This window comes from Polypterus senegalus, chromosome 1, assembly GCF_016835505.1.
Source record: "Polypterus senegalus isolate Bchr_013 chromosome 1, ASM1683550v1, whole genome shotgun sequence".
In the NCBI taxonomy this organism is placed as follows: Eukaryota; Metazoa; Chordata; class Cladistia; order Polypteriformes; family Polypteridae; genus Polypterus; species Polypterus senegalus.
The window spans coordinates 16,833,287-16,977,465 of NC_053154.1; the positions used below are offsets into that span (position 1 = coordinate 16,833,287).

The following is a 144,179-nucleotide window of genomic DNA, read 5'->3' on the forward strand; positions in this document are numbered from 1 at the left end:
CCCAAACCCCAACACGAATACACAGAACAGTCCCAGGTTCAAATAAATGGATTTTTATCAACCACAATAACTCCAAAAAAGCCCCAAGCACCTCTCTGCACTGCACTCTCCTCCTCCAGCCAATTGTTGCCTTCCTTCTTCCCAGCTTCAACTCATCTGGACAAGGGAGTGCAGTACCTTTTATTGAGGACATATGAAAGTCCAATATAGTAAGGAGTGCATCTCCCTGCCGGACCCTCTTGAGGCGCCCACGAATCCCAGCCGGGCTGTGCTGCCAGACTACAACTCTGGGCATCTCCTGCTGGTACCCGAATGGGCACCGATATGAAGGGCTGCTACCATCTAGCACCTGGAGGGAATAAACACCCCTCAGAGGCAGTCCTTTCCTGTCCTCTTTTATCCCCAACAGGGAATATATTAAGCACATGTCTGGTTGGGACACCTGTCCATTTGTTTGGGGCTTCCCACCCAGGTAAGGACCTATCTCCACTGGCTGGGATGTCTGTCCATCCATTAGGGCACCCTTGTCTGGGTGAGACATCCTACTCTCTCTTGTCCAGGATGCCTTTCTGTTCACCTGGGGCCTTCCATCTGGGTAAGGGATCTTCTCAACTTCTTGCTGGGATGCCTGTCCATCTCGTGTGCCTCCTACACTGTATATACCAATCTTGACACCCCCCTCTCTGCTTTGGATAAAAGTATTTTTCCATTCAAAGATAAATCACTCATTAAGAAAATATCAAATCGTTTTAATTAAATAAGGGGAGGTAATTCAGATCAGTACTTTTTTGATCCTTACATATTTTAATCCCAAGATTAGAAATTTGATCTCTAATTGGAATACCATAAAGTTGTCTTCAATCATTAGGCCCCTCTTTTAGAGCAAACTGTTCACACTTTGTAATAGTCGTGGTTAAAACTGAGACCGAAAAGTAAGCATCGAGACACTCTACAGCTGTACTAATCTGCTAATGGCCGGCATTTAATCTCTAGGTCAGACATACGAATACCTTGAAATGAATTCTTTTTAACATGGAGATACATTGCGTACATAAACTAGTAAGAATAAGAGGAGAGTCAATGGATCTCCTTGTTTTACTCCTCAATATATATTGAACCTGTGAGTGGTTCCAAAGGGTAGTTTAGTAGATAGATAGATAGATAGATAGATAGATACTTTATTAATCCCAAGGGGAAATTCACATAATCCAGCAGCAGTATACTGATATAAAGAAACAATATTAAATTAAATAGTAATAAAAATGAAAAGAATTAAAATAAAATTAATGTTCGCATTTACTCCCCCGGGTGGAATTGAAGAGTCGCATAGTGTGGGGAGGAACGATCTCTTTAGTCTGTCAGTGGAACAGGACAGTGACAAAAGTCTGTCACTGAAGCTACTCCTCTGTCTGGAGATGACACTGTTAAGTGGATGCAGTGGATTCTTCATGATTGACAGGAGTTTGCTTAGTGCCCGTCGCTCTGCCACAGATGTCAAACTGTCCAACTTTAATCCTACAATAGAGCCTGCCTTCTTAACAAGTTTGTCCAGGCGTGAGGCGTCTTTCATCTTTATGCTGCCACCCCAGCACACCACCGCGTAGAAGAGGGCACTCGCCACAACCGTCTGGTAGAATTAGTGTATAATGTAAATATTGCATTAATAACTGTGTTTTCAAAGCCAAAACAATGAAGAGCCTTAAATAAAAATGTACAGTATATTCCACAGTGTCAGAGCTGTTTGCTCGGTTTCGCAAACAGCTGTCACAAAGTCTCCCACTAGAAGTTAATGATTCTGCAGTTAATGCAGTGGAATCCTACAAAGTTTTGGAGACAACAATCACAAACACGCTCAGCTGGGACTTTACCACCATTTCCATCACTAAAAAAGGCTCAGTAGAATGTACTTCTTACGCCAACTAAAGAAGTTAAATATTTCCTGCCAATCCTAGTTCAGTTTTACAAAGTCAACAACAACAACATTTATTTATATAGCACATTTTCATACAAAAAATGTAGCTCAAAGTGCTTTACAAAATGAAGAATAGAAAAATAAAAGACACAGTAAGAAAATAAAATAAGTCAACATTAATTAACATAGAATAAGAGTAAGGTCTGATGGCCAGGGAGGACAGAAAAAACAAAAAAAAAAACTCCAAAGGCTGGAGAAAAAAATAAAATCTGCAGGGATTCCAGACCATGAGACCGCCCAGTCCCCTTTAAGCACAAGTCATAATTGAAAGTGTAATCACGTTCTCCATTGTTGTCTGGTTTGGTTCAGCAACGGCACACTCCAAAAACAAATGTACAGTGTGTTGTGAGGTCTGCTGAGAAAATAATTGGCTGTGCTCTTCCATCTGGTGCAGACCTCTAGCATCATAAAACATGGCATAAGAATCACCACGGACTCACCTCAACCAGCTCATCACTTATTCCAAAAACTCCCCTGTGGTAAAAGCTTCAGGTCAATTCAAACTAAGACTAACAGACACCTTTAGAGTTTATTTCCCAGAGCCATAGCCCTCTCAAACTGGTAACTTGCCTGTCATCTATGTATATTCATGTGTTCTGTCATATACTGCATGAAGGTGTGTGTGTGTGTGTGTGTACAGCATTTGTACATATATACAGTATGTGTGCACATGCATACACTGTGTGCACAATTATTAGGCAAGTTGTATTTTTGAGGATTAATTTTAATATGGAACAAACACAGTGCTATCAGTCAATCCAAAATGTTAATAAACCTGAAACCTGAATGTTTCACAACGGAAATGTGAGTGTGAACATCATCAGGGGAATACATATGTGCACACAATTATTAGGCAACTATTAGTGTGCAGATTTATTATGCAACTAAAGGAAAAATGAAAATTTTCCCATCTCACTTGTTTATTTTCATCTGTTATAGTGAGAATAATAAACAAACACCTCAAAATTTACAAATAAACATCTCTGACATTTCAAAAAAAATCAATCAATCAATCAATGACCAATATAGTCACCCTTCTTTCCAATAACAGTCATAAGCCTTTCCATTCATGGAGTCTGTCAGTTTCTTGATCTGTTGACGATCAGCTTTTTGTGGAGCAGTGACTACAGCCTCCCAGACACTCTTCAGAGAGGTGTATTGTTTTTCTCCCCCGTAAATCTAGCGTTTAAGAAGTGCCCACAAGTTCTCGATAGGGTTTAGGTCAGATGAGGAAGGGGGGCCATGTCATTATTCCTTCATCTTTAAGGCCTTTACTGGCTGGCCACGCAGTGGAGAACTTCGATGCAAGTGATGGAGCATTGGCCTGCATAAAAATCATGGTCTTTTTCCTGTATCACTGTTTGAAGAAAGTGTCTTCGAAAAACTGGCAGTAGGTTTGGGAGTTGATTTTGAGTTCATCTTCAATGCAAAAGGTCCAACTAGCTCATCTTTAAAAATACCAGCTCATACCAGTACCCCACCTCCACGTTGGAGTGGAGCTCTGTGCCATTACTGATCCACAGGTCCATCCATCTGGTCCATCAAGAGTCACTCTCATCTCATCGGTCCATAAAACCTTTGAAAAAAATCTGTCTTCAGATATTTCTTGGCCCAGTTTTGACGTTTCAACTTATGTTTCTTGTTCAGTGGTGGTTGGGTTTCAGCCCTCCTTACCTTGGCCATGTCTTTGAGCACTGAACACCTTGTACTTCTGGGCACTCCAGGTAGGTTGCAGCTCTGGAATATGAAAGTACTGGAGGATAATGGGTTCCTGGTAGCTTCACGTTTGATTCTTCTCAAATCTTTGGCAGCTAATTTGCGTCTTTTGTTCTCAACACGTTTCTTGCGACCCTGTTGACTATTTGCAACAAAATGTTTGATGGTTCTGTGATCACACACCAATATCTTAGCAATTCCAAAAGTGCTGCATCCCTCTGAAAGACTTTTTACAATTTTTGACTTTTCAGAGTCAGTTAAATCTCTTTTTTGGCCCATTCTGCCTAATAATTCTGCACACCTTGATATAGGGTGTTGATCTCCTTAGGCCACACCCTCCCTCATTACACAAATACACATCACCTGACGTGCTTAAATCCAATAAGCATTCAAGTTAATACAGCTTGGAGTTGGAATATACGCATTAAAAATGATGATATGGTCAAAATACTCACTTGCCTAATAATTGTGCACACAGCGTACACACTACCAGGGCCGGCCTAAGCCTTTATGGGGCCCTAATCAGAACAAGATTTGGGAACCCAGCCCCACTGCCTTGGTGCTGCCCAAACTACTATTGTCAATGCTTGATCATTCGCACACCTACTATAAATTTGGTGACAATGTACAGACAACAGAAAGGTCTGTCGTTTCAGACAACCAGACCAGTTAAACTGTAGAAGCATCTAATACATGCAGACGCTGCTACAACACCAGTTTGTGTTTTGTAACAATTTATGAATAAACTGTTTTGGGTTCCTTGAAATTTACTGCTTCTTCTTTTCATGTTTTGCAAGTTAGAACCTTGTAATTCCAATAATAATTAAAAATAAAAGGTTCTTGTTTGGGATATTTAAATCGCTCTTGGAAGGCCTAAGCAGTCGTTTAGTTCAATTATGCCTCAGGCCAGCTCTGCACACTACACATTCACGCTATCAGTTGCGCCAGGGATGTGAGGTCAGGGGAGGCATCATCACGAAAAGTAAAAAACTAATAATGATAACATTATTACTGGTCTGTGCTATAAATTTATTTTCTATATGATTTCAATAGCTTTGATTATTTTTATAGTCAAAATCACTTAACTGGCACATTTCCTGTTCAAATACAGGGGAGAAATGAGAGATACGGCAGCGACAAGCCAAGCCTCACCTTGGACTGTGCTCTCCCTCACACACGGGGATGATGCATGAAATTGCCGTGTGTCTGTTGCTGTCTCTCAGTACGCCGCCAATATAATGTTTGCAGACACGTTTATTATACACCCTGATTTTCCACAATGTGGCTAATATCTTTAATGAATGTGTGTTAAATATTTAGTCTTGCTGCTGCAGTTCGCTTCCTGGGTCCTCCCTGCATGGAGTCAGCATGTTCTCCCCGTGTCTGCGTGGGTTTTCTCCGGGTACTCTGATTTCCTCCCACAGTCCAAAGACATGCAGGTTAGGTGCATTGGCGATCCTAAATTGTCCCTAGTGTGTGGGAGTGTGTATGTGTGTGTGGCCACCCTGCGGTGGGCTGGCACCCTGCCTGGGGTTTGTTTCCTGCCTTGCACCCTGTGTTAGCTGGGATTGCCTCCAGCATATCCCCGTGACCCTGTAGTTAGGATATAGCAGGTTGGATAATAGATGTATGGATATTTAGTCTTGCTGTACCATACTGCACCTAAGGGGGCGGATGTGACCCCAGCAGGTGCTTATTGCTGCTGTTCTTCTACGCACTCTAAGTGCCAATATGTTAGTGATATCAGAAAGTCAAGTGCACTGCAGCAGTCCGTTTTTTTAATTTTTTGTTTCGACTGATTGCCAAAATGGAAGATTAAGATTTTTAAAACTAAATGGAAAGTAAGGAGGACTTTTAAAAGAAATTGATGGAGATTTTCGTGGAGAAGGATAAGCGCATGGACTTTTTTTTCTGTTCTTTATTTCACTTTATACAATTTCTCGTATTAGTAATTTGTTAGTTTTCAGCCATTGTACAGTCCCCCTGGAGCAATTGATGGTTAAGGGCCCAGCAGAGTAGGATCTCTTTTTGCAGTGACGGAGATTCGGACCAGCAACCTTCTGGATACCAGCGCAGATCCTTAGCCTCAGAGCCGCCACTCCGCCCTATACTTCATTAACAATTAAAGGTAAGACCATAAACGGTTTTCAATTTTATGAAAAATGGGATCAGACTAAGAAAGAAACAACCCAATATTTAAAAACTAAATTTTGACCTTAAATAAGACATTCTTTTGTTTTTCTTATCCTTTTTGTTGAACAGTCTGTATTAAAATTGATTAAAACATCAGAATTAAAAGCTTTGAAAAACAACTAAATATTTCAATCAAGGTCAAAATCGAAATCCATTTTTTTGTACTACACTCTATACTTTCATCTGTATTGAATGAGTATGAATTGTGGAATTGCAACGGCAAATTTAGAACACATGGAAAGTGAGGAGGAAATGCCGCTATAAATGTCACATTCTTTCTTATCCCAGTATGTACCTTACCTATGTGTGTGTAAAGATTGTTGATGAGATATGAAACATAACCAGCAGTCAATGTGTATGCTGACAAATGAACAGTGAATAAGATAGTATTTTGGGCTCATATACAGTGGTGTGAAAAACTATTTGCCCCCTTCCTGATTTCTTATTCTTTTGCATGTTTGTCACACAAAATGTTTCTGATCATCAAACACATTTAACCATTAGTCAAATATAACACAAGTAAACACAAAATGCAGTTTTTAAATGATGGTTTAAAAAAATCCAAACCTACATGGCCCTGTGTGAAAAAGTAATTGCCCCCTTGTTAAAAAATAACCTAACTGTGGTGTATCACACCTGAGTTCAATTTCCGTAGCCACCCCCAGGCCTGATTACTGCCACACCTGTTTCAATCAAGAAATCACTTCAATAGGAGCTGCCTGACACAGAGAAGTAGACCAAAAGCACCTCAAAAGCTAGACATCATGCCAAGATCCAAAGAAATTCAGGAACAAATGAGAACAGAAGTAATTGAGATCTATCAGTCTGGTAAAGTTTATAAAGCCATTTCTAAAGCTTTGGGACTCCAGCGAACCACAGTGAGAGCCATTATCCACAAATGGCAAAAATATGGAACAGTGATGAACCTTCCCAGGAGTGGACGGCCGACCAAAATTAGCCCAAGAGTGCAGAGACGACTCATCCGAGAGGTCACAAAAGACCCCAGGACAACGTCTAAAGAACTGCAGGCCTCACTTGCCTCAATTAAGGTCAGTGTTCACGACTCCACCATAAGAAAGAGACTGGGCAAAAACGGCATGCATGGCAGGTTTCCAAGACGCAAACCACTGTTAAGCAGAAAGAACATTAGGGCTCATCTCAATTTTGCTATGAAACATCTCAATGATTGCCAAAACTTTTGGGAAAATACCTTGTGGACTGATGAGACAAAAGTTGAACTTTTGGAAAGCAAATGTCCGTTACATCTGGCGTAAAAGGAACACAGCATTTCAGAAAAGAACATCATACCAACAGTAAAATATGGTGGTGGTAGTGTGATGGTCTGGGGTTGTTTTGCTGCTTCAGGACCTGGAAGGCTTGCTGTGATAGATGGAACCATGAATTCTACTGTCTACCAAAAAATCCTGAAGGAGAATGTCCGGCCATCTGTTTGTCAACTCAAGCTGAAGCGATCTTGGGTGCTGCAACAGGACAATGACCCAAAACACACCAGCAAATCCACCTCTGAATGGCTGAAGAAAAACAAAATGAAGACTTTGGAGTGGCCTAGTCAAAGTCCTGACCTGAATCCAATTGAGATGCTATGGCATGACCTTAAAAAGGCGGTTCATACTAGAAAACCCTCAAATAAAGCTGAATTACAACAATTCTGCAAAGATGAGTGGGCCAAAATTCCTCCAGAGCTGTAAAAGACTCATTGCAAGTTATCGCAAACGCTTGATTACAGTTATTGCTGCTAAGGGTGGCCCAACCAGTTATTAGGTTCAGGGGGCAATTACTTTTTCACACAGGGCCATGTAGGTTTGGATTTTTTTTCTCCCTAAATAATAAAAACCATCATTCAAAAACTGCATTTTGTGCTTACTTGTGTTATATTTGACTAATGGTTAAATGTGTTTGATGATCAGAAACATTTTGTGTGACAAACATGCAAAAGAATAAGAAATCAGGAAGGGGGCAAAGAGTTTTTCACACCACTGTATCTTTAAATCTGTGCCTCACCAGCTATGAACCTCACCGCACGTCCCTGAGTTGCACATCATCGTTTGCACGTCTCCTTTATAATTGTACAACTATACATGTGACAGGTGTCTGGTCACAATTACAGGGAATCTAACCTAGACACCGTTAAAATATCCGACTACGCCACCCAGTTTTATTAAGAGACTGGGAACTCTTGAAATTTACCGATAATAGTGCACAAGTTTGTTTAAATTGGGCGGTGAGTACACACACAATGAAAGACACAACAGTAATTTCAGGAAAAACAACAGTAACTTCTATTAAACAAGACAATAGAAAGTACATTAAAAAGATAAATGAACATAAAAAAATCTAACAATATCAGGAACGAAATTCCTTTTTTTAAAAAGGAAAGCACACAGTCCATACTCTAAAAGTCCGTTAAAAACATGAAGTGGAGGATACAACCTTTAGTGGTGCAGAGTCCAGTTTGCGCACTGTGTTACCCCAACAATTAATCGTCCAACTGTCCACGGATGCACTCTGTTCACCGGACTCTCGTTTCCCAACAGAGGTGTTGTCAAAATCGTAGAATCCCTGTCAGCGTCTCTTCGCCGTTCCTTTTTTTCCCACTGTGGGTTCCTTGTGTTGCTGTGACCTCAGCACGCCTCATTTCTTGTCTGCTAGCTTTGCTTGGTCCTTTCATGCGGTTTCCCTCTCTCGCTGGACCCACAACTGGCGTATCCTTGTGGAGCTGTCTCTTCCTCCCTGGAAGTAAGTGTTGCTGTCTTTGTGCCTCACGTCGTGCAAGCCACGTACCCTCGTCTGCCTGCGACCCCCTGTGCTCTATCTGAGTGTCTTGGCAGCCTTCTCAGTGGACCGTCCCTCTCTGCGTTCTCCTGTCCAGAAGATTTAAATCTGGACAATCGGTTTAAACAATGGCACATCTACAGTAAGCTTCCTGGGTTTAACAATTAATGAAAGCACAAGTTAACAAAATGCATTGTTACCAACCATAAATAAGTACATATACTGTATGCTGTTTAGAAACTAATATTGTCAGACATGTAATCTCCAAGTCAGGTAAATACAAACATCCTCCAAGGAAGGAGCAGGTCTGTTATCACAACTTTGTATTGTTTGTATACTTAACCACCCAAAACTTCAAAGCGGTGACTCCTTTTCAAGACAGCAAATACCTCCATCCTGCAGACAGCCATGGCAAAAATCAGTAACGGGATTACCCAGGAAATCAAAAAAATGTCCCCCTCTGACATACATAACTTTGTATGATGTTTTCCTTTTTAACCTATGCTATTTATGTTATTTGTAATTGATGTTATGCTCGTATAAGCAGCTCCAAATCTACCAAGTAAAATTCCTGTACATTAAGTCTTCTTTATCGTCTTCTTCCTTCGGCTGCTCCTGTTAAGTCAAGTTAATTAAAATGAAGGCAAATAGTTAATTAGCAGCAAAAAGTGGTCACTAATGAAGAAGGTGGTTAGAATGAAACCCTGCAGCCACTGCTGCCCTCCAGAACCAGAATTTTACACCCGTGCTGTAGACTTCAATGCAGGGATGGGCTAGTCTTGCAGAAGGGATTCTCAAATAAGAATGCATATCTGGGGACAGCTTAAAGTTTATAGTGAATTGTGGTGAAAGCTTCCTAGGCTCAACTCATGTGTGTGTGTGTGAAGGGGGGTGGTGGTTTCTTAAAAGCCTGTGCTGGATTTCCTCCCGTCCAAGTACCTTGTAGGATTTGCAGATATCCGGTTCATAGCCCCTGTCTGAGTGTCACAATCAGTCTTGCATACGTAATTGAACAAGTATATAAGATTGAAGAGATTGGGAGGTAGTAGCCCTTCTTTGGGACTTCACACAAGTGACACACTAGACATCTCAGGATTATTAGGTGCTTTGAAGCCCCCATGGCAAAAATCAGTAACGGGATTACCGAGGAAATCAAAAAAATGTCCCCCTTTGCTATTTATGCTATTTGTAATTGATGCTATGTTCTAATATAAGCAGCTCCAAATCTACCAAGTCAAATTCCTGTACATTAAGTCTTCTTTCGGCTGCTCCCGTTAGGGGTCGCCACAGTGGATCATCTTGTTCCATCTCTTCCTGTCCTCTCCATCTTGCTCTGTCACACCCATCACCTGCACGTCTTCTCTCTCACCACATCCATAAACCTTCTCTTAGGCCTTCCTCTTTTCCTCTTCCCTGGCAGCTCTATCCTTAGCATCCTTCTCCCAATATACCCCTCATCTCTCCTCAACACATGTCCAAACCAATGCAATCTCACCTCTCTGACTTGGTCTCCCAATCGTCCAACTTGAGCTGACCCTCTAATGTCTTCATTTCTAATCCTATCCATCCTCGTCACACTCAATGCAAATCTTAGCATCTTTAACTCTGTCACCTCCAGCTTGGTCTCCTGCTTTCTGGTCAGTGCCACCGTCTCCAGCCCATATAACATAGCTGGTCTCCCTAACATCCTGTAGACCTTCCCTTTCACTCTTGCTGATACCCGTCTGTCACTAATCACTCCTGACACTCTTCTCCACTCATTCCACCCTGCCTGCACTCTCTTCTTCACTTCTCTTCCACAATCCCCATTACTCTGTACTGTTGATCCATCCATCCATCCATCCTCTTCCGCTTATCCGAGGTCGGGTCGCGGGGGCAGCAGCTTAAGCAGAGGCCCAGACTTCCCTCTCCCCGGCTACTTCTTCCAGCTCTTCCGGGAGAATCCCAAGGCGTTCCCAGGCCAGCCGGGAGACATAGTCCCTCCAGCGTGTCCTGGGTCTTCCCCGGGGCCTCCTCCCGGTTGGACGTGCCCGGAACACCTCACCAGGGAGGCGTCCAGGAGGCATTCTGATCAGATGCCCGAGCCACCTCATCTGACTCCTCGGAGGAGGAGCAGCAGCTCTACTCTGAGCCCCTCCCGGATGACTGAGCTTCTCACCCTATCTTTAAGGGAAAGCCCAGACACCCTGCGGAGGAAACTCATTTCAGCCGCTTGTATTCGCGATCTCGTTCTTTCGGTCACTACCCATAACTCATGACCATAGGTGAGGGTAGGTTCGTAGATCGACTGGCAAATTGATTGCTTTGCCTTACGGCTCAGCTCCTTTTTTACCACGACAGACCGATGCAGAGCCCGCATCACTGCGGATGCCGCACCGATCCGCCTGTCGATCTCACACTCCATTCTTCCCTCACTCGTGAACAAGACCCCGAGATACTTGAACTCCTCCACTTGGGGCAGGATCTCTCCCCCAACCCTGAGAGGGCACTCCGCCCTTTTCCGGCTGAGGACCATGCTCTCGGATTTGGAGGTGCTGATTCTCATCCCAGCCGCTTCACACTCAGCTGTTGATCCCAAGTATTTAAACTCATAAATTCCCGTACATTAACTGGAGAATAAAAGGGATTCTAATTCTGATTGTTGAATAGGATATAACTCTTGTCATGAATTAATCTTATCTAGAGTCTTTGTCACATTTAAAACCTTTAATTTCGTAGATGTCGACGTTTCATTTCTTCTGTCAATAAAGTTTACTTAACTTGAATAAGTAAAAAAAAAAAAAAAAGTTCTGTCTCCAAGACGCTAGAGGGCGATACTACGGGTGTTTTCCGTTTTAGGAAGTGTGACGTTTTTGGTTATCTTCATCCAAAAGGTGTCTCTCCGTTTGACACACGGAGGCGAACTGTCAGTCGGTGGACTCCACTTTTTCGCCTGCTCGGTTTACTTTCCGTCCTAAGGAGACGCCTCGGTGGAGGTGAGTGTCGAGGGCGGAGACGGGAGCGCGTGCGCGCGTGTGTCTTGAGTCAGCCAAGGGCGCTGTTCTGTTCGGCAGACGTCGGCCAAGTCCGGAACGGAGCAGCAGCTCTCCAGCTCGGCCCGAGGAGCGGGTTTTTCAACCGGCGGGCGTAGCGAGTCGGTGGTATCTTGTCATCAAACGGAAAGAATTCCAAATAAAGGCAAATTGTCGGGTCAGGGTCGGCTCACGTGTGTCGACCAGACAGACAACGGCACAGCCGCCTTCATCCCCCGAGTTATCCAACTTCGCAGGAAGCTTTAAAAGTAGTCGAGTTCGTCTGAATTCGCCTTCTCATCGGAAACGGCGGACGACCGCAAATGCCGCGTATGAAAGTTGTTTTTATTTATTATATTACACCTGTATGAGGGAAAACCAAACGGAAGCGTTGTTGGCTAACAGTGCGGTGTGTTTCCAATGCGACGTGTTTGATTTTTGCAGGCTTTATCAAACATTCACAGTGGATATCAAAAGTCCGCACACCCTGGTGGAAATTTCCGCTTTTGTTGATGTCAGGGTCGACACCTTTTTGTACCTAGAATAAGATCTTCTAACCAATAATGTTTAAAGGAAGAACAAGTTCATAATTTCATTAAACTATTCTACTTAAAAGTGCTCCGACAGGTGTGTACACCAATGCTGAGACAGCTGGATAAATCTGAACAGTGACAGTCACATTCGGAATGAATCTTCCTCCACGTGATGTCAGTGTTCAGGTGAAGGCAGATTTTCCGGGAGTGGTATTGTAACTGTTCAAATTTAAGCAATCCAAATTAGAATTCGTTAAACTTTAACTAATGGCTAAATTATCCCATTTTGTTTTACAAAGGCACTTTTATTTTTGTGTTATTAGATATCAGTCTTTTTCTAACCTGCTCAGTACTGAAAGGGTCGCGGGGGTCTGCTGGAGCCTGGCCCAGCTAGCAGAGGGCACAAGGCAGGAGCAAAGATTAATAAAGTATCTATCTATCTATCTATCTAACCCTGGACAGGGTGCCAGTCCATCACAGGGCAAACACACACACACACACACACACCCTAACCGTGCACTATGGCTAATTTATGATCGCCAATTCACTTCTCTGGCATGCCTTTGGACAGTGAGAAGAAATCGGTACACCCAGTGGAAAACAGTTTTACTAATTAATTATGGAATTTAGGTTTGTGTTGGAATCCAACAAGACTGTAGACCACGGGTGTTGAACTCCAGGCCTGGAGGGCCGCATTGGCTGCAGGTTTTCATTCTAACCCTTTTCCTAATCGCTGACCAGTTTTCACTGCTAATTAACTTCTTCTCCTTTCATTATATTCACCCTGTTTTTAAGGATTCAGCCCTCTGAATTATGTTCTTCATTAAATGACAGCCAATCAGAAGTGAGATGTAAAACGAGTCGACAGATGACCAGCTAAGTTGGGGCATCGTATGCCAACCAATTTCACTCCAACCAGTCTCTTAATGAGAAGTTGATTCTTGCTGTTAATTAAACTTGTTATTTAATTTCACAGCTTGTTGCTGCTCTCAGTCTGCCACAGCAGACATTTCCAAAACTGTCGATTTTCTGTTTTTTTTTTTTTCTCTCTAAGAACATCGTCAAAATGTTTTAGTGAACTGAGAGATCAGCATTACTGAGACTATCACCTTTGTTTATTTTCAGATATTGTGCGATGGGCACAGATGAGCTGGTCATGTGGCGGCTTGTTTTGTGTCTCATTATTGTTTGGCTGGTAATTAAGGTAAAAGAGACAGCTAAGGGGTGTGAGTCAAGTTACGGCAAAAAGTAGTTAATTAGCGGCAAAAACTGGTCACTAATGAAGAAGATGGTTAGAATGAAACCCTGCAGCCTCTGCTGCCCTCCAGGGTTGGTATTTGACACCCATGCTGTAGACTTTAATGCAGGGATGGGCTAGTCTTGCAGAAGGGATTCTCAAATAAGAATGTATATCTGGGGACAGCTTAAAGTTTATAGTGAATTGTGGTGAAAGCCTCCTAGGCTCAACCCACATGTGTGTGATTGGGGTTCTTAAAAGCCTGCGCTGGATTTCCTCCCATCCAGGTAGATCTGTAGGATTCATAGCCCCTGTCTGAGTGTTACAATCAGTCTTGCATACGTGATTGGGAGGTAGTAGCCCTTCTTTGGGACTTCACACAAGTGACACACTGGACATTTCAGGATTATTAGGTGATTTGAAGACACTGCTCCTGTCTGTGCTCTTTAATTGGCTGGGCTTGCAGTGTCCCGTTTCTACCAATGCATAGACTTGTAAAATTAAAATGGAGAGGCTGGTAGAGAGAAAAAGATATCAAACCGTAGACTTGACACAGAGTGAAAATAGAAAAGTAAGATTGCTGTCATCAGTTCAAGAGCTCAGTAGCTAGCACAAGCAACGTGAACTTTAATTTGTTCATCATATGGCGCTTTTCCACTGCATAGTACGGCACGACACGGTTCAGTTCAGCTCACTTTTGGGGGGTTTTCCACTGGGAACAGTACCTGGTACCTGGTCCTTTTTTTAGTACCACCTCAGCCGAGGTTCCAAGCGCCGAACCGTTACCAAAACGTGACGTGTAAACTCTGCTGGTCACTGATTGGCCGGAGAAAATCATCATTACTGCGTCACTGGCTATTCTTTTCTTTAAAGGTACACACACGCGGAAGTTTGTGTCCCGTCTCTCCATCGCTGGACGCAGTTTGTTGCATAAGTGGATGAATGTTTCTTCAGACATTCGAAAGTTCTTCAGCCACTGAGTGTTTGTAAAACCGGGAACAATCGCATCCCACCACTCTGAAGCACGGTTAAATGTCCAAACAGATGGTCTGTTGCGGCGACTTTTTGGTAAAATGTGGAAGATCTGTAATATACAGAATCAGCATTTTAATGTTACACTGGCAGTTAAGTTCATTTTATGCTTTGCAACAGTGATAAAAGTTAGCTAGTGATGTGCTTTTTTTAGATGCTTACCCTTGGCGTCGTCGAGCTAAAGTGTTGTCGTTGTCTGCGTGTTGTTGTAAAAGTTCCACGGTGTCACGGCAGTAGAGGCGGCGCAACTATAACGACACGTGAATAATCCCGCCCACTCTAAAGCGGCACTAAACTGCAGTCGAAACGCAAACCGAGCCGAACTGAGCTGAACCAAGGTGAGCTGTACTGAACCGTGCTGTGCCGTACTCTGCAGTGGAAAAGCGCCTATTATGAGTGCAGTGACAGAAGAGACAGATGGACACGCAGACCAATACAACTTCTTGGCTCCAGGCATTTAAGAAGTGCATCTCTCCACTGCAATATTTTTCTGTGATTTTTGTCTATTGCATCGCTATATGGTATAACAGCAAATTGAGTTTAGATTAAAATAGTTGTCTATTTGTATTAAATGCTAAATTGTTAAAGTGATGATTCTGACATGTCATGTATGCATTTCCAGTCAGTCAGAAATGTTACTTTCTATAGTTATTCATTTAGATGTGTGGTCAGACTGGTGTGTATGCTGTGTCTGCACCTTCACTGTTGTTCTCTTTCCACACAGCGGAGTGTGTGTTCTTAAAGAGAAACACAATTTCTACTGAAGTTTATATTGACAAATGTGCAGATCGTACAACTCAGTTTAATCCCTGTTTTAACATTGAAAAGGGTGCACACATCTTAAAGTATAATGGTTTTGGGTGATTCCCACATTCTCTCTTAAATCACTTCAGACATCCTGGTGACTGTCCCACTGCCTTCGTCTCGCCAGACAGGAGGGCCCAGTAAGAGTTATACTGAATGTTGTCTGTAAAGGTTTTCTCCCACTTCACTTCACCTGCTGTGTCTGAAACAATTACAAAGTGTAATTTTTTTTAGGAGAAGAACTGTTCGGAGTGAACTCATTTGTGTGTTACACAGAATATTTTTAATGGGCATTCACTGAAAGAGGTAACCTGCAGATTAAGATATCTAGTAGGTCACTTGTAAAAAAGAGAAACGTTTGCTGATGAACATCAAAAATTGAAAATGGATGAATGCATGCATATCGTCAGTCTTGCTCAACACTGTTTTTATAAATAAGAAGTGTTAAATGTGATGATAGTAACATATGAAAAAAAAAAAAAGAATTGCTGCGTGTGAAGACATTGCACCTTCAGAACAAAGCATAAAGCCATGCTAAAGTTGGCAGTCCAAAAAGCAAGGTTTAACACATCCTTCTATATGAAAGCGGTTGGGATTGTCCTTCCGTCCCGTGAGTGCTATGCACACGCCCCTGTCCATTTTGCAATGCACGATGGGATTTGTAGTTTCGTTTTTCCAGGTAAAAGATGATTTTCTACTCCAGACTGTGCGATATCTTCTTCTTCTTTCTTACTACATAAAAGCGGTCGGGATTGTCCTTCCGTCCCGTGAGTGGAAAGCGTAGCGGTATTCCGCTTATCACAGACTTACTACTTGCAGCTTGCGGTACGAAGCGACATGATGTGAGCAGAGTTCCGGTGCTCCCATCGTTCCCTTGCTTTTGTGTGCGATGCGCTGGAAAAATAGACCAAATGATGTCTCTGGAAATAATTAATGTTGATGGAGTACAAATGCCTCACCGCGGAGTAAATATCAGGGGGGTTCAAAAGGGCGACCTCGATATAGAAAAAAAGTTTAAATTTCATCACAAAAATAACAGAAACTACGAGTATTAAAGTAATACCGCTCAAATGCAATATAACCAAATGAATGTGTTTGTATAAAATATCAAATTGATCTACATATTGAATTGCCTTAAGAAGTGGTCAACTTAAAAGGCGGTCGCCTTAAAAGGCGGGTCAGCCTAGTAATTTATTAAATGCTTTGCGGCTGCAAAATTATACAGTATTAATTTGATTAAAAGCTACTCGTCTCTTGCAGTGTGGTTTTGTTTTGTAAGAGTTACACTTTACAAACATTATTATGATGCTTGATGAATATTTGGTATAATGTCTTCTATGAATGGAATCAATCTCAAGATTGATGGATGGATTTAAAAAGAAACAAAACAGTTGGAACATGGGTGTTTAGAATGGATCATTTTAACACTAAACTCTAAAAGAACCCAAAAGCCTAATTATGTGGTCTTGTTTCAGGTTTGGAGGTAGGCTCCGAGTTATGTTAACATGTCCCTTGTTAATTGATTTTTTTTTGACTTAACTGTATTATGGTTAACAGTGTTGTTGTCTTTGTGTTCTTGATGGAGTTATTTTTTATTTTTTTATTTCCTGATGTTTTCAAATTCTCTAGGTTGGAGTATTCAATATTTAAATACAGCAGATATTCATTTGCCCACTTGAATTATTTGGTCAAAATGATTTCATAGATTAAATATTTCATAGATTAATCATTTACAGAGTAATCATTTGTGATAGCCCTAGTTAAATGCTGGGTTAGTTGAAAAATGATAAAATCAGTGTTTAAGCACTCTTTTTTTTTTATTATTCTTTACAACAAAGGTACAGCACACACATGAAATGTGTGATGCTGTTTTTAGTATAGTAAATACAAGTTTTTATTAAAATAAAATGTAATTATAACACAAATATTCTTTTTTTTTCCTTCAATATAAATGTTACTTCTAAAAAAAAAAAAAAAACAGCCTTCACAACCAGGACTTCGGAGTCAGATACAATTTTGGGTACCTGGAGTTGGAGTCGGCTAAAATGTACCGACTCCAACTCCTAATAAGTTTAAATTGTAATGAAAAAAAAAATCCAGCAAGTTCAAATGTCCCATTTCACAAACAATAGTCAGAATTAAGTACTTCTCTGATGTAAGAATAAAGCCGAGTGCACAGTTGTGTTACTACTACTGTAGTGTGAAGTTCAGCTGAGCTATTATACAACCTGACATTCACATATTGTAATCTGGGTTATGGTGATTTACAAAAAGTGTTTTCATTTTATTTCAGATATAATGTGTTTAAAAGTTTCATTTGTGTATAAACAAGTGTAATGATGGAGGTGGAGGTGCGTGCTATGGGGTTCTTGTCTTTTGTTTAAACTGGCCAATACGGTAGAGAGTCAGCTTCCTATCCAGTAGATCTGTGGTTCAGTGACGTATATGTTTACCTTTCTTTAATCAATATGGAAGATACATTAGCATATTAAATACAGAGGAGTCCGAAGTACCAGAAACGAAGGAGTCAGAGTCGAAGGATTTATCTACCGACTCCATGGCCCTGTTCACAACCACCACTCACCATTCCAAAATGTAAAATGTGGGAAAATGTTTAAACATGGGAGTTTTAAATTGGGGTTCTGTTTAGGAAAACAAATATTCCATGTATATGCAAAATCAAATCAGATAATAAAAGCTGAAATGACGATAATGTAAAGTTAAGAAGCTGATGTACCTTTGGTAAGTAAAATGCGTTGGCTTCTTTAATCTGATTTCGCTTTTGATAGCCTGCTGGGAATGGACCTCCGTTTATAATGTGAACAAGTAATTAATGGTTATCTGTGTTGCTGGCCTATTGTTACTGGGACTTGGTACTGCTTGCTTAGTTTCCATGCACACTTCATACTGGCCTATGCGCTTGAATTTTAAATAGCTGTAAATGCCTGCGTATATTGGCTTACAGTTTGCACAGTACCTTTGAAAGCAAAATATTAACAAATTACGGATTCTTTTCATTTTAGTACTTTTGCCTCTAAAGGAGTTTTTAGGTGATCTACATTCAACATTAATTATGCTTCTCAATTTTTCTGGAAGTGGCTGCAAACAGAAAAGAAAGATACAGTATTTAGACTTTTTAGGATTAGTCTCTGAAAATGACTTTTAGAATTTAGCATGTAGTGAGACCTGTAATGTGAAAACCTCATTTCCCAGTGCACTCCCGCTAAGCGAATGTGTCTGTGGTTGATTATAATGCTCATTTTTTTTTTTAGAGCAGTTTACGAGAACTGGAGTACTAAATGCACTGCAGTAATCCTCACTTTCCATGATTAGAATGTCAAGTCAGTCGTAATTGTAATTTCAATTAATGTACGATTTATTGTGTGGCCCTACTATGAGTCCTGGTATTCTAGTACATGCATTAATGACAAACATTAGCTTAAAAAAATATCTGTTTGCACTTAATAGCGTTTAATAAAAAGTTTTATAATTAAGCCAATGTTCAAACCAATAAGAGAGCAATTTTTAAGTAAAGTGATTCTGTTATGACAGTTTTCTAGAGTTAAACTGCCTACTTCTGCCCAAACTATTAATATCAACTGACTAGCTGATTGTCGGAACAATTCATTCATTGCAAATATACACATCTTTTAATTCGGTATGCTTCCTATACTTGCTTTTAGTCATTTTCACTTGTGGAAAGACCTGCTCACAACTGCATGGGCTACCAAATAATGATGCCCTACACACCGCATGCTCTCATAGTCTTAGAAACAAATCCTGTGTAATTTACAGCTGGTTAAAATCAAACAAATAAACTTTGGAAATGTTATTTTTAGGTTTACAAATGCACTGGAGTTCAGTTAGCTTCGGCTGCAATATGGTAGGAATGTTGCAAAAGGAGATGGAAAAGACTCTTTATTTTGGCTCATAAGGTCCTGATATTGAACTTCAAATTCACAACAATGAGTGATAACCTGAGCTACGTGTTTGGTGCACTCCTTACTTCTGTCTGAACGCTGATCCTTAAAATGTCAAAAATGAACTGGTTTTGCATGTTGCCGCTGTCTTGGATTACTGCAAAATGTGAAGAATGAAGAAAAGATAAATTCTACACTAAAATTGAAATGAGCTCACCTGGAAACGTACCTCTCCTCTTCTATCTCCGTGAGGAAGCGTTTAAATAGCATGTTAATTGCCTGAAGGCACAGTCGGGATGACACTACCAATTAGTGCATTTTACTGCTTGTGTCACTAAACACACTGGTTGAAAAACATGAATAATCTGGTTTGGTTGCTCTGCTACCAGAAAACTGTTCTTATTCTAACTTCCTTGTTTCACCTTTGGAAACATCACTTTTTTTTTTTCTTTTACTGATTTGTGCACAGCCCTGGGTCCCACCTTCGAGATTGCCGCTGCCAACCAAATCAGTTGCTGGTAAAAATCAGCCACGTGCAGATTCATTTTTTAATGCATATGCACGACAAAGTCAAACGATCAAGCTGCTAAAAACATTCACACTTCAACGCTACATATTCTCCATTTTCAAATGGTAAAAACATGGTTAATTTAAATATTTTTGGGTGGCAACTTGTGCATACAGCAGCCAACAATAGCATTATTATCTTAAGAACACAATATTCTTAAAGAAGTAGCCAGGTGCTGGATCTGGCCTGTGGGCCATAGTTGATTAATTCCAGGTGTAAATGATTCTGATTGGCTCTTAATAAAGTCACCTGCTAGTCTAGGACAGGCGTTCCCAAACTTTTCAAAACTTGGTACCTCTTTTCAGCTTCACAGACTCTCTGCTTATCATCTTGAGAAGCTCTTATTCATACTTGAACCAATAACTAGCATGCAGTACATAAACGTTACATGATAGCAAAAAGCATTACTTATTTATTTTTTTTATTTTTTTTCTTTATACTACTCGTCATTAGTGTGAAGGCAGGGCATGTATCTTGGTTTGAGTTTATTTATATTACTATCATACAACAAGAAGTATGTCTGTCTGTGGAATTCATGTTGTAACATTTCGTACTGTACTAGGTCTATTAATGTACTCGGTCGTCTAAGGTAGTATGCAGCTTTGCACAAATTCTCCCACTCCTAGAAGTTCACTGCCACTGCACTTTATTTTAGTCTTTGTCCACTGCTAGTCCACAGTTCTGGGGCATACTGCAACAGAGCTAAACCAGAACGTTAGTCTTGTTAGTGTTAATGTTTAGTAAGAGTAGATCAGCACGGGATCATCCTGATGCACGGGCGCCGAACTCCAGATCTGGAAGACTGCTGTGGCTGCAGGTTTTTATTCTAACCCTTTTCCTAAACAGTGACCAGGTTTCACTGCTAATGAACTTCTTGTCTCTTCATTTTAATAGCCCTGTTTTTAAGGATTCAGTCCTCTGAATTGATTCTTTTCTTGATTAAATTAAGCCAAACAGAAATGAGATGTGCAAGATAACAGATAACCTGTTAAATTGGTGCTTCAAACTCCAACCAGTTTCTTAATAAGAAGCCAATTCTTGCTGTTAATTAAACTCGTTATTTAATTCCACATCTTGTTGCTGCTCACATTCTACCACAGAAGACATTTCCAAAACTGTTGGATTTTCTGTTTTTTCTAAAAACATTATCAAAACGTTTTTTTTTTTTTTTTTTTCTTGAGAGATAAACGTTACTGAGACCTTCACCTTCCTTTATTTTCAGATATTGTGAGATGAGATAGGCACAGCTTGTTTTGTGTCTCGTTGTTTGGTTACTACTTAAGGAAAAAGAAAGAACTAAGTGGCATAAGTCAAGGTAATAAAAACTAATGCGAAAGAAGTTAATTAGCCGCACAAACAGGTCACTAATTAAGAAGATGGTTAAGAATGAAAACCTACAGCCACCATGGTCCTCCAGGACCGGAGTTCCACACCCCAGACCTATTGCGTTCACTGTGACTGGTCGTCTGTCTGCCTTGGCTCTTAGTGCATCAGCTTTTGTGAAACAACTTGGCACACTTTAAGGAAATTTGTCAAGAAAGTATAATTTTTGTTGAGAGATCTCAAATTTCAAAATCTCCCATAGACAAGTTTATACATTTACCAGTGCTTTTCAATCTTTACCAGTTAATGAATGGACAGATATTGCTGGTTTCCATTTATGTTTAATTGTTTTCTTCTTTGTGTGTGTTTAACTATTCTGTGTTTAAATGTGGAGCAGCAATTAGTATAATCTATGCTACTATTATTCACAACACTCTGCGTCGGCAGCCCGTGAAGAGAGCTATACAAAAATTAAGTTGTTGTTTTGAATCATAAAATAGAAAGAAAATTCTGTGAGGCTTGAGTCGCTTACGAGTTAGTTTACTGTTTCAAATGTAATCTATCCCAGCAAAATGGAGCTGTGACGCTAATGTTCTAACCACTGTGTTGTCCTGCTTTATTTATGTGCAGTTACATACTTGCAGCATTTGTCAGTGTGTCTAATTCTCCTTATTCTAGTTCTGTTTTTTTTTTGTCCTAGGTTTTCGATTAAGATTTTACTTGGTTGCTTGTTTGTTCAGTTGCACAATTCAGTAGGTAAAGTAATGTGCAAGTGTTGGATTCTAGAAACTAGCAAGGCATTTGAGGAGGAGCGCAATCTGTGATTTCCTTTTATTTATTTTTTTTTACGATATTAATAGTGTTTTGTTTAATAAAAAAAAAAAAAAAGTACAAAATGAAACGAAATATATACTTCTATGTTAGTATACTGGTATTCACCTTCGACAAAGTTTAAATAAGTAAATAAACACACATCATTTGCTAAGCTTAAAAAAAAATCCGCTTACTTCTAGGAATTTGAATAACCTTTTTTTTTTTTTCTTCCCTTTTTCCTCATGGGAATTTTGCATGTGTTTTCATGAATGACAAAAGTCCCCACGCCCTTTCGAACGGGAATTTTGCATGACCTTTTGTGCAGTCTCTGGTGGAAGGAAAGAGACAGTGGCGATTGTGTGATTTTTAGGAACAACAGAAACCTGACAATGTAAGATCCACCTACCCTTTTAATATTTTTTTTGTACTCAAAAGCGAAAGGACAAGATGTCAAGAATCACAGTTAATTCAAACTTCCTTTTATTTAAAGTCATGGTTCTACAACATGCTTTTACAAATCAAATAAGAACAAAGCTCAGAGACAGTAAAAACAAGTTTATCTATCTATCTATCTATCTATCTATCTATCTATCTATCTATCTATCTATCTATCTATCTATCTATCTATCTATCTATCTATCTATCTATCTATCTATCTATCTATCTATCTATCAAGCACTCTTTAATGAAATGTGATAAAGCCTCAGAACTTTGAATCAGGGGAGAGAATGTGCAAACTCCGGATTTTCTTGCACATTCCAAAGACGGTATGGGTTAGTTTGATTGCCATTTGGGTGACTTTACAGGCAGTCAATTCTCAGTTGGTCCCAGTAGGTGACTTTTCCCATCTGTGAACCGTAAAACCCTCTTAATCTAGTTGGGGAAAACTGCTGGATGTTAAAAAGCACACAGACGTAATGATTTGGAGAAGCCTCTACATGTAATGTAAAAATGAACAGTATGCAATATACAGTGGCATGAATAAGTATGTGAACCCTTAGGAAATAATTGTAAGGGAATGTTCAATTAACGTTCTATGCACGAATAAACACATTACAAAATCCATTTAATGACGGTGTATTATATAGATATGCAGTTGATTATGGTAATCAATATTCATTTTATGTTTTGAAGAAAACCTCATGAAGGTGTTGTTCAATTCTTCGTATACATTCTTACAGCTTGTTGTGGAAATTCTGCATTGCTTGATGTGACATGATATTTCCCGAGTTCTGTGTTTAAGGAACAATATAGAAATTAGAAAACTAAGTTTGCTAAAAAAAATATATTAAAATGTACCAAGCAGTTATATAGGAATAATGTATTTTTTTCTTTTTAACAATATTTTCATCTTGATTTTCATTCTACTTTTCTAGGTGTTCTAATTGTTTAATTAATCCATTATTTACTAATTAGAGGGTCTGACTCTAAAGTAGCTGCAGCCTTTGATTATTCTGTGTTGCTTGCCAACGTGTCTGCTCTGCTCGTTTTAAGTTGTCATTATTAAGATACAAGGAAAGGGGAAAAACTGCACAGAGAAAGGGCAAAGTATAATGAAATCAACAAAAGAGAGTTAAGCATTTAAATCTAGAGCAAAAGCAGAAATATTTATAAATGTCTTATAAATGTAAAATATCATGCTGCTATGCTTTTCTGAATGTCGAATAAAAAAAAAAAAAAAAAAAACAGCTAATTAAATGAGATCAGCGCTCTCAGTTGTTGTCACTGATTAGGAATCTGGTGGGAACAAAAACCTGCAGCCACAGGGGGTCCCCAGGACCGACGTTGAGAACCCCTGCCCTAGAGTAATATCTGAAGTAGGAACAGGTTAACATCACTGTTCATGAGCCTACCATACACCTACTGTAACATTCAACAGGCATGGTGTCCGTGACAGGACATTGAGGAGGAAGCCATTGCTTTCCAAAAAAAAAAAAAAATTGCAGCATGCCTGAAGTTTGACCAAGACCATCTTGGTACTCCACAATACCACTGGGAAAAAGTTGTGTGGACTGATGAAACTAAGGTTGAATTGTTTAGCATTGTTGAAACATTTGTTAAAAGGCATCACATACCATCATGAAATCATCATCCCATTGTTGAAGCATGTTGGAGGGAGCATCATGATTTGGGGCTGCTTTGCTTGCCATCATCCAGGGAAAAGAATAACTCCCAAATTTATCAAGGCATCTTGGAGTATAATGTCAGGGTGGCTGTCCACCACCTGATACTCTGTAGAAGATGGGTGATGCAGCAGGACAGTAATCCTAAACATCAAGGTAAATCTGCTACTTCAGAAAAAGAAAATGCACCTTGTGGAGTGACTTAGTCAGTGGCCAGACTTTCACCCAGTAGGGATGCTGTGGAATGATTTCAAGAGGGCCGTTCATTTTCAGACATTCTAAGAATATGGCTGACCCGAAATAGTTCTGTAACAAAAAAATGGTCCAGAATTCACCCTGAACTTTATGTAGGTCTGATCCACAGCTGCCAGAAGTGCTTGTTAGAGGCTGTTGCTACTAAAGGAAGTTCAACTAGTTATTACATCCAACGGTTCATTTTTTTCACATGAAAAAGACTTGAAAAATTTATAATTGTGTGTTATTAGCGTAAGTGCATTGTGTTTATCTGGCCTTGTGACTTAGGTTAAGATGGGGTCATAATTAATGAAAAATGTGTGCAAATAAACAGGTAATTACAAAGGGTTCATATGGCGTGCTTGCCACTGTTAGATTCTCACGTAGCAGCCAGCACCAGTTAAAAGTGAATTAAGCAGAATTCCACATGTATCTGACAGTCATTTCTATTGTGGCTGCTCTTGTTAATCTGTTTCTCAGGGTTGTGTTTGTCACATTTAATGTGGACGATGTGAATTTACAATTATTCTCTTGATGACCTCTTCATTAGCTAGCTAGATAGATAGGCGATACTTTATTTGTCCCCAAGGGAAGTTTTAAAATTTAAAAAATTAAAATTATTAGGCCCACCTACATCCTAGTACAAATAGCCAGGACCTCCAGAGAGCCAGTCATGTGGTTACAGCTCGCTATGTAAAACATTAAGATATTCTCTAGAGGTTTAATTATGGTTTTGATCCAGCATTAAGACAGGTAAGCGGTGATGTTAATTTGTCATTACTTACCCTAACATCTTGGAAACTGTCGTTCTGGAATTTTCATAGATTAGTCTTATCAGTTTAGAGAATCATTTAATGAACAAAACCACGCAGTAAGTGGCAGGTCTATGAGCAACTACACCTTGGTAATGGGGGAGTTCAGAGGAGAATGGCCAGACTTTTTCAAACTAACAACTAACACAGATAAATAATTTTTCTGAAGTGTGTAATGAGTTAAATGCATTTATAGTCAGTTTTCAGGCACAGTTTAAATGTTAACATTAACCCAATCTGACGAGCAATTTCAAGGAGAGAAGCTGAAAGAATGTCCTCTAGCAGTTAAATAACAATGAACTGAGATAGTTAGAAATGCAGCGTATGAAGATTACTGGTAATTTGCAGGTTAATATGGGGCAAATCATGATAGGCATTAGAGTGTTGGAATTTATAGCTTTGTACAGGTAAGTCAGTAACAGAGGTTTTGAGAGTTATTTAATACTAGCAAAATACCCGCGCTTCGCAGCGGGGAAGTAGTGTGTTAAAGAAGTAATGAAAAGGAAACATTTTGAAAATAACGTAACATGATTGTCAATGTAATTGTTTTGTCACTGTTATGAGTGTTTCTGTCATATATATATATATATATATATATATATATATATATATATATATATATATATATATATATATATATACATACACACACAAACACACATAAACATATATATACATACATATCTACATACACAGATTATATATATATATATATATATATATATATATATATATATATATATATATATATATATATATATATATATATATATATTTGGAGTGCGAGCAACTGTTGCTGGGGGTGCCAGAATCCATGAAGGAAGAAAAATGAAAAACATTATTTGTACAAAATCTTAATTTATTTATCCATTCCTAAATAATTAAATGGGCAGGCTATTTTGTATCAGTGCAATACACTGTTTGTTAAAACGGATGACTCCCGCTCTTACGTGCAAGTCTGCGTGGATATTATGAACTATCGTATCTGTTCAAGTTCTATTTAAATTTTAAATAGAAGGAATTTTTATTTAGTCGACAGAATATTATTTCGGAATAAATCAACTCAAACCTTAAATAACTTATAATATTTTGCTCTCCATAAAAATATATCCTGTCTAAATTATACAAGTTAGAAATAAAGTAAACGTTAAAAGAACAAACATTCAAATTTCTTTACTCTTATGTAATTTTATATAAAAAATAAACTTAAATTTGAAATATCCCAAAAGTCAAAATATCCTGTCAAAAGTATACAAATTCAAATATGAACATGCTGCATAACATAACCTGGAAATATAAATAAAATGTGTTCCTTTCAGCAATAACAAATCAAATCATTCAGTTGTCTTTGCTCATATGTCATTTTAGAGCTGGACGCCTGGCATCTTTTTTTGCCAACAAGTTCGTTTCTGTTTGCTGTGAGGTTCTGTGTTGTGGAGATTCTCAGGATGGACTGCAGGTGCTCATCAGTGAGGCGACTCCTGTGTGCTGTTTTGTTAGTCTTCATGACTAAGAAGAGCTTCTCACACAGATATGTGGTACCAAACATGCACAAGGTTCGAGCTGCATGTAGACGGAGCTGGAGCATTTGTGTGGGAATGGAGTGAATAAACTGTGCGGATCGTGCAGTATCGTACTTTGCCTTCAGTGTGCCATTACACTGCAGCTCAATCACCTCCATCTGAATCTGCACAGGTGCAGTTTCCACATCGACGGCAAATGGGTTGCGAAACAACTCAAAATTCTTTTTTTGTTCTTCAAAGCCACCAAAGCGCCATTCGAACTCAGTGCGCAGTGCGCTCAGTTTATCAGCAAAGTGCGTATTTGGGAACACCTTTGTGTCGACTTGGTTCAACATTACTTGGAAACAGGGAAAGTGGGGCAAGTTGCACTGGTGCATTTGTGTCTCCCATAAAAGCAGCTTCACTTGAAATCACTTTGTGATTTTGCACGGGAAAAAATGTCTGCTGAAGTGTCAGATTCTTCCTTAACTCTTCTGCTTTCTGTATCTTGTGCATTGCATTCACTTTTTTACCGTTCATGTAATGAATACACTGAGTATGGCTTTACCAAATCATTGATCCCGAATAAAGTATCCATTATTCATAAAGCTTCAATTGGTGATCTGTCTTTCTGCGTTAACCGCATATTTTTTCATACGTCTCCAACCAAGTGGATGCGAGGATAAAATGAATCGAGAAGCGCGCATACATACTTAGTACATCCCCTCTCAGGAATCGAGCCTCGGACGTCGGCGCTAGAGGCGAAGGCTCTACTATTGCGCCACGGTGTGTGGTTTGTCTATTTGAGCGTAGCAGTGTAATTCGTTTTTTGTTCAGCACTCTTTGGAACTGTTGCTTTTTGTCTGCGCACTGCGTCAGTTCATGTGAGCCACTGAATATGGTTTTATATGTCTCTCGCTCACTTCTAATTGTTTCGCTGCCTTCTTAATTATATAATGCATGCTTTTTGTAGCTCTTCCTGGTTTTCTACGTAATGCGTGATTACGTGAGAGGCATGATGATGTCACACGAAACTCCGCCCCACGGCTTTTCGCTCAACTCCATTACAGTAAATGGAGAAAAATAGCTTCTAGTTATGACCATTACGCGTAGAATTTCGAAATGAAACCTGCCCAACTTTTGTAAGGAAGCTGTAAGGAATGAGCCTGACAAATTTCAGCCTTCTACCTACACGGGAACTTGGAGAATTAGTGATGAGTCAGTCAGTCAGTCAGTGAGGGCTTTGCCTTTTATTAGTATAGATCTAAGCTGAAGGCAGTGGTATCAAGTCAGTTGAGGGGTGGTGTGTGTCAGGACTCTAGCGGTAGCATGATGAATCTGTTGTAATCATATGCTGTGGGAGTTTTTTGGAGGTCCCATTTTATCAAACAACCCGTTGTTGATTTCAAAGGAATTTCCATTCAGATTTTTGTGGGAAATGTGTGTTTGCTAATGATTTACTACACTTTGTTGATTGATTGATTATTGGGAAGCTTTGCTATTTTGTTGTGGAAGCAGAGCAAACTGCATACCTTAAAAATGCATTGTCACTCCAAATACAAAATGACCACTTCTGGCTGACCAGTGTACATTTCTTTGTTTGTTTTTCATGATATTGACTAAGGTGGAAGTTCAGTGTTGAGTCATATCTTGAATCATTCAGAGAGTTTCTCTTTAATTGTTTGACTGGGTGCTCCCACTTTGAAAGGTGTTTGTGTAGTTTCCAACTGGAAAACATGTTTACTCCAGAAGCATGAAAAGCTCAACCATTGAGGAGCGACTTCAATTAATTATCCCACCCATGATCTGAATCAGTTATTATTTAGTATATTAATAAAAGATAAGGACATGTTGGCAAGACTTGTATCCCAGTGTCTGTATGGGGATACAGAGATATAGTGAACCAGATAGTGATGGAATTTTTATATAAAAATTCTGCTTCCACTTAGGGTTTAGATGCATGCTTTAAAGTGTCAATCAAGTACTGCATACGTTCTATAAAAATTACCAGTTATCATATGGCACAATATCCTCACAAATCCACTTTTTAGTTGTTTGAATTTTTTTCATATCAGTTGTTTCTTCTATATTTTCAGTGAATTTCAGGTTAGCTTGCCCTTAAACAGTGGTATGCAATTTACTCCTTCGACCACGGTGAGCAATGCCGGTCCAGATGAACCACAGTGGCTGCAGGTTTTTGTTAAAACACAGTTTCTTAATTAGAAACCAGTCCTTTCCAATAAGAGGTCCTGTTTAATTTCATGGCTTGTTACCAACATTAACATAACCCTGTGGTCTATGTGTGGATCTGAATCCTCTAGCATCCCCAGTGAAGTGACAAGGACCCTGTGCTGTAAACATTATGACATTCTTCAGATGAGACATGTATAAAAGGAAGGTTCTGGCTCTGTGTGGTCATAATAGATCCCTGGGAATCTTTCAAAGAGAGGGGTATCCTGATATCCTGGCTAAATTACCCATTACTGCCACTGACCCCCTAATCGTCCTCTGTCTTTAGTTGACTATTTCTCTCACCCCTTTACCACCTAACAGCTACAGTGTGGTGAATGTACTTGAGCAAAATTGTTGCTGTCACATCATTAAGGTGGATGCTGCACATTGGTGGTGGTGGTTGAAGTGGCTCCCTACTGTGTATTTTCTCAAGATTATCACTATTTAAATGTAATTAATTAAACTACAGTCTGCAATGAAATAAGTTCACTGTACTGATTTGTGACCCCTCCTTTCACAGAAGAATACTGAAGATCCCATTTCTCTCTCGTATCCAAAAGTAGAGGCTAATGTTCAGAACCATATTAAATTTAGTAAACTTTATTTCTATAGCACCTTTCTTAGACGCAAAGTGCTTCACATATACAGGTGCATCTCAATAATTTAGAATATCATCAAAAAGTTTATTTCAATAATTAAATTCAAAAAGTGAAACAGATATAGATTCATTACACACAGAGTGGTATATTTCAAATGTTTATTTCTTTTCATTTTGCTGATTACAACTTATAGCTAATGAAAAACCAAAATTTAGTATCTCGGAAAATTAGAATATTGTGAAAAAGTTCAATATTGTAGACTCATGGAGTCCCTCTCCACTCAGCTAATTAACCCAAAACACCTGCAAAAGTGTCCTGAGCCTTTAAATGGCCTCTCTGTCAGGTCCAGTAGGCTACACAATCATGGGGAAGACTGCTGACTTGACAGTGGTCCAGAAGACAGTCATTGACGCCCTCCACAAGGAAGGTAAGCCACAAAAGGTCATTTCCAAAGAAGCTGGCTGTTCACAGAGTGCTGTGTCCAATCATCTTAATGGAAAGTTGAGTGGAAGGGGAAAATGCGACAGCAGAAAAAGGTGCACAAGCACATTCCCAAGGAGTGGACTGCGGCTGGAGTCAGTGCTTCAAGAGCCACCACACACAGACGTATCTGAGATATGGGCTACAACTGTCGCAGCATTCCTTGTATCAAGCTGCTCCAGAACCAGGGACAACATCAGAAGCGTCTTTCCTGGGCTAAGGAGAAAACGGACTGGACTGATGCTCAGTGGTCCAAAGTCCTCTTTTCAGATGAAAGTAAATTTTGCATTTCATTTGGAATTAAATGTTTTGGAGTCTGGAGGAAGAGTGGAGAGGCACAGAATCCAACTTGCTTGAGGTCCAGTGTGAAGTTTCCAGAGTCAATGATGATTTGGGATGCCATATCACCTTCTGGTGTTGGTCCACTGTGTTTTATCAAGTCCAAAGTCATTGCAGCTGTCTACCAGGAAATTTTAAAGCACTTAATGCTTCTCTTTGCTGACAAGCTGTATGGAGATGCCAATTTCATTTTCCAGCAGACTTGGCACCTGCACACACTGCCAAAAGTACCAATACCTTGTTTAATGACCATGGTGTGTATCACTGTGCTTGATTGGCCAACAAATTTGCCTGACCTAAACCCCATAGAGAATCTGTCAAGAGGAAGATGAGACACCAGACCCAAAAATACAGACGAGCTGAAGGCTGCTATCAAAGCATCCTGGGCTTCCATAACACCTCAGCAGTGCCAGAGGCTGATCACCTCCATGCCACGCTGCATTGATGCAATAATTCATGCAAATGGAGGTCCGACCTAGTATTGAGTGCCTACATGGACGTACTTTTCATTATTAAAAATCATTTTGAATTGGTCTTATGTATTATTCAAATTTTTTGATATACACTGAATTTTAAGTTTTCATTACCTGTAGGCCATAATCAGCAAAATGAAAAGAAATAAACGCTCGAAATATATCACTCTCTGTGTAATGAATCTACATAATATGAGTTTAACTTTTTGAATTGAATTTCTGGAATTTGTACAATCGTTACATATTGACATATTAGTGTTGGATCTGTGCAGGAATTTTGACTTCAGTATCAATACCAGTTTTTCCACCTTAACACTGTTATACCAAAACATTTCCAAAGTAAATAATGGATAACTCCAAAACCTTCCTGTCTTATTCTAACCTCCGTGGTGTGCTGCACTATGCACTGCTCCCCTGTTGGTCATGCCAGAGCAGTAAGGTGATGTTGGGTTTCCCCTGTGAAGTGATGATTGCGTTGAAGCAAGAGGTTTGGGGGGAGGAAGCACTTGGTCTCTTCCGTGAAGCCCTGATCATGTCGAAGCAGTACGGTATTCCCCTTTGAAGTTCCTATTGCATTGAGGTGTGTGGTTTTGTTTTGTGAAGTCTATGAAATGGACATTTTTTCCACAACTGCAGTAGCAAGTGATTTTGGGGGGGGGGATTGAGAGGAATCCTGGCGTTTATTTTCAGTACTGAAAATCTTGAAATGCTAGTACCGTTCCATATTAAATTCTAGGTTTTTTGGTGCTTTTCCAGTACTGGTATACAACATAAGCATAATTAAAACTTAGATGCATATATAAAACCAGTTATTAAAAAGACTCATAAAAATGACAAACATCAATTATCTAGCTAGAGCATCTTAAGTAAGACCTAAAATTAACCAAATCCATGTTTAAAAAAAAAAATGTCTTTAACTTTTTTTTAAAATTATTTGCAATCCTGTTGGAGTGTAGGGCCAGAAGAAGTGAATTCAAGAGTCTTTAAGCTACCACTCCAAAGCCTGATCTTTGAGTCCTGGAGGACCAGAGGGCCTACAGGTTTTGTTTTCCAAAAAAAAAGGATTTTTTTTTTCCCTCCCCTGTCCACCCTGGCCCACTGACCGTCATTTAGAGACTTAAAAAATTGTGTTTAAGGACTCTGTTTCACTTGGTTATATATCTGTCTTATGTAAGAATGCATTATTTATATTTTGTGTACTATTTATGCATTATTATTCTTAATTTGTTTTTCCTTGCATGTAACTACACTGCTCACAAAAATTAAAGGAACACTTTAAAGAAACACATTAGATACATCAGATCTCAATATGAAGTTGGATATCTATACAAATAACGACAGGGCAATGTCTTAGGAACAAAAGGATGCCAAGTCTTTTAATGGAAATAAAAGTTTTCTGCCTACAGAGGGCTCAATTGACCCTAAAATCGGAGTGAAATGAAGATGTGGCAGGCTAGTCAATTTTTCAAAAACTTAATTTCTGCTACTTAAAATGCTTTTCAGTATCTTGTGTGGCCCCCACGAGCTTGTATGCATGCTTGACAACGTCGGGGCATGTGCTCTTAATGAGACGACGGATGGTGTCTTGTGGCATTTCCTCCCAGATCTGTATGAGGGCATCCCTGAGCTGTTGTACAGTCTGAGGAGCAACCTGGCGGCGCCTAATGGACCAAAACATAATGTCCCACAGATGTTCTATTGGGTTTAAGTCAGGGGATCGTGAAGGCCATTCAATTGTTTCAATTCCTTCATCCTCCAGGTACTGCCTGCATACTCTTGCCACATGAGGCCGGGCATTGTCATGCATTAGGAGGAAACCAGGACCTACTGCACCAGCGTAGGGTCTGACAATGGGTTCAAGGATTTCATCTCGATACCTTATGGCAGTCAGAGCACCATTTCCTACGCAGTAGATGTCTGTGCGTCCCTCCATGGATATGCCTCCCCAGACCATCACTGACCCACCACCAAACTGGTCATGCCGAATGATGTTACAGACAGCATAACATTCTCCATGGCTTCTGCAGACCCTTCAACGTCTGTCACATGTGCTCAGGGTGAACCTGCTCTCATCTGTAAAAAACACAGGGTGCCATTGGTGGACCTGACAATTCTGGTATTCTATGGTAAATGCCGATCGAGCTCCACTGCGCTGGGTTGTGAGCCTCATGCTACCAGTAGTTACACTGACCATAGCGAAATGCAAAACTAGTGAAAAAACCAGTCAGAAAAGATGAGGAGGAAAAAATGTCAGTGGCCTCCACCTGTTAAACCATTCCTGTTTTGGGGGTCATCTCATTGTTGCCCCTCTAGTGCACCTGTTGTTAATTTCATTAACACCACAGCAGCTGAAACTGATTAACAACCCCCTGTGCTACTTAACTGACCAGATTAATATCCCATAAGTTTCATTGACTTTATGCTATACTCTGATTAAAAAGTGTTCCTTTAATTTTTGTGAGCAGTATAGTTCTTTGACATCTTGTAAAGAACTTTGAGCTATATCCTTTGTATGAAAATGTGCTATAGCCATAAATGATATTGTTGGCTAAGAGATTGACTCAGAAAGTGAGGATGGAGAAGTTCCACCACATATTTGGGCGCTTGGCCATGCCTGGCATGATATTTAAGGGCAGGAATTTGAAAATGAATGAAGCCAAAGTAATGCCATTAACAACAGGAGTAATATGGGACCTTCTGTTTTTTTCCTGTTAAAAGCTTTACAGCAGCATTTCAGACTGATTGAAGATGGTCCAGCAATGAATTGCAATTGTTTAGAAAATTAAAAAGTCTATTTCAAAAGTCAAAGCGACAGGAAAGAAAAACATGAATGAGAATCTCCAGTTCAGCCTTAGACCCAACACCCTTCAGTTTGGCAATATTTCTTAAAGGGAAAAACATGAGTTAGTCAACGATTTAACATGTGGATTAAAACTCCGGGAACTGGTCAAAAATAACACTTACATTATGACATTTAGGGAAAAGGTTCCAAGCCTCTGTTTAATCTTAAATAAGGAATTTTTCTGATCCAGCATCCTTGAATATCCTCTTTAATAGTTTCTAAATTAGGTAGTGGAAGAATGGAGAAGTTTATTACATGGGGAAATCAAGCTTTTGATGGTATGTAGGTTTTTTAGAAGTGTTTTAGTGATATTTAAGGAAATTGGTTGAGGATTTTGTGATGCACTGGGAATACAATATTTTTTCCCATTTAAATAATGGTGATTAGTTTACAGATATCTGCTTTTGGTTTTCTGACAAGTTTCCAAGAACAGGTTACAATTTAAGAACAGGGGGTGACAGTATAAAGATATATTGGTTTCTCTCACCCTTGGTTCTACCTAACTCCTCTTGACCTCCTATTTCCTACTGGTTGTGGCGATTATGCATATATCTTTTTGTTTTCTGCTAGTTTATTTTCTATTACCACAGTAGAAAGTGTCTCATTTGATTCATTAGGATTATATAACAATTGCTGAGCGCTTTGAGTAACTGATAAAAAAGCGCTATATAAATGTAATGAATTATTATTATTATTATTATTACTACAAGTGTTGGCTATCAAGTTCAGATTGGTACTAGAATAGTATACTGGGTCTGTCATAATGCATGCTATGCATAATAAACATATGAATATTTCTCTCCATAAATAGCTAAATTATGAAGGCATTAAACCAAACTGCAATTTATACCAAATACTCTTTATGTACCAATTTTTCCCCTCCTAGATGAGGAGAGAGATGCTCTTTGTTCCTTTGGGCAATTAGTTTAGAATTTTGCTTTGCATAAGTGATTGAGCAGTCCTAAAATGGTGTCATCTTACTAAATCAAAAAAATCTTGGAAAATATGAGTTATCCGTCAGTATTGTGGTGGCAGTTGAAAGAAACTGACTGTCCTTTAATTTAAATAGTGTGGTTTAATTCAAACATCAGAAGACACAAACTGCAATTGCCTCTTTAGTGTCTGCTCTTTAGGATTGCTAAGCACATAAAAGCCTAACTTTTTATATTGAAGCCTGTAAACTTTCTTCTTTGTGGCACCCTTTTGTGTACTGTAGGCCACAATTCCATACTCTTCTCCTCCTTTGTTCCCCCAGATATGCATCTCCCAAGTAGTATGCACCATTAACTGTAAATGCCAAAAAAGAGCCCAGTTTGGAGATGATGATTAAGTACTGAGCACTAAAACTTTATTTAAAAAAATAACCCCATAGTTTGCAGTAGAGTTGTCCAATCAGCCATAAAAAATCTGGTTTGCATATTCAAAATTAAAGTGAAATATCAGAATATTTTTGAACTTAGGATATCGATTCTGGGCATAATATGCATGTTTATATGTGCATTTTTATGCTTTGTTGTTATGGTAATGGCTGCACTGGATGCCACAGCAAGATCAAATGGCAACAGCAAAAATAAAAATAAAAAATCCTAGTGGTACTTGGATACTGTTTTAAATGTAAGAGACTAGGGGGCTTTGCCCCCTGCATGCTTTGCTCGCCAATCCCCCTGGCCTGCGCAACGCGCCAGCCACTTGGCGTCTCTGCCGCTCGCATATATAGATTTCACTTTCATCAAACAACAAATCTTTTAATTCTCGCGGATAAGCCTCTTCATTGGGAAGGAGCGCAACTTTTCCCCGATGGCAACACAAATTAGACAATCTACAAGTCTTCAATTTTAAAGTTTAAATCCGAGCAATACATTCAATCTCTTTTCGCGGTTCTGCTACTTCACAGAGTAATAGTTTCTGTTTGTTTGCGCTAATGCAGTCTTTACTATTACTATTTTTTTGAGACTTACGAATTTTAGTACTTTCATTATCTCTGACCTGCTCTGCATGTGTACCATTCTAACATTTTTGAATTCTTTATGACATTCTACTTGGTCATCTATTCTAGCCTTTTATTTCCGGTGTGGTTAAATCTCTTGGCACAAAGTCTTGTCTCGCTGGACTTGAAAGTATTTCTCTGAAAAAGTCATGTCTAATCCCAGGCTAAAAAGTTTTGTCTCATCCCAGGATTTTTTATTATAATAGAGAAACATCAAAATTTCAAATAGCTGCACTCTATAAAAGGGAAGCTTCTACAGTGATGCCTTGTTTTCAGTCTAGTACTCATAGCTAGGAGTGTAAGCGCTAAACTGCTTAGCCTTTTGGGTCCGAAAACATTGTCCCTCACCCCTGATGTTCAACTGTCCTGTACTCTCACAAAACATGCTTTCTCCTGGTCTCCACTGCAGCCCTGCTTCCCATTCATCACAGCTGTCCTTGCACTAGCAAGATGCTTCACAATGTGTTTGTAGCTTGAGACTCCGGCTGAGTGTTACAAATGAGACACATGCAGTAACATTGTCAAAAATGCTTCATGCTGTGTAAAAAAAAAAAAAAAAAAGGGTGAGGGGTGATCATACGGTCTTGTTATCCATTTGACAATTTGAATGACCCCCAGAGGGCGAACTGGAGGTGACTGCCAGCATTGTTTATATTTGAGTGCCACCGTGCCCCTGTTGCTTTTGAAATTTACATAGAGTTGGCCAGTTCCAAGCATCAGCTGGATGATAACATACATATAAGCAAGACAAGCACATTAGTAAATCTTCATTGTTTGTTAATTTATTTTTAAAGTTTTTTTATTATATTTTTCTCAAACAATTAAAAAAAAAAAACACCGATAATAATGTATTGAAGAGTGGTGCCAGCGCATGTGGCTTGTGGCTGCATTCATGGCTAGCTGTCCAGACAACAACAACATTTATTTCTATAGCACATTTTCATACAAATAATGTAGCTCAAAGTGCTTTACATAATGAAGAAAAGAGAAATAAAAGACAAAGTAAGAATTACAATAAGACAACACTAATTATCATAGAATAAGAGTAAGGTCCGATGGCCAGGAAGGACAGAAGAAACAAAAAAAAAAAAAAAACTCCACACGGCTGGAGAGAAAAAATAAAATCTGCAGGGGGTCCAGACCACAAGACCACCTAGCCCCCTCTGGGCATTCTACCTAACATAAATGAAGCAGTCCTCTTTGTATTTAGGGTTCTCATGGGAGGACTTGATGATGATGGTCATGTAGACTTCTGGCTTTTAAATTCATCAATGTAGGAACATCACGGTGCTTTGATTAGATGGTGATGGCACAGATCGCCACCACAGAAAACCGGGAAAAGAAACAGAAGAGAGAGTAGGGGTTAGTACAGATTTTGGAGCCTCCATGAATAGTAATGATAATTAATTGAATGTACAGAGTATCAGGATTAAATGATGGTGAAGTTATCAGAAAGCCATGTTATAGTAATGTGTTTTCAGCAGCTTTTTAAAGTGCTCCACTGTATCAGCCCGGCGAATTCCTTTTGGCAGGCAATTCAGATTTTAGATGCATAACAACAGAAGGCCGCCCGCCTCACCACTTCTTTTAAGTTTTGCTCTTAGAATTCTAAGCAGACACTCATTTGAGGATCTAAGGTTACGATTTGGAGTGTAAGGTGTCAGACATTCTGATATATAAGATGGAGCAAGATTATTTAAGGCTTTGTAAACCATAAGCAGGATTCAAAAGTGAATTCTGAATGACACAGGTATTCAGTGTAGTGTGTGCTCGGATTTTCTTTTCCTAGTTAGGATTCTTGCAGCTGCATTCTGCACTCATTGCAAACGATTGATGTCTTTTTTTTGGGTAGTCCTGAGAGGAATGCATTACAGTAATCTAGACAACTGAAAACAAAAGCGTGCACTCATTTCCCAGCATCTTTCAATGATATAAGAGGTTTAACTTTTGCTATGTTTCTTAAGTGAAAAAATGCTGTCCTAGTGGTCTGATTAATATGCAATTTAAAATTCAGGTTACAGTCAACACTTACCCAAGTTCTTTACCTCTGTCTTGACTTTTAGTGCTAATGCATGAAGTTTATTTCTAATAATCTCATTGTTTCCATTATTGCCAATCACTAAAATTTCCGTTTTCTCTTTACTTAGCTTGGGAAAATTACTATTCATCCAAATAGAAATACAAGTAAGACATTGTGTTAGTGAAATAACAGTGTCTGGGTCATCGGGTGCAATTGATAAATACAGCTGCGTGTCGTCAGCATAGCTGTGGTAGCTCACGTTGTGCCCTGAGATAATCTGACCTAACGGAAGCATGTAGATTGAGAAGAGCAGCGGGCCCAGGATAGAGCCTTGTGGAACACCATATCGGATATCATGTGTCTTTGAGTTGTGATTACCACAACTAACAAAGAATTTTCTACCTGCCAGGTAGGATTCAAACCAATTTAAGACACTGGCAGAGAGGCCCACCCATTGACTAAGGCGATTTCTAAGAATATTATGATCAATGGTGTCAAATGCAGCACTCAGATCTAAAAGGATGAGAACAGATAAATGGCCTCTGTCTGCATTTACCCACAAGTCATTTACTACTTTAACGAGTGCAGTTTCTGTGCTGTGATTTGTTCTAAAGCCAGACTGAAATTTATCAAGAATAGCAGGTTTATTGAGGTGGTTATTTAACTGCATAATCACTGCCTTCTCTAAAATTTTACTTAAGAAAGGCAAGTTAGAAATGGGTCTAAAATTTTCAAAAGCAGAGGGGTCAAGATTATTTTTCTTGAGTAGGGGTTTAACTACAGCAGTCTTAAGACAGTCTGGGAAGACCCCTGTATCTAATGACAAGTTTACTATGTCAAGAATATTATCAATTAGCACGCCTGATACTTCTTTGAAAAAACTTGTTGGTATTGGGTCAAGGACGCAGATGGAGGGTCTCAGTTGAGAAATTATTTTATGTAAATCAGGTAAATCTATCCTGGTGAAAGAATTTAATTTGTTTATAACGGAGTACTGGGGCTCAGGAGGATCTGCAGTGTTGGGGAGATGTACTATATTATTTCTAATATCATTAATTTTTTAATTGAAAAATACAGAAATACCCTCAAGTTTCACTGGAAGTATTTTGGAGGCATTCCTTTGTGTTACCCGGGTTTAGCAGACGATCAATTGTAGAGAATAAGACTCTGGGATTACTAGCATTGTTGTTTGTAATCTTTGAGAAATAGCAGCGCCTTTTAAGACAGACTGTATTATTGTTTTCTGTTATTTTAACCTTCAATATTTCATAGTGGATAGTTTAGTTTTCCTCCATTTATGCTCAGCTCTCCAGCATGTTCTGTTTAAATCAGACACTCTTTGTGTCTTCCATGGTATAACAACAAGGATCAAGATGAATACTGGAAAGTTAGTAAGACTGTGCTGCAGGGTGAGAATAGTGAAAGTAAAAGAGCAGTCAAGAGGCAGACCGGTCAATGTTGGACTTGTCTTCTTATTTTGGAGGCTGTTCATATTGCACCATTTGTAATAAAAAGACACCTGTGGGCTCACCAGGAAAGTGGCTGCCATGTCACTTATGGGGATATCATAACCTCAAGTTAGGGTTTGCACAGTCTGCCAACTTTTTTTCTTCTTTAGAATTTCAGCAACATTTTAATAAACATGGTCTGAATATTTTTAATTTCACTTCATTGTTTTAGGCATTATGTATCAAACTGGTAGTTACAGTATGCAAGAAGAAAACTTATTGTGGATGTTGGCTGACACTAATGAGAGTGTGAGAGTAGTGGGATAAGGGGGGAAAAAACTACAATGTGAAAGAGCCTGGTGGTAAGTTTTACTAATGAAGTTAACAAGCTAGCCATTCAAAATGACCAAAAGGCTCTTTGTGGAAGTGACATACAAAAACTGAGCAGTAAACTACTGCAGCTTTGCATTGTGTGTCTGGAGTTAACTCAGTGTTGAAATTAGTGAAGACAAAACAACCTTTTTTTTTTTTTACATTCAAATGTCAGCTTTTGCCTTCGAATAACACCATTTTAAAATAATCTTGAATTATATTTCAGTAGTGACATTTAATCTTATAGCCCTAGCATGCAGCCTTGTACCTTAGTACATAGTGCATGTGGCTTGCCAAACTCTGAGTGGTGGCTGTACGCTTACTAGCAAACTAGCCCAATAAATAGTTTAGGGGGGAAAAGTCAATGTTTGATTATGCCTGTCAGTGACTACTTAACCAATAAATGAAATTCCAGTATGCAAGCTAAAATCTTTCCCTTTACACTTAGGTGGTTTGTGGTCTGTGCAATTTAAAGTGTGGTGTTTGTCTTGTGGCACAGTACCTGAACACTTTCAGAGCCTCCTTCCAGAAATACAGATAGAGATAAGTGGACATGGAATGTATTGCTGAAGTAAAAGTAAGAAACTTTAATTACACAATTAATGTGAATTGAATATGGAAAGAATGAATAAAAAATGATGGCAATATTTCTCACAAATATCTCCTAGAGTGAAAGAAAAAGTAATTTCCTAAAGCTAGACTTTAGACTGACTCAGTAGGGTGAGTTCAGTTTAAATTGAGATTTCTAATGACTACAAACCAGTGTCATTTATGTCTCACATCATGAAGACCTTTGAGAGACCTGGACCCACTGCAGTTTGCTTATGGGACAAAGATTAGATTGGAGGGTACAATTATCTGTCTGCTCCACAAGGCTTACTGTTACCTGGACAAAGATGGCAGCACTGTGAGAATTATGTTTTTTGATTGCTACAACACCTTCAATACCATCCCACCATCCCTCTTAAGGGGTGAACTCTGAGATATGCATGTAGATGAGCCTATGGTGTCCTGGATAATGAAATATCTGTCAGTCGGACCACGGTTTGTGAGACTCAAGGACTGTGTGAGCAACACTGGAGCACCACAAGGAACAGACCTGTCTGCTTTACTCTTCATTCTGTAAACCTCCGACTATAAATAATTGCAGGAATTCTCTGATGATTCTGCAGTTATGGGGTTGTATTGATAAAGGGGATGACAGGAGAGGAGTCAAGTGGAAAAGTTTGTTTCTTGGAGCAAAGAGAATTGTCTGAATCTTAACATCAACAAATTGAGCAGCTGGTTATTGACTTTTGCTACACCAGAGAACCTCAACATCTGGTGACTGTTCAGGGAGTGGATATAGATGTGGTCCACATTAATGACAGGTTGGACTGATCTTTGAACACAGAGGAACTACAGTACAGTGGAACCTCGGTTCACGACTATAATTCGTTCCAAAGCTCTGGTCGAAACCTGATTTGGTCGTGAACCGAAGCAATTTCCACCATAGGATTTTATGTAAATACAATTAATCCGTTCCAGACCCTATGAACTGTATGTAAATATATATTTTTTTTGTTTTTAAGCACAAATATAGTTAATTATACCATAGAATGCACAGTGTAATAGTAAACTAAATGTAAAAACATTGAATAACAATGAGAAAACCTTGAACAACAGAGAAAACTAACACTGCAATAGTTCGTGCTATAGTGTTAGGAACTGCTCGCTAAAAACACTTTTTTTTAATGAGTTTTAAGCACAGGGAAAAAAATGAACATTTGAAAAATCCGTAATTTAATAAACCACCAAGAAAAGTAACATTGCAACAATGCACGCTATGAACCGATCGCTGTAAACAGAACTGAAAACAAAAACAAGCCTTTTCTACCTTATGCGTCCAGCCCTCCCTTTCTCGCTCACTCTCTCTTTCGTGTGTGCGTGTCTATCTCTTTTCGTGAGCCTGGAGCGCCTGTGTGCGTCTCTCTCTCTAGAGTGCGCGCCTTTGTGTGTTTGTGTGTGCCTCTCTTGCGCGCCTGTGTGTGTGTGTGTGTGTGTCGCACACTCTCTCTCTCTCTCGCTCACTACACAGGATATGCACAGGGAGAGACTGAACATGTACAAACCGAAAGGGAAACTGGCTTGTTCGTATACCGAGTGAGTGGTCGTGAACAAAGGCAAAAGTTTGGCGAACCTTTTGGTCGTAAACTGATTTGTATGTGAACCGAGACGTTCGTGAACCGAGGTTCCACTGTATATAAGAAAGGGCAGAGCAGGCTATTTTTCATTAGGAGGCTAAGCTCATTTAATGTGGGAAGTGACATCCTTCACATCTTCTATAACTCTGTGATGGTCATTGTGATTTTCTACACTTTGGTGTCCTGGGCTGGTAACATCACTTCAAGAGAGGCCCACCGAATCAACAGGCTAATTAAAAGGGCAAGCTCAGTTATTAGTTGCACTCTGGATCACCCTGAAGGTCGTACAGATGGAGAGAACTAAAACATTATGGGGGTTCCTTTATACCAACGGCAATACGTCTGCATAATGCCTCGCTGTGACTCTGCCAGCCAAGTCAGAAGTTTCCTTTCTTTTTAATATTTGTACTTTATATATTCTGGTGTGTGTTCCGACCAAAGTGTTTGAGTATATTTATTTCATTACTTACTTTATATGCTTTGTGAGAGATGGCCAGCAGCTTATTCCGGTCAATACATCCAGGCCGCTGGATTGAGTCCTCCCTGCAGCATGGAGGTGCCCCCGATTCCAGCAGGGAATCATGGGAGATGGAGTGCGACTTCACAGCCTTGCTGGGTGCTGAGGGTGCCATCGGAGGACTCTGCACGGAGACGCAGGTATTTTAATTTTCCCTATAGCCCGGAAGTACTCCCAAGTCACGGGGACGGAAGAACAGAAGTACTTCCAGGCTGAAGAAAAATATGAATCTTCAATGGACCCGGAAGTGCTAGTGAATCACGTGGACTGAAGGAAAGGCACACTTCCGGGTCAAGGACTATATACAGGATTGTGAAAAACCCAACAAGCTGAGCCGGAGTTGGGAGGAAGTATAACGGAGCTGCTGGGTGGAGAGGAGGATTTATTGTTGATTATTATTGATTATTATTGTGTATTGTGGAGGTGGAGGTGTTTTGTGCACATTATAGAAGACATTAAAATAATTTCTGATACTTTTACCTGGTGTCTGGACGAGTTGACTGTGGGTTTAGAGGAGCGACAGCGCCCTCTACTGTCACAGCTTTTATTTATTTAAACCGCTTCTCTAAAAAATCCAATTTTTCCTCTGGGGACAAATAAAGTTCTCTCATATCATGTGATGGAGTTCAAGGATAGATGGATATATAGTACAACAGTGACTGCACTTTCTGAGAGTGCTTGGGGGGGAAAAACAAGCATATACATAACAATATGGTATATTGGTTAACCATTGATACCATCCTGACATGCTGCATCACAGTATGGTACGCCGGATACGCGGAAACACACAAGAAGGCTGTCTAGATCGTCATAAACACAGCACAAAAAAAATCACAGGCTGTTGCAGCCCTCCCTGAAAGATATTGCCTGCTCTTGCTCTCTCACCAGAGCCACAAACATCATTATGGATCCTTCATATCCTGGTCACTGCCTGTTTGAACTGTTGACCTCTGGTCGGTGTTATAGATCTTTGCTAGATTCAGAAACAGTTTCTATCCATTGGCCATAAATGCATTAAACAATAATAAGCAAATTAAGGCAGTTTAAATAATACTCGTACATACTGCTGCTGCTCTCATAGAGCTATTCCCCAGTGAAATGGTATTATATACTGTATTACTATTGTTTTAATTCTTATTTTATCATTTCATTTTAAGTATATAGCACTTTTTATTCTTGTTTGTATTATGTGTTGTAGCATTGGTCTGTTTTTCACAAAAGCTGGAACAGTGCTTGTAATTTCATAGTAAATTATTTTACAATGACAATAAAGGCTTTCTATTCTATTCTATTGTTCTGTCTGCTGCAATATATTCATTTTGACTACTGCATCGCTACATGGCATAACTGCAGGAAATTGATCACACAATGCCTATCTAAAAAATCTGGGTTGGGACAGGTCCCAACATTTTCTGTAATCAGTCAACTACATGGGATTAGGGTGTAGTTAGCAACTAGGCCAGTAAGTATTGTATGACTATAGTCTTGTTAATCAGTATGTGGTGGTGTTGCTTTGATCCCCTTGAATTTGCCAGATTTACTCCCTGTGACTTTTTTTTTCTCCTTAAAATTAAATTAAAACAAAAGATGTGTCTGTAAAATGTTTGCAGAAATTGAAGAAGTACAGGGACAAGTGGGTTGCATCTCAAGTGGTGTGTTTTTTCAGTGACTAAATTGGAATTGCTGTAAGTTGTATGATTTTTTTTTTAAACAATTCTGAGAAGTTTTGATTCCTTTGTAGTTTATACTAGGTGTTAAAACACTGAGGCTATTCCTGTATTCTGACATGATGTTTATATTTCCAATTAGACAGTAATGTTAACCTTCTTTAGTTTTTCTTTTTAGATGTGCAGTGAGACTTTTTGTGAAACAGCAGCCTCACAAAAAGAGTATATCAGCCATAGAACTTGCAAGGGTTTACTGTAAACTTACATTTTGCATTTATAGCTTTACTAGGGGCTGTTCCTCACCCAACTCACTTCGCTTGCCAGCCAGTTCGCGTCTCTGTTGCTCATGTTGTGAAGAGGGGGGCTGAATGCACCCCAAGGAGACACGGTCGCTCCTCTGAAACCCCCTCTTAAACGGTGATACAATGGTATATAAATATATATTTTTTTTTTATATAAACCTTCTCTTTGCTCGATCAGCTGCTGGTTTTCTGCTGCTGCCGTGCCGTTTGATCTCTTGCGACGCTTCGAACATTTAAAAGCCTGTATAGCAGCTGTCCTATTTTTTATTTCCGGCCCCAGGCGTGGTTAAATCTTTTGACACAAAGTCTCGTCTTGCGGGACGTGAGTTCTTGATATTCTTTACTTTATTATTTAAAAACTGAATAAGAATCTGAAAATCTAACAACATCACATTAAATTCTGAAAAGAATGATACCAAGCATACATACATCTCAGAGTCCTTCAGGTGTCTTTTAGCAAACTCCAAGATAGCACACAGCTAAAATAACGAAGGAGTGGCTTCACAACAACTCTGACTGTTCTTGAATGGCCCAGCCAGAGCCCTGACTTAAACCCAATTGAGCATCTCTGGAGAGACCTAAAAATGGCTGTCCACCAACGTTTACCATCCAACCTGACAGAACTGGAGAGGATCTGCAAGGAGGAATGGCAGAGGATCCCCAAATCCAGGTGTGAAAAACTTGTTGCATCTTTCCCAAGAAGACTCATGGCTGTATGAGCTCAAAAGGGTGCTGCTACTAAATACGGAGCAAAGGGTCTGAATACTTAGGACCATGTGATATTTCAGTTTTTCTTTTTTAATAAATCTGCAACAATTTCAAAAATTCTTTTTTTTTTGTCTGTCAATATGGGGTGCTGTGTGTACATTAATGAGGGAAAAAATTAACTTAAATGATTTTAGCAAATGGCTGCAATATAACAAAGAGTGAAAAATTGAAGGGGGGTCTGAATACTTTCCGTACCCACTGTATGTAGGTTTTAAAATAAGCTCAATTTAAAACGTGACAAAAAAGTGACATTAAAAACGTCACTTTTAGGCTTAGGATTTTATATATATAATCCTGTAGTTAGGATATAGCGGGTTGGATAATGGATGGATGCATATATTATATACTAGCCACACTGAAAATGCCGTTTTAAAGCCATTACAACAAATAAAGGGAAGCCTTTCATATTACAATTATTTTTCGTTGCGGTTAATGCAAACACAACTGTATAGGGGATGTACTAATGTTACTACTGTGCCCTGGGTAAAGCATCAAGACATTTTAAATGGCAATGTTAAAAAGCGGGCCCTAAATAATTCAACCATGCTTTAAGAAAAGGATGAACTGCCTAAACTGCAGTCATTATACCATTCTTGACTCTCTAGCGAGACTGTGTCATTATTGTTTTCACGCTATTCAAATATGTGTCGTGTTGTTTCACTGCTTTTGCTGCATTTTACATGTTGTACTCATAGACATTCCATTTGGCCTCAAAAACCCAACAAGAACCACAAATGTAATGGTGCTGAATACATGTTGGACACTTTTCAGAATTAAGCCATTTATTTACTCGCAATCTGAAAAGTTTACAAATGCATTGATAATGGTGAGTGCTTTTTCCTCAATGAACAAAACGATATGCCATTTCAAACTTTTTTTCTTTTTTTTCTTTAGGTTTTGCTGAAGCCTTTGAATGAAGAAACTTGCCGTTAATGATGATTATCTTCCTGAATGGTTGGATATCACTTGCAAATGGAAGATATGGATGTCACAAAGTTTTCTGAATGAATGTACATGGAAATTGGAGACTAACAATCACCCTGATGATAAACTTTGAATCTTAATACTTAAAAGAAAAACAGGAACCCTTAATCTTTGAAGCAGATGTGAATTTCGAAGAAGATTGAGGTTACTAATTCTGAAACAAACCAACCAACTAACTAACCTGTCTATACTAGACTACTGACTTCTGGGTTTTCCTGTTGGATAAGGTTTATTGTGAAACATACATTCTGGAAATACGTCAATGACGGTATGTGTTTCACTTATATTTTAACATTTGTCTAACTGTTTTATGTTATGACTAAGTAAGTAATGGGCTTTTGCAAATACAGTTTAAAAATCAAAATGTAATGGGAATTTGAAAATTACAGGGAGAAGCTGACAGAGTACAGCAAGTTTGTAATGGCTTATGTGTAGTTGGAACACGCATAGCACAGTGCTCTACCATTAGTCTAGTTGAAGCCAAAAGAAGATGGATGCTCTAATGTGGGATTGTACCATTGTTGACCAATGTGCTATAGTAGGATTTCTTTGATCAGAGGGAGTAAAACCTGCTGGAATTTCCTGAAAGCTTGTTCAGATCAGTAAGCTGTTAGGGTGTCCACCTTGCACAAACTTTATAATACCCCAAGTCATCATGTGCTGTGGCATGTGCAGATCCATGTATCTGATATCCAAGCCCAAAAATATCTAAGCCAAATATCCAAGCAAAAGCAGGCAGCGTAATCGGTCGGCCTTCTGTGATGAAGGCATTTGCCACGTTGATGGGCGACCAGATTGAGCTTTGTCAGTTAATCTTGCTCTTCTCTTTTTAAACCTTTCTGCCCATTAATCTTTTCATTGAGTTTTACTGTTTTCACTTCTGTACTGAACCAAAATCCTTTGGTGAATTTCAGCAGGTTTCACTCCCTCTGCCCAAAGAAATCTCACTACAGTGCGCTTTTCAGCAGTGGTGCAATCCCGCAGCAGAATGTTCATATTGATTTAACCTTGGCTTCAACTAGACTAACAGCAGAGTGCTGCGCTGTGCATGTTCAAACTACCCATAAGCCATCGCAAACATGTTGTATCAACCTCTGTCAGTTGTGGCTGTTGTGTTAATTGCCTTTACTTTTTTATGTTTGCTTTTGTATAAAAAAAGCCTTCCCTATAATATCCCACCCTAAAATCCTTTGAAGCATGTCTCACTAAGACTGTGGTTTTCCTTCCATGGAATCTTTTCAGTTTTGTCCACGTCTAATGAAGATGAACTGATCACCCAAAAAAAAAGTTAAAAGCCCTAGTGGACCCTGGGCTTGTCAGATAAATGAACCTACACAGCCAGAGGTAGAGGTAACTTAAGAGGCTGGTGAGGTTTTGCATTTCCGAAATTATGGACTGTAATTGTATGTGGTATTGAAACAATAATGTCTTTATTTTCAGATAATATGTCAGGTACTTTTTGATCAGAATATCATTTTTTTTTAATTACTGAAGAAACATATTTAAATAAAGGAGCCAAAATACTTCAGGGCCTGCAGTTTAGGGAAGTACATTAATTTTCTGCATAGTATTTTGGCATTCTGTCTGATTAAAGTTAAAGGTTTGTGACAGACGGCAGGGCTGCTTCCTTAACTGATCTCTCTAAATTTGCATTTGTTGTAAGTGGTGTTTGTACACTTTATTTATTTTGTGAAATAAATTGTATTAGTACACCTTACAATGTACTTGATGCCCCATCTATATCAGGTTCCTTCCTTACCTCTGATGTTACCCATATAGGCTCCAGCCTCGTAAATTGGAGAATGAAATGTTGTGTATTTTGTTCCAGAACTTGGTCATCCATTTTTTTTTTCCTTTAAGTACCATTAGTGTGGCATGTTAATTTTGTGGGTTTTTTTTAAAAAAAAAAAAAAAAACTTTTTACAAGAGTACAATATGCTGTATATTAAAGGGTAATTTAAACCCGAATACAGTGCCCATTTTTAATTTTGCTTTTTCTGGAGGATATGTTAAGAATCATCATCACATTACAGACAAATGTTAGAGGTAAGGATGATTTACATTATGCACAATATTTCCAAAACCTTAGGAATGTTCAAAAGTGAAAGTGTACTTTGATTTAAGTTGTTGTGGCAAAGTTTTATAATCCCACTGGCTTTCAGATCCACCCACACATTCATTTTCCAGCTCTTAATTGTTTTTAGTTTACACTTGTAATTTGGTCGCCTTCTAACGGTATTTTTATTTTTGTTTTTAATGCATTTTACTTTTTTTTCATAACAATGAAAATTAAAAATTAATTTTAATGTAAAGTACTGCATTTCAGATCAGATATCCCCCACCCATTTCAGAATGCAAAGAAAGAAACAGGTTTAATTCAAGATACTGGAAATATTCCCAAAGTTAACAATGATTCAGTTGAGGTCAGTATTGATCAAATGCTTGACTAATTCTAAATTAGCGCTTTTAAACCAAAACTGATAAAGTGAATCCATTTTTCTAATTTTAAGTAAAATGGGACATTTTCTGTTTGTGTTATGCTGGATGAATTCGTATTCTTTGAATTGAGCAATAGAAGGCGGCCTTCTAACAGTGTAAGTAGATTGTTTATTAGTAATATTCCTTTCGGCATTATCTCACACAGAGCTGTCACAGTAGTTTGTTAGTGTGCTTATTTTTATGTAAAACAAATGACAGTTTACAAAGCTAATATGATTACAAGCCAGTTTAAAATATACAGACTGAGCACTTCAGTAACAACATACAGTAGCAAATTCGAACAATTCATCAGTGATGGTTACCAGGAAGAGGGTGACGGTAGACTTGACAGGTTTTAAACAGGCAGTATCGATTTAAATCAAGCAGCACTGTATTATACAAGTACAGTGGAACCTTGGATTGCGAGCATAATTTGTTCCAAAAAACGTGCTTGTAATCCAAAGCACTCGTATATCAAAACGAATTTCCCCTTAAGAAATAATGGAAACGCAGATGATTCGTTCCACAACCCAAAACTATTCATATAAAAATGATTAATATAAAGTAAAAATACATACAACAAATTAACCTGCAGTTTACCTTTGAAAAGAATCATGGCTGGTGTGAGGGAGACGAGAGAGTGGAGGGTTATTGTGTAGGACGACTTTAACTCAAACTAACGCAATCACTGCTATCTGTTGGCTCACTGGAATCGTCTTCTTTTTTTTGCAACTTTGTCATTGGATAGGTTCCTTGTTAGTTTCTTTTGCCTGAAGAGTCACAACACTTGGACACAAAATTAAAAAAATGCTTTATACACTGTAAGATTTCTAAACTCTTTTGGGATTCCACCTAATGGGATGACACGCGGAAGAGCATCCCGAAGCAACCGCAGGCTCCCTGCACTGCATCGGTTAGCCATAAAAGCGAATCTGAAAAGATCGCGGACATGCTATAAGCGCCTGCCATTGATGGGTGATTCAAGGAACATTATAAATGCACAGGGCACAGTATTACTTGGCCACTAACCTGCCCATGACCCTGCCTGACTGCTGTGTCTGTGTATAGGAGAGCGGCAGATCCCACTACAATAAATAACCGTGCTGTTCCTGTTTCAAGCTGAATAAAGCTGGTGTTTCTAAAGTACTGAGTGTGCAAGACAGGGACTCGCATGTTACAACACACACACACACACGTGGTGGTCACCATGCTATAGTAAAAAGAATATGCCCGTACCGATGTTGACTATATGAGTGAGGCATGCCAACTAAGACCAAGAATGGGAGACGATTTACCCACAATCCTGCAGCTAGCGCGAGAGAAAGAGAGAGAAGAACCATCAGCTCAGTTGTGATCACGTGACGCTCGGCAGACAAAGAGTATATGTACTACTTGTATTGCAAGACCTCGCTCGTTTATCAAGTTAAAATTTATTAAAAATTTTAGCTCATCTTGCAAAACAAGGTTTTACTGTACTAGGTAAGGGAAAAATCTTATCGATTTGCAAAGTGAAGAATATTACTTGACATTGCCCCATGACTGAAATGGAACAACTCATATGAAAATATCTTTGTCAGAAGCAGATTTAAATGTGAAAAGGTAGAATTACATTATAACACATTGTAGAGAAAAGCCAAGCAAAATGACACCTTTTTATTGGCTAACTAAAAAGATTACAATATGCAAGCTTTCGAGGCAACTCAGGCCCCTTTTTCAGGCACAATGTAATGTAAGATTACATCTTGCCTGAAGAAGGGGCCTGAGTTGCCCTGAAAGCCTGCATATTGTAATCTTTTTAGTTAGCCAATAAAAGGTGTCATTTTGCTTGGCTTTTCTCTACATTCATAATGGCTAACACGGTACAACAACCTAGTACTACATTATAACACATTAAAATTAATGCAAAACAGTTTTTCGTCAGCTATTTGATCACGTGAAGCTGAAAGTTGTGAAGTCACAGCATGAGCATTAGTGTACATAAAAGTGGTCTGGGTGATATCCTTGGCGCATCGCAACATTGTTTCATAAATGCACCACTGCGCACACAGGCTTGTTTTCAGATCATAGTTTTTTGGGATCGCCAAAGCACAAACCTATCCTATTTGAACAATAAAATGTTGCTGGAAACAGCAAGCTACAGTTACTGAAGCTCTCATAAGCCATGGATTTGAGAATGAGAGCATCAGAGATCGAAACACCTTCTGCTGATACTCATTCAGGAACGTGGGTAGATGACAGCAAGGAGGCATTAGACTGCAGTAAATGTTGCAGGGCTGAGAGAAGAAGCAGGCCAGTTCCCAGCGATGGCTCTTCTTGTCTGCCGGGTCTATAGCTGGTGAGTGTTCTCAAGTGCAGGGGTGAGGTCTCGTCTCCATGCAATGGCTTGATGTTCTAATTTTACTGAAAAGGGAATCCATTTTTACATTATATGTTCTTTTTTTGATTCAGTCAGGACCTACAGCTAACGGGTCAGTAAGGCATTCAAGTAGGAAATAAAAGGACAGCCATTGCTAGAAATGTTTGATGTTAACTCATTTTAAAGATAATTTTAAATTGGGATAGTTTTGCACTCCAGTCACATTACAATTATTACACTATAAACCTATAATATAATGTGTTAGAATACAGTGAAATTCGTACTTGCATATGCTCTCCTTTGTTAATGGAGCACAGATGTTTTGTGTTAATATTGTGTTTATAAGAAATACTTATGAATGCTTTGGAAAAAATATCAATTTTTATTTTGTTGGTCTGGCATCTCTTGACATATTGGTATGAGAAACCCCTACATATAATATACCATTTGATTCATCTTGATATCTAGTTATGCAAGATGTCACACTATTTGTGGTCCTCTACAACTAAACCCCCCCTCGTTTTTAGGACATTTTATACCATATTTTGTGCAGAAAATTACACCCTTATGATAAAGAGTAAACCAATAGGTACCCAGAGCAAAAATGATCAGAAGGACTTGAAGTTGTGCATACCACATCAACAGACCCTTAATGGAATACTAGAGGACAAGGTTACTCCTTTTCACAAAACTTTGAAAAAATGCGAATCAGTAATACAGACATTGAAGTGAAATGGAGTGTCATTTTTTACTCTTGAGAGGTTGCTGATCATGAATAGGATATTCGTGATATTTAGTTCTTTACCTGTGGTTTGAGCCTTCTAAGAGCCACTGCCAAAAAGTTAAAAATGGCAAATGTCAACGATCAGTATGTGTTGTATCGTTTTAGACTGTTTCCAAGGTCAGTGATTGCTAATAAGATTTTATTTTTCATTCTTTACCAGGGATCTAGCCCTCTATGGATCTCTATCACAGGATGAAAAATGGCACATTTATATTATACAGTGATCCCTCCTTTATTGCGGTGGTTGCATTCCAGAACCCCCCGCGAAAGGTGAAAATCTGCGAAGTAAAAACCATATATTCAAATGGTTATCTCTGTATATAATTTTCATTTGGATCTTGATCTTTGTTTGTCCGCAAATGAATTAGAAGAAGAAGCACTAGATGGCAGTAGAGAGACAGCTAAACATAGGCATTGCATTAAGAATCTCCTCCAGGCTTATACTACTGAAGACTGTAGTACTTCAGTCACACCTCAAAACACAGACATTCAAACTAAACAAATTGTTGTGCTTTAAATTAACTAAAGAGATCTTCATTTAGATCTTGATCTTTGTTTGTCCGCGAATTCCACTCATGCGTAGACCACCTTCCAGTTTAGTACGTTGTTGTTACTCAGGGATGTCAACAATGTGCCGGAATAATGAAAGGGGTGGTGGACAGTGTTACGCTGGTTAGCTCCTGAGGCCTGGTTAGAGAATGAGATTACCAAAGATAAAAGGTATGTGCCTACGTAACATATGAATGAAAGAAAGACAGTGGGTAAAATGGTTGAGAAGACATCGTGAGAGGAAATGATAGCGTCGTGAAAACGAGACAGACTGTGACCGGACAGAAGCAGAAATGCTCCTACACCACCACATAATTCCTATTCGGACAGTGATTCTGAGTAGGCCGTTCCTATCGAATCAATGTCCAAGGGTTTTCCTTTGTAATTTTGTTTCCCTTATAAAAAATCATAATGCTGTGTGACGAAGGGTCCAGTTCACGACTGGCAGCCGCGTTTAAACAGGGAGCCCTTCACAGACAACTTTAACATGCGCAATGTAGTTGGCCGCACATGGCTAGTTTTTATATATTTTAAGCCCTTATAAACTCTCCCACACTCTTATAAATATTTCCCTCACAGTTATTCAGCATAATCCCTTTCTATTCTCTTGGATATTAGGTAAGATTCATTGAAATTGTCTATGTAAACACACTGTTTATATACAGTAAAACCTAAATATTATTTTAACGATATTGAGTATCTCCGATATCACATATGTTACAGCCATTATGATAGACAAATCGTTTTGGAGCCATAACGAAGGGCTTGACTATGCACAAAAATAAACACAACAGTTAACTCTTTACACAGCGAAACACGTTGATGCTGAATGAGCGAGACAAGACTTCCTGGTTAACGCAGCAGAAATCGAATTTGGGGCTCCATCGCTGAGCCAATCAGCACACAGGAACTTAACTGCGTACTCTGATTGGGTAGCTTCTCAGCCATCCGCCAATAGCGTCCCTTGTATGATATCAACTGGGCAAACCAACTGAGGAAGCATGTACCAGAAGTAAAAAGACCCATTGTCTACAGAAACCCGCGAAGCAGCAAAAAATGTACGTTATATATTTAGATATGCTTACATGTAAAATCCGCGAAAGAGTGAAGCCGCGAAAGTCGATGCACGATATAGCGAGTGATTACTGTAATTGAGATTATGTAGACTGACGTAGACTTTACACATTTAAATTGAAGCACGCATTTTAATATCTCAAATATCTGATGCAACAGTTCTTGTTTATTTTGTAGTTCTACCTCATGAAGTAAATCACTACATCTTCCAAACACCCCAAATTAGTGCTTCTCACATTAATTCAGATTAATTTTTTTTAAGGATTATTTTATTTTAATAAAAAAGAAACATCTGTATGTGTCCTGGTTTGAATTTTGCAGTATTTTGATTTATGCATGTTTAATAATAATAATAACACTAAGTATACGCCTTTTTTTTTTTTTTAACATATTGTGGGAATATTGTGTTGTGAAGCTTGGATCTTTAATCACCAGCAGCCCCTATTTCTGTTCCTGTGATCCTATGCGGGTAACCCCCAAGGGCTGCTGGGAAGTGAAGTTCTCCCCACAGTAACACTGCTACAAAGTTATGAATAAATTTTTTGTGGTTAGCAGTCCATTTTAATAATTTACTGTACATTGGTGGTAGTGACTTGCAAGGGCTTGTAAAACTTGCAAATAGAGGAGTAGTAGTTAAATAGGCAGAGGGAGAACATGCTGTAGTATTATTTTTAGCTTATATGAGAATTTTATGTCAGTTTTGTTAAGTAACATTGAATTACTTGCAGATTTTTCTTTTGATTAAATTCTTATGTAGTCATTATTGTGCTAATTGGTGTTTGATTTTTAAAAGCTTTTACATATGTTAAGCAGTATTTTGTTCTGATTGATGTTATTTTATATCATGTCAATTGTACAGTATATAATAGTTATCCTATTTCATATCAAATCAATCAAAATCTTTGACATTGTACAACAAAATTTAGGTGCAATTTCCCAGTGTTCTCCCAAGTTGGAGAATTAGTAATGAGTCAGTGAGTGAGTCAGTCAGTCAGTCAGTCAGTGAGGGCTTTGCCTTTTATTAGTATAGATATAAAACAATAGAAAATTTTCCTAAATATCTTCTTCAGATATTGTGTATTACAGATTGTTACAAAGTTTTACACTAAGGCAATATTAATTATACTTCCTGTATTATCATGTACGTTTCTATTTTATTTTTATTATTTTACTTTAGGCTTCTTGCAAAAATATTTTTGACAAAAAAAAATTAAGAGAAGAAACAGAATGAGGTCAAGGTCCTTTGCTATTTAATATAGACTGTTCCTACTAATGTTTATGCACTACTGTTCTAACGCTCGTTATTGTCACGGGCTTAATGTCTAGTTATTTTAATAAATGCTATTATTGACCGACTGTAACCAAGTGCTCTGCCAATGAATGATGGAGTTTCACCTCTCTCTGACCTTTTTATTATCTCTACTTTATTTTCAATGGTGATGGTTTTTCTCTTTTTTACTGTATCACCAGCACTTGCATCAGATTTGTGTTTCAGAGACATTGTTGAATGGTGAAGACAAAAGGTTAAGATGAGCTCTTCTGCACAGCACTGTACACGTTATCATAGCAGGAAGGCTCCTGTCATCAACACGTCTGATGTACTGACAAGAGACAACTTCCTGCTATGTGCGTAACAGTACAAGCAGGCTTGCTATTGAGAATGACTGGGGGCGGCGAGGGGCGGTCCATCACCAGCCCACCTCACAGTCCCCTCCACTACAGTATGCTGCCTGCAGCGTCCGCCCACCGAGAACGAACACGGTGCGGTGAAAGGCGTGTAGTGAATCGCCCACCCTCACACTACAATGCTACCCCCCGCCGCCCTGTTTAACCCCAGTGGCCTCTGTTCAGCCACAACCGGGTCACCGCTTTCAGCATCACCAGCCGGCCACCAAGAATGAACGGGGCAGCCGTGTGTGGTGGGTGGCCAGTGAAATCGGTTGCCGCCGGGAGCCGCCCGAGGGACACTACACTGCGCGAGCAGCGAAATCACTCCCCTCCAGCCTCCGTCCAGCCACCGCTTGCAGGGTCACCAGGCCGAAGGAGACGGAGTGGCAGTTACTGAGGCGCATGTGTCGCAGCTGCGGCCCGTTCATAAGTCGGATGTCCGTAACCTGGGGACTACCTGTATTCAAGTTAAAACCAAAATAATCCATAACAGCAGAACCATGTTTTCCATTCATACATGCACCATATTGCACTTGTCCCTTAGCCAATGTTGACTTAGAGCTGTATTGTAATCTTGAGTGTATTGTCTTTTAAACATGAAGGTGCACTCGGTCAGATTGACCACTTAACAGCATTCAGCATGGTGATGGCTGAAGGATAGAAACTGTTTCTCAGTCTATTTGTCTTAGTCTTTATGGTTGTGAAATGTCTGCCTGAAGGCAGGCATTCAAACAATGCATGTCCTGGGTGTGATGGGTCCTGAAGAATTTTCTTTATGTTCCTGATACAACAGTAACTATGTAGTTCTTCTAGTGAGGGGAGAAGACAGCCCATTATCCACTAGGCAAGCTTAATGACCCTGTGAAGCTCTTTTCTCTGTGCTTCTGTGCATATGTATGTATTTATGTATTGTGTAATGTAGCCAGGTCCTTAGCTAGGACAGAAAGAGCATTGCAAAAACAGGTAGCACAGGACAGAGATGGCAGGATAAAAGGTCTTGGTAAGGTGTACACTGGATGTGGCAAACAACCGTGTGTGTATAAGAAGCGGTGAAGTGCCGGGAAATGGTTAGATTTGAGTATTGTGGGTTGTCTGGTGGGCGGCGCGGTGGCGCAGTGGTAGCGCTGCTGCCTCGCAGTTAGGAGACCCGGGTTCGCTTCCCGGAACCTCCCTGCGTGGAGTTTGCATGTTCTCCCCGTGTCTGCGTGGGTTTCCTCCGGGCGCTCCGGTTTCCTCCCACAATCCAAGGACATGCAGGTTAGGTGGATTGGTGATTCTAAATTGGCCCTAGTGTGTGCTTGGTGTGTGGATGTGTTTGTGTGTGTCCTGCGGTGGGTTGGCACCCTGCCCAGGATTGTTTCCTGCCTTGTGCCCTGTGTTGGCTGGGATTGGCTCCAGCAGACCCCCGTGACCCTGTGTTCGGATTCAGCGGGTTAGAAAATGGTTGGTTGGGTTGTCTGGTGGGGTTCCCCTTGGGAACAGGCTAGCATTTCCTGACCTTTTAATTGGGGGAAGGGCCATGGAGGAAAGAAACTGACTAACTCACAGCCTAGATTTGGACTGACCTGTGGGTATAAACACCCACGGGCCAGTATTTTTTATTGTTTTTTTTTCTCCCTGCTTGTTATTGTTTGCATCCAGTGTTCATCCATCCTGGGTGACATGGGTCCCGCACAGACCACAGTTACTACTCTGTGCCTGGCATGCTACTTTATTGAGGTTGAATGATTCATTCTGAGTTAGTTCATTGACTCAGATCGTGACACACAGGCATGAATGCAAGTGTACACATATCTACACACACCACACCCTAAGGTGGTCAAATTGATTGTGTTCAGCAATACGTAAAACCTTTAAATACATTGTTTTTTCTTTCTTTCACCTATAATTTTTCTTACCTGTTAAGCCTGAGACTTTTTCTTGTTCAAAATAAATTACTCCAGTTCTTTTTGATCAACTTATTCTCTTTGTTTGATTATTGATAGAAATTAAATGTTTTCATTTTTGATATCTTCATAATGAAACTAAGATGTGGTTGCACACAACTTTGATTTTAAACTTGTCAGTTACATAGATGACTTGTCAAATAATGTTAAGCCGTTCTCCCTCAAATCTAATGCAAATCTTAGTTTAAAGGAAGGATAACAATTGAAGGATTTAAACATATCAAATATTTGTCTCATCCCTTTCTATGCCATGTTTGCCAATATTTAAGTTCTTGTAATGTTCTGTATAAACACATGCTGTAACTATATAGTCCATATTTGAAGTTTATCATCTGTAGTTGCCTTGGAACAGGAAAGTGACTCAGAATGATATTTTGGAGGTGGGGGTTCTTTTGGATCTGAATGGTGGTTATGAAGTACTTGCATACAAAATTTTACAACAAACTGATGCCTTAACATTAATCAAAATAATTTTAACTATTACATTTTGAATAATTTGTTTTGTCAAAGTCATCAAGACAAACCAGTGTCTCACTTTTAATATGTAGGTAAACTTTCTTAATTTTATTTGTACTTAATGATTGCATTTTCAAAATTTCCAACAAGGTTTATATTTAGATTTAAATTTGATTTTTTTTTTCATTTGTAACTCTCAATAATTGTGTGTAAATATATGTATTAAAAGTTTCAAAGGTTGGGTATATAATGCTGTTTTTCTGAGAATCCTATGTAGTAAAGAACTATTATTACTATTATTAGAATGAACTAAATCTATTTAGATGATATGAATGCATTAATTAATTACTAATTTACATTTATATTACATCAGGGATCGGCTCTGAGCCCTTTCCTATTTGCAATGGTGATGGACAGGTTGACAGATGAGATTAGACAGGAATCCCTGTGGACTATGATGTTTGTTGATGACACTGTGATCTGTAGCGATAATAGGGAGCAGGTTGAGGAGACCCTGGAGAGGTGGAAATCTGCTCTAGAGAGGAGAGGAATGAAGGTCAGTAGGACAACCAAGACAGAATACATGTGTGTGAATGAGAGGGAGGTCAGTGGAATGGTGAGGATGAGGGAGTAGAGTTGGCGAAGGTGGATGAGTTTAAATACTTGGGATCAACAGTACAGAGTAATGGGGATTGTGGAAGAGAGGTGAAGAAAAGAGTGCAGGGTGAAAAGGGTGTAATTTGTGACAGACGGGTATCAGCAAGAGTGAAAGGGAAGGTCTACTGGACGGTAGTGAGACCAGCCATGTTATACGGGTTGGAGACGGTGACACTGACCAGAAAGCAGGAGACAGAGATGGAGGTGGCAGAGTTAAAGATGTTAAGATTTGCATTGGGTGTGATGAGGACGGACAGGATTAGAAATGAGGACATTAGAGGGTCAGCTCAAGTTGGATGGTTGGGAGATAAAGTCAGAGAGGCGAGGTTGTGTTGGTTTGGACATGTGCAGAGGAGAGATGCTGGGTATATTGAGAGAAGGATGCGAAGGATAGAACTGCCAGGGAAGAGGAAAAGAGGAAGGCCCAAGAGAAGGTTTATGGTATGGTGAGTGAAGATATGCAGGTGATGGGTGTAACAGAACAAGATGCAGAGGACAGAAAGATATGGAAGAAGAAGATTCACTGTGGCAACCCCTAACGGGAGCAGCCAAAAGAAGAAGAGTGATTTTCCAACCTTCTCAAAATGTTTTATGTAGTGATTGTGGAGCCACTTCAGCCAGCATCAATATAAAGCATCAACCTGGATGATACAATGGCAGCCATTCTTGTACCAGTAGTTTGCTCACCACACATTAGCTGTTAGGTGGTGAAAGGGTGAGAGAGAGACTTAGCCAATAAGGGACAGGAGTTGATTAGGGGGGCAGAATCACTTGGACATAGTTGGCAATTTTAGCCAGAACATCGAAAACACTCTTACTATTTTCGAACGATGCTAAGGGATGTTTTATGACCACAGAGAGTCTACACCCCAGTTTTATGTCCCATCTGAAGGATGACACCAATTTATACAGCATAGTGACCCCGCCATTGCACTGGGACATTGGGATCCACACACAGATCAAGGAGTCAACACCTCTTAATGGACTCGCCAACACCTCTTCCAGCAGCGTTATCTTGATGGTCTCCCATCAACTACTGGCCTGACCCAAAAACGCTCAGCTTCATGTGGGCTACCTGTTCTGAAGTGCAGGTAGTATGGCTGCAGGTGGTAAAACTGAATACAGATGGCCATTGGGTTATGAATGAGTCCCACTCCTGCTAAAATTCATAACACAATTTTTGTATGCAAGTCAGAACTTGCACTGGAAATATCCATTAATGGAAATATTGGCAACAATGTGTAATGCTTTAGTACTTTTTTGCAGAAAAAAAAAGTTTCAAACTAAATAATAAAATGACAGTGAAACAATATTGCTATACTTAAAATCACAAAACACGATTTAATCTAAAGTGAACTAAGGGTAACTATAGTAAATCAACCTTGTGGTTAAACATCCTACAGTTGTTGATAACCTCATTGAACTGGAAACAAGCACAACTGTGTCATAAAAAGCCACTACTAACTGAAGAATCATCCCTCAGCAGAGACGTGCTTCCTGAATAATTGCACATGCCATGCAATGCCATGGCTGCGAGGCATACTTAAGATGCTGGAATTACAAGTACGTAGCTGGTTGTTATTCTCCTCTACCATACGGACAGCTTCCTATCTGCTTATTTGTAACAGAGTCTCTTCTGTTGCTGTCTGTGCTGCCTTTTCTCAGGGATCGCTCAGTCTGTCATCTGCCCCTGCCAGTAGCTGAGATGGTGAAACTGGGAATTTCAGCAAGTTGTGGATCAAACTATTTTACCATGGCTGAGCTTACTATGCACGCTAACAGTTACATCCAGCAACACATGTGCATGAAAACAGAAAGCGGTTTCAAAGTCCAGATAATACAGTACTACCTCTCATTGTTTGTGATAGATGGTACATATCAGTTCATGAAAATATGAGTTTGCTAAGTTTCTAAGTAAGAAAAAAATGAAAGTTAATTTAAATTAGTTTGAAAAGAAAATGGTTAAAGTTTTATTTGCTTGGTTGTGTCTCCATAATTGCCATACACTAAGTCCCACCTGTATTTAGCTAGGGAGTACCAATGGTGTAAACGTGCTGCTTTAATAGAACTTAAATGTGATCATCTCCGAATTGGCCCCAAGCAAGAGGAGAAGATTCATTCTCATCAGTATTTTGTTGTGGGCAGGCTTGGTAGCAAGGTGGTTTACATCATTGTCTTATGGATCCAGGATCCTGGGTTGGAATCCTGCACTTTGTCATGGGCTTTGTGGAGTCTGCATGTTCTTACTGTGTTTGTGTACATTTTTCTCTGGGTGTCCGGGCTCCCTTTTTTTTTTTTGAAGAAGTGTGTTAGTTTAACTGGTTAATTTAAACTGGATAGCATATTAGCTAACCAAACATGATTGGTGGACTGGGTGGTCGGCTTCCATTTGGTGATCCTTTTATGTTCTTACGTAATTACGTAAGTGTGAGGTTGGTTCCTCCCTTTTATCTAATGCTACTAGGATAGGCTTTGGTCTTCTTGCTATACAAGGATTAAGCAGTCTTGAGAATGTTATTGTTAGGGATACAGTTGCACAGTTTTTAGCATTCTGGGTTCAAACCATGCACTTAATAATTGATACATTCTCCCCATGTCTGCATTTCTTTTTTTTTTGTTGATTACTTCAGTCCCAAAGAAGTGGGTTCATTTCAAGTCCCTGTCACATTGGAAAATATTTCCAGTGATTTTCATTTGTTGACTTCATTTTCATAATTTTGGCAATTCATAGGGTAGTCATTGTGCACTCTGGTGACCTCCAGTCATATTTATATGTCTCTTGCTGTGCTGTTATGATAGTTTTGTGACTTGTATCCCACTTATATTACATTTATAGGAGACTCTTTTTTTCCCCCTCATGCTTAACAGCCAAACTTATCTACTGTACTGTACTTTGTCCTCTCTGTAGGTATTTATAATTTTAGACTGGAAAGTTAAGTGCTGTTGTTAACAGTAAATATCATCTGGGAAGCTATAATAGAATGTGTGTTCAAATCTGAAGCTTGTTAGAAACCACAAAAGCTTTACAGTTGTGTCCGGGAGTTTGATTACAAATAAGGTGGAAAGGTCATTTGATTGCAGTGTTTCATTCTTAAAGACATTTTGCCTGAAGAAGGTGCCTGAGTTGCCTCGAAAGCTTGCATATTGTAATCTTTTTAGGTAGCCAATAAAAGGTGTCATTTTGCTTGGCGTTTCTCTACATTGTTAAAGACACAATAGGAGGACAGAATCTCTGTGTTATTGCAGCTGGATTATAAGAGATTTCTTTTTAATTATTAGACCTATAATACATTTATAGTATTTGTTAGGAATAAAAATATCACAATGTAATGACTGTGAATTCTCCATCCAGTTCCTAGAAGATACACTGTGATTAGCAGTGTCATATGATTCAACAGGAGAAGCATCATTGCATATCTCTTTATTATGTAAAAAAATCTTGGGTCAAGACGTGACCTTCTCGGAGACACTTTAACGTCCCGTGAGACAAAAGGATGGCTGCTGTAAAGGCTTTTAAATGTTCGAAGTGCTGCGTGACATGCAGATCATGCAGCAGCAGATCGAGCACAGAGGAGGTAAAAAAAATGTATTTGTTTCCCATTGTATCACCGTTTAAGAGGGGGTTTCAGAGGAGCGACCTCATCTCCTTAGAGTGCGTGCAGCCCCCCTCTTCACAACGTGAGCAGCAGAGACACGAAGTGGCTGGTGCGTTGTGTGCCCCGGGTGGGTTATGGGGGGGTCGGGGGTGGGCGAGCGATATGAGTTTGCTTAGTTTCTAAGTAAGGAAAAAAAATGACAGTTCATTTAAATTAATTTGAAGAGTATGTACAATGAAAAATACTGGCATGTATTTATTACTAACTAGACATTAAGCCCGTTACAATAACGGGCGCTAGAACAGTAGTGCATAAACATTAGTAGGAACAGTCTATATTAAATGGCAAGGGACCTTGTATGTGGCTGTAATATGCGTCACTGTATTGTGTGCCTTTAATTTTCTCTCTCAGTAATACTGGTTTGTATTTCCGTAAAATGCCTGTAATTTTGTCAGACAGTAATACAGTGGAACCGAAGTAATTTCCCCCATAGGATTGTATGTAAATACAATTAATCCGTTCCAGACCGTATGAAATGTATGTAAATACAGTGGTGTGAAAAACTATTTGCCCCCTTCCTGATTTCTTATTCTTTTGCATGTTTGTCGCACAAAATGTTTCTGATCATCAAACACATTTAACCGTTAGTCAAATATAACACAAGTAAACACAAAATGCAGTTTTTAAATGATGGTTTTTATTATTTAGGGAGAAAAAATCCAAACCTACGTGGCCCTGTGTGAAAAAGTAATTGCCCCCTGAACCTAGTAACTGGTTGGGCCACCCTTAGCAGCAATAACTGCAATCAAGCATTTGCGATAACTTGCAATGAGTCTTTTACAGCGTTCTGGAGGAATTTTGGCCCACTTGTCTTTGCAGAATTGTTGTAATTCAGCTTTATTTGAGGGTTTTCTAGCATGAAGCGCCTTTTTAAGGTCATGCCATAGCATCTCAATTGGATTCAGGTCAGGACTTTGACTAGGCCACTCCAAAGTCTTCATTTTGTTTTTCTTCAGCCATTCAGAGGTGGATTTGCTGCTGTGTTTTGGGTCATTGTCCTGTTGCAGCACCCAAGATCGCTTCAACTTGAGTTGACGAACAGATAGCCAGACATTCTCCTTCAGGATTTTTTGGTAGACAGTAGGATTCATGGTTCCATCTATCACAGCAAGCCTTCCAGGTCCTGAAGCAGCAAAACAACCCCAGACCATCACACTACCACCACCATATTTTACTGTTGGTATGATGTTCTTTTTCTGAAATGCTGTGTTCCTTTTACGCCAGATGTAACGGGACATTTGCTTTCCAAAAAGTTCAACTTTTGTCTCATCAGTCCACAAGGTATTTTCCCAAAAATCTTGGCAATCATTGAGATGTTTCCTAGCAAAATTGAGACGAGCCCTGATGTTCTTTTTGCTTAACAGTGGTTTGCGTCTTGAAATCTGCCATGCAGGCCGTTTTGCCCAGTCTCTTTCTTATGGTGGAGTCGTGAAAACTGACCTTAACTGAGGCAAGTGAGGCCTGCAGTTCTTTAGACGTTGTCCTGGGGTCTTTTGTGACCTCTCGGATGAGTCTTCTCTGCGCTCTTGGGGTAATTTTGGTCGGCCAGCCACTCCTGGGAAGGTTCACCACTGTTCCCTGTTTTTGCCATTTGTGGATAATGGCTCTCACTGTGGTTCGCTGGAGTCCCAAAGCTTTAGAAATGGCTTTATAACCTTTACCAGACTGATAGATCTCAATTACTTCTGTTCTCATTTGTTCCTGAATTTCTTTGGATCTTGGCATGATGTCTAGCTTTTGAGGTGCTTTTGGTCTACTTCTCTGTGTCAGGCAGCTCCTATTGAAGTGATTTCTTGATTGAAACTGGTGTGGCAGTAATCAGGCTTGGGGGTGGCTACGGAAATTGAACTCAGGTGTGATACACCACAGTTAGGTGATTTTTTAACAAGGGGGCAATTACCTTTTCACACAGGGCCATGTAGGTTTGGATTTTTTTCTCCTAAATAATAAAACCATCATTTAAAAACTGCATTTTGTGTTTACTTGTGTTATATTTGACTAATGGTTAAATGTGTTTGATGATCAGAAACATTTTGTGTGACAAACATGCAAAAGAATAAGAAATCAGGAAGGGGGCAAATAGTTTTTCACACCACTGTATATATTTTTTTTAAGATTTTTAGCACAAATATAGTTAATTATACCATTGAATGCACAGCGTAATAGTAAACTAAATGTAAAAACATTGAATAACACTAAGAAAACCTTGAACAACACATTTGGTGGCAGTGGTGGGATAGCCCCCAGCGGTGGGATGAGCTAGCAGTGGGGGCCAGAAGAGGAGACAGAGCAGCAAGCGGGATTGGTAACTGACTTTTTGGAAGGACCCACGTACCCAAGCCGGAGGAGGACATTTTTAAGGACTGAGCTTTTTAAGTACATTTATTTATTGCTGGTTTTCAATTGTCTTTTAAAGTTCTTATTCTTTTAATGTCCTGTTTTTCTGAAGGGGGCTTAGCTTTGTTTGTTTTAGTGGGATTGTTTTAGTGCTTTTATTGTTTTAGTGCAGTGTAGAGTGGCCTTGCTGTGGACCTGAGCTACAGTTGCATTGGGTTGGCAGTGGTGTGGAGCCTTCCCATGCAACTGGAGTTTTATGGAGGGTGGAATGTGGTGTTATGGGCCCACAGCTCGTTGAGCAAACGCCATTCATTTTAAATAAATGATCACCTCGCTCGTGGCTTAGCGAGGGGACGTTGGGCCATAGCGAGCCGTGGGGCGATCCGTAGGGTGTGGGCGTTTCTCACCGAGTGCACAGGTGAGGAACTGCCCACATTTGTGATTGTCCCATGGCTAATGGTGCAGCTGCTGTGGCCCTCGTCATTTAAAAAGAAGCGCGAGTCGGTTTTGGGGAGGATGAAAAAAAGAACGAGAGGGGGGAAAAAAAAAAAGAACGAGATAAGGAAAAGAAGACAGAGGTTACAGGGAGCGAGGAAGCAGGCGGTGCGTGCGCGATTGAGCGCTCGAGGGCAGCTGTGAGGAAGCTGGGTGTAAGGCCATCACCCGGGTGTTTGAGTGGATGTTGCTCCCGCTGAGCGACCATGTAGTGGGAGTGACCTGGTGAAAGCGATGAGCCGCAGAAGGCAGCAGAAGTCGGGAGACTTGGTGGTGGAGTCCCCAATGTGTGCGTCCTGGCTATTGGGGTAATCAAGTCTCGGGGACTGGGATGAGAGCCAAACCGAAGCCAGGGATCGGGAGGTGTCCAGTCTCGAGTGTGTAGAGGAGGGCAGCTGCAGGGAGCGTCTTGCCTGCTGCTAAGCCCAAACAGGATAAGCAGGTGAGACGCTAACAGAAAAGAAGCACCGAGCTTGTTTGTTGTTGTTTTAAAGACTGCTTCCACGAGAAGATTTTAACCTCTGGTTTTTAAGGATTGTTTTTTTCTATTTATTGGTTTTACCTCCACGTTCTTTTATTGGATTATTTATTTAATGAAACATTTGGAGTACTGCACTATTTATTTGAACACCTGTTTTGTTGACTGTTTTAAATAAAAGAACTATTGCGCTTTTTGCACCACCCCTTGCTCAAGTGTTTATTTGCCTTCACTGACTAGCTCACTCGGTTACGTTATCGACGGTGTTGGGTTCAAGTGCTTCCAAACATCAAAGGGAGTGTGGAGCCAGAACCCACATCGTCACAGGATGTGTGCCACAAATCAGGATCCATAAAGGACATGAGCATTTAAATCACTGCAAAAGAGACCGTTTGTGATAGTCAGTTATCTGTCAGGCGATCCTATGTTTATATGTATTCAGCAGTGAAGACCAATAAGTTAAGGGGACCCAAGTAAATCTCTTAAAATAACAATTTGGTGGTGGTTTCAGTATATTCAGATAAACAGGCCAAAGGGTTTACGTCGTGAGTGTACGTAAGTAGGTATATACATGTGTTTGGTGTGTGAAGCTTGTTTGTTTTTATCATATTTCAATTAAGTAGCTTACATCTATACTGGAACACTTTAAATTCACCCTGACAAGCTGTTAATCTCCAAATAATGATGTTGGTTTGTTGTGAAATTGGTATCGGGTGTTTCATCTACACTGTCTTTTCTTTCCAGCCCAAGATTTGAGAATGAGCCTCGTCGGGTATGACAGTGAGACAGACAGTATTAGCAGTGGCTGCTGTGCTGGATTGTCTGGGAGCTGTGCTGCATCAGAAAAAGCAGACCTGAAGAATTATAATGGTAGTGCCACATACCAAGAAATTCCGCATTGCACAACTGAGATGCAAGGCTATGATGTGGAATTTGAGCCTCCGCTGGAAAGCAAGTATGAATGTCCCATCTGTTTAATGGCTCTGAGAGAAGCAGTGCAAACGCCTTGTGGCCACCGCTTCTGTAAAGGCTGTATCCTGCAGTCTATCAGGTATTTTTCATATTTAAATAATATGTATGTAATTTCTGTTTTAATACATTACATAAGTGCTACATAAATAGTTGGACTTTCTAATATTTTAGATTGGTTTTGCATTTGATTTTCAATATTTCTAACTATGGGCACAGTGATTGACTGACTGGTACATATTCCAGCACTGGCTCTTGCCATAATGCTTTATTCTACTCGGAAAGGCTGTGCCTCCCAAGACCATGAATTGTAGTTAAGGGAGGGGGCAAGGGTGTTGAGAATGTTAAAATTTATCCATTTTCACTTAATCAGAGCAGGGTCACAGAGAAACTGGAGCCTATCCCAGCAAGCAATGGTGAAAAGGCAGGAACAGTCCCTGGACAGGCCTCATCAGCCTATAACAAAATGAACACACTAGTATCAAGAGCCAGTTTAGCACCAGTCCACCTAACCTGAGTGTCTTTGGATTATGTGAGGTAATTGAATCACCTGGAGAAAATACACACACGAGGAGAATATGCATACTCCATACAGGTAGTGTGCAAAGTGAACCCCAGTCTCAGTGTTGCACCCCAGCAGTCCTGCCATCATGCTACCCATTAACTATGCAAACAAACATTAATCCTTGTTTGTTATTGGCATACTGCTTTATTTTGTGCTTATAGCATTTATTAAAAACCTCACAATACATTTACAAGTGGTTATATTTTTCTCATCATTACATAAATAATTTTTTTGGTAATTCAAATTTTACAGCTCTTTCACACTACATATACCTTAATGTTTCAATAGAACAACAAAGATTAATAGTAGCCTGCAGTACCTTTGAGGTCAGCAACGTAATACCCTAACATCCTGAAATGCCCACAGCGTCTGTCACAAAGCACCCATTGCATGCCAAATTACGCTATGGTTAAGATTAAGGTTTTGTGACTCAAAGGGTGTTTCATGACTGACACTGTGGGCATTACCTGACCTACAGTACATCATAGGTATTGCAGGAAGCAGTTAGACCCATCTCCAGTAGAAATTATATACATGAGTAGAAACTTTTTCTTCTGTATTGTCAATCTAGCTCACACCATGACTTTCTCACGCATTATTTCATAGCAATGTTACTTACCTTGGTAGTGACATTCATGTCTCTGGTGACTCTTCCTATGAAGTCAGTAGACGGATTGGGAGAGCATGGGGGGGGTCATGAGGTCGCTGGAAAAGGGTGTGTGGTGCTCCCGATATCTATGCAAAAGGAGAAAGGTGCAAGTTGTTAGAGTCCTGGTTCTTCCTGTCTTACTATATGGTTGCGAAACATAGATGCTATCCAGTGACCTGAGACAAAGACTGGACTCCTTTGATACTGTCTCTCTCCCGAAAATCTACTGTTGGCTTGACTTTGTGTTGAATGAGCAGTTGCTCATGGAGTCCCAAATGAGGCACATTACCTGCATTGTGAAGGAGCGTCAGTTACGGCACTACGGCCATGTGGTGCATTTCCCTGAGGGTGATCCAGCTCGTAAGATCCTCGTTGTTGGGGACCCGGGTGGCTGGACCAGGCCAAGCGGTCGCCCACGTACGACGTGGCTGCGGCAGATAGAGGGTAATTTCCGGAGGTTGCCAACTGGGATCCCAAGTTGTTTCATCGTGTAGTGGGTGCAGCAACGCACTATACCAGTGCATGCTCCCCAACTTGACTTGACTTGAATGTTAAGTTCAAAATTTGCTAATTTAGCCTGTAATAAAAATATGAGAATGTCTGTGTTCCAGTGAGAAACACTGTGTAATATGTTCAGAGATTTGTGTTAAAATATTAGCCTGCTCACTGTCTCTGTGGATCTGCATTTTCTGCCTTTGGCTGTGGGTCTGCCAATCTTACAGGCATTCAGTTTGTTGGTTGGAAACAAATAAATTGCCTTTATTTTAAGGGAGTATGGGTATGTGGTTAAATACAGTGTTTTGCACAAAAACTGCTTAGATTATGAAGAAGTAGTCCAGCACTTGTTAAGGAGCCCAATAGGGATAGTGTTAACAGCAGCAAATGTAATGTTTTGAAGTTGGTGGGACTTCCCATTATTTCATTTTGTTAGTTCTGTTACAGTACTTGAAAGCCTGCTGGAGGGAAGATATGCTCTGTTAAGGTGAAACTGCATGTTTGGACTGTGGTGCTGTTTGTATGTACAGGATCCATCTAGATCACATGCGAAGGGTTTGTGGAGTAATACCCCAGTGCACTAATGAAAGGCCAGTTCAGTTGGTAAAAAACTAGAATACCACTGGTCCTGTGAGCAATGTACCAAAACCAATAGACACTTTAGCCTCTACCACAGATGTTGCCGACTTTTCAGATTGTATGAAGAGAGCTTCTCATAAGTTAACAAAGTGATTGCCAACACAAATGAGTTGAGGTCTGCTTTCATGAACCTATTATGGTGCGTGAACCTTTGCATCACTAAAAGTGGAGACCATTTTCATCATAGCTTGTAAAGTGGTCAGTAACACTTTAATTGTATTTTCATACATTAATAAAATAATGGAACAACTTTTTTCCAGATGTAATGTAACAGTTGTTATTGTTTTATTACTAATACATTTCTTGGTCATATTAACATTAAGACAGACCACTATGAGAGTTGCATGTTAAGGCAGTTAACGCACAGTTGATTCCACATTTCTCAATGACTACTGCTTTGTAATAGGGTATGTACTCTCTGAAACTTAATCCTATGTAGAAAGCAAAAGTAAAGCATTTCCTCTACACAAGTCACAATATGTCAATAAACCCATTTAAAGACCCAATCGCAGCATGATTATTTCACCACTTGGTACAATGGGATTAATATGTACTATTTCAAACAAAAAATGACTTGTTTCAGAGTAGCATGCGTCCTATGTTAAGGAATTATGTTGAATTACTTTGAGGATTTCAAGAATATGTTGTGGCTCAGAATAATCTTTATATTAAAGTAGTCAAGAAGATTATGGCGATGTTAGATCAGTGTAAAATGGGAGCCCTGAACTGAATTTCACGTTTTCTGTTTAAGGGATGCAGGACAAAAGTGTCCAGTGGACAATGAGATACTCTTGGAAAATCAGCTCTTTCCAGATAATTTTGCAAAACGAGAAATTTTATCACTAACAGTTCGTTGTCCCAATAAAGGCTGTGAGCAAAGGATGGAGCTACGCAAACTGGAGGTAAGTTGTATCATTGACGAACTTGACAGCAATGAGAGAGAGAGAGAATGAGAGAATGAATGCCACATCATTTGATGAAAATGATCAACCTACAGGAGGCTGAATTCAAAGACACCCCGAAAATCAAAGGGAAAAAATGATGTGGCTGACAGGCTAGTCCATTTTGTCAAAATTTCATTGCAGCAACTCCAAATCGTACTCAGTAGTTTGTATGGCCCCCACGTGCTGGTATGCATGAATGACAACGTCCTAATGAGACGACAGATGGTGTCCCCGGGGATCTCCTCCCAGATCTGGACCAGGGTATCACTGAGTTTCTGGACAGGCTGAGGCGTCAGATGGACCAAAACATAATGTCCCAGAGGTGTTCTACTGGATTTGGGTCAGGCGTGAGTGGGGGCCAGTCAATGCTATCAATTCCTTCATCCTCCAGGAACTACCTGCATACTCTCGCCACATGAGGCTGGGCGTTGTCGTGCACCAGGAGGAACCCAGGACCCACTGCACCAGCACAGGGTCTGACAATTGGTCCAAGGATTTCATCCAGATACCTAATGGCTGTCAAGGTGCCATTGTCTAGCCTGTAGAGGTCTGTGCGTCCCTCCATGGATATGCCTCCCCAAACCATCACTGACCCACCACCAAACCGATCATGTTAAACGATGTAACAAGCAGCATAACTTTCTCCACTGCTTCTCCAGACCCTTTCACGTCTGTCACATGTGCTCAGGGTAAACCTGCAATCATCTGTGAAAAGGACAGGGCGCCAGTGGTGGACCTGCCAATTCTTGTATTCTATGGCAAATGCCAATCGAGCTCCACAGTGCTGGGCGGACAGTGGGCCCACTAGAAGATGTCGGGCCCTCAGGCCACCCTTATGAAGTCTGTTTCTGATTGTTTGGTCAGAGACATTCACACCAGCGGCCTGCCTGCTGGAGGTCATTTTGTAGGCTCTACCAGTGCTCATCCTGCTCCTCCTTGCCCAAAGGAGCAGATATTAGGCCTGCTGATGGGTTCAGTACCTTCTACGAGGGGCCCTGTCCAGGTCTCCTAGAGGAACTGCCTGTCTCCTGGAATCTCCTCCGTGCCCTTGAGACTGTGCTGGGAGACAGCAAACCTTCTGGCAATGGCGCATATTGATGTGACATCCTGGAGAAGTTGGACTACTGGTGCCGCCAAACTCTGTAGGGTCCAGGTATCGCTGCACGTTACCAGTAGTGACACTGACTGTAGCGAAATGCAAAATGAGTGACAAAACAGATGAGGAGGGAAAAATGTCAGTGGGCTCCCTCCACCTGTTAAACCATTCATTCCTGTTTTTGGGGTCGTCTCATTGTTGCTCCTCTAGTGCATCTCTTGTTCATTTCTTTAGCTGAAACTGATTAACTTCCCCCTCTGCTACTTAACTGACCAGATCAATAGCCCAGAAGTTTCATTGACTTGATACTCTGATTAAAAAGTGTTCCTTTTTTTTTTGACCTGTATATATAATAAAATCTGCTGAATATCTCAGAATATAAGATTATTATACATTATACTTTCACTAGACTTTTTCCTGGTCCATGTCTTGTCACATTCACTGGCAAGTCTGGAATGGTCTCACATCTGTTTCAGTTGATGGATTAAACTATGGTATATTATTGCACTGTAAATGGTTAAATTGAATTTGGCCACTTTTATTTTCACAAATTTTCAACTAAGAGGGACTTCTGTGTTCTAAAGAACAAGCATGTCTCACAAGAGATTAAGTGGTTTGTGATATCCATTAAAAAGGAATGGTAGAATGTAGAAGTCTGAATTCTAAGGATTAAATAGAGTACACTGCAGTGAAATTTAAAATAACTTGCTGTGATCCTCCTAAATTACCCTAATTTTATTGAAATAATAAGGATATGTTAATGATTCATAATTTGCTTATAGTCATAAAAAGGGGAATGGGCAATGAAATTTAAGAGCTGAGTTGTAGATCTTCTTGCATTGGCTAATTTATTTTATATGCTGCTTTTGCACCCGTCAGATACTTTCAGCGCCTGGCGAGGGTGATAAATCTTCATTTAAATTGCCATGAGTAGCGCAGTGGAAAGCATTAATTGGAGCCTTCAGTTTTGTTTATGGTCTATTTTAGAAATCCAGAGGCTTTCATCTATTTAAAAGCTACGTTTGAAATGGACCAGCATCATTTGTTTGTTTTCTTAGCTTGCATCTCTGTCATGATTAGTATTGAGTACAGTTTGCCTTCATAGAACCTTTATAGCACATTTTCTAAAATGTCAAGAAACATATGATGTATGAAATTTTACATCCAGCCACCTCAGCACTAACAAGCAAATTATAACAGTAATACATCTGTTAAGTTAGCAACAACAAAGGCATGGTGGTATTCCTCACCATCTACTGGAAAAATTGAAAGCTTAGTGTTTGGCATTAGATGGGGACATTATGAATAACAATGTTACTATCATATTGTTCTTGGCCATCTTTCCATTCAGTATTATTTGGTTGTTTTTAGATATCTAATAGATTCTGTGTAGCTGCTTTGTTGTTGTCTTTTCTACTATATACCTCAATCCTATCTATATGTTCTCAAGAGTAAAACTCTTACAACTGGCCCAATAGCTATTTTGATGCGCATATTTTTTGGTTATTTTAAATTTTAATCTGTTGTTTCATTTGCTCATTAAGCCTTTTTACAAGATTGACAATGTTTGCTGTGTAGGTGTGTACATTCTGTTTGATATTTATTTGCAAATAACTATAATTCTCTGTGTTATATTTTTCTGAAGGTGATTTGGCATTTATTTAAAGACTGTTCAGTAGCGGTTTACTTTTCGGGCAGTCATTAAGAGTTTAAAACACGAAAGAAAAGTCTTTATTAGTAAAATTGATCTTGACATTTGCTCAAAACACTGAGTATTTCCAAGCCTTGTTTTTTTTTTTGTCTTTTTTGGCTTTTAATAGTTTCATTCTTTTCTTTTTTTGTTTTTCCTCGCTTATTTAGACACATACATCCCAGTGCTTGTATGCTACAGTGCCATGCAGAGACTGCAATAAACAAGTGAGGAGGAGCTATATGAATGAACATATGGCTAATCAGTGTTTACGGCGGCTTATCATCTGCCCAAATTGTGCAGGTTCCATCATTTTTGAGGAGGCAAAGGTAAGCACAGGGTGCTTGTATTATTTAGCTAGCTTTACGAAATACTTTTTTATGCATTTATAAGAACAGGTACGATGGTAAGTCTGTTTCAGTCACGTTGTGTATTTAGGAAGCTCTGTTCCCCTGATATGCTAGCCTTTGTGTCCCTCTTTCTTTGTGTACCTTGTTTGCATTTGTTCATTGGATATTCCAGCCCTCTCGTATGTCCCTTTTCCTTTGTGCATCTTTTTGACTTTGTTCACCAGACATTGCAGCTGTCTTGTGAATGCCACCCAACATTATGCCCAGTCACAGACTTTGGACTTTCTGTCCTATTTTGTATATAGGTAATGTGCTTAATGCCAGCTGAATTGCTCTAACAAGACAGAGTACCGGACTGTCCCCATTTCAATTATTTTAAACACATCTCTTGCTAGCATTTCATTCATCTTTCCCCGACCCCAGTTTATTCACTTTAAAGTTTTTGGTAGCAGATCCCTAACCCAGCAGTGCATGGGGAGTAAGGAGGGAAGGAGCCTTACCCACACCCCTCTACACTCAGGCACACCAGGCTAACATAGATTCTCCACTTTCTAAACACATCTTTATAATTTGTGAGGAAATCTGGAGCAAACCACTCTGGAGCTGCAACTCTGAACCACTAAGTACTTCACTACTATGCTAGCCTGTTTACTGTAAAACACGTCTGAATAATTGAAAACTTGTGCGAGATACATTCATACTAATGGTGAAACAGAGGAAATTTGAGCAACTCAAATTGTCATCTAATAGCTTGAGAGCACATACTGTTTCGTAGACTACAGTAGCATTAAACAATGCTGCTGGGTTTCAAGTTTGGTTTGTGACTCCTTAACATAAATGCAGTATTTACAACATACTCAGTAACAGTTTCAGATAAGCAAAACTCATGGTTATTGATACCATGTTATACTCCATCATCACTCTTTTGTATTGGCCATGTTTCTTTGTGCATATCCAATGTGTTTGAATTCCTACTTTTTAAACATAAGCTTTACGAAGTGGATGTTCGTTATAAACAGAAGCAATATGCAATAAGGTAGTTTATATCTGGTAAATGTGCAGTTTGATTATCAGAAGCTTAAAAAAATCACTTTCATATAAGGCAGTATTACATAAAAAAATAAAGAGATTTGAAATAAAAGTACTTTTCTAGGTTCCTTAGACATGTACAGATTACAGTCAAAGTCTTGCATATCACAGCAAACAATTTCAAGATTTGGTGTATTATTTAATAGAAATAGAAAATTAATCAAGGGCCTTGATACCTTTGCAAGGACACTGTACATGAGAATGTTTGCATCAGATTCGCAGAGGCCATTGACAGTGGGGCACTCTTTAGGGTGAAACTGTTCAGGTTAAGGATATGAATCAACATAACATTTAAAGCAGCTTTATTTGTTTAAAAATTTGTTTATTGCCTTGTCATAATGACTGGTTGTGATACTTTTTTTCCCCTAATTATTTTGTTTGTTTTTTTTTTATTCCAAGAGTATAGCAGAAGGCTAAATCAGTTCATCATGCAGTTGGCAAAAAAAACAAAAAACACAACTATTGCTTCACTATTTTGCAGATATTTATATTTTTCAGCTAGCAAATCTCATAGTATGCTGCAGAAGTGCAAGTTGTCATTTGATTTATACTCTGTTTACATTTCTAATTTGCACTCACTTTTCTCACTTCTACATACTTCTCTGCCACTCCAGACTTCCTCATGCAATACCACAACTCCTCTCCAGGTCCACAAAGACGCAATACTACAACTCCTGGCCTTCTCTATACGTCTCCATCAACATCCTCAGAGCAAACATTGCCTCTGTGGTGCTCTTTCTTGGCATGAAACCATATTGCTGCTCACTAATCATCATCTCCCTTCTTAACCTAGCTTCCACTACTTGTTCTCATAACTTCATGCTGTGGTTCCTCAATTTTATCCCCTTGTAGTTACTACAGTTCTGCACATTCCCGTTATTCTTAAATATTGTCACCCGTACACTTCTTCTCCACTCCTCAGGCATCCTCTCACTTTTAAGATTCCATTAAACAATCTTGTTAAAAACGCCACTGCCATCTCTCCTAAACACCTCCATGCTTCCATAGGTAGGTCATCTAGACATGGGCCTTTCCATTTTTCATCCTCTTCATAGCTGTCCTTACTTCCTCCTTGCTAATCTGTTGCACGTCCTGATTCACTATCTCCACATCATCCAACCTCTTCTCTCTCTCTCATTCTCTTCATTCATCAGCCTCGCAAAGTACTCTTTCCATCTGCTCAACACACCCTCCTCACTTGTGAGTATGTTTCCATCTTTATCCTTTATCATCCTAACCTGCTGCAGACTTTTCCCAGCTGGGTCCCTCTGTGTAGCTAGTCGGTACAGGTCATTTTCTTTCTCCTTAGTGTCTAGCCTCTCATTCAACTCATCATACACCTTTTCTTGAGCCTTTGCCACCTCTGTTTTCACCTTGTGCCTTATCACCTTGTACTCTTGCCTACTTTCTGCATCTCTCTGACTATCCCACTTCTTCTTGGCCATCCTCTTCCTCTGTAAACTCACCTGTACTTCCCCATTCCACCATCAGGTTTCCTTTTCCTCCTTCCTATGTCCAGGTGTCTCGCCAAGCACCCTTCTTTCCATTACCCTTACTACTTCTGCTGTAGTTGCCCAGCTGTCTGGTAACTCTTCACTGCCAACCAGTGCCTGTCTTACTTTCTCCCTAAACTCAACCTTGCATGTCTTTCCTTTTTCAGCTTCCACCATTTGATCCTTGGCTCTGCCCTCACTCTCCTCCTCTTCTTGATCTCCAATGTCATCCTACAGACCACCATCCTATGCTTTCTAACTACACTTTCCCCTGCCACCACTTTGCAGTCTTAAATCTCCTTTACATTGACTGTTCTGCATAGGATATAATCTACCTGTGTGCATCTTCCTCCACTCTTGTACGTCACCCTATGTTTTTCCCTCTTCTTAAAACAGGTATTCACCACAGCCATGTCCATCCTTTTGGCAAGACCTTCTTCATTACTCTTCTTGACACCATACCTACCCATCACCTCCTTGTCTCCTCTGTTCCCTTCACCAAAATGTCTGTTGAAATCTACTCCAATCATCACTTTCTGTCCCTTGGTTACACTTTTCATCATGTCATCCAACTCACTCCAGAAATCTTCTTTTGCATCCATCGCACACCCAACTTGCTTGACATATGCACTAATAACATTCATCATCACGCCTCCCATTTCCAGCTTCATAATCATTACTCTTTCTGACACTCTTGTCACCTTCAAAACACTCTTGACGTGCTGTTCCTTCAGAATAACCCCTACCCCATTTCTTTTCCCATCCACACCATGATAGAACAATTTGAATCCACCTTCAATCCACCTGGCCTTACTCCCTTTCCATTTAGTCTCTTGCACATACAATACGTCAACCTTCCTTCTCTCCATCTTATCTCCTAACTCTCTTCCCTTACCAGTCATACTGCCAACATTCAGAGTTCCTACCCTGAGTTCTACTCTCTTTACCTTCCTCCTCTCCTCTTTCCTCCGGACACATCTCCCCACTCTTCTTCTCCTCCTTCGTCCAGCAGCAGCCCAATTTCCGGCAGCACCCTGTTGGCTAACAGTACTGGTGGCTGCCGTTTTTAACCCGGGCCTCGACTGATTCGGTATGGAATTCTGTATTGTTGTCCACATATTGATTCCTGACGTAACCCTCCCCATTTATCTGGGCTTGGGACCAGCTTGAAGACACACACCGGTTTGTGCATCCCCTGTGGCTGGGTTAAATAAAAATGAAAACCTGTTGAGGGTTTATTTTTTATGAAAGATTTCAACTTTGAAAAATATCCCTAGCATGTTTAGTAGTTATTCTGGTCAAAACGTTACTTTTTTTGTAACGCATGATTTTTGGACTAAGAATATAAGATGTTTTCGTTTCAGCATTGTACAGCTTATATAAAAAAGAAAAAAAAGTATTTGTATTTATTAGCTAGAAAATACGGGGTTTCTAAATAAATAATTTTTATGCCGTAATATACAGTACATCCTGAGTCTGTTATCATGCATGCATGTATCATACATTCTTACACCTGCTCTTCAATAATGAAAGTGTGCATCATATTCTTTACTTTTTGTATTTTAAGTTGATAAGGTAATTTGACAATGTAATGTTACACTGAAAGATAAAAGTATGCTGTGTTAATGCTTCAAGACTAAACTGGTATACGTAGGCTCAGTAATAGATGGATTTTCATCAGCATGTCTCCCACAGGGTGGCAACACTAGTATAACAAGTGACAATTAACACCGTACATTAATAATAATAATAGCAATAACACCATATGATATTAGTAAGAAACACCTGTTGGGTATACTCATGCAGCTGTCTTTAAGAGCAACTGTTGAGTAGCTTCATGGCCCAAAGATAAACATTGTCTCTGAATTTCACGATGTGAGTGTTATTGACTTTAAATTGGGGTTGAGGAAAGTGGCAATGTAGAATGACAAAGGTTTTCAATAATAAAATGTACCTTTCTAAAACAGAAAATGTTATATACATTTAGAAATCAAGTAAGATGTGTTCCAGTAATATTCTGTTCACCACTTCACCACACCTCTGTAGTACTTTGCAGTCTTGAGTTGAGCAAGTATTATACCAAGGTGTTGTGTTGCCAGTAAGGGAAGGACTCCACTGTACACTGATAGAAGTTGGTAAGCACTGATGGAGGCATCCAGGCTGTCCACAGGCATGTGATGAAGTAAAGGCATTGGTGAGCTGCTTTGCTGAGATGTGTTGTGCCCAGCTCACTTACAGTGATAACTTCAACACATTTAAAGTTACTAACCCTCTTCACATTTCCCCGTTCGATCTAGATGAAATGAATGTGTGAACTGTGTCCTGCTACGATCAGTTTGTTGACATTAAGGGAGGGAGAATTGAACTGGTACCAGTGTTCTAGAAGGAAAATTGTTGTAAGATGTGAAACATTTTTTGTGGTCAGGACTATTTCACATGTGTCTTAAGTAAGCAAAGATCTTTGCTGTATCTGCATTGACTTTGGAGACTCTTGATGCCAACTGCGGTAATAAGGATGCTTAAATGTGACCAGACTTGATGATACCATATATGAAAAGTATGTTTTTAACACTCGTTCAAAGCAAATGTTAAGGGATTTTGAAATATCTGTCTCTATATATAAATTAGTGATTTGTACTTCTTTAATTTTGATAGACTCATGAAGAAGAATGTCCTTTAGCAAATGTGATGTGTGAATACTGCAGTACTGAGCTAATTCGAGAGCAGGTGAGAGTGACCAACCTTTTTCATTCACCATGTTATGATTTATATGATTAAGAGATGGGTACCTAATAGCCACATCTAACATATACAGTAAGTGCAAAATACACTGAGCTTAGTTTTGGGTAGTGAGAAACCAAAAGTTATAAAGCTGTCTTTTGTATTTTTGGTTTTCCACTAAATGAAACCATTTCTTGTTAGCATGTGGCAGGTATGTTTTTCAAGTCTGCGCAAGGAATAATGGTCTGTAAAGCCAGCCATGCTATTATTGAATTGATCTTGAAAATAAATTCTTACGTACTCTGTGTGTACCAAAACTAGTCCACTCATTATGTCACAATTCTTCTGCTGTCATTTTTATAGTAAATCATCATAACACACTTTATTTGTGAAAATTCTCCAAGGAAATGTCATTGCTGACAGAAGTTTTGAAATAATTATTGCAAAAATATGAATTTGACTTTTAAGGACTACTCGAATGACATTTTTGTTTTACAGCTAAAAAGCCACTGTGATATGGATTGTCCCAAAGCCCCTGTGCTATGTACTTTTAGTTCCTTTGGATGTCCAGAAAAGGTAAGTCTGTTCAAAGAACTAATTTTAATTTGAACCTGTTGTTTATGCTATAAAAAAACTACTAAAACAAGGTTTACTTATCTTCTCTTAAGCAGTATTATATCTCGGACATGTCATGGGTTGTACATTTTGTCCCATTAAAGCCTGTATCTACTTTGGTTAAGTATTGGTATACTGTATTGTATATGGAGAAATCTGTAGATCATGACTAGGTAATACATTTTTAAGAGGATTTTCTTGCTACGTGCAAAAAATAAAATAAAATGGGTGTTCCAATGAGATCCATAACCTAAATCAGCTTTCAGGCACTTCACTTAAGCAAACACCAAATTTGTGCATTCAGTTTGTAATGGCAGTTTAGAAGACCTTTGGGGTGAAAAAAGTTAGTGTTGAAAATTGCTTCCTAATGGAACAACAAAAAATGGCAAAATTATCTGCACCCATGGTTGGTCTGTAGCATGAACAAGTGAAAAACACAAAATGTATGCCTTGGTTTGTTTGGATGTTTAAAAAAAAAAAACGCTTTGGCAGAAGAGATTATCTAATTACTTAAGCCAAGAAATTTTCACTTCAGTCCATTTTAATTAAGAAAAACTGAATAGTTACTAAGAGAATGCAGCTACTGCTTTTCTCCATGACTGAGTTTGACTTAGATGTACAGTGATCCCTCGCTATATCAAGCTTCGACTTTAGCGGCTTCACTTCATTGCGGATTTTTAAATGTAAGCATATCTAAATATATATCACAGATTTTTTGCTGGTTCGTGGATTTCTGTGGACAATGGTTCTTTTAATTTATGGTATATACTTTCTCAGTTTGTTTGCCCAGTTGATTTCATACAAGGGACATACAAAATAAACAAGAATTGTTGCATCAGATGCGTGCTTCAATTTAAATGTGTAAAGTCTACGTCAGTCTACATAATCTCAATTACAGTAATCCCTCGCTATATCGTGCATCGACTTTCACGGCTTCACTCTATCGCGGATTTTACATGTAAGCATATCTAAATATATAACGCACATTTTTCGCTGCTTCGTGGGTTTCTGTGGACAGTGGGTCTTTTTACTTCCTGTACATGCTTCCTCAGTTAGTTTGCCCAGTTGATTTCATACAAGGGACGCTATTGGCGGATGGCTGAGAAGCTACCCAATCAGAGCATGTATTACGTATTAAATAAAACTCCTCAATGATATACGATAGGCTTCCCGCGCGGTGCTTCGCAAACTAAAAGCTCTAACAGCCTGTATTGATTTTTGATTGTTTGCTTTTCTCTGTCTCCCTCACTCTCTCTGACATTCTCTGCTCCTGACGGAGGGGTGTGAGCAGAGGGGCTGTTTGCACAGAGGCTGTTTGCTTAGAAGATACGGACGCTCCTGTAAAAAATGCTGAACGACTACCTTCACATTGATCCCTTCATTGCGGGCGCTTTATCGCGGTGCTACGCATACTTAAAAGCCCAACAGCCCTATTGATTTTTGATTGTTTACTTTTGTCTCTCTCTCTGACATTCCGCGCACTCCTTTGATGAGGAAGATATGTTTGCATTCTTTTAATTGTGAGAAAAAACTGTCATCTCTGTCTTGTCATGGAGCACAGTTTAAACTTTTGACTAAAGGGTGTAATTTCATGTCTAGAGGGCTCTAATAATGTTAAAAAACGTATTTAGAAGGTTGTAAACAGGTTTTCTATGCTCTAACTGCGAAAATATTAAATTTATAAATAAAGAATCCTACTTCGTGGAAAGTCATTTATCTGTCTGGAGCGGATTTACCGCGATAAACGAGGGTTTACTGTATAACTGTGGAGAATATTTATAAACAGTGTGGGAGAGTTTCTAAGGGCTTAAAATATATAAAAATAACCATAAAAACATGGTTTCACTTCGCAGATTTTCACCTCCGCGATCGAGGAGGGATTACTGTATATTTTTAAATTGTTTACCTTTTGCTTGCTTGTTAGATATTCTGACTTAAAAATACATATTTTTTTTTTAATAAGGACATACTCCACTCACAAATATTTTTATCTACTACTAGGGGGTTACCCCCACTCGCTTCGCTCTCCATCCCCCCTGGCCTGCGCTAAACGCCAGCCACTTTACGTCTCTGCTGCTCACGTTGTGGAGAAGGGGGCTGAATGCACCCAAAGGAGACGGGGTCGCTGCTCCAAAACCCCCTCTTAAACGCTGATACAGTGGGAAACAAATAGGTTTTTTTTAAAAAACCTCCTCTTTGCTCAATCGGCTGCTGGTTTGCTGCTGCTGCCCTGTAGTGTGATCTGCATCTCGCACGGTGCTTTAAATATTTAAAACCCTGTACAGCAGCTGTCCTACTCTTTGTCTTTTATTTCCGGCCCCAGGTATGGTTAAATATGTTGGCACAAAGTCTCGTCATGCGGGACGTGAGTTCTTGATATTTTAGTTTATAATTTAAAAACGGAATAAGAATCTAAAAATCTAACAACATCGCATTAAGGTTTGATAAACTCTGAAAAGAATGATACCAAACATATATATATACGTAGGTTTTAAAATAAGCCCAATTTAAAACGTGACAAAAAATGTGACATAAAATCGTTGCACAAAATCATTGCACTTTTAGGCTTAGGATTTTATATGTTTAACCCATGTGTTTTGTTGTTATGACGGTGAAAAAGTTTTAATCTCTTGTTTTCATGAAGTTTATTATAGAATGGTAGTCTATGGTGAACAATGCTGGAGCTCAGCAAACAATATCAGAAATGTTTACAAGCAAATCTCCTGTTACTTGTGTTGCTTAATCCACATATCAGATATCCAGTGACATGCTCACAACATGCATTTTTTGCTAAACTGTTGTTAAATAAATGCTTCTGGAAAAATTAATGATGTCCATAAATAGTAAACACAATTCTCATGGGATAGAGCTTTTGAATTAAACATACTTTTAGAGGCAGATCTTCCATGTGTTTTGCAAATTGTAAACATGTGACTGGATAATGCAACACGAGTAACATGGAGATTTACACACCAATGGGCATTTTTAACCCTATTTGCTGCGGTCCAGTGTTAGTCAACATAGACATACATTTATTCAAACTTTCTTCCAATTAATCTCGGTTCTCAATGAAAACATAATATTTTTAAAATGTTTTTCACAGTTATTAATACAAAACTTGATAATTTTTGGGTAAAGCTTTCCTTTAAGGTAGCCACAATCACTGTTGACGTGCATGCACAATATTTTAATAGCTGTTTCCCAGACCCTTACTTGCTTTGAAAACAAACTGATCGTTCTTTTTTTCTTAAGTTTTGTTTGAATTTTTGTTCATTCAATTATTGTTCATTAAAGTTGAATGAATTTAAAAAATTCCAAAATTAGTTAAGTTTGGTCATGACTTCTGTTTGTCTGTTTTACATTTTGAATGTGCAGCTTATGTATTTTATATATTTACTAAGGAAATGTTTCTGTATTTATTAAGAATGCATAGTGTCAATACAAAATGCTTGAGTGAAATTAAAATATGAAGTCTGGCTAAAAGGTAGTTTTGCATTTTAATTGATTTCATGTCAATCTTCTCTCTTCAGATGCAGCGTGACAAGCTGGCACAACACATGCAGGAGTACACACAGATGCATATGCACTTCATGGCAATGTCTTTACGTAGTCTCAGCTTGACCACACCCAGCCACATGGGGCCAATCCTACAAAGTGATAGTTCTGAGTTTCATTTTGATCCAGCACCCCCTCTAACAGGGCCCTGCACCATGGCATCCCCCATATCTGCGAGTGGAGCAACTGGTGGTCAAACCCCATCCCACTGTGACTGTGACCAAAACCGGCAACATCTTCAGGAGACTATACATCAGCTAGAAAGTCGACTTGTTAGGCAAGATCACCAAATCCGGGAACTGACAGCAAAGATGGAAACGCAGAGTGGCCTGGTTGGCGATTTGAAGAGACAAGTCCGTGTTTTGGAAGAAAAGGTGAATGAGCTTGAGGCTCAGCAGTTCAATGGCATATACATCTGGAAGATTGAGAACTTCTCTGCATTTCTCCGAACCCAAGAAGCTGACCAGCCTGTTGTGATTCATAGTCCAGGCTTCTACACAGGCCGGCCAGGCTACAAGCTTTGTCTGCGCCTTCACTTGCAAACGCCTAGTGTGCCACGATGTGCCAATTACATTTCTCTCTTTGTGCACACCATGCAGGGCATATATGATAGTCAGTTACCTTGGCCGTTCCAAGGTACAATTCGCCTTTCTATTCTAGACCAGACGGAGGGTCCTGTCCAACAAAACCATGAAGAGGTGATGGAAACAAAACCAGATCTTTTAGCTTTCCAGCGCCCCAGTATGCCACGCAATCCTAAAGGTTTTGGCTATGTTACATTCATGCACTTACAAGCTCTGAGACAGAGAGAATACATACGAGATGATACTTTGCTGGTTCGTTGTGATGTCACACCTCGTATAGATTTAAGTTGCATTCGCAGAGAAGGCTTTCAGCCTAGAGGTTTAGAGTCCTCAATGTAAACATCTGACAAAAATGAACAACTGATCAGTAAGTTCTGGCCAAGGCTATTTATATATAATATACATCTCTTTTGGAGCTGGTACATTACTCCTGCCTGAAAACTGAAGTGGATTGTCTGCTTTCAGCTTAGATTGTATTGTTTCATTTTTTTAAGTTTTAAATGTGTTTAACATATTTGATTTACATTTTAATTTAATCCTTTGCATTTAAAGAAAAACAAAATGGGAAGATAGCCGAGGGGCTTGTAAAGACATTCCATAGATCCTTCCTGAATTAATATGCATGCAAAGATCAGTGTATTGTTATAAAAAAAAAAAAAAAAAGATAAATTCATCCACTAATTATGGGCACAGAAATCGTGCCAATTGATTTTCTTTTCCATTCCAAGACATTGCTGTATCTCACAGTTTTTGATAGCCTTTTTGGCAAGTGCTGATGCAGTGGGTTGTAAAACTGAATTTCTTCATGGTATTTTCATTTTGTAAACTGTCTGCTTAGCCAAATGAAGTCTAACAAAGCCGTAACATGCTGTAACACCTTAAATGTGTATTAGTGGTCATTTAGCTGTCTATATTAAGGTATAATAGCTAAACATATACATGCAGGTAGTATAATGCATTCATATGCCACAGAATTTCAGATAGTAAATAAATTAATTTTCAGGTGTTCAGTTATTAATCTGAAGGGTTGGCATGCTATATACTGCTGTATTTCAGGTATGTGCCTTGTGCTAATTGGAGTGAGGCGTGTTGCCCACCTCACTTAAGAGGACATGACAGCTCCACTTGTGGCTCTGGCAATGCTAAGAATGTCATGACATTTTTTCACTGCCTTCTGGTATGTGATTACTCTTCATATGCAAGTACAATAAAAGGAATAGCCTGCTCTTACAGTATTTATTTCTATACATTTTATACATCTTTTAGTAATTTGTTTGACACCAGCTATTTATTATCAATAAAAATGATTCTGCTAAACCTTTCTTAAGCATCACATCTGTTTTCAGATAGTTACAGTACGGCATAATTGCAAAATAATTTTTAAGTATATACACTGAACTAAGAAGATGGATGGGTCATTAAACATCGATTCCTTTTCATGTGTGATAATGCCTACACGCTCTTTAGAAAAAGATACTTAAAAATTAAGTTGTGCAGTAGAATCCTAATATACATTATTTAATGACAATTAAAATAATGTACAAATGTATTGTTATTTACATTAAAGTATTTTTAAAGTATTGATAACAAAAGTCTAGATTGCAAATAATGACTGCAGCATGTCCTTGTGAAAATATTTTTGTGCAGTTTTTTTGTGAAATATTGTATATTTTTGATTCCTAAAGAAATGTATTATTTTTTTTTTTTTGGAAAGTCCGCACATTAAAATAGTTGAGCAGATATTTTGTGCATTTTTACACAAAATGAACCTCACGTCACTTTGTCACATTGCTTAACATGAATGTACAGGTGAGTGGAAAAACTTGTGCAAGGTCAACAGCAGTAGAGTAAAAATTTGACTGCAAATCTACTCAGTAGAATATGCACATAATAAATGCATTTAATTATAAATTAAACAGTCATACATTTGTACGTAACATTACATAAATAATTACACATACCGGCATATCATACACTATACAGTGCACGCTAAGAAGGTGAATGGATGGACTATTTAACATAAAGTAGTTGTGGTACAATAGTATGTTGGGATGAAGGAGCAGCAGCACGAATGTGTCGGGTCTTAAGGAGTGGCACCTGTCACTGTGCAGAGTTCAGCATCTTAACAACTTGAATGATGAAGATGATTTGGAGCTGGCTGGTCTTAGGACCTCATGGTGCAGTATCATCTGACTAAAGGTAATAATGCAACCAGTCTCTGACACTGATGACTGGAGTTATTAATGATTTTCCAGGTCTTCCTTCGACACCACCAACATGTATCTCTTCCAGCTTTGGAATATTCTCTCCAGTGGTTTGTTGGTCAGAAAATAATGCCCTCTGCAGTCCTTTGCGAATGAGGCCAGTGCCATTCCCATAATAGGCAATGATGCAACCAGTTATAGGATGCTTTCAAGACTGCAGATGTAACATGATCTGAAGGTGTGTAGGCTCATGCCAGATCTGCTCAGCCACTTGAGATAGTGATGGTGTTGTACCTTCTTTAATACTTTTAAAGTGTGAACATTCCATGTGAGGTCTTTGGTGATATGTACACAGAGGAACGTAAAACTGCTCACTCTCTCCACAGTAGTCCTGGTGACGGTCGTAGGGGAGTTTGTGTCTCCTTGCTTTTCTGAAGGTCCACTATTATCTCTGTGGTCTTGGCCACACTGAGGAAGAGGCAGTTTTCTAGCAGATACTGAAGTCTGAACATCTGATTGTCTCTTGAAAGAGCAAACACAATGTCCTTTAACCGCATCAGTACTTTTATGCTTTTCTAGTTGCAAATTAAATGCTTCTCACTTTTTGTCTTGCTGATACAATTCTTAAGGTAAGGTAGACCTTCTTAGAAGTAATTTTGGCTATTGCGCACAAAAAAAATCATTGTTTTAATCTAATTATAAGACCTGATTTAACATATTGAATCCGTAGTTACACCCTTGCTTATTTCTAAGGCCGATGCCACACTACACAGCTTTGACTCAGAGTGCACATCACATTTGACAACTGTAGATCATCTTCACTTGAGAATGTCCGCTTACACACCTAGGAGTCAATGAAAATGACTACTTATACAACTCTCGAGAATTCACAGTTTCACAGTGCAGTAGTAAAGTTGACAGTATTTCCAGAATTGACACACTATGTGAAAGTGAACACATACAGAGAACAACTACATAGCATCTGCCGCTTCTACTGTTGTCTATGCTTTAGTTTGTATCAAGGAAAAGAAAAAAGTGGATACATTGTAAAACCTGGAAAAGACCGTCTTTGATTTGTTGTGGACGTATAACTCCTACTTCTATCTGAGCACATTTCTGGTCTTTATCGGGATCTGGGGGCGGCGGCCTAAGTAGCAAGCAGTGTAGTGGAAATCAAGAACCTGCCATAGGCTAGCAGTCCACTACAGAGCATACATACTGTATGTGGATAGCCTGACAAGTGTATTGTTCGCTTGCCCCATAAACCCCAACTTGAGAAGTCCCCTCAGGACTGGGAGAGAAGTTCAAGTTCACATTTATTTTCACGTGTGCATAGTACAGTTGTGGCCAAACGTTTTGAGAATGACACAAGTATTGGTTTTCACAAAGGTTGCTGCATCAGTGTGTTTAGATCTTTTTGTCAGATGTTTCTGTGGTGTACTGAAGTAGAATGACAAGCATTTCAGAGGTTTCAATGGCTTTTATTGAAAATTACATTAAGTTTATGCAAGGAGTCAATATTTGCAGTGTTGGCCCTTCTTTCTTTTTCCTGACCATGGACCCAAAATTTGGACGTTTTTTATTCCCTGTGCTACTTATCACTTTTGCCCTATGGCACGGTGCTCTATCATGCTGGAAAAAGCATTGTCCATCACCAAACTGTTCATGGATGGTTGGGAGAAGTTGCTCTCGGAGGATGTTTTGGTCGCATTCTTTATTCCTGGCTGTGGTCTTAGGCAAAATTGTGAGTGAGCCCACTGCCTTGGCTGAGAAGCAACCCTGCACATGAGTGGTCTCCGGATGCTTTACAGTTGGCATGACACAGGACTGATGGTAGCGCTCACTCGCCTCTTCTTCTCTGGACAGTCGTTTTTCCGGATGCCCCAAACAATTGAAAAGGGGAGTCATCAGAGAAAATGACTTTCCCTTTGCAGTCCAATCCCTGTACCTTTTGCAGAATATCAGTCTGGCCCTGATGTTTTCCTTGGATTCTTTGCTGCCCTTCTTGACACCCACCAGGTCATCCTCCAGAAGTCTTCACCTCACTCACACCTGCCTGCTGCCATTCCTGAGCATGTTCTGCACTGGTTGTGCCCGCTGCTGAATCAACTTTAGAAGAAGGTCCCGCCGCTTGCTGGACTTTCGTGGGCGTCCTGAAACCTCCTTCACAGCAGCAGTGGAAATGTTTTATTTTTTTTTTTTTGGGATGAAGTTCATTTTCATGGCAAAGAGGGACTTTGCAATTCATTCCAATTCATTTGATCACTCTTCAGAACATTCTGGAGTACGGCTTACATAAGTTGCCATCATAAAAAAATGAGGCAGCAACCTTTGTGAAAATGGATATCTGTGTTCTCACAACTGTGTCTGTACAATTCTTACTTGTGTGCTTCTTCCGAACAGCGACAATTAGTGATGAGTGAGCCCCACATTTCTGTGATTTCACTGATCTTAAGACTAACTGCATAAAATACATTGAAGTCCAAGGGAAAGGAGGAACTGAACTAGTTTTGAATGTAATTTAATGGCGCAGTGGTCTTTTAAGTGTCCCTGAGGGTTAGGGAGATAGAAATGCCTTGTAAAAGGTAATAAATCTTTTGTTGTTAATGCACAGGAACTTCTGTGTTTACTTACACGAGGAGTGGGACGTGGAGGGCTTCTTTTAAGACTTGCTTATCCTTGTAGCTGGCACATGACTATGTAGACATGTGGCACCGAGTGAGAGTACAGGGATCGTGTCATTACTCATAATGTTTTTATTACAGACAGCTAATGTGCTCCTCAAATGAAAAGGTTGTTTTTTTTTTTTAACACGTGGGTGCAAATCTGGCTGAAGTACCAATGAGTTGTAACACCATGCATGTGCGGAGCAGATCAGTCAGCAATCTTCTTGTACACAGCCATGATGGTTCTGTAAATGGCCGCTACAGCTCTGTGATATGACGCAGGCTTCACAACGCATTCTGGAGGACTGGGGGACAAAAAAACGTTTTCTAGAAATATTTTTGGCAAACACAGCATTTTCACTGCGAAAAATGCTTTGCCGAATTTTGCCGGTCAAAACCAGGGACAATATACTTTTCCTAAGCCTTTGAAAATGAATTAAATGATATGTAAGACTTAAAATAAGCATTTTTATGTGCAGGTGGCTCTTGGGTTACAATGGGTCTTGTTTGATGTTCGTGACCTACTATTGTATGTTGACTGAAAATGTCTGCTAATGGAAGTATTGACAAAATGCATAACGCTTTCTTTTTTTATATATAAAAACCTTTCAAGTCTATTAATAAAATGACTGTTTAGAATTATCATTGCACTTTAAATAACAAAAGTCCATCCATTACCCAACCTGCTATATCCTAACTACAGGGATACGGGGGTCTGCTGGAGCCAATCCCAGCCAACACAAGGGCGCAAGGCACGAAACAAACCCCGGGCAGGGCGCCAGCCCACCACAGGGCACACACACACCAAGCACACACGGGACAATTTAGGATCGGCAATGCACCTAACCTGAAACCCTGGGCAGGGCGCCAGCCCACCGCAGGGCACACACCAAGCACACATGGGACAATTTAGGATCGCCAATGCACCTAACCTTAAACCCTGGGCAGGGCACCAGCCCACCGCAGGGCACACACCAAGCACACATGGGACAATTTAGGATCGCCAATGCACCTAACCTGAAACCCTGGGCAGGGCGCCAGCCCACCGCAGGGCACACACACACGGGACAATTTAGGATCGCAATGCACCCAACCTGCATGTCTGTGGACTGTGGGAGGAAACCCACGCAGACACGGGGAGAACTTGCAAACTCCACGCAGGGAGGACCCGGGAAGTGAACCCGGGTCTCCTAACCCACTGTGCCACCAATAACAAAAGTCATTTAACCTAAATTAAACCAGTCTTGTGCTTAATCAGCCTACAGTGTGTGATAAAGACACAGTACCTCACAGAGTTGGAAAGGGCATAATGAAGACATAAAATGCCCCCCTGAGCTCTCTCTCTTCTACACTTTTACTTGTCATTTACTTGTTTGTGTTGATTTTATTAAGACCAAGTAACATTCTGTAGAGTCAAGTCAAGGTTAACCAAACTAAATTCAACGCCCACCTGAGAGAACAAGTGGAAGGCCAACAGTCAGAATAAAACTTTAAGAGCAGAAAAGATGGAAGAGAATCATTTTCCCCCAGTATACTGTAAATGCTTATTCTAGAATGTTACTGATGAGATCTTGCCAGGTTTCAAAACATTTTTGAACAGATCCTCTGCGAGAGAATTTGATTTTTTTCCAATTTCAAATCGTATAAAACATCAGTTACCCACTGACTTAAGAGGCGAGTTAGGATTCTTCCAGTTGAGTAAAATAAGCCTACTTGCTAATAGTGAGGTGAAGGCAATTCCAGTTTGTTTGTCCTCCTCCACTTTAAGCCCCTCTGTGAGCCCACCAGACACAGCTGTTAGTGGGTTAGGAGGGATTGGGACACCAAGGCTGTCTGATAGACATTTAAAGGTTTTGGTCCAGAATGCTGTTCATTTGGTGCAGGCCCAGAACTTGTGGCCCAGTGAGGCTGGAGCTCGACTGCAACATCCTCAGGTTGGCTCTTGTGGAGTGGTGGCTCTGAGGCGAAGGATCTGCGCTGGTATCCAGAAGGTTGCCGGTTCGAATCCCCGTCACTGCCAAAAGAGATCCTACTCTGCTGGGCCCTTGAGTAATTGCTCCAGGGCGCTGTACAATGGCTGACCCTGCGCTCTGATCCCAAGGGGTATGCGAAAACAAACAATTTCCTAATACAAGAAAGTGTATAAGGTGAAATAAAGAACAAAAAAAAAAGCAATTTTATCAATTTTTAAATGAGATGGATGAGCTAAATATAGGACTTTAAGTTGAACAATTGTATGCTTTGCACATGTGGAGCTCGAATGAATTCTGTGCATGGCTGCCTTCCACTCTTTCTTTTTTTTTGAAATGTTGAGGGAGAGATCCTTGTCACACTGTACTCTGTGCTCTTTAAAAGGAAGGGACGTTAAAATGGTTTTATATATTACAGAAATACTGTCCGAGTCTTCAAGACTGATCAGTATTTCTTCTGGAATAGAAATGGGTGGGAGGTGAGGAAAATTGGGCAGAGTTTCTAATTTGTGAAATTATTGGAACAATTGTGTTGATGGGATGCAAAGACATTATCTATGTATAAATCTCTAAATGATTTAATCCTGTACATTTTCCAAACAGTAAAAACTAAGTTTGAGAGGTTGGAAAAAATATGTGGTTATTATGTAAAGTTGCAACAGATAAAAGCTCCTCTGTCTTAAAGTGCCTCCAACATTGGTTCCATATTCTAAGTGAATGAAGGACAGTTGGGTTGTTAGTACTAAATTAACAATACTTTATATTTACTGGGGTACAAAACATGAACTATAAAGAACTACTGCAGGATTTTACGTCCATGGCAGACCAAGCCTGTGTGTGTTCATCTGTTTGTGTCCAGTTTTTATAACGTGTATGTTTGCCACCCAGTAATAAAAGTGAAAGTTAGGTAGAGCCATGCCACCCTCTTCTTTAAATCATTGTAAGGTTGGTCTTGGGATGCGTGGATGTTTCAATTTCCAGATCAATGAGGTTATGATTGAATCTTATTTCTTGAAATAAATATTTTTTAATGTATATTGGGGATGCTTTGGAACAGAAAAAGAAGCCTGGGAAGGATCTTGACATCTTCACAGTGTTGATTATCCTTGCTAAGGTGAGATGGAGGGTAGACCATCTATGCACATCTTGTTTTAAGTTTTTCAATGCAGACAGTAAAATTTGTATTATTTACTTTTTAGGGTAACGTTCCAGCTATAAAAGTTTATTCATCATAAATACAGGCTTTCTGCCAGTCAGAACAATGTTAGCGTGCACACCATTACGCTTTGCTGCTGAAGTCGCCGTACCTACTGTAGTCTGAGCGCAGTCTTCATGAGTCATTGGATTGGTTTTTGAAAAGTGACACCCGGTGAACCATCTCGTTGTTACCACCTGCATGTAAGTAAAATTCACTTATGGTCGTCTCCAGATGTATGTTGGCTCTGTGAGGCTGCTATTTAAATATTACAATCTGTTCTCTACCAACACATAGACAGATAGAACTTTATCCCCAGGGGAAATCTGGATTTTTGTAGATGCTCTTTATAATAAATAAATGCATAAGAAAGTCAATTTAAATATATATATACAGTATGTCCTGTGGTGGGTTGGCACCCTGCCCAGGATTGGTTCCTGCCTTGTGCCCTTTGTTGGCTGGGATTGGCTCCAGCAGACCACCGTGACCCTGTGTTCAGATTCAGCGGGTTAGAAAATGGATGGATGGATGGAGATATATAGATATAGAGAGAGATAGAGATATACAGTGTATCCAGAAAGTATTCACAGCGCATCACTTTTTCCACATTTTCTTATGTTACAGCCTTATTCCAAAATGGATTAAATTCATTTTTTTCCTCAGAATTCTACACACAACACCCCATAATGACAACGTGAAAAAAGTTTACTTGAGGTTTTTGCAAATTTATTAAAAATAAAAAAACTGAGAAAGCACATGTACATAAGTATTCACAGCCTTTGCCATGAAGCTCCAAATTGAGCTCAGGTGCATCCTGTTTCCCTGATCATCCTTGAGATGTTTCTGCAGCTTCATTGGAGTCCACGTGTGGTAAATTCAGTTAATGGGACATGATTTGGAAAGGCACACACCTGTCTATAGAAGGTCCCACAGTTGACAGTTCATGTCAGAGCACAAACCAAGCAGGAAGTCAAAGGAATTGTCTGTAGACCTCCGAGACAGGATTGTCTCGAGGCACAAATCTGGGGAAGGTTACAGAAAAATTTCTGCTGCTTTGAAGGTCCCAATGAGCACCGTGGCCTCCATCATCCGTAAGTGGAAGAAGTTTGAAACCACCAGGGGCCTCATGTATAACGCCGTGCGTAGAACTCGCACTATAACATGGCGTAAGCACAAAAGCGAAATGTGCTTACGCACAGAAAAATCCAGATGCAGGAATCTGTGCGTACTCCAACTTCCACGTCCTTCCGTTACATAAATCCCAATCAGCGTGAAAACTAACGCTCGTGCACGCGCATTATGTAATGCCCCAAATCCTCCCAAAATTACGCCTCTTTGAATATGCAAGTCAATATAAATCGCCCTTAAGCTCAGCCTTCTTTGAAAAGACAATGTGAAAAGCACGGGGAAAATATAAGAATTTCAGCGAATACCAAGTGGAGGCAACGAAAAAACATACTATTTGTTTAAATAAACCGTGGTATAATCAACAAAATGAAGTTGATCGAGTGACATAGCGTGTTGGAGAAACTCGAAAGCTCACATTCACAAATCGCACAGTGCCGGAAATAAAAAAGAAGTCACATATCAAAGTCGCCGTGAGAAGAAGAGTTGTAGCCCACCGTCTGAGTGTCATATGAAAGTTTATTAGGGTACAGAGAAAAAAGGCACACGGTGGGGAAAAAGCACGAAATGTCAACTTCAATCTCGACATTTCCACTTTAATCACGTAGTTTATTTTGTCATTAAAGTAGAACATTATAAACTTCATCTTAAAATCGTTTAATTAACCAGTTTCTCAAATCACATCGTAATTAAAGTAGCACGTTAAATGCTTTGTTTTGTATGTGATCTTCTATGTGCTCTGTGTGTGTGAATCACTACTTGCTTCTTAAACCGGCTCTCTTCCTCCAACTGGACACAGAGTCCATTACATTTGTGATATTACAGCTCTCTGAATAACTAAAATACTGAGATGTATACGTGATGTCATTTTCATGATGATAGGAGTTAAAGCACCTTATTAAACATGTGTTTCACTTCGATTAAATAATTTATTGCAGCAGTACAATCAGGGGCGGCTCTAGGCTTGTGGTGGCACTGGGCAGAGGAAGAATCGGTGGCTCCTTCGTCGGCCAATGTCAATATGGTATCTTATGTACGGTGGATGGCCACGTCCGTTGTAGACACTGCATAGCCGCCTCGCGCTCATGACACAAGCATTTAACTTTTGTCGAAGTTTGCCGCTGCGTTTTAGCTGTCTTGTTATTTTCTCTTTCTGTGTTATATTCAATATATATTGGCGTAGCCGTCACTGCAGTCCTTGCTTTTCTTTCCCCAAGTAACCGATCGCCACACAATCAGCTCTGTAATAGACGTTAAGCCATCTGTAAGCTTAGCGCCGATTCTTCAGAACGTTTAAGAAACATTGAAATATCTTCGTAGTACATGTTTAATTATTCTATCCTTCACGACACTCCCAGTGAAGAATATAGATTATTTAAATGAAGTTAAAGTTTTATCTCTATATTATCCATCCATTTTCTAACCCGCTGAATCCGAATACAGGGTCACGGGGGTCTGCTGGAGCCAATCCCAGCCAACACAGGGCACAAGGCAGGAACCAATCCTGGGCTGGGTGCCAACCTACTGCAGGACACACACAAACACACCCACACACCAAGCGCACACTAGGGCCAATTTAGAATCGCCAATCCACCTAACCTGCATGGCTTTGGATTGTGGGAGGAAACCCACGCAGACACGGGGAGAACATGCAAACTCCACGCAGGGAGGACCTGGGAAGCGAACCCAGGTCTCCTAACTGTGAGGCAGCAGCACTACCCACTGCGCCACCGTGCCGCCCTCTCTATATTATAATCAACATATTTTGCTGCCTTTCATCTTAAAAATGATATCATCATCATATGTAAATACGCGCTTTATAAAGTGGCTCAGGTTGTGAGATATTATAACTGTAATGCAAGTTTACAGTGGGGTGATTGTACTTATAAGTACAAACAGTTCTACAAGGAGCAATTGATTGGCTGCATTTAAAGTTCTTGGGAACCGCGAGGTCCGTACAGGAAAGGCTTTGAAACGTTTTGCCGTGGCAGAGACAGCGTGTCCTTAAAGCCGTATACCGATAATTCTCTTTCCGATCAGCTGCTGCTGTGATTCACACTCAGATACAGTCATATAAATACTCTGAGTGGTGCAGTGAGAGCAATATGGAAAAAGATGATCCACTGTGGCAACTCCTAACGGGAGGAGCTGAAAGAAGAAGAAGAAGAAGAAGGTGCAGTGAGAGTAACAACGCTAAAGCAGTTCTGGTATTTGGAATACTATGGCTGTTCCCTGGACCATTATATTGTTACTGGTTAATTACAATCAGATGCATTACACTAATAAACAATATGCGGTTAGTTTCTGTGTATTTATAAAGCCGCGTCAGAAATGTGGTTCTAAGAAATAAAGGGTAACCGCACAGGAACATTAGCACTGCTTTGACGCTGGGTGCCGCTAGTCTGCAAAACCGAGTGGAGAACTTGCATACGCCAGGGTATGAAGTACCGTGGAAAAGTTCTTACGTAACATTTCTGTGCATACGCACCGTTTATACATGAGGCCCCAGGTGATTTGTTTGATTTCAACTTATTTAATCTGAGCAGCACTTCTCCCTCTACAATTTCTAAATCCCTCAGTACCTCCTCAGTAGTCCCTGTTACCACTCTGAGGTTATCCACTTGCTCACTTGTGAAGACCTCAGAAAACTGTAAGTTTAGGGCATCTGCTATTTCATTGTCTGTATCTTTTAATTCCCCTTTACTATTCCTGATGAACTTGACCTCCTCCTTAACTGTTCTTTTACTACTAAAATACTGAAAGAATCTCTTGGGGTCTTCTTTCGCCTTATCTGCTATATTCCTCACCAACTGTCTTTTAGCCTCTCTGATATCCTTCTTAATGGTTGCCCTCACGTTCACATACGTGCTACGATTCACTTTGCAGTCATTAGTCTTATATGCCTTATAAAGCAGTTTTTTCCTTTGCAACTTCTTTTTTAAATCTTTATTAATCCATCGTGGAGTTTTTTTTAATTTCCTATTAATTCCAATTCTAGGTCTGTATCTGTCCTGCATTACATGTAAAACATTTTAAACCTGTTCCACTGCTCCTCGACTGTCTCCTCATTTAAAAGCTTATCTCAGTATATCCTACTTAGACTTTGTCGCATCTGTTCAAAATTAGCCCTACCAAAGTTCAACTTAACAATCTTAGTCTTTGCATCTGCACTCTTACAAAATACTGAGAATTGTATTATATTATGGTCACTTGACCCTAGTGGTCCAATCACCTGTACACCCTCAATCCTATCCTGATTATTACAGAATACTAAATCCAGACAGGCTTCACCCCGTGTTGGTGCTTTAACAGGCTGTGTTAACAAGTCTCTGATTATTTTCCAGCTCTTGTCGCCAGTTACAGTTGCTATTCGTGGCGAGCTATCCCTGGTGTCCTCCACACATGATGTTTCATCAGACCACAGAATCTTGTTTCTCATAGTCTGAGAGTCCTTTAGGTGTCTTTTTGCAAACTCCAAGCAGCCTTCCATTTGTCTTATACTGAGGGGAGACTTCGGCCTGGCCGCTCCATGAACCCCAGCTTAGTGGAGTGTTGCAGTGATGGTTGTCCTTCTGGAAATCTCTCCAATCTCCACACAAATTCTCTGGACCTCAGCTGGAGTGACGATCAGGTTTTCAGATACCATGTCCCTTCTCCCACGATTGTTCAGGGGTGGCCAGCTCTATGAAGAGACCCAGTTGTTCCAGATCTTCCATTTAAGAATTATGGAGACCACTGTGCTGGTGCAATTTGTGTGTGTGTGTTTTTTTTTTTAGCCTTCCCATAACTCTGCCTTCACACAATCCTGTCTTGAACCTCTGCAGGTAATTTCTTTGACTTAATGGCTTGGTTTTTGCTCAACAGTGAGACCTTCTGTACACAAGGCGGGCTGTCTTAACATATGGGCACTGGCTTAGGGCCCCAGGAGCAAAAGGGCCCACAATGTTTCTGATGCCAATGTATGTTTGTGTTATGTTATCAAACCGAGGGCCCAGCGCACCACTTTGCCCGGGGGCCTGTGATGCTGTTAAGACGGCCCAGTCTGTTCATAGTTGTGTGCCTTTCCTAATCCTGTCTAATCAATTGAATTGACCACAGGTAGACTCCAAACAAGGTGTAGAAACATCTCAATGATGACCAATAGTGGCGATCAGTGAAATTCACTCAAGTGTTCCTCGCTGGTAATATGCTGTGTTGAGCCACAATCTTGTCAGCTAAATATACAATACAATACAATTATTTTTTTGTAGCCCAAAATCACACAAGAAGTGTTGCAATTGGCTTTAACAGACCCTGCCTCTTGACAGACCCCCAGCCTTGACTCTCTGAGAAGACAAGAAAAAACTCCCAAAAAAAGCCCAGTAGGGAAAAAATGGAAGAAACCTCAGGAAAGGCAGTTCAGAGAGAGACCCCTTACCAGGTAGGTTGGGCATGCAATGGTGTCAAAAAGAAGGGGGACAATACAATACAATACAATACAATACAATACACAGAACAGAACAGAACACAAGTAAACCTCAATACAATAGTGCATTAGAAATATTACAAGTACAGAGCAGAATTCAATAGCAGATGATATCCCATAATATGATTTGGATTTGTTTGAGTCCTGGAGACCTCGGCCATCAGGCTGCCTCCCCCTATTGGCCATTCCACTGCTGAGACAGTTCTGGACCAGCCAATCCAATCAAAGGACCCCTCTACCTGATGATTCCTGTGATCCTCCGTCAGAGATGACTTTACCTTAGGCAGGCAAAACAACTTGGCAGGTGGGCAGTGGGCACCAAGTGCCACATTTGAGTACTGAGAAGAGAAACAGAATAGGTGAGGGTTAGTAACAGATTCTAACGATCATGTTACTTATGTTTTAGTGCTAATGACTGACAACAGAGATGCAGTCTGTACAGTTAATCAGCAGCTCTAGTCAGGGTGTGCTAAACTGAAGTCGTGAGTCTTCAGCTGGGATTTGAAAGCTGAGACCGAAGGGGCATCTCTTATAGTAGCTGGCAGACCACTCCACAGTTTAGGGGTCCTGTAACTAAAAGCTCAACCTCCCACTGTTATTTTATTAATCCTTGGAATCGTAAGCAGACCGCCATCTTGGGATCTTAATGTGCGCTCAGGTTTGTAAGTCATGATAAGTTCAGACAAGTAAATCGGACCTCGGCCATTTAATGCTTTATATGCTAAAAGGAGGATTTTGAAATCTGCCCTAAATTTAACTGGGAGCCAGTGTAAGGATTTAAGAACTGGAGTTATGTGTTCATATTTTCTTGTTCTTGTAATAATTCTTGCAGCAGCATTTTGGATTAACTGGAGGCTGAATAAAGAACAGTTTGAACAGCCAGTGAACACCGCATTGCAGTAGTCAATCCTACTAGAGATAAATGCATGAATTCATTTCTCACAATCCTGTTTATTTAGAAAGCGCCTTCATTTCCCAACATTTTTAAGATGGAAGAAACATGATTTGGACAACTTTGTAATGTGCGCTTTAAACGATATGCTAGAATCAAAGAGAACTCCTACATTGCAGGCTGATTCAGTAAAATTAATGGTGATTCCAACTGAGTTAAATGATGACAGAATATTGCTGTGATCAGCGTCATTCCCTCCAACAATTAACATCTCTATTTTATGTGTTTAAAGACAAGTCGTTCTCATCCATCCACTCCTTTAATTCACTAACACAACTAATTAAAGACAAAATATGTTCCTGAGAATTCACTGTGACCAATTTGGATGAACATATTTTTCCCCAGTGCCCCATGATGTTTGTGAAGCCGGCATGACATAACAGAGCTGATCATTCAAGCCTGCCTGCTTTAAGATGGCTGCCTGGTCAGCTTCACGTATGCATGATGTCACGACTGGTGAGTACTTCAGCTGGATTTGCACCTGTGTGCATGTTTTTAAAATAAAAAAAAAAAAAAGACTTGCAATGTTTTCCTTTTAGGAGTACAACAGCTGACCATCATGAGAATTTTAGGAATGCTATTAATTGAACTGCCGCGAGGGACATCCTGAGACTTCACGGGATCCCCTCGAGGTTGCTGGATATCCCGTACACTGGTACTGTGAGTGCTGTGCAGACTGGAGGCAGGACCTCTGTGTTCTTCCCAGTTGATTCTTTGGTTCGTCGGGGGTGTGTTTTTCCTCCTGCTCTGTTCAGTGATTGGATGGACTTGGTGATTGACAGAATCGTGTGGTCCAGTGGCTGTGAGGCTTCTGCTGGTGAAGAAAGATTTACTGATCTTGACTTTATGGATGATGCTGTGATCTTCGCGGAGTCAATGGAGGCTCTGATTGGGGCTCTGAAGAGACTGAGTGAGGAGTCTGAGTGTCTGGACTTGTGAGTGTCCTGATAAAAACCAACAGCCAGGCCTTTAGTGACCTCTTGGGCACGGCCATCAGCAGTGTGTCTGTCTGCAGAGAGAGTGTCGACCTCGTCATTGAGAGGTTTACTTACCTCGAAGGTGACATTCATGTCTCTGGTGACTCTTCCTATAAAGTCAGTAGACGGATTGGGAGAGCATGAGGTCGCTGGAAAGGGGTGTGTGGTGCTCCCAATATCTATGCAAAAGGATGAAGGTCCAAGTCTTTAGAGTCCTGGTGGTTTCTGTCTTGCTATATGGTTGTGAGACATGGACGCTATCCAGTGACCTAAGACAAAGACTGGACTCCTTCTCTACTGTGTCTCTTCAGAGAGTCCTTGGGTGCCACTGGTTTGACTTTGTGTTGCTCATGGAGTCCTGAATAAGGCACATGACCTGCACTACGGCCATGTGGTGCAATTCCCTTAGGGTGATCCGGCCCATTGTTAAAGACGCCCACGTAACACCTTGCTGTGGCAGATAGATGGTAATTTTTGGAAAGTGGGACTGGACCGTGTGTCTGCCTGGGGGGTACTAAACAGGATCTCGACCTGTTTCATCAGGTGATGTGTGTGGCAACGTGCTGTACCAGTGCATGCTCTGCAACCTGACGTGCTGCTGCACTAAAATCATTTGCAATGTATTTTTCCCTCATCAAGAAACATTCAGTACTCCAGAAAGACAAAGTGGGAATAGCGCAGTGTTAGCTATGTGTCGTGTTCTCTGAATGTGTTCCTGGAAACTTGCTGAGTGGCCAGCTTGGAGAAACTTTTTTTTTTTTTCCCAGCTCCCCATGATGCTTTGTTGAGCCAGATTGACATCACAGTGCTGTAAGCAGCCATTTGCAGAATTTTCAAGCATGTTGTGATGCGTGAGTCACTCTCTTGCACCCGAAAGAAGACACCGAGTCCACAGGCTTCAGGGAAACCAACTTTATTCCAATCAAAACAGGCACCGTTGGGGTCTTTATTCAAACGGGAGCTATCACTTCAATACACACAGACACAGCAAGCAAGTAGCAATGGGGCCAGGTTAGTAACTGGGTGAGGCTGTTCCCCACTTCAACCAAGAGCCAGCTGGCGTGTTACATGGTGAGGCTGCTAACTTGTGGCTGCCTCAGCAGTCCCTGTCTGTGCTGACAGAGTTAGCTGAGGGAGTTTTGGGGTCTCAAAAACCGCAGAATATGTATTACAAGATCGCTGCCTGATCTGCTTCACGCATGCTTGAACGTCTCTTTAATTCATGAACAAGTTACAAACCAAGAACCAATATAACAATTCTCGTTTGTTTGATTTGTGAATGTGTCACTCACTACCTGAGAACTACTTTTGATTCATGAACAAGTCACAAACCAAGAACCGGTCTAACGATTCTTGTTCATTTGATTCATAAAAGAGTCACTACCCGAGAAAAAGGTTCGATTTGTGAACAAGTCACCACCCAAGAACTGGTCTACCGATTATTTGATTAGTGAATGTGTAACTACCTGAGAACAGGTCTGATGATCAATTGATTCGTGAACGAATCATTACCTGACAACCACTTTTAATTGATAAGCAAGTCACAAACCAAGAACCGGTCTAACGATTCTCGCTCATTTGATTCGTAAACAAGTCACTACCTGACAACTGGTCTAACGATTATTTGATTAGTGAATGTGTAACTAACTACCCGAGAAAAGGTCTAATGTTCATTTGATTTTGTGAACGAATCATTACCTGACAACCACTTTTAATTGATAAACAAGTCACAAACCAAGAACTGGTCTAACAATTCTTGTTCATTTGATTCGTGAACAAGTCATTACCCGAGAACCAGTCCAATGATCATTTGATTTGCGTCCAAATTATTACTTGAAAACTGGTCTAAAAACTTATTTGTTTGATTAATAAATGAGTAACAAACCAAGAACCAGTCTAATGATTCTTGTTCATATGACTCATGAAAACGTGATTACCAGTGAAGTAGTTTTGATTCGTGAACAAGTCGCTACCTGAGAAACGGTCTAATGATTATTTAATTAGTGAATGTATAACTACCCAAGACAATCTGTGAACAAGTCATAAACCAAGAACTGGTCTAACGATTCTCATTCATTTGATTCGTGAACAAGTCACTACCTGACAACTGGTCTACCGATTATTTGATTAGTGAATGTGTGACTACCCAAGAACAGGTCTGATGATCATTTGACTTATGAACGAATCATCACCTGACAACCACTTTTAATTCATGAGCAAGTCACAAGCCAAGAACCGGTCTAACGATTCTTGTTCATTTGATTTGTGAACAAGTCATTACCCGAGAACCAGTCCAATGATCATTTGATTTGCGTCCAAATTATTAACTGAAAACTGGTCTAAAAACTTCTTATTTGTTTGATTAATAAACGAGTCACAAACCAAGAACCAGTCTAATGATTCTTGTTCATATGACTCATGAAAACGTGATTACCAGTGAAGTAGTTTTGATTCGTGAACAAGTCGCTACCCGAGAAATGGTCTAATGATTATTTAATTAGTGAATGTATAACTACCCAAGACAATCTGTGAACAAGTCACAAACCAAGAACCAGTCTAACGATTCTCATTCATTTGATTCATGAACAAGTCACTACCCAAGAAATGGTCTAATGATTCTGAGTCGTTTGATTCATGAACGAGTCTCTACCTAAGAACTTGTCTAACGATTATTTGATTAGTGAATGTGTGACTACCCAAGAACAGGTCTGATGATCATTTGACTTATGAACGAATCATCACCTGACAACCACTTTTAATTTATGAGCAAGTCACAAGCCAAGAACCGGTCTAACGATTCTTGTTCATTTGATTTGTGAACAAGTCACAAACCAAGAACCAGTCTAACAATTTTTGTTCATTTGATTCGTGAACAAGTCATCTACCCGACAACTGGTCTAACGATTATTTGATTAGTGAATGTGTGACTACCCAAGAACAGGTCTGATGATCATTTGACTTATGAACGAATCATCACCTGACAACCACTTTTAATTTATGAGCAAGTCACAAGCCAAGAACCGGTCTAACGATTCTTGTTCATTTGATTTGTGAACAAGTCATTACCCGAGAACCGGTCCAATGATCATTTGATTTGCGTACAAATTTTTACTGAAAACTGGTCTAAAACTTCTCATTTGTTTGATTTATGAACGAGTCACAAACCAAGAACCAGTCTAACGATTCTTGTTCATATGACTCATGAAAACGTGATTACCAGAGAAGTATGAGTAGTTTTGATTCGTGAACAAGTCACTACCTGAGAACCAGTCTAATGATTATTTAATTAGTGAATGTATAACTACCCAAGACAATTTAGAACCAGTCTCATGATCATTTGATTTGTGTACACATTACTAACTGAGAACTGGCCTAACAATTCTCATTTGCTTGATTCATGAACGAGTCACAAACCAAGAACCAGTCTAATGATTCTTGTTCATATGACTCATGAAAAAGTCACTACCCAAGAACTGGTCTAATAATTATTTGATTAGTGAATGTTTGACTATAAGACAATTTGTGAACAAGTCATAAACCAAGAACTGGTTTAACGATTCTCATTCATTTGATTCGTGAACAAGTCATCTACCCGACAACTGGTCTAACGATTATTTGATTAGTGAATGTGTGACTACCCGAGAACAGATCTGATGTTCATTTGATTTGCGTACAAATTATTAACTTAAAACTGGTCTAAAACTTCTCATTTGTTTGATTAATAAACAAGTCACAAACCAAGAACCAGTCTCTAATGATTCTTGTTCATATGACTCATGAAAACGTGATTACCAGTGAAGTAGTTTTGATTCGTGAACAAGTCTCTACCCGAGAAACAGTCTAATGATTCTCGTTCATTTGATACCTGAGAACCAGTCTAATGATTATTTGACTAGTGAATGTATAACTACCCAAGACAATTTGTGAACAAGTCACAAACCAAGAACCAGTCTAACGATTCTCGTTAATTTGATTCATGAACAAGTCACTACCCGAGAAACGGTCTAATGATTCTCAGTCGTTTGATTCATGAACGAGTCTCTACCTGAAAACCAGTCTGATGTTTCCATTTATTCAATTCGTGAGCGAATCCTTATGAGTTGCATAATTCCTATTCACTTGTGATTCTGCAATCATGCATCTTATGTGTGTTAGATTTATAAACAATATTTTTTATATATACACACAAATACATATATCAAAATAGTACACAAAAGATTAAATTAAATATACATAATATGATCTGAGGGGACTAACACCTTCAGGACTTCTCATATGCGTCAGACTCTAAATGAATCAAAAGAATCAACTCAGCAAAGTGAATCGAAATGCCCATCCCTACTGCACAGGGGTCAATCGTGTGGGCTTGAGAGGTTTATCAGACCACACGTGTGCGTCCATGAGTGGAGGTGCCGACATCCTGACATTGCCTTGTCGTCTGTGGTAGAGGAGCATCAGATGAGGTGCCAGCTAGGAGAGAGACTTGAGCAGAGTGTTACTTGAGAGGTGACCGAAACGGGGATCAGTTTTTGTGAGTTGGTCCAAAGCCCCCTTTTATAGGGTTGTGATTAGGTGGATGTACACAACATCACAAGTGTGGTGGGGTGCAAACCTATAGGTGGGGGTCGGAGGGGTGTTTGACTGTGATTGGCTGTAACGGCACTACGGTGGCTAGGGCGGCTAGTGTTCATCGAGTCTGTTGAGCTGATCCGGGTGTTGGTCTCTGGCAGCCTTCTGTGAGCTCCTTGTTGGTCGTATAGTGCCGGTGGTGGAGCCCTCCAATCTATTGCTAAAGTGGTAGCAGAAGCCAGGGTAGAAACGGCAGCATCTGCTAGTAACCTTCTGACAGCTCCACGTTAGGGGAGATTCGTTCTTTTTATTGTATCCTCACCTTATTTTCGATTGTGTCCACACACACTAATCCTTTATTGCTTGACACAAGATTGTGATTGGCACACTTGTGACAGACACGCTTTGTACTTTTGGAGCGGTGCTACATGATTAATGTTCTCGTAAATGTTTGTTGTGCCGAGTCCCGTCTTTCGTTGCGTCGTCCTGTTTACGTGGTCTGTGTTGTATGTAAATATGCTCCCCTGGAAACAAAAGGGGAAGGATAACATTGTGGAAACCGTGGTCCCTCATGATAATTGGTCCCATCAATCCCATCACCTGCATCCGGTCACTCGCTATTTAAACGGAGGGACAGAAAGAACAGAAGACATCCCGTACTATTAGACTGCCAACTCACTACAGTGACAGGAGAAAGGCACCAATTCAAATCATTCACACCTTTGTCTGCCCGCCACTTTCAATGCCCGACATCATCATCTTTGCACTGCAAAACCCCAGGGTTCTGGATTACGCCAGGTACCGATGATAGGCACGGTGAGACTGTTTTCTTGTTGTTTGGGGAGAGGAGCAAGCCGTCATTTTCATCCGTGTACTTTACAAAGGACAATTTTTCCAGCTGAACCAGGTTCACAAACATTATCCATTTTCTGTTAAGTATTCTGAACTTTTATTTGCGTTTCGTGCTTTCTGTGTGTCTTATTGAGTTCGTGTTCAGTGTGTGGTCAAGGGAGGGTTTATATTGTATATTAACTTTAAATTGGCCCTAATGTGTGCTTGGTGTGTGGGTGTGTTTGTGTGTGTCCTGCGGTGGGTTGGCACCCTGCCCAGGATTGGTTCCTGCCTTGTGCCCTGTGTTGGCTGGGATTGGCTCCAGCAGACCCCCGTGACCCTGTATTCGGATTCAGCGGGTTAGAAAATGGATGGATGGATTAACTTTATGCTGCACCTTTACTTTTTATTAGTATTTTCCACCAGACACTTTTAGGGTTGGTTGTTATTTCGGGGTTGGCTGGGGTGTGATCTACAGGTACAATTCCGTTACAACGAATATCTTTACAATGAAATTGTCATTACAACGAAGTATTCTTATGTTCCCACAGTTTCCCTATATGATGCGAGTCTATAGAAATCTCGTTACTACGAAGTACATTCAGCAGATACTTGAATTATAACGAAGTCACCTTGAAAAGGCTGAATGAATCATCCACAGAGCAGTTAGTTCTGCGGTCGCAGCTCAGTTGTGCACAACGATCCCCAAACAGAAACATCGTAACAAAATTTCTTTCTTCGACCTTTCCTCATACTGTTTTTTTTTTTTTTGATGTTGTTTTTGTTTTCTGTGGTTTTCAGTGATACCTTTTGCTTATTGCACGTCAACATTTGAAAAACATCCATTGGAATTTTCATTGTCACCCTCCTATAGTAACGGCAGACACGAAAAAACGGTTCATATTAGGAAAAAAAACTTTACATTTTTGCAGCTGCCAGTGAATTCAGAATTTCGCCATCGACACTGTCAACATTCTTGAAAGACCGAGCAAAAAAAAGAAGGAAAATCTCGGGTTGCAAACGTATCTGGACTGCTGCATTTGAAGACGTCGAGAAAGCCGTTTTTATTTGGTTCAGTGATGCTCCTTCAAGACACATTCCTATTAATGCGGCACTCATTCAAGGAAATGTTAGGTTTGTAAACTCTCTTGGGACCTCTGTCAACGCGACAACACGCCGAAGAGCCTCCTGAAGTGCGATCACCGCATCTGTGGAAGACTGTGTATCCGTTGCCAGGGCAACAGCAGGCTCAGAGCTCAGCTGCATCTCTTCACAGAAGTAAACAGAAAAGATCTCAAAGGGCGATGCAGGGAACAGGATTACCTGTACTTGTTCACTAACCTGGCCATGGCCCTGCCTGACTGCTGTGTCTGTGTATAGCAGAGTGGCAGATCTCGCTACAATAAATAACCGTGCTGTTCCTGTTTCAAGCAGAATAAAGCTGGTGTTGCTAAAGTACTGCGACTCAGCTTCTCGTGTTTTGGGGTGCAAGACACGGACCTCCATCAACCCTAACCTGATCTTTTAGGATTTGCTTCTGTGGCGCCTCACTGCACCGCTGTGTGTCTGCTGTTGCCCCGGCAACACTCAAACAATCTTCCACAGACGCGGCAATCGAGCTTCGGGATGCACTTCAGCGTGATGTTCCCGTTGGAGGGAGGGGGGATCTCTAAAGAGTTCAGAAACCTCACAATATCAGAGAAGAAGACGAGGAGGATGATTTGGCTCCTGATTGATAACTGTGCTGCGCACAACACACTTCCACATTTAGATAATGTCTGCGTTGAATTCCTCCCACCCAATTGCACAGCAGTGCTCCAGCCATTGGATCTGGGCATCATTTGCACCCTGAAAGTGTATCATCGCAAAGGAAATGCTGAGATAAACTCCTGTCAGCATAACTTATAGACAGGAGAAGATTAAAGATAACACAAAAGAAGCTCTTGGAATGATTGCAGATGCCTGGACGCAAATTAAAGAAAGCACTATAGTGACAAATACAGAATCTCATTACAACAAAATATTTTTTAGGTCCCTGGCAATTCGTTGTAACAGATTTTTTACCTGTATATATTATATCAATATATACTCACCTTATTATTTTACATGCTGATTGTTTTTTGGCTTATTTTTGATCGTCGATTGGGGGAAGTTTATTTGGAAGAAGTACGGCTTGTCTGGTCTAACGTTCTCAACTTGCCAGGCCACGGGTCTTGGCGGTGTAGTTGCCAGTTTCGGAGAGCTAGTGGGCTCTTTTTCCTAGTTTTTGTTCCTGTGCCCCTCCATTCTCTCACTGTGGTAACTCGGGTATGACTCCAGATGCCCGTAGTTCAAGCAGGATGCAAAGCTGCCATTGCATGTGGGATCACAGCCACGGTTTTCTGTTCTCTGTAAAGCACCGGGAGGTTCAAACAATGGAAAGGAAGTGAGCGGCCACTGCAGCGACTCACACTTCCCCACTGGCGCCACATTAAAATGGCCAGGATAGACCTGGACTTGAGATGTTTGAGGGTGGGCTGCTGCTGCTCCGGACATGAAGAACATTCATGAGGTTCATTCATTCATTTTTTGTTTTTCTTGGTGAGGTCACAGTAGCAGTGAGCTGATCTCAAGTGATCCGTGTCAGAAGACAGATGAAGCTCGACAGCTGGAACTGGACTTAATGAGCACTGCATGGTGAGGACAGATATATCCTTATCTATAATTTGATACTATCTGTATGTATGGTGTTCGCGTCAATACCTCGACTCAATACAAGTTAGAACCATGCAATGGGACTCTGCCTCTGTAGTTAGAACATCACGTTGCAAACGCGGACGCAGTATTGCGTGATTGGCTAAGAATGTTCGAATGCTTCAGTGACGCCGCTAGACGGCTGAGTATAGTAAGTCGGTGTTGGTGCGAGCAGATAACGGTAAGTTCAGTTGGTTTTTGAACGTTTGTATGATGGGGCGTACTTTCCAGGACTAACATCGTCGAATGACTTAAACCCTTCGACAGCTCCGGAACCGTAAGTAATTTAGAACGTATCGCCATTTGCTTGGTACGTCGAAATCTATCTTTGGGCAGTTCGGTTTTGCCATCCGTCCTTCTGACATCTATTGGTAAACTGAGTAATGACGGCTGGGTATTAACAACGGTCATTGTTTAAATTTTAGCTGATCTCAGATCTAAAATGACCACGGCAACAAAATTATCACTCCGACTCTGATTAGAGTCGTAAAATACGGTTTGTTTTGAAAATGTGTTTGCCGGAAAAAATCAAATGAGGTGCGCAGAAGAGCTGAGTTCACGTCTCGCAGCCCCGTTTAAACAGGCAGCTCTTCATTACATCGGCCGAAAAGGTCTGTTTTAGGCACAAATCAGCGCCATGATAACAAAATCATTTCAAAGACTTAAAAAAACAAGTAATTCTTTGCAGAGAAAAGTATGGATTTCACAAACGTAGAATTTGTAGCCCGATTTGATCGCGCTCCCAGTCGCTAGTGTATATATATATATATATATATATATATATAGTGAACGCTGGCCCGGACACACACAGACGGACATCTTATGTTCACCCAACATACCCTTTATTTGCAGTATTTACAGTTCTTTATGTTACGTGCACCCCCAGTGCCTCCAGCACCGATCCCCCAAAGTCCTTTGTGCCTTTCTCCTGGCCGCCTCCAGTCCTCTCTTCCACCCAACTTCAGCTCCCGACTGAAGGGAGGCGGCCCCTTAAATAGGAACCCGGATGGGCTCCAGCTGCTCCCCGGCATTCCTCCGCAGACACGCCCCAGTGTGGCGGAAGTGCCGGCTGCGTGCCCGAAGCCCTCCAGGTGTCCCCTGTCTTCTTCCCCCCAGTACTTCCTGGTGTGGCGGAAGTGCTGGGCTCCAGGGTTGTTCAGGCACCGGGCGCCGCCTGGCGGTGGCCACGGGTCCCTACAGGGCTGGGCTTCCAGCCCTTTACCCGTGGCCCCCAACATAACCAGGGCGGTCACCCCCTCGCGGTCTGGAGGAGGTACAAGCCCTCCTCTGGTCCTCCTGGGCATCCCGGCCGGGGCTGTATATATATATGTATATATATATATATACACAGTGTGGCTGTGAAAAGAATTTGCCCCTTCCAAAAACCCTCTCCACATATCTTGAGCGAGGTGCAACGCTGCCATCCTGGTCATGTAATCCATGTTGTCTGAGCACCGTAGGCAACAAGCTAAACCAGGGGTGTCGAACTCCAGTCCTGGAGGGCCGCAGTGGCTGCAGGTTTTCATTCTTACCGTCTTCTTAATTAGTGACCAGTTTTTGCTGCTGATTCCTTCTTTTAATGCACTTGACTCGGGCCCCATAGTTGTTTCTTTTTCTTTAATTAGCAGCCAAACAATAATGAGACACAAAACAAGCTCCCCTGTGCCCATCACACAATATCTGAAATTAAAGAGAGGTGATGGTCTTGGTAAGGTTGATCTCTCAGGTCACCAGAACATCTTGACATTGGTGCTCTTAGAAAGAACAGAACAACAACAGCTGTGGCAGAATGAGAGCAGCAACAGGCCATGGAATTAAATAACAGGTTTAATTAACAGCAAGAATTGGCTTCTCATTAAGAAACCGGTTGGAGTTTGAAGCCCCAGTTTAGCTGGTCATCTGTCGGCTCGTTTCACATCTTGTTTCCGCTTGGCTTTCATTTAATGAAGAAAGGAATCAATTCAGAGGGCTGAACTCTCCTAACAGGGCTATTAAAATGATGGGGAAAAAGTGAATTATCAGTCACTGATTAGGAAAAGGGTTAGAATGAAAACCTGCAGCCACTGCGGCCCACCAGGCCTGGAGTTCGACACCCCTGAACTAAACCAACATTGACAACTGAGACAAGACGTGTCACCGAATAGTTTTGTGCAATTAAATGTAATTAAATATATGTAAAATGATCAGAGGGCACTAACACCCTCAGGACTTCTCATATGCGTCAGACTCTAAATGGATCAAAAGAATCAACTCCGTAAAGTGAATCGAAATGCCCATCCGTACTGCACTTGAGAAGCTTATCAGACCACACGTGTGCGTCCATGAGTGGAGGTGCCGACATCCTGACATTGCCTTGTCGTCTGTGGTAGAGGAGCATCAGATGAGGTGCCAGCTAGGAGAGAGACTTGAGCAGAGTGTTACTTGAGAGGTGACCGAAACGGGGATCAGTTTTTGTGAGTTGGTCCAAAGCCCCCTTTTATAGGGTTGTGATTAGGTGGATGTACGCAACATCACAAGTGTGGCGGCGTGTAAACCTCTAGGGGTTGGTGAGACTGGTATTTGACTGTGCTTGGCTGTAGAAATCCCACGAGACTGTGTTGTAGCGGTTCTACTAGAGTTTGAAACTGCAACTCCCAGCAGTCCCTGAAATGGCTCTGATTGGTCTTCTGCTGAGGGGGTCAAAGGCTTTTAAAAAGGGGCCGGTGACCAAAAGGGAGAACGGTATTTTGTGTTTCAAGTTCCTGTCTGCCTCTTGGGTTGCCTGTTCTTATTCGTTTTGTCCTCGATCGTTTGGATTGTCTGCCATCTGCCTGTGTACTTGAGGATCGTATGTGGATTTATGGCCATCCTGAGAAGGAAGGAGCGCTCCTGAACCTGTCCACCCGTCTTCACCATTTCGGGAACTACCGGTAGGACTGTCTTCACATTCCCATTCAACGTGCGGATCTCTGGACCTTCTACAGTATCTTCATCATTACATTTCACCCGTTGCCGTTTCCCATGGACTTTACAGTGAGTGTTTTATTGTTGTGGTTTGTTTTCGGCGTAAAGGGACTGGGGTGGGATCGTTGTTTTCATTTATTATTGTTAATACATTCTTTATTTGCTATTTTATTTCCGTTGTCTTTTTGTCTCTGTTTGTGAGTGCGTGAAGGTCGGGCCGAGGCTAAATTTATTTATTTCTTTTAGTGGAGATTGTAAGGACGCATCGTCCCTACAATCTCCACTAAAAGAAATAAATAAATCACCGTCTGTTCGACGGTGTGAATCTTAGCGGCACCGGACCGCTACAGTGTAACGGCATTACTATGGTTAGGATGGGTGGTGTTCATCGAGAAGTATCACAGAATAGTTTGTGATTTTAGAATTTATGGATTGTTTTAAAAAGTTGAAGTCCTCTCCCAGTGTCTTAACTGGCACTGATGCTAGCGCACCCATGTGAATAGCCAATTCCTGTGTGTCGGTCATCGCCTCACGCCAACTGCAGTAGACGATGGAGTTAAGCACCATATGAAAGGGGAAAGGAGTGAGAGGTACAGGAGAACATCCAGAGGAAGGAAATGTGCATACGAAGAGAGAAAACAAGCCGAGAGAAAGATGTCTGGGGTCCGGGGTGCCCAGTCTACCAAGCAGTGCGGAGGACTTGTAACCAAGGCCGAGGGTCGTTGAAGCCAGCGTCTACCAAACGATAGATCAGATAACAGAGGAATCTGGAGATAACGTTTAACGATAATGTCCTGTGGCGATGGCGATAATGGAGTTGAGAGCTGAAGTGGAAGTCGAGTGTTCCTGGGGGGCTTCGTCAGGCTGTGGATGATGTGGAAACTGAGAAGCGTACACGAGGCAGGTTACTGAGGGCTTTGCTGGGAGTACCCCTGGGTAAACATGGCCTTTGGGGCTGACTGTCTTTGATTTCTGGAATATTTTAACTGTTGTGACCAGTAGGGGGCATCCCAGCACCACCCCCTCAAAATCCGAAACACAACCACACAGTCCTGGGTTTAAAACCTGTAGACGTCCTTCTATTTTACACAGGTACCTCTCTATTAACACGTCACAGTACACCAGTAGAACTCTTCTTCTCTTCTGTCCTCCCCTCTTCCCTGGTGAGCGTTGTCCACCTCCTCTCCCGACTCTGACTCTTCCTGCTTCCGTTAGGTCAGATTATCTCAGGGCACAACGTGAGCCACCACAGCTATGCTGATGACACGCAGCTGTACTTATCAATAGCACCTGATGACTCTGATTCTCTTGATTCACTAACAGAATGTCTGACTTGTATCTCAGAATGGATGAATAGTAACGTTCTCAAGTTAAATAAAGAGAACACTGAAATCTTAGTGATTAGTAATAATGGATACAATGAGGCTATTAGAAATAAACTGGATACATTAGGATTAAAAGTCAAGACGGAGGTAAAAAGCTTAGGGGTGATTGTTGACTGTAATCTGAATTTTAAATCATATATTAATCAGATCACTAGGACAGCATTTTTTCACTTAAGAAACATAAGTAAAGTTAGACCGCTTATATCACTGAAAGATGCTGAGAAATTAGTTTACGCATTTGTTTTCAGTCGCCTAGATTACTGTAACGCACTCCTCTCAGGACTACCCAAAAAAGACATCAATCACTTGCAACGAGTGCAGAATGCAGCTGCTAGAATCCTAACTAGGAAAAGAAAATCTGAACACATCACACCAGTCTTAGCGTCACTACACTGGTTACCTGTGTCATTCAGAATTGACTTTAAAATTCTGCTTATGGTTTATAAAGCCTTAAATAATCTCGCTCCATCTTATATATCGGAATGTCTGACACGCCCAGAGGGGACTGGGCGGTCTCATGGTCTGGAATCCCTACAGATTTTATTTTTTCTCCAGCCGTCTGGAGTTTTTTTTTCTGACCCCCCTGGCCATTGAACCTTACTCTTATTCGATGTTAATGTTGATTTATTTTTTATAATTATGTCTTTCATTTATCTATTCTTTAATATGTAAAGTACTTTGAGCTACTGTTTGTATGAAAATGTGCTATATAAATAAATGTTGTTGTTGTTGTTGTTATATTCCAAATCGTAACCTCAGATCCTCAAATGAGTGTCTCCTTAGAATTCCAAGAGCAAAACTTAAAAGAAGTGGTGAGGCGGGCGGCCTTCTGCTGCTATGCACCTAATTTCTGGAATAGCCTGCCAATAGGAATTCACCAGGCTGATACAGTAGAGGAGTTTAAAACACTGCTGAAAACACATGACTTTAACATGGCCTTCTCATAACTTCACTTTAATTTAATCCTGATACTCTGTATGTTCAATTCATCATAATAACTACCCATGGTGGCTCTAAAATCCGTACTGACCCCTACTCTCTCTTTTCTGTTTCTTTTTCCGGTTTCTTTGTGGCCTGCGCCACCTTCACCTACTCAAAGCTTCATGATGCTCCAACAATGATGGATGGATTAAAAGGCAGAAGTCTGCGTGACCATCATCATCAAGCCCTTCCGTGAGAACCCTAAATCCAAAGAGGACTGTTTCATTTATGTTAGGTAGAATGCCCAGAGGGGACTGGGCGGTCTCATGGTCTGGAATCCCTACAGATTTTATTTTTTCTCCAGCCGTCTGGAGTTTTTTTGTTTTTTCTGTCCCCCCTGGCCATTGAACCTTACTCTTATTCGATGTTAATTAATGTTGATTTATTTTGTTTTCTTATTGTGTCTTTTATTTTTCTATTCTTGATTATGTAAAGCACTTTGAGCTACTGTTTGTATGAAAATGTGCTGTATAAATAAATGTTGTTGTTGTTGACTCTTCCTGCTTCCTTTATTCAGGAGTATTTCTGGTGCCAACACAATGTCTATCTGAAACACTTCAGAGGCAGCTGGAAGTCTCATGAAGTAGGGTCCATTAATCCTCGCAGCACCCATGGAACCCTACTGGGCTGATCTACAGGACTACACTTCCCAACTTGCACCGTGGGTATCTGTTTGGGTACAGCAACCCAGGGATGCTGGGTGTCTCGGGGGAGTAAATAACCCAGGCAGGTTACCTCCCCTTATCCCGCCATTGTACTGGACCCTTGATCAAGTCCTTCCAGGATGCCAGCATATTCTCTTCTGGGCATCTCCTGGCTGGCTATTCGATGAGCTGGCCTTCCAGCCTTTACATCGTTTTAAATCTATTTATTGATCTTTATGAGACCCCATTTTATTGAAGATTATTTATTGAAATGCACTTGACTTGCCCATCTGTTGTTACCAGTTCAGCTCGGCTCGTGAACTATAAGATATCCCACTGGGTTTACGTGTCCATGGACACCGGCATGAGGCATCACAACGACACAAAAAGGAAAAAGCCACAAACCACAAAGTCTCAAACATGTATGGCTTCAGTGATGTGAGAAAGTATTTGCCCCCTTATTAAATCCTCTGGTTTTGCGTATTGCACACAATGAGTGGCCTCAGACCTTCAGGTAAAATTAAATATTATGGGAAACTAACGTAAGTGAACACACAATCATTACTTTCTTTATTCGGCTAACAAAGTTATCCAAACCCTATCACCCATGTGAAAAAAGGACTTGTCCCCAAAGTGTCAACACTTGGAGGCAGCACCTTTAGCAGGAATAACCCTAATATAACCACGCACTTAACTTCTTCTTCTTTCAGCTGCTCCCGTTAATGGTTGCCACAGCAGATCATCTTCTTCCATATCTTCCTGTCCTCTCCATCTTGCTCTGTCACACTCATCACCTGCATGGCCTCTCTCACCACATCCATAAACCTTCTCTTAGGCCTTCCTCTTTTCCTCTTCCCTGGCAGCTCTATCCTTAGCACCCTTCTTCCAATATACCCAGCATCTCTCCTCTGCACATGTCCAAACCAACACAATCTCGCCTCTCTGACTTTGCCACCAAACCGTCCAACCTGAGCTGACCCTCTAATGTCCTCATTTCTAATCCTGTCCATCCTCGTCACACTCAATGCAAATCTTAATATCTTTAACTCTGTCACCTCCAGCTCTGTCTCCTGCTTGCTGGTCAGTACCACCGTCTCCAACCCATATAACATAGCTGGTCTCACTACCGTCCTGTAGACCTTCCCTTTCACTCTTGCTGATACCCGTCGGTCACAAATCACTCCTGACACTCTTCTCCACCCACTCCACCCTGCCTGCAATCTCTTCTTCACCTCCCTTCCACAATCCCCATTCCTCTGTACTGTTGATTCCATGTATTTAAACTCATCCACCTTTGCCAACTCTACTCCCCTCATCCTCACGACTCCACTGACCTCCCTCTCATTCACACACATGTATTCTGTTTTGTTCCTACTGACCTTCATTCCTCTCCTCCCCAGAGCAGATCTCCACCTCTGCAGGGTCTCCTCAGTCTGCTCCCTACTCTCGCTACAGATCACAATGTTGTCAGCAAACATCATAGTCCATGGAGACTCCTGACTAATCTCATCTGTCAGCCTGTCCATCAGCATTGCAGATCAGAAAGGGCTCAGAGCCGATCCCTGATGTAATCCCACCTTCGTCACTCCCACCTCACCAGTGTCACACTTTCCTCGTACATATACTGTACCACTCTTACTATATACTTCTCTGCCACTCCCATCTTCCTCATACAATACCACAGCTCCTCTCAGTCACCCTGTCATTTACTTTCTCCAGGTCCACAAAGACGCAATGAATTTCCTTCTGGCCTTCTCTAAACTTTTCCATCAACATCCTCAGAGCAAACATCTCATCTGTGGTGCTCTTTCCTGGTATTAAACCATACTGCTGCTCACTAATCATCACCTCACTTCTTAACTGAGCTTCCACTACTCTTTCCCATAACTTCATGCTGTGGCTCATCAATTTTATCCCCCTGTAGTTACTGCAGTCCTGCACATCCTCCTTATTCTTAAATATTGTCACCCGTACACTTCTTCTCCACTCCTCAGACATCCTCTCACTTTCCAAGATTCCATTAAACAATCTGGTTAAAAACTCCTCTGCCATCTCTCCTAAACATCTCCATGCTTCCATAGGTATGTCATCTGGACCAACAGCCTTTCCATTTTTCATCCTCTCCATAGCTGTCCTTACTTCCTCCATGCTAATCCGTTGCACTTCCTGATTTACTATCTCCACATCATCCAACCTCTTCTCTCTCTCGTTCTCTTCATTCATCAGCCTCTCAAAGTACTCTTTCCATCTGCTCAACACACTCTCCTCGCTTGTGAGTATGTTTCCATCTTTATCCTTTATCACCCTAACCTGCTGCTCATCTTTCCCAGCTCGGTCCCTCTGTAGCCCACTGGTCCTTTTCTCCCTCCTTAGAGTCCAACCTCTCATACAACTCATCATACGCCTTTTATAACCACACGCTTATCCCAGAGTTTAATCCCAGTCTCTCAGGATGCTGTTGATGAATTCCAGCCTGCTCTTCCTTACAGACCTGCTTTAGTTCAGAGATCCTGGTGGGTTTGTGAGTGTGAACTGCCCATTTTAGGATCTGCATCTCTCTTGGGTTCAAGTCAGGACTTTGAAGAACACTCAAATTCGGTTTCTTCTGAACCATTCACTTGTAGACTTTGTCATCGGCCGAGGGAACACACAGGTCACAGTGGAAATGTTGAGGCACCAATCCCTTTAATAATTTACAACACGCCAATGTTTTCTCGATGCACGCAAAAGCTACTGAACTTTATTATTGAACGTGCTTATATAGAACTGTTGTCTCTCCGCGCATCCTCCCACAATGCAGTGCGTGTGAACTGTGTCCTGACGGAGTCGCAATGCCATCAGCCACTACAGGTTCATGTACTTGAATTCACCCGGCACATCATGGAGGCTCAGTGCCGCATCATGCATCAGTTTCACTTTTCATGTTAATGTCTGATGAAAATTTTATATCATCATCATCGCCTCATTCGAGCAATAATTCAGTTTCAGTTTGTTGTGTTTTTCATTGGAGGCTCCGCCCACTCATGAATATTGATAACAACCCAAGAGTTATCATAAAGTGACAGAAAGCAGCTGGGAGCACGCGCTGATAGCACATTGCTGAACCCACCACACGACAAATCTCCTGGATTGGGACTCGCGGGCAGCTGGTGACATATTAGCACTAACTGGATTGGTGGGAGTTTTTAAAATTATTTATTTATTTATTTTTTTACCTAGGCTGGAGCACCATTCCTGCCACCAACCCCCAAGTTTTCCCTGCAAGTTGGAGGACCTGCTTTGCAGATTAACTTCATACCCAGGACGAAGCCATTTTTAGCCCCAACGGAGTAGAGTCACTTCTGGCACTAACGGGAATCGAACCGACAGCCTTCCGATTGCAGTGCAGATCTCTAACTTCAGAGCAAAAAGGATTGACATATTCGTGTTAGGGCAGCACGGTGGCGCAGTGGGTAGCGCTGCTGCCTCGCAGTTAGGAGACCTGGGTTCCCTTCCCTGGTCCTCCCTGCATGGAGTCTGCATGTTCTCCCCGTGTCTGCGTGGGTTTGCTCCCACAGTCCAAAGACATGCATGGTTAGGCGCTTTGGCGATTCTAAATTGTCCTGTGTGTGTGCCCTGCGGTGGGCTGGCGTCCTGCCCGAGGTTTGTTTCCTGCCTTGCGCCCTGTGTTGGCTGGGATTGGTTCCTGCAGGCCCCCGTGACCCTGTAGTTAGGATATAGCAGGTTGGATAATGGATGGATAGTCATGTTATTTTGGTTCGTCCACTAGATGGCAGCAGAATACAGTTCCAAGAGTCATTCGCTATAAAGTGGGTCATTCTTTTGAATGTTGTTGTCGGGTTGTACCTCTTCATCAACTGAATAGGTATAAGTAACCAATGAATTACCTGGAAAGGATCACCTGACTCGGAGAGCCAATAAAAATCTAAGAGCGGAGGGCTGACCAAACTTAAAAAGTGAAGGAGAAGGGGAAGCAGCATAGACCTAGAATTACTAGACACCACATGACCAGCAGCATCGTACATCAATGTCGCTGCCATATTGTGAGTGGCACTGCTGTGGAGTGAAGTAATGGATAGAGTGCCTCACGCATGTGCTGCTCGGGATTGTGCAAACTGCTGTACGCTCCAAACCAGATCACAGGGGGATTACATTTCACAGGTAAGGCTGAACAATTGTTTTGGTTATATTTGGCCGTTAGAAAATCTCGTTTTATAATCTTAACTTTAGCTATGCCAGGCTGAGCTAGCAATGTGCTCAAGTGAGCCTCCAGACAACGTTTTGGCTAAACGTATTTAGTCATAAACTATTTAGATTGTTGTTAGCTGTTAACATTTCTCAAACTCTGAAGGTTTCCCAAAGAAATCCACCTCAGGAAGCAGTGGGAGGTCAGGCAGCGCTTAGACGGGATTGTGAGATAGCTGTCCTGTGATGTGTGCCGTGCTAGTTTGGTAACAGACGCTGTACCGACATCATATGATCAAAGCTACCACTCGCTCCCATTAAAAAACAAAGGAGGTCTGATGATTCCTTCTGAGGGTCCAGTCAAGGTGGTCAAAGTAGCTGAGCGTGTCATCTGACAGTCGACATGAGGGCAAGCTGTCAGTGTATCTTTGATCAATCAGTTTGTTCGGGCTGAGATTGGCTCAGATGAAGGAGCACATCCAGGAAACACAGTTTGAAATTGACAACCATCATTTTATGCTCGTGTCTTTAGTTGTGTCTGACTTCCACAAACTAAGGCTGCACCATATTGTCAGACTGAATACTCTCAAATGACAGGATCTGAGGGAGCGAGAGGAGTGCCAGTCTGGAGGAGATCAGTGAGGTGTGGAGAGCTTTAATGTTCAGAGCGGTGTTTAGTATCGTATTCAATATTGAACAGGGAGCCAGTGAAGTCGAGAGAGAATTGGTGTGGTATGTTCAGTGAATTTACAACAGCAGGTTATTATCCTGGCAGCAGAATTTTGAAGAAGTTGTAAGCGATGGATACGTTTTTGTGGGATGCCAGATAGAATAGCATTACAGTAATCTATACGTGAGGTGACTCGGCCATTAACTGATACTTCAGTACTGTGTTGGGTAAGAACAGGACGAAGTGTAGAAATGTTTCAGAGATGGAAGAAGGCAGTCCAAGAAATGTTACTTATACGGGAGGAATTATTTAATAATTATTATTTAATAATTGTCATTATTAATGTATAAATGGATATAAATAATTACATTAAAACAATTCCTCAAAATCTGTTGTATGTAAACGATACTGTTTTAAACGTTATTGTTTTTTCATCAGAACACCCGGTTTCCATGTCTACCTGCATTAATTTAAATGGCACTTTTGCCACTCGCAATATGGCGGACGCGCTGACGTATCGTGTCGACTGGGCAACACAGTGAATGCAGTGTCTACCTATATATGTCTACTAGCCAACCCGCAGCGTACCATACGCCGCATAATCAGGCCGGTTTTTTAATGATTTTTAAGCACAGGGAGAAAAATTAACATTTGAAAAATCGTTAATGTAATAAATGAGCAAGAAAAGCAACATTGTAACAATGCACGAAACGAACCAACACACAATCGTCCGTGACTGAAAACTGGCAGACCGCCATCGCTCATGCGCCCCCCTCCAACTCGTCACTTGAGTCGTTGTCGTCTTTGCACAGTCCACATGCACCTGTGACTCACGTAGACTTTCCGCGTTCCTGCAGGAGCATCTAAGAAGACGCATGTTTGTCGCGGATGCGAATTGCTGCATGTAGCGTGTTTTAAAACAGTTTGCTATGCTGCACGAGGTCGTGCGTCGTAACCGAAAACTCGGTTTTTAAAGACTGCTCACTTCATTGTGTTTTAACCTCAGTTGTAAAGGATTGTTTTAAGGATCCCATGGGATAGCCCTCGCAAACCGTTTTACACGCCGCATATGGCGACTCACCTCCGCGAGAAACATGTCTCTATGAACAGTCAACGTGGCTCGGAGGTACATGAGGCCTCTACGGCAGACGAATATAAATGGCGCCGTCGTCGCATCCGAATTGGTGGGCGTGGCTCTGCGAGTTGTCGTCGTATCCAATGGTCTTGGAGTTGGTGGGCGTGGCTCCTCCCTGCATGCGCCATAGGTGTCTTAGTGAATCCACGCCCCTTCTGTCTTGCCATAGTGAATTATATATATATATATATAGATGGTCAGGTGAACCCGGGGGTCGTTCAAGGAAGGCAGGACCCTTTTATGGAGAACATGGGAGCTGCCTGCGTGAGGAGGTTTCTCAGTATTGAGGTACGACTCGACGTAACCCTTGCAATAGCAAATATTAAAAAAAAAATGATCAGTGTTTCCACGCTTGGACCATCAAATGACTTTTCACTCAGTTATTCCTTTAAGATAATTATTTGTGTATTCGTGTTGTTATCAGTGGAGTGTCTCGTACTATAATCTGTCAGTGTGTGGGGGGGTGTCGCTGGTATCGTAAATAACAGATTTGTTTGTCTATTTCCACCTGCTTCTGCTGGTCATCTCTGTACTTGTTGCGTTGTTAGCAGAGAAGTGGTGTTGGTGACTCGCGCTGCGGATCATTTTATTTATTTAGCTTTGCTGCTGTTGAAAAGGCAATATATTATTTATGTGTTGTACCTCCTTCAGTTAGTTGTCTTCCACCTTGATTTATTAGTTATTGTGATTGGCCTGTGCTGAGCTGGAACTTGGCCAATCACAGGGCTTCACTTTGAACCTTATAGATTGTTTGGTGGCGTCTGAGCAGTAGAGTTAAATGTGAAAGTTTGCATAATTATTTATTAAACCATATCTTCACGTTTGTATACGTTTGGAAGAAATGAATAAGTAGAATTTGGACATCTTCATCCATCTCTAACCGGATGTGTGCAGTGGTTGTAATTTAACCCGAACCAACATAATTCTTCACTACAGCTGCCGCTCTTGGCATCGGTAGCGCATGTCATAATTGTGTGGGACAAGGGTCCCCAGGAGCGCCCCAGCTTCGTGCCTCTGCATTATAAAAGGTGGCACAATAAACGTCACTGTATGCATGTGACGTCCCATTCTTTTCAGTTGTCTCGTCCCTAATTAAATAAAATAATCAAACACGATCACCAATTGGCATTCCTTTTTTTTTTTTTTTAAATCTCCGCGTAAAACGAGATGCAATGGCAAGCCACAATCTCCCACTCCATCCATTTGAAGAAATTGAACACTCTCCCTTCCTTTTTATCGTACTTGATCAGCATTTTCAATTTGTGACATTTTAAAGTACCATAATATCTGGACAACTCTCCAGGAACAAAAAATACATTTCTTTCATTTTTACAGGCGACACTTGTTGCAAAATTGGAGAAGAAAGGGAACTTTAAAACCATCGCCCGCCGATGACCGACGCTGACCGGACCTTTGAAGTCGCCGCTCCTTTTGCTGCCCGCACAGGGAGGCCGCCATCCGTTCGAAGACGTCTTCTGATGACATTCTGCTGAGACAGACGACTACCGACAAGGCGCAGAAAAAAAAAGACCCTGAAAGGTGGGGCACCCCAGCCGGGTAGAGCCGAGGTGTCGACCGACGTGCCCGACGGAGTCGCTGAAGTCTGAGGCGTCTGGGTGGGGTGGCATGTAATTTATAATCCACAAAAAGCTGGGAATGACACCCTAAGTTAGGGCTTGGCAGTTCAAGTCGGGAGAAACCATCAGCAGGTCCTCGGGTGTGTCTACCAGGCATTGATCGCTGACAAAGTGCGGGCGTGCCAAACCGGGGTCCTCCACCAGGCCGGCGTGCATCATGGTGGCCACAGTAATGAACTGGAGATCCGGGTGGGCGTTGGCTATGGTGTGCCGTCGCACCCCACCGACTTTTTCCAGGTAGACTTCGCCCTCTTGCTCCACGAGGGGCGCCAAAGATGAATCTTGGGCGTGGGACGTGATGACGATTTCAGGGCCATACTGTGAGATGCCCATCATGTTGGGACGGGATTTACAAAGCCGACTCCCTGAAATAAAATATAAATAAAATCAACATTCAGGTCATATTCAGCAGCCAAATCCGCTTCTAATTACACTCTGTGAGCCAAACCAACTCTAGAAATGAACTAATGATACAAATCGTCGCCTTTATGGTCTTATTGAATCTTTCTTGCTCTTTACTTTGCCTTTTCTCTTGGCTTTTTCTCGCCTTGTGTTGGAGTTTTGATTATGGAGAGCTGGATTATCCTGTTTCTTGTGTTGGGATTTTTTAAAATAACATTATACTGTTTTATCAATGTATTTAATTCCCTTACGGCCTCCGTCATTTGTCTGTATGTTTTCAAGGAAACAACTTGGAATTGTATGGTCTGTGATGTCATTAGTGCAACGGGATAAAAGGTTGTGGCAGACGCCCGTCTTCATCCGAGATTGCGGAGACCTCCTAAGACTTCAGAGTTTCAAGAGACTTTCTTTTCTTGGGTCTTTGCATTGCTACAAATATTTATGGTGCACCATCTGTTGGAATTACAAATGCAATTTTTTTCCGATGTGCCATCTGTAGGAATAACAGAGACATGGCAGCCAGATACACAAACACTTACCCTTTACTAGCTGGGATATCCATCTAAGACGGTTTAAAAATCTAAGTAATAAACTGTGACCTCTATGATAACATTTCAGATGCACCAGTTATTGAAATGTATTGTGTAATGCATTTAGTAATAAAATGCATTGCACTTGTCATTCCAACAGATGGCACATCACAAACATTTGTAGTAATAAAACGTGTTACTACAAAAGTTTGTGTTGTGCCATCTGTTGGAATATCAAATGCCGTGCATACGTTTCTCTGTTATATACCAAATGGTATGGGACTTGTAAAAGTAGTGTTAATGTTTGTAATGCGCCGCTTGTTGGAATGACCAACGCAATGCATATTTATTACTACAAATGTTTGTGAAGCATCATCTGTGAGATTGACAGACGCACAGCAAATGGACAGATACACAGACACGCAGACATTTATCCTTTGACAAGCTGTGCTACCTGTCAAAGCTGGGTTGAGATCTAAGCAATCAACGAAGACCACAGCGTGAACGTTTGCAATGCACCATGTCTTGGAATATATTTTGTAATGCGTGTTGTACTAAATGCATTGCATTTGTCATTCCAGCACATGGCACATCACAAGCATTTCTAGTAATAAAATGTATTACTACAAATGTTTGTGATGCACCGTCTGTTGGAGTGACAAATGCAATGTGTATATTTCTATTATTACATGCCATTAGTTATGGGATTCATAAAAGCAACGTTAATGGTTGTGATGTGCCATCTGCTGGGATGACAGAAACATAGCAACCAGTCAGACACACGGCGCTCCGTTTACTTAAATATATTTTGTAATGCGTGTAGTAATAAAATGTATTACAATTGTCATTCCAACAGATGGCACATCACAACCATTAACATTGCTTTTATGAATCCCATAACTAATGGCATGTAATAATAGAAATATACACATTGCATTTGTCATTCCAACAGATGGCGCATCACAAATATCATAGACATTTGTAATAATAGCAATAAAATGCATTACTTGTAATGTAATTCATATGTCTCTGTCATATGCCATTTTATATGGAGATTGTAAAAACAGTGTTAAGAAGGATTTTAGGGAAACTAAAAGACCGTAAGAGAGGAATAAAGAAAATAAAGTGAAAGACGACCAAAGAGATTCTTTCAGTATTTTAGTGGTAACAGAACAGCCATGGAGGAGGTGAAGTGCATCAGGAATAGTAAAGGGAATTAAAAGATACAGACAGTGAAATAGCAGATGCCCTAAACTTACATTTTTCTGAGGTGTTCACAAGTGAGCAAGTGGATAACCTCAGAGTGGTAACAGGGACTACTAAGGAGGTACTGAGGGATTTGGAAATTGTAGAGGGAGAAGTGCTGCTCAGATTAAATAAGATGAAATCAAACAAATCACCAGGCCCAGATAATATTTATCCTCGTGTTCTTAAGGAGGCTAGTGAGTACAGATATAAACCCTTGACACATATTTTTAGGAAGTCACTGAGCACTGGAGAGATTCTGAAGGACTAGAAAATGGCAAATATCATCCCATTATATAAAGGGTGACAGGGCAGATCCAAGCAACTATAGGCCAGTAAGCTTAACATGCATCACAGGAAAATTAATGGAAGGAATTATTAAGGATAAGATTGAGCAACACATGGCAAGGACAGGAGTTATTCTGAACAGTCAGCATGGGTTCAGAAGAGGGAGGTCGTGTTTTACTAACATGTTGGAATTCTATGAGGAGGCAACAAAAGGATACGATCAAAGTGGAGCAGATGATGTTATTTATCTGGACTTTCAGAAAGCATTTGATAAGGTGCCACATGAGAGGTTGGGCATCAAGTTAAAAGAAGTGGGAGTTCAGGGTGATGTTTTTAGATGGGTGCAGAATTGGCTCAGACACAGGAAGCAGAGGGTGATGGTGCGAGGAACCTCATCAGAACTGGCCGATGTTATGAGTGGTGACCAGCAGGGGTCAGTGCTAGGGCTGCTGCTATTTTTAATATATATAAATGATTTAGATAGGAATATAAGTAACAAGCTGGTTAAGTTTGCAGATGATACCAAGATAGGTGGATTAGCAGATAATTTGGAATCCGTTATATCATTACAGAAGGACTTGGATAGCATACAGGCTTGGGCAGATTTATGGCAGATGAAATTTAATGTCAGTAAATGTAAAGAATTACACATAGGAAGTAAAAATATTAGGTTTGAATACACAATGGGCGGTCGGAAAATCAAGAGTCCACCTTATGAGAAGGATTTAGGAGTCATAGTGGACTCTAAGCTATCAACTTCCAGACAGTGTTCAGAAGCCATTAAGAAGGCTAACAGAATGTCAGGTTATATAGCGCCTTGATGTGTGGAGTACAAGTCACAGGAGGTTCTGCTCAAGCTTTATAACTCACTGGTGAGGCCTCATCTTGAGTCCTGTGTGCAGTTTGGGTCTCCAGGCTACAAAAAGGACATAGCAGCACTAGAAAAGGTCCAGAGAAGAGCGACTAGGCTGATTCAGGGCTACAGGGGTTGAATTATGAGGAAAGATTAAAAGAGCTGAGCCTTTACAGTTTAAGAAGATTAAGAGGTGACATGATTGAAGTGTTTAAAATGATTAAGTGAATTAGTCCAGTGGATCGAGACTTGTATTTTAAAATGAGTTCATCAAGAACACGGGGACACAGTTGGAAACTTGTTAAGGGGAAATTTACACAAACATTAGGAAGTTTTTCTTCACACAAAGAACGATAGACACTTGGAATAAGTGATCAAGTAGTGTGGTAGACAGTAAGACGTTAGGGACTTTCAAAACTTGAAACTATTTGGAAGAAATAAGTGGAGAGGACTGGCGAGCTCTGTTGGGCTGAATGTCCTGTTCTCGTCTTTATTGTTCTGATGTCTTTACGTTTACTGTATAATTTGCAGGCTACTTTTTTGTGTGCCACATGGGGTCCCTTCAACATCTGATATTTTGTAATACTTGGGGTATAAGGATTGACAGGCTGAGTGATCTGTTCTTGTCAAATTTGTTCTGATGTGCAGAGTTCTTCATTTACTCCATCAAATTTATAATAATCTGTTTATTAATGTGTACACAAATTTGAAGTTAACAAATAGTTACAAAACCATTCTGAATAGTGAGGGACAGCTAAGAGTCTCTGCTGGACAGACTTACCGACAGAGCCGGCTGTTTGACTTTCCTCCAGGTAGTTTCCCAAATAAGGTGAGACCACCATCTCCACTAATCTTTCCAGCTGGCAGTATTGTTTGCTGGGTCCACAAGGCTCATGGATTCCCTGAAAAGTATAAATAGATGAATAAACCTCACGGCCGAGCGCACGTCTTACAGCAGAGGGGTGTCTTCATTGTGCCTTCAGTTACATTTTATTGTAAAACTGATTGGAACAAAAGAACTGAAGTTGATCCCTGCACTTGTTGCTGATCTTCAGATGAGTGCGACTTTCTAAACTGCTTTGGGATGGTCCTTTGTTCTGAAGAACGCAGTGTATGTGTTTAGATTTATTTATCTGTCTATTTACAGTGTGGATTTATTTATTTTAGGAGCTTCTGTAAAAAGCCAAATTTCCCCCCGGGGAAAAAAAAAGTTAGTTCATTTGTTCTATCATATATCTCCTTTTTATATAATCCATTTTTTATATAGTGCCTTTCAAGTTTTATTGTTGATCTCCCAATCTATGGCATGTACTGTATTACTGTGTCATTCCTATCTGTCCATGTGTCTATTATATAGTGCCTTTCATATCTTATTATTGATCTCTGAACCTATGGTATCTTTACAATGTATCTATATTATACAGTGCTGTCTTTCTGTCTGCCCTTCATATCTATCTGTATATTATATAGTGCCTTTCACGTCTATCTGTTGTCACACACATGGGCATGGGAGGCAATCAAAGTGCTTAACTGAGGGTGAGATGACAGTTTGAGGGTTCATAAAGTGCTCTGACCTCTCGTCTACTGATCCACAGAAAGGAAAACCTGTGGAAAGCAGCGGCAACTTCCGCCCTCCTGTCCAGACCACGCCCTCTTGCTGACCTCACTCCCGCCACCCCCTAATGGTCCCGCCTCTTCCTGCACAGCACCTTTTTTCCTCAGTCAGTCTACTTTTGGACTCGGTCTTTTTTTGACTACTCTGTTGCTATTTCTTTTGTGCCTTGCAATATATGTTGAGTCTAAACAAACCTTTATCTTTTCTCTTGTCCTTCTGTTACACTATCTATTATATAGTGCCTTTCACATCTATGTATTATATGGTACCTTTCCTGTCTGTTTGTCTATCTGTTATATTGTGTCTTTCACATCTGTCTATCTATGAATCAATCATATACTGCTTTTCAGGTCTATCTATCTATCTATCTATCTATCTATCTATCTATCTATCTATCTATCGCCTTTCATTACTTACTATCTATCTATCTATCAGTTATATAGTGCCTTTCATATCTATCTATCTATCTATTATATAGTGCCTTTCATATCTATCTATCTATCTAACTATCTATCTATCTATCTATCTATCTATCTTATAGTGCCTTTCTCATCTATCTATCTATCTATTATATAGTGCCTTTCACATCTATCTATCGTCTTTCATTACTTACTATCTATCTATCTATTATATAGTGCCTTTCAGGTCTATCTATCTATCTATCGCCTTTCATTACTTACTATCTATCCATCTCTCTATTATATAGTGCCTTTCAGGTCTATCTATCGTCTTTCATTACTTACTATCTATCTATCTATCTGTTATATAGTGCCTTTCATATCTATCTATCTATTATATAGTGCCTTTCACATCTATCTATTATATAGTGCCTTTCACATCTATCTATCTATCTAATATATAGTGCCTTTCACATCTATCTATCTATCTATCTATTATATAGTATCTATCTATCTATCATATAGTGCCTTTCATATCTATCTATCTATTATATAGTGCCTTTCAGGTCTATCTATCTATCTGGTTCTTTACTGGGTTGTGTGGCCCCTCATAGAGTCATTGCTTGATAAAGCACCATTTCTTTCTGAGGGAGTCCTTTGCCTATCAAGTTGATTTGTTGCACTTTGATAAAATACCTAATATGTACAAAAAACCCCTTGACATTTTGAATGTATGGTGGGCTACCTGTGCACACAAACAGATTAAGAATCCCTGAGCTTCGCCCGAGTTACCCTATGCAGCCAGAGGGAGCCATGACACATTCTGTGTGCTAAACTCTGTTAGTACATGCATGATGAAATGCTTTCCAGCAGATGGCGCACTACTCCAGAGATTCCAATAGCAAATGTCACAGGAATGAGGCCACAGACAGACAGACAGACAGACAGATGAACAAACTCGCAGCTCTGTCAACTGTCACTGTGTCCAACATGTCTACCTGTGACCCGCCTATCCAGAGCACTTTCTTCTAGAAGGCCCAGATGTTCAATAGTGGACTCTTCTCTTTTTGGACACCAGGGTTGTTTTTTCTCTGGCACACCTGACACGCTGGTCATATTTGTGTTTCCTCCTGTCTGACGGTAGACGTGTGCACTTGGACACCCTAACCGAGTTACCTGCAGATCCCGCAATGAATGTCTGGCGGCTCTTTTAATATCAAACGGTCAGCTCTTGGACTTTGAATTTGCTCGGCCGGCCAGTTCTGGACAAATTAGCATTGGTTTGAAATCTGCAATACTTGTAGATTTTCCTTACAGTGGAATGATTGAGTTCAAATAATTTGGTGGTCTTTTTAAATCCCTTGCCAGACTCCTAGGCATCCACCACCTGTTTTTCGGGGGGGCCTCTTTGATCTTGGTGTGATGACGCCACACACGTCCATAGTGAAGAGACCACCAGACCCTTGATATCCGCGGATTCAATAAGGAGGAGGTTAGGTCCCCCTGCCGACTCCCTCAGGAAGTTCACGTCATCATCTGGAACATCTGAGCCAAACGAGACGGCCTTGAGGTTGTGATAAACATTGAGGTGGGCTTACTTTTTTTCCCTTGCACTTTTGTTCATTGAGATAATGAGAATGGATTCACCATGGCAGTTGTTCAGGTGGATCACCTTTACCCAGTGCTAGCGCCAAGTTATTTTGTACCCTAGGCCAAGCTTATTAGTGTGCCAACTGACTGTTCAGTAGCCGCCGCGTGTGGCTGGGTACCCCCCCCTTGATCTGAACCCTGGTTAAATGCCTAATTCACCTTAATGGTGGCACCGGCCACTGTGTGTATGAAGACCAAATGTCGGCCTGTTCAAATATGTTCACAAAGTCAATAATTTCCACTGGGGTGGACTTTCTTTTTCACACGCCTGTATGGAGCAGAGTTGACATGTGGTATAATGGGGGTCTGCGGCTAGGCAGCGAGTGGTCATTTAGGTTAATAAGTAAACAAGTGGCTGGCTCGCTGTGTGGCATCGGTGGACGGGCCGCACCCGCACGTGAACATGTGGTCTCTCTTGACTGCTTCATTGGCTCTGTGTGCTCTGCGTTGGAGTTAGGGCTGCAACCTTGTCCCGGTTTTCCTGGGATTGTTCTTCTTTTTAATTCTCAGTGAAAATATTCACTTTCTGTCCCGGTTGTCAATAGGCTGGATCAGCTTGTGCCATTCCTGTCTTTTTAGATTTTGTCTTCATGCCCTTCTTCTTCTTTCATTAGGGGTCGCCATAGCAGATCATCTTCTTCCATATCTTCCTGTCATCATCATCTTGCTCTGTCACCCCATCACCTGCATGTCTTCTCTCACCACATCCATAAACCTTCTCTTAGGTCTTCTTCTCCTCCTCTTCCCTGGCAGCTCTATCCTTAGCACCCTTCTCTCATTATACCCCTCATCTCTCCTCTGCACATGTCCAACCAACGCAATCTCATCTCTCTGACTTTGTCTCCCAACCGTCCAACCTGAGCCGACCCTCTAATATCCTCATTTCTAATCCTGTCCATCCTCGTCACACTCAATGCAAACCTTAGCATCTTTAACTCTGCCACCTCCAGCTCTGTCTCCTGCTTTCTGGTCAGTGCCACCGTCTCCAGCCCATATAACATGGCTGATCTCACTACCGTCCTGTAGACCTTCTCTTTCACTCTTGCTGATACCCGTCTGTCACAAATCACTCCTGACACTCTTCTTCACCCTTTCCACCCTGCCTGCACTCTCTTCTTCACTTCTCTTCCACAATCTCCATTACTCTGCACTGTTGATCCCAAGTATTTAAACTCATCCACCTTCGCCAACTCTACTCCCCGTATCATCGTCACCATTCCACTGACCTCCCTCTCATTCACACACATGTATTCTGTCTTGGTGGTCCTACTGACCTTCATTCCTCTCACCTCATATCTCCACCTCTCCAGGGTCTCCTCCACCTGCTCCCTACTATCGCTACAGATCACAATGTCGTCAGCAAACACCTTCTTGAAATTTCCATCGGCATCGCACCGGTGTGCACCGTCATTGGCTCTAGCGAGGTCATGTGACATGACCAGGCCCCCATGCCTAGATGCGCAGTGAACTGATAATCGTGCTGAGGTGGGTGCCAGTTTGTGGTCAGTATGGCCAGGTCCAGGTTTTTGGTCAGCTGTAGGTGGCAACATTAATCGGAGTCACTGCACCCACGGAGGTGTAAAAGCGGCAGTCGGATGAGAAAGGGAAGAGGAAGAAGGAAAAGAACCGAAAGAGGCAGAGAGTGAACAGAGGAAGCCTGAAGGTAATAAATCCTCAGTCAGGCCGTATGGACAAGTGGAGACAGGCGGTCATGGAGGGAGGAACAAGTGATCAGCATTCTTGGAATGTTATGGGGTAGCGGGGGGGACGATCGAAGGTCTCCCTCGGGATCTGACAGGTTGTGTTCGAGGAAGACGGGAGAAGGCAGCTTGGGGCAGACATGCCGAAGGAGGCAGTTGCGGCTAAGCTGCGTTTGGAAGGGACCCCCGAGGTCTCTGGCGACTGTGAGACCCTAAAGAGAGACGAAAAGAGAAAGGGGAGCATGGAGGGAAAGCAGGACGGGAGAAACAGGAGGGTGGTAGCTGCGGCAGAGCGGAGGGAGAGAGCAAGCGTTGGGGGGGGTTTAAAATAAAAAAAGTAAATCCTGACCCTGCTTTACCTTTCGGTTTTTTTGAACTTATTTCTTTGTTGCATTTTTGTTTTGCGTCCCCCACCATAACCTGTCATCTGTGGGGGAGGAGCGGCAGCTTTAGATCTGCGGTTTTTCAGTGGATCTCGATGTTTGGGGGTCTCCTGATACCGAACACATCGATCTCTCAAGGATGAGTGTGTGTGTGTGTCACAGTTTCTTGAGCTAAAATGGCTGGAAGGAAAAATCCCAAACTCGAAATTTTAGCCTGTTATGAGATGACAACGTGCTGTGAGAGAAAGAGGCGCTGTAGACGTTCAACCCTCAAATACGGTAATTCTGCAAATCATTATGAGTTCTTCTCATCAGTTGCTATCGTAACGACCTATTTTAGGATCAGAAAGATCAGCATCAGGGTGGTAAATAATTGCTGAAATGTTAGAGAATAGTTTGGGTATGGCCAGCACGGTGGCACAGTGGGTAGCGCTGCTGCCTCGCAGTTTAGGTGACCTGGGTTCACTTCCCGGGTCCTCCCTGTGTGGAGTTTGCATGTTCTCCCCATGTCTGTGTGGGTTTCCTCCCAAAGTCCAAAGACATGCCGGTTAGGTGCATTGGCGATCCTAAATTGTCCCTAGTGTGTGTGTGCCCTGCAGTGGGCTGGCGCCCTGCCCGGGGTTTGTTTCCTGCCTTGTGCCCTGTGTTGGCTGGGATTGGCTCCGGCAGACCCCAGTGACCCTGTAGTTAGGATATAGCGGGTTGGATAATGAATAGATGGATAGTTTGGGTATCTTGGCTCCTAAAGCCTACTGACGCTCATCTGATGCTTGGATTATTTATTATGGGAAGATGCGCCCTTTTCCTGTTTTCTTCAGCTTGTCTTTTGAAAACATTCATGGAATAAAAGCGCTGGCACTTTTACACCCATCCATTGCAGTTGGCCCAATACTCGGTCATGACTATCATTATGGTGTTGGGAGACTGGAGCCAACCTGCACCGTCACATGGCAGTGAAGTGTGCACTAAACGTTATTAGCACATGCAGAACAAAACGCTTTCCAGCAGATGGCGCACAGCCACAGAGATTCCAGTACCAAGTGCCACATGAGTGAGGTGACAGACAGATAAGACCCCCCAGCTCTAATAGCCAGCATTACAATATGTGTGTGTGTGTGTGAGAGTGTGTGTGTCCTGTCCTGGATTGTCTAAGTCAGGGGTCACCAAGTCCGGTCCTGGAGGACCACCGTGGCTGCAGGTTTTCATTCTAACCCTTTTCTGAATGAGTGTGTCCTGTTTTTCCTTTTCCAGTCTTTGTAATTGACTAGCTTTTGAAGACTCGGACCCCTTTATTGTTTCTTTTTCCTTTATAAGCAGCCAAACAATAATGAGATACAAAATGAGCCAAAACAACTGGCGTCCATCATACAATATCTGAAAATAAAAAGGGTGAAGGGCTCATTAATGTCGATCTGCTCAGGTCCACAAAACATTTGACCAGAGCTCTTAGAAAAGAGAAAATCCACAGTTTAGGAAATGTCTGCTATTGCACAATGAGAGCAGCAACAAGCCATGGAATTAAAGAACGGGATTAATTAACTACAAGAATCGGCGCCTAATGAAGCAACTGCTTGGAGTTTGAGGCCCTGACTTAGCTAATCTTCTGTTGGCTCCCTCACTTCACATTTCACTTCTGTTTGGGTGCCATTTAAGGAAAGAAATGAAGAAATTCAGGGGAACAAATCTTAAAAAACAAGTCAATCAAAATGAATTCAAAAGAAGTTAATTACAGTAATAGCAAAAACAGGTCACTCATTAAGAACAGGGTTAGAATGAAAACCTGCAGCCACGGTGGTCCTCCCCCTGATCGAAGTAATAAAGTACAAGACCAAGCTGCCTGGCCTTTACGTGTAAGTCGTGGCTTTAAACCGCCGCACTTGTCACTTCACATACCTGCAGGACGAGCAGCATCTGGGTGATGGCTGCCGGCATCTGGGCTTGAAAAGGGGGCAGGAGATCCTCCAGCGGGAGCTTCAGCAGGACCAGATCTCTAAAGCCCAACAAGGCCATCTGTCTGACTGTCAGCTCCTGGCCCTGGCGAATGGAACAAGAGGCAGAATGAACAAGAAACGCTAAAGACACAGGCCTCCATTGTGCTATCACGGAAGGAAGGCGGACAGTGCATGGTGAGGCCATTCTACTCACGAAGGGGCAGGCTACATGTCGTTGGGCACGTGCAGGGGAGACTTTCAGTGGACTCTGCACACGTGGCACTGAAAGTACAAATCCAGCGTATCTTTGAGCAGTGGCGCATGGAGCTCACCTGTACAGGGTAGAAGATGGCCTGTAAAGTTGGCAGGATCTCGGTGAAGAAGCGTTCCCACATCTCTGCTAAAATCAGGAGCTGATTGTTGCCTGGTGAAACAAGAAAGGACAAGTCACCAAATAAATAATAAAAAAAAAGAACCAATCCAAGGGGGTCCCTGAGTCGAGGGGTTTATGGTGCACCTTAAATTATGAACTTTATCAAGCCCTTCTACCACCCACACTAACACCTAGCAAAGTCCTCGGTTCAAATCCCGGGCCACAGTCCCTGTCACTGTGGCGGCTAAACCTTCCCCTCATGTCTGGGTTGTCCTTCTTCAGGTACTTCGGTTATCTTTCAACATCCCCTCCCTAGCTGGACGCCTTGTGATTTTAAATGGGCCAAGTGTGAGAGGCACCGTATAAAAACAAACACGTCAAGGTGAGGTGCTTCTACTCACTCGTCATGGTGCCAGAGAGTGGCATCGTGTGGCATATGTCGGTTAGCACATACAAGGAAGAACTGAGGAAAACACGGGCATCTAGAAAAATCGAGAGACGCAGACAGACACACAACACTCAGGATTACGGATCTACGAGGCAGCAGCTCTGACCGTTGTGCCACCCTTACCGTCGCTTAGTGAGGGGCACTGAACCGATTCCTCCAAACTACCCGCCTAAGTCAATAGACTGTTTTGATTCATTTAAGGATTAGAACATGAAGTTTAGGGGCATCTACTTGCATCGCAGATATGTAATTTAATCATTCATACATCATTATGCATAACGTATTTACTCACGTATAAGTCGGGTCTTGAAACCTGAAAAATCGATCATAAAATCAGACCCGACTTACACGCCATAAACATTTTGTAACATCTTCTTGCCTCCTCCAATCTCACATCAGTTTCTCAGACGCATCAAATTTTGTTGCAGCGGTGCAGTTACCAATTTCTTTCGCCACTTCAACAACTTTTAATTTAAAACCAGCTTCATATTATCTTCTAATTGAACACTCTATCGTAGATAAGGGTTGCTCTTACGATAAAGATTTACAGTATGAGGGTATGAGATACAAAAAACACAAATCAATGCAAATGTCGTTTCGGAATAGTTTGGATATCACCGTGTGGTCACGTAGGCACAATACATAGAAAACAAAAGGCCGTGTGCTCCGTGGTTCCTCTCTCAGGTGGGCGTTAGCATATCATAATCTCTTGGACCAATAGCATGAGTTTTCTGCATTCAACTTATATGAGCGACATTATAAAATACCGGAAATTCTACGGTAAAATCAAGCCTCGACTTATCCGCGACTATATACAGTATTTGTTTACGTGTTGTCAGGGATGCCAGGGGCAACGACCCGGCCGGGACGCCATGAGGGACCGGAAGAGGGTCAGAGCCCACCCTGGATCACATGGGGGCCGCCTTCCTGGTTGCTCTGGGGGCCAGGAGGCGCCCCAATGCCTTGGGGACTTGTTACCCCAGCACTTCCGCCACACCAGGAAGTGCTGGGGGGAAGATTTAGGACGGCACCTGGAGAGCTGCCAGGAGGACAGCCGGCACTTCCGCCACGCTAGGGCATGGCCAGAGGAGGAATGCCGGTATCACCTGGGGCTCATCCGGGAACTGTTTAAAAGGGGCCGTCTCCATTCATTCAGCGCTAGAGTCGGGTGGAAGAAGGACGAGGCAAGAGAGGAGAGTGGAGGCGGCCCGAGAAGAAGGCATTTGTGGGCAGGACTGTGTTTGGGGTTTGTGCACAGATTTTGGACTGGGTCTGAGTGACCATTATTGTAAATATTGTAAATAATAAACGTGTGGTGGTGAGTAACAACATGTCCGCCTGTCTGTGTCCGGGTCGGCTCCACAGTGTAATATAATAATATATGTATATATAATCAATAATATATTTTACATGATGATAATTCATATGATATCCACCTTTTTCACTAAACAAAGCTTGACGACACATTTAAGATGCATAATTAAACCAAAAATGTTACTTTAAAGATTCACAAAGTGAGCAAGAATCGTACAGCTCGTTCTTGGGTCATGATCTGTCCATGAATCAAATGAAACAGAATTGTGCAATTTGTTGTCATGTAACGATTTGTTCAAGAACCAAATGCATGTGAATTGTACAAACGGGCTCTCAAGTAGCGATTCATTCACGAATGAAGAATCGCACAACAGGTTCTCGGGTAAAAATTTGTTTGTGAAGCAAATGAGTGAGAATTGTGCACTTCGTTTTCAGGTAATGATTCACAAATCCAATCAAAGAGAATCATGCAACTTGTTCTCGGGTAATGATTTTGTTCGTGAATCAAATGAACAAGAATTGCACAGCGCATTCTCAGGTAATGATTCGTTCGTGAAACAAGCAAACAAATGTGATTTGCACACCTCGTTCTCGGGTAATAATTCTTTCATGAACCAAATCAAAGAGAATCATGCACCTCATTCTTGAGTAATGATTTGTTCACGAATCAAATAAACAAGAATCGCACAACACGTTCTCAGGTAATGATTCGTTCATGAAGCAAACAAATAATTGTGCACCTCGTTCTTGGGTAATGATTTGTTGCAGAACTAAATGACTGAGAATTGTGCACTTCATTCTCAGGTAAATGATTCACAAATCAAATAACAGAGAACTGTACAACTGGTGGGGTAAATAATTCGTTTGTGAACCAGATGAGTAAGAATCGAGAGCCGCGTTCTTAGGTAATGATTTATTTACAAAACAACAGAATGAGAATCGTGCAGCTTGTTCTTAGGTAATGATTCTTTCATGAACCAGATCAATGAGACTCATGTACCTCGTTCTCGGGTAATGGTTTGTTCGTGAATCAAATGAACAAGAAGTGTACACTAGGTTCTCAGGTAATGATTCGATCATGAAGCAAATGAATAAGAGTCATACGCCATGTTCTCGGGAAATGATTAATCACAAAGGAAATGGATGACATTTGTGGGCCTTGTTCTCGGGTAATGATTTGTTCATCAATCAAATGAATGAGAATTGTGCACTTCGCCCTCAGGTAATGATTCTTTCATGAACCGAATGACTGAGAATTGCCCAACTTGTTCTTTGTTAATGATTTGTTCACGAACAAGAATCATACAACAGGTTATCGGGTAATGATTGACGAATCAAATGAAAGAGAGTCGTTCAAGTGGTGGGGTAATGATTCGTTTGTGAACCAAATGATTCAGAATCATAAACCTCATACTCGGATAATGATTTGCTCACAAAGAAAATTAGTAAGATTTGTGCGCCATGTTCTTGGGTAATGATTTGTTCATTGACAGTTTAGAGATGGCAGTTAACCTAACATGTGGGTCTTTGGAATCGGGGACAACAAGCGGAATATCCAAAGTCAAAAAAACGCACACCGACATTTACTTATTTGGCTGTTGACTTTTATCCAAGGCAACTTACAACATTCAAAATACAACTGGTTCCATTTCTTTCATTTTTTTCCAATTGGAGCTCAGCGAGGTGAAGTGACTGGGTCTTGGTGTCAGGAGTGGGATTTGAAGCCGCAACCTCAGAGTTTGAAGTCCAAAGCCTTAGCCACTTCGCCACACGGCCCTCCTGCCTTCACAAACATGGGGATGTGGACAGTGGCCAAGCTGGGATTTGAACCCATGACACTGGAGCGGTGAGGTATTCAGTGCCCACCACAGTGCCACCCAGCTTAACATCCATGCCAATGACTGGACTGAAGCTCCTCACCGCCCGCCATCTAACATCAGAACCCCCCCGGTGGCACCTTTTGGCGGTCTGCTTTTCATCGAGTACCTTCATATAGCAGGATCTTCTGTTCGATGTACAGCAGGCCTTTGCTAAGAAGCTGGTTCTGCAAAATTAAAGAAAAATAAAATAAAACAACAACAACAACAACATGATTACCAAGAAGAGAAACAAATTCCTTTTTTTTCATACTTTTGAAAAGGGGAAAAAAAATAAAAAGGGTACACGTCAAGACTCATTTAAATAATAAGACCAGCAAGGCATAATCTTCAGAAACATTCAGGGATTATCTAACTTGTTTTTAATTTTTCTAAATTTAATTCACAAGTCAAATGTTTTTGTTTATTCAATATTTCAATAATAATGAGTCATACAGGGGACTCCGACAACTTTGAGACCCCCTTCACGTTCGACAAACTTTATCGTGTTGCAGGTTTCATTTTAAATGGAGACATTTGCCATTTTGGCCAATCAGCCTACACTCCGTAACCCATAATGACAACTTGTTTTGAAAATGGCTTACACAGTTATTAAAAATTTTAAAAAGCTGAAATCGCTCATTCCTAGAAGTATTCGGACCCTTAATTTGGTACCTTGTAGAAGCCCCTGTGGCAGAAATGACAGCTTTGAGTCTTCTTGTGTTAAGTCGTTTGCCATTTTGGCCCAACAATCCACACTCGGTAACCCATAATGTGAAAGTGAAGTGAAGTTGTGATTTCGGAAGGGTCTGCTAATTTAGTAAAAACCAAAAATTGAAATCTCGCATTCCTAGAAGTATTCGGACCCTTAATTCGGTAGCTGGCAGAGGCCCCTGTGGCAGAAATGACAGCTTTGAGTCTTCTTGCTTCATTTTGGCCCATCAGTCCACACTTGGTAACCCATAATGTGAAAGTGAAGTGAAGTTGTGATTTCGGAAGGGTCTGCTAATTTATTAAAACCTAGCAAAATACCCGCGCTTCGCAGCGGCGAAGTACTGCTTTTAAATTTTTATCAAGAAGAAAAGTAAAGCTTTTTAAACTGAGGGAAAATATACCAATAACTATCTGTTAAGGGTCCCTTTGTATGCCACGTTGTCAGTTCGGCCCTCCGGTTGTAATATGACCAAGCTGAGCGCTGAGCTTACTCTTGAGCATGCAATGTACAGTTGGCCATGTGAACAGTAATCTTGTCTCAAATCAATGCCAACCTTTTGTAGGGTCTGTCCCTGAGACTTAGTAATTGTCATCGCAAAGCAGAGCCTTACTGGAAATTGGAGGCGTTTGAATTGAAATGGGAGATCAGAGGGTATAACAGGGATGCGAGGAATAAAAACTCTCTCCCTGAGCCACTGCCAGTAAAAATAGTTGCCTCAATTAGGTTCTTTTGCAGGTCTTCTAATTGCTTAATTAATGTATTATTTAGCTAAAGTACAGTGACCAGATTTTTCTGGGGGCAACCTGGGACACCAGGTGGGCAGAGCCCCCAGAAGCCAGATAGACTTTAATAATGGAAAGTGTTTCCTGCATCTTATTCTGAGTTTCTTCCATTTGAAACACTCACATACGTACAGTAATCCCTCGCTATATCGCGCTTTGACTTTCGCGGCTTCACTCTATCGCACATTTTAAATGTAAGCACATCTAAATATATATCACGGATTTTTCGCTGATTCGCGGATTTCTGCGGACAATGGGTCTTTTAATTTAGGTTACATGCTTCCTCAGTTTGATTGCCCAGTTGATTTCATACAAGGGACGCTATTGGCGGATGGCTTACAAGCTACCCAATCAGAGCACGTATTACATATTAACTAAAACTCCTCAATGCTAAAAGATATGCTTCCCGCGTGGCGCTTGTTTTGTTTGCTTCTCTCCGTCTCTCTCTGCCTGACGGAGGGGGTGTGAGCAGAGGGGGCTGTTAGCAGAGGGGCTGTTTGCCTAGAAGATAGGACGCTCCTCTACAAAATGGCGCTTTATCGCGGTGCTTCTGTATACTTAAAAGTACGTATTGATTCTTTGATTGTTTGCTTTTCTTAGCGAGCGCTGCTCCTTTGAAGATAAGATATGTTTGCTTTCTTTTAATTGTGAGAAAGAACTGTCATCTCTGTCTTGTCATGAAGCACAGTTTAAACGTTTGACTAACGGGTGTTATTTCATGTCTAGAGGGCTCTAATAATGTTAACAGTGTGGGAGAGTTTATAAGGGCTTAAAATATATAAAAATAACCACACAAACATATGGTTTCTACTTCGCGGAAATTCATTTATCGCGGCAGAGTCTGGAACGGATTAACCGCGATAAACGAGGGTTGACTGTATACCCATTTTCAAAGTAGGGTTCTATACACTGTAAAAAATAAATCTTGCATGTGTGAAAAATAATAATAAAAAATAGCTAACTATACGCAAAATAATCATTACCTTAATTAATAAAAATGGGTTTTACACTTTTTCTTGATTATTTTAATTCTAATTCAATAAAAAAATTAAGAATAATGTGAACTTATTATTTTTCTTAAAATGTAAACATTTTTTATAACTTATTCTATATAAAAAAAATATACTGTGAATTGAACACATTTAAGTTAAGTTAAATTTAATGATAGTGAGATGTTAGAGGAAGTGCCGTGTCATTACATTGATTTGCTGGTCTTTACAACAACGCATTCAGCTGTAACGCTTATCCATAATAAGAGCTATTTTACTACGAATGTGTGAGTATAAAGCATATTAATTCCGTAATGAATAATAACTAGTATTTCATCTCATAGATGTAAGCATTTGTTGTTTTCATGAAAACTTTCCCTTCATGTGGGAAACATGGCGGGCAAGGTAGCGTCTTTCTAACAACTTACCTCGTTGGTTCGCTTTAAAAAGCAAGCACATTTCTAGGATAGTTATGTATGCTTGTATGTTTTTTTTTTATCGTTTAAAACTTTTATTTTACACAGAAAAAGAAAGTGACACTTTGAGATAAGTTTGAGAACGCTATGGCGTTTGTCCTAAACTACGACCTGTAAACAACATAAAAAGACATTTGCCTAACCGTCATGTTATTATTTGACCTCTTATTTAATGAGTGTTCTACAGAGGCCATGTATTTTCTGGTTCATTTTTAACATTTTGATTTATTTAGCGATGTTTGGTTTCCTATTTTATTTCAGGATTTTCGCTACCACATACTGAAAAGTAGTGAAAAGGCGGCCATTCATTTAAGAGGACATGTTGGCGTAAATGCAGGACGTGTTTGAAGAGCGGCAACTGCCGCAGGATTTCACTCTCTGTTTCCTTCCCGTTTAGATAGATAGATAGATACTTTATTAATCCCAAGGGGAAATTCACATAATCCAGCACCAGTATACTGATACAAAGAACCACTCATTCCTGGGACATTATTTGATTGAGATATACTTTTTGAAGAAAGTTTAAAAAAAGAAAAGACAATTTTCATTGACATTTGAATGTCAGTAATTCAGTAAAAATTATCCTCAGACATTTGATTTAATTTTCCTTTGAATATATAACTCCGTTGTTGTGACTATCTCTGTATGTTCAAATAAATAACGATATATGGATTTTTAGCATGTATTTGTTAAGTCATTACTGTCCAGCGTTGCATACTCACTTTTTTTGAGTACTTTAATTCAAATAAAAATCGGAGTAAAATGAAACCATTTTTGCCACTACTTATATTTAATCAAACTCATTTATTTTAGGTAAATTTGAGTTAATTAATAAATTAAGTTTACTCAGTAGTGCAGTATATTAAATCTACTCAAAAATATTGCTTGTAATTTGTTGCCTTATTTTTTTAAGTAATTTTAACGCAGTATTTTTTACAGTGTACCGTTGTATGCTATTTTTCGTGAGATTACAGGCTAGATCTGGCCAAAAACAGTTTGTGAAAGTTGACTGAAAGACACGCCGTCCTGAAGAGCAAATAAACTCATTCGTGTACATCATTAGGTCACTTACACTTGCACGATAAACGTGCTTCATTCACAATATTGCATGTGCTACTGCTAGTGCGTGTCCCGGCTTCGAAAGAAGAAACGGCAAACCAAATTCCCAAGAGGCAAGGGAAGCAGCAATGTCACTCTGCACGCTAAACTAAAAAGTAAACTACAGCTGTAAGTGTAAGGAACAGGCAAGCATCCGCAAATGTTGTTGTGACTTGTGTCAAATATTCATTCATTATTAATATATAAATTGATATTATCAGATTCACAACTACGGCGAAATTTACAGAGAGTACAGTCTGCAGACTTGAGACTATACAGTAAAGTGTGCACAGCAGTACTTACTTAAAGAATAAAGAGCTACAATTAAAGTAAAAAAAAAAAAAGAAACTTTGTCAGCACTTTCAATTTTGTCCTACAAAATAAATTGGCAAGTTTTTAAGTTTAAGCTTTAACTTCGGTGAAAACGGCTCACCTCGAACGGCGTATTGACGAGTGAATGACTGAATCAGGCATCAGCTCCTAAATCAGGCTCAGAGCAGGAATACTAAGGTAATTCCTGGCTCAGAACGTGTCGTATCACAAGGCACGGCCGATACCATCCGACGACGCGTCCGCTTCCGCCTTCTCGCCTTCCGTGCGTTTCCATACTGCAAACAATGGCCACCAGCAGGCGTCAGACTCAGAAGAAGGTCGACTAACCGTCTGACGTCATGATGGGTAGAAAGTTTGATTTGGAGTCAGAAAGACTGAATGGGGTCTAGGCCTCTAGGGAAAAAACGCCACAGGCCGGGACATTTGCTGAAATTTTCGGGGACGCCGGGACGGGTGATCCAAAAATAGGGACTGTCCCGGGTAAAGGCAGGCAGCCAACTACGTGGGAGGCCGGGACGCAGGACGCAATCCCGCCTCACATGGCGACCGAGCTGCAGGCTATGGACGTATATATGTATGTAAGTAGGATTCAGTTATGGCCATTATGCGTGGAATTTCGAAATGAAACCTGCTTAATTTTTCTAAGTAAGCTGTAAGGAATGAGCCTGTCAAATTTCAGCCTTCTACCTACACGGGAAGTTGGAGAATTTGTGACGTGGGAAAGTTCAATATGCCGGCCGACAGTGGCGTCATACCCCCGAAATAAGTACGCACATTGGTTTCGGTTAGCGCAGGGAAGCCGCCTACCAAATTTGTGAAGATGGGGCCATAAATAAGAAAGTTCAACATGGCGGACGTTGTCGACCGTTACGTGTAGAATTTCGAAATGAAACCTGCTTAACATTTGTAAGTAAGCTGTAAGGAATGAGCCTGCCAAATTTTAGCCATCTACCTACACGGGAAGTTGGAGAATTAGTGACGAGTGAGTGAGTGAGTGAGGGCTTTACCTTTTATTAGTATAGATTAAAAAACCTGAAATCGCTCGGACCCTTTATTTGTTACTTTGTAGAAACCCCTGTGGCAGAAATGACAGCTTTGAGTCTTCTTGAGTCATTTTGGCCTATCAGTCCACCCTTGGTAACCCATAATGTGAAAGTGAAGTGAAGTTGTGATTTCAGAAGGGTCTACTAATTTATTAAAAATTAAAAAAGCTGAAATCGCTCATTCCTAGAAGTATTCGGACCCTTAATTCAGTACCTTGTAGCAGCCCCGTGGCAGAAATGACAGCTTTGAGTCTTCTTGTGAAAGTCGTTTGCTATTTTGACCCGTCAGTCCACACTCGGTAACCCATAATGACAAGCTGAAGTTATGCTTTCAGAAGGGTTTACTCATTTTATTAAAAATCAAAAACTTCATTCATGGAAGCACTCGGACCTTTAACTCTTTGAGGGCTGAACATTTACTTTCTTTGGTGGCCGGCAGAAATGCGCAGCAGAGCAGCAGAGAAGAAGGTGGATCTGGCGAGACTGCGAAGCGAACGCGCAAAGCAAAATGCTCCGTAGACGCCGTTTTGTGGATTATCGCCGAATCGGACTCTGACTTTGGGTTCTCGCTCTCCACATTGGATGCGAGTGGCCCGGAGATCGAAAACAAAACTGACTGCTCCCCTAGCTGATCGCAGTGCCGAATGCGTTCGTGTAGCGGCCTGTAGACACAACGGTATGTCGTTATCAGTCGGCGCCCGCCTCCACAGAGTTACACTTGCGCTTTCTACGAGCCCCTTTTGGCAGCCATTCCAGCTTTAGATTTTCTTTGGTTCGACTCAATAAGCTTTGCACTGCTGGATTTGGGCGGCTCGTCCCGTTCCTCCTGGCAGATCCTCTCCAACTCTGTTATATTGGATGGGGAGTTGCTCTGTGCTGCCATCTTCAGGTCTCATCACCGATGGACTTTGGCTAGGCCACTCCAGGGCTGTCCTGGCTGAAGCGAAGTGGTCTCATTTCTTTCTGAATCTACCGTATTCAAAAATGGGAAGAATAATGACGCATCATTTAAAATGGAGTGTGTAACCTGCCTGTATTTAATGGCATTTTACAGCGTCATGGCAGTGCACACCGGGCACACACAGGCATTTGGCGGCTCAATGGCTTTCCTAGGCGGCGGATTCCAACTCACCGGAGGTAAAACATGCATTCTATTGTTACTTGTTAGTTATGAAGGGTTTATGGCAAAGTGTACGTCCTTCTTTTTAAGTGGGACATTTTTTTAAAGAAGTACCCAATGCAAAGTTCAATTCTCCGTTTACTGCAGCTGACATAACGGCGCCTTCCCATCCGAGAGTACGGCTCTGCCACATCGGCTATCAGATGAACGAAAGATGAAGACTCCCAACGAGATGTAATGACCCCTCTTTTGATATAAATTTGAAACAATCCATTATTCAGTAAGTGAGGTCTCACGGAAAGTTTCTCTGGTTGAAAAATCTGGCAATGCTTTCTCAAGTGGGAGATTTTGAAATGTTGCCAATTGGGTACGGCGAGCTGTAATCGAGAGACCGCCACCAAAAAAAAAAATAAAAAAAATGGAACTTTCCGGACAGAGTTACTTGAAGAATAAGCGTAGCACATCTGAGCAAAATCAGTCTGCTGAAAGGGGAGTTGTTTTATGTGGACAATTAGATGGATGGACAGACAGACAGACATGACAACCACAGTAGGTGCTCCACCATCTTACGCAAAAGCGCCTAAAATTTTTTCCCTGGAAGATCACTCTCTTTGTCCATGGAGAACGGATCACAAATTCAATCTCCTTTCAACTTACTGTATCAGTATAAAGGCTAAAAACAGATACAGTCTGGCAGTGGCGCTTTTTTCCAACCCTGTCGTATTTCAGGTCCATGATACCTTCACAGGACAAACCCAAGATCACTCCTACCTTGTAAAACCTTCTACTGTACCATGGATAGACAGCTATGAAAGACACTATATAACAGATAGAAACCTGTGAAAGGCACTATATGATAGCTAGATAGATGTGAAAAGACACTATATAATAGAGAGGGAGATGTGAAAGGCACTATAAAATAGAGAGAGAGAGATGGATGTGAAAGGCACTATATAAGAGAGAGAGAGAGAGACAGATGTGAAAGGCACAATATGATAGATAGATGTGAAAGGCACTATATAATAGAGATAGATAGATAGATGTGAAAGACACTATATGATAGATGTGAAAGGCACTATATAATAGAGATAGATAGATGGATAGATACTGTAGATAGATAGATGTAAAAGGCACTATATAATAGACAGAGAGATAGATGTGAAGGGCAGTATAGAATAGAGAGAGAGAGATATGGCAAGTGAGTGGTCTTCTCACTTTTATGTTCCCACCGGCCTAGAGAGGTGTGAGCTTTGATGAGAGGCTGGTGGAGCAAATGGAGATTAAGACGTGGCCTGATTGAAGTGTTTGAAATTCTGAGAGGAGCTAGTGCAGTGAATCAAGACTGAGACTTTATTACTTAGTCGACTCTTCTATACAACATTTGAGATACGGTTGTTTGCATTTCTTTTGCTTTTCCAACGTGGAGTGAAGGCGGGTGAAGTGACTTGTGTCAGTAGTGGGATTTGAACCCCGTCAGCCTCAGGGTTTGAATTCCAAAGCCATAACCCCAACACCCCACTACCTGGCACGCGTCTTATTCTGAGGCTAATAAGAAATGGAGTTGGAAGCTTGCTAAGTGCAGATTTCGCACAAACGTTAGAAGTGTATTTTTCACATACAGAACCAGACATGTGGACTAAGTGACCAAGTAATGTGGTGGACAGGACGACACCAGGAGCATTCAAAATGTGACTTGATGTTAGTTTAGAGAAATTAGGTAGACAGAACAGAGGAGCTCGTTGGGCTGAATGGCCTGATCTCGTCACATTTGTCCTGATGAAAGCCCCTACTGCTGCCACCAATTCTTTGCCCCACAGGCTTTACACTGAAAATGGATTGGACTTGATTAAGACTATTAGTTATTATTAGAAAAGACTGCAATTGCCAGATTACCTGGAAATAATCACAAATGAAGGATCCCAGTTCCGTTTTCAACAGTTGCCTATGGATGGAAAAAAAAAAAGATTATAAACCTGCAGCAGTAACAACAACTGCCAGACTGCGTACACCCCAACGATTAGCCCATCACTTTGCAGGCGATGCGAGTTGAGTTTTATATAAATCAGTGATTTCATATGTCACCCTGAAAACACAATGAAGTGACACAGAATTACTAGAAAGTAACCCTTCAAAGCTTTAAAATAAGCTGTGCCTCCATCCATTGCTCGAGTCTTTTCATTTAATGAGGTTGAGACACCACAAGGGGGAGAAGGCAGGAAGTGAACCCTGGCAAGGAGGCCATTCCATCATTATACATATGTTAAGACATGGTGTCTCCAGTTTTTGAGTAAGCAAGAAAGACTGGGATAAAAAAATATGAGACTAAATTCACAGTGAAGCCAGTTTTTAAAAATCAGAACTATGAGAACTAGGACCCCAATGACAGAAGTGCCGGGGTTCAAATAGGAGTCAGTCAGTCATTATACAATCCTCCATATCCTAACTACAGGGTCATGGGGGTCTGCTGGAGCCAATCCCAGCCAACACAGGGTGCAAGGCAGGAAACAAACCCCAGGCAGGGTGCCAGCCCACCGCAGGGCACACACACCCACACACCAAGCACACACTAGGGACAATTTAGGACCGCCAACACACCTAACCTCCATGTCTTTGGACTGTGGGAGGAAACCCACGCAGACACTGGGAGAACATGGAAAGGCCACACATGGAGGACCCAGGAAGCAAACCCAGGTCTCCTTACTGCAAGGCGGCAGCGCTACCCACTGTGCCACAGTGCCGCCCTCAAATAGGAGTGCGGTACCAAAATGAAACCTACTGTAGCACTTGGTCTGCTGCTGGAATCAAAGGTAATTACCACTAAAGACTTGTCATTTCAGGTGGGACCACCATCACATCTGCAGGGGATTCAGGATTCAGACCCCTTCTGCACACTTTATCGTGTTGTAGATCTCCTTTCAAAATGGAGACATCTGCCAGTTTTTATCCATCAATTTACACTCAGTAACCCAAAGTGACAAAGTGAAGGTCCATTTTCAGGCAGGACTGCCAGTCAAAAAACTGAAACTTGTCATTCATAATAGTGTGCGGACCCTCTGCTGTGGCCCTCCACGCTGTGCTCAGGTGCTTTAATCCTCCTTGAGATGTTTCTAGAAATTGCCTGGATTCCAGCTGTGACAAACTGAATTCAGTGGCCATCCTTTAGAAGCTCACACTTATGTCCCA

At 40.8% G+C, this 144,179-nt stretch overlaps 2 protein-coding genes across 3 annotated transcripts in view; one reads left to right on the top strand and one right to left on the bottom strand.

Annotated features, from left to right (window-relative positions):
* Positions 1-11,510: 11,510 nt before the first annotated feature.
* On the top strand, positions 11,511-82,850 carry traf6 (TNF receptor-associated factor 6). Its single transcript, XM_039744281.1, has 8 exons — positions 11,511-11,649; positions 45,710-46,067; positions 65,478-65,784; positions 68,802-68,952; positions 71,951-72,109; positions 77,368-77,439; positions 77,932-78,009; positions 81,579-82,850. Exons 3-8 carry the CDS (start codon positions 65,492-65,494, stop codon positions 82,524-82,526), a joined length of 1,701 nt encoding a protein of 566 aa, XP_039600215.1. The 5' UTR covers positions 11,511-11,649; positions 45,710-46,067; positions 65,478-65,491; the 3' UTR covers positions 82,527-82,850.
* A 36,115-nt stretch (positions 82,851-118,965) lies between these two features.
* The window catches only part of LOC120523216 (proline-rich protein 5-like), a 153,512-nt gene continuing 128,298 nt past the window's right edge, over positions 118,966-144,179 (bottom strand). For both annotated transcript variants that reach the window (XM_039744292.1, XM_039744301.1), the window contains 6 exons: positions 142,890-142,938; positions 134,571-134,628; positions 130,782-130,873; positions 130,412-130,552; positions 123,554-123,674; positions 118,966-119,819 (listed from right to left, as the gene is read on the bottom strand). In XM_039744292.1, coding sequence (XP_039600226.1) covers positions 119,482-119,819; positions 123,554-123,674; positions 130,412-130,552; positions 130,782-130,873; positions 134,571-134,628; positions 142,890-142,938 — 799 coding nt within the window. In that variant the 3' untranslated portion in view covers positions 118,966-119,481. The remainder of the gene's footprint in view (positions 119,820-123,553; positions 123,675-130,411; positions 130,553-130,781; positions 130,874-134,570; positions 134,629-142,889; positions 142,939-144,179) is intronic.

Bases quoted from the DNA above. Each gene is read 5' to 3' on its own strand.
- traf6 (XM_039744281.1), top strand. From the start codon at position 65,492: ATGAGCCTCGTCGGGTATGACAGTGAGACAGACAGTATTAGCAGTGGC. The intron at 65,785-68,801 runs GTATTTTTCATA...TTTCTGTTTAAG, and splicing joins TGTATCCTGCAGTCTATCAG to GGATGCAGGACAAAAGTGTC. The intron at 72,110-77,367 runs GTAAGCACAGGG...TAATTTTGATAG, and splicing joins TCATTTTTGAGGAGGCAAAG to ACTCATGAAGAAGAATGTCC.